We start from the raw sequence: 144,179 nt of genomic DNA, 5'->3' as shown, positions 1-144,179 counted from the left end.
AGAGCTGAATCAAGTTAGACCTGCGGCAGAATGTGGAATTTATTTGCCTTTTAGATCTCAAATAATGCCATTGCAACGCAATATTCCTTAAGCATCCATTTAGCAACAATAACTTCCAACTGACTATCGCGAATTTAGCTTTACTTGTTGGTAAAAAGATTTTTCCAACCAACCAATGGTTTCTAACATTCAGTATATGATACATATAGTTGAGAATAGAATCCCAGCATTATGACAACATTATTAGTAGGTTTAACAAAATAATATTTGTTCTCTTACACATACTTTAAGTAATTTAATTCTCTTTGGAAGTGTTCCTTCATGTAAAAAAAATGATTGAGGTGTTTAAAGCATTATAGGCTGAAATAGCAAAGCTATTTCTTTTCGAATGTGATAAGATAATGTCAGATCTGCCATCTTCACTACCTCTGCAAAGCTTGCTGGCGTCCTGCCATAAATGGAGGGAGGGGGAGTCAAAGCAGTAAAGAAAGGGGGAGATGTGCAGGAGGATGGAAAGATAGGAGATACATGTATGGGGGAAAGGAGTGGCACTGACAGGAATCCGTTTGTTAAACTGGATTGATCCAGCCGCCTCAAGAATGCAAAGCCGTTGCAGGAAATGTCCGACACCAGAGCAGTTCCCAAAACATTGCACCGACATGCTATTGGACAGTGATTATCTGGTTAAGGGAGAAGGAGAAAACTATGCAGTCCTTGCATGGGAAACCTTAGTTTTAGCCTTGCTTTGTTTGTAACCACTAATCGTAGTAAAAGAACCTATTGCTTCAATCAAATGGAGTCAAGGGTTGTTCTTCCCTAGGGACTTAGCTGGGCAAGCCTGACAGATACAACCATTTTATAATGCTGATAAGCGTATAATGTGCTACATTTCAAAAGCTTAAATTAACATATTTATATCCTACCACCAACCTTTAAAAATAAAATATTTCCACACATAAATCAGCATAAAAATGATTACATAAATAATATGTAACAGGTGTCTTAGTGCTTAAGAATGCAAACTTCTTCAAGGGAAGCAGCTCCTAAAGGTTGAACTTTATTTTCTTGTTGGTTTGAGTAAATATTTTGGCTATACATTGATTCCACATGAACTACATACACATCTGGATTTAAGCATGCTTAAATATCAAATTCTTGCCCAACAACTTTCAGTGATGAGACACAAATGGAATAGATTAGAAAGAAGACGAGGAGGTTTTTTTTTTAAAAAAGGAAACATTAGATTTGAATCCAAGAAAATTCACAGATCCCACCTATACTCATGGTTTATGCTTCTCTGGAGTACCTTGAAGGGCCACAGAAGATTTCAGATACAGTGCTTGCTGCTGTTATTGAAATTGTGGCTAACTTGAGAGCAGCGTTCAGGCTCTTCCCTCTTCTTTCCACACTGCATTTCTACTATGGTTCCTACTTGAACCTGCACTTTGGCTAACACAACTATTTGGGGGGGGGGGAATCCAGATCTCTTTAATTTGTGGCTGTAATTAAGTGATTTTCTGAATTTTTTACAACCCTATATAACAGCTTTTCTTCACACAAGCAGAATTATTAAAGGCACAAGCAAGAAGAGCTGGAAAGTCTCCTTCTAGGCCTCAGGCAACAGCATTATTTTTCCTGCACATGTAACAATTTGATGATTTAGTTATTCCTTTACTATAAAGCATATTTATTTGCATAATAATCTTCAAGAAAGAAATATTATTTTCCCACAAAATGAAAAATAGCATATTTCAGTAACACTTTTCCAATTCCACTCATATATTGTTTTAGAGTCCACAGAAAATAATTCCTTAAGAATTCTTAACTTGTACATATTATGAATCTGCTCAGATTTCTTTGGCTAAATTTGAAAATCAGATAAGCACTATATTTTCTAAGTTATAAATAAATGATAAGAGATCAAAACTTAATGTTTTCAGTTTCTTTACTATACCTCTTTTAGAGTTATGTGTATATAAACACACATACACTCATCAGTACAAAGATACATATTCAAGAATGAACCTTATATTGTGTAACGTATTTGTGTGTGTGTGTGTGCGTGTGTGTGTGTACAAAGAGTATATTTTATACTACTATTTCAAAATTGAAATTATCTGGAATCCTAATTTTACTCTTTTTTCCTTGTTGCATGAATGTATCTGAGCAATGTCTTTATCATATTTTGATTTAATATTGTCTTTTAACCCAAATATCATCTGCATGTACTTTTCCTAGTTATCCTGATGTGGTCAATTTAGTTTTGGATCTTTTGGATATTTGAATATCTATTCTCTTGTGCTGGATAAAGACTGTGATAAAGTTAAGGAAGATTTTCTATCCAATCGGATCATTGTGAGCATGTTCATCTAACATTGCTCAGTTCCATTTTGTTCCTACTTGGAAGCCTAGGAGAATAAGTAAAAATGAATAATCCAATCACAATCCACTTGAAAATTGCACCCTTTTATATGCAGCAAGATTTGAGAACCTATATTTACATATAATGAAATGTAGGGTAACAGGGACAAAAGTTGGAGGAAAATAGCTTGGGTTCTCTTTATACTCTTATTTGCTGCTCCAAAACTGATTCTATTAACACATTTTCAGATTGCACATGACCTGAATCGTCTTTTTTGCAGATGCTCAGATACCCTTCAATTACATTATTGAATATTGTTGGAGTATTTGCTGAAAATTCATGACCAAGTAAATCCACAACAATTTGCTACATAGTAAAAGTAAACAGAATTATAACTTCATCTTGAAAAGTGATAGTCACTTTTCTGTTTTCAAAATTACCCTCTCTTACATGCATGGAACTGCTTTTCTATTATTATAATATGGAGTTGTTTTGAGGAGAAAAAATGCAAAAAATAACAAATAAATATTTTGGATCACCTTTACTGGACATTTTATCAGCCTAATGGCACAAACTATTACAATATATTGACAGCTTATGGATGTTTTCCTGGTGCTGCAGGCAAAACAGTGGCAAAAGTGTATTGTATTGCATTTTAATCTTTTATAAAGCCACCAAGGGGGCAAAACAAATCAATTTTGAAGGGAAATCACATTTGCTTCAGCTGTCACTGAAGAAATAGTTTTATATTCTACTATTCATTCTTTTAGTCCCATTTGAAGCTATTTCAATAATGATAAAAATAGTAAGACAAACAGTAATGGAATTGAAATGCCAAATGTCTAAACCATTAGGAGTCATCATTTAGCCTGCAAGTAACTGGACATATTTGATAACATAAAGCATGGACAAGTTAAATTCTGATTAGTAACAAATATATGCAAGGAGTGAGAAAATGAGTGGGAAAATTGCTAAAGACTAAATTGAACAGTGAAGACATCACCAAAGACACCATCTGAGATACGATATACTGCTGGAATTATTAATTGGACATAAACTGAACTGGAAATTTTGGACTAAAAAACAAGAAAACTGATGACTGTTCACTATGCATTATATCCATGTAATAATATTGATAGATTATACCTGCCTTAGAGAAATGGAGATAGAAGTTTACTTCAAGTCAAATGAAAAATTGATGAGGACATATAGTTGAAAAAGTAGTTGAAAATGAACAGGTTAAAATATTGTATGGTTTCTGCACACTGACTGATATTGTCTTAGCTCATAACAGCCTAGATACACACTGTGGTTTAAAAGAGGAAAGTATGGAAAATCAATGTAGCAATAACAGGAGATAGTACAGTAGAAGACAAAGAATTAGATAAGATCACAAAGTATGAAGAGCTGAACATCAAAATGGAAAGAGTATAAAATAAACTGTCTATAAACTGTCTATTGTAGTCCCAGTGGTTATCAGGATGCTATACTAAAAAAGCTTGGACAGTACTGAGAAAATCTAAGCATTGACAAAATTTCCATCTATCAGTTACAAAAGACCACATATACTGCTTCAATATATTATGGCATCCAATGTTCTTGAGAAGAACCTGGTATGTATGAAGGGTAACACCAAGTAAAGAACTGGCAGTTGTGATTTCACCTTGTGTATAAAATAATAAATAGCTTACATCTTGCAACACTACCTTTAACACAATATCTGCCTATCCTAGCTCCTTGGAAGGACATAATCACTAGATAAAAATGCCAAATTCATTCTAAACATCTGGCTGACTATGTAACAACCATAAATAATATTTATACAATAATGTATGCCCTAGGAATTTTAACATCCATAATTGCTTTAATTTGGAACCAACCATAGAGTATCTCATTCTTTTTCAGGAAAACAATTATTTCCAGGTTTTGAAAATTAAGTGAATTAATACAATATTAATTAATCAATTAATAAGATATTTTGAAATATCTTATTGAAAAGTGCTTCATGTTATAAAGTGACTCTAACTGTAGCAAACTGTAAAAATTTAACAAAGCTGGAAAGTATTTATTTATTTATTTATTTATTTGCAAGTATTTATATGCCGCCCTTTTCCCGAAAGGACTCAGGGCAGCGAACACAGGTAAAAACAAATAAACAGATAAAAACATACAATAAAAGCCCAATTAAAACCAGTTAAGATCGAATGATAATAAATAATAACACCCAAGAATCTAAATCAGCCCATTTGTTGGAATAGCCAAGTCTTCAGGCCCCGACGGAAGGAACGGAGATCAGGTGCTGTCTGGAGCTTGGTGGGTAACTCGTTCCAGAGAGCAGTGGCACCCACAGAGAATGCCCTACCCCTGGACGTCACCAGACGACATTGTCTGGTCGACGGTACCCTGAGGAGAGCAGCCCTGTGGGAGCGGACAGGATGGTGGGAGGCAGGCAGGAGATGGTCCTGCAAGTACCCTGGACCTAAGCCATGTAGGGCTTTATAGGTGAGTACCAGCACCTTGAAGCGGATCTGGAGGATAATATAGCTTTTTCCCCTTGAAAGAACAGAAGAATTGTAATTCTTTTGACTTTGTTCACAAAAGGGTTAAACTTTTTTAAAAATCAAACTTATAAATAGAGTGTTTCTCTTTACCTAAATTTTGCATATTATTAAAACCTGCAGAAGAAAGAAAATATTTTTCTGTAATCCAGGTGCAAAGCTTTGATGAAATAAAACATTGTAAAAACATATTTTTTCTTCTCAAAATGTTAACAGAAAGATTAAGGGATGTTGAATAAAAGTGATATATTACTGAAATATATAATTAATTGTTTACCAAACAATTAGTTGTTTACCAAAATGGACCCAATGATGTATTTCAGGTTTGTGTTATTATATTGTTTCATGTACAGATTGATCAATTTGCTCCATTCTTTCCTCAGATTAATTCATAGAACTAAATTCTCCAACTCCTTCTCCTCTGCCTAAACTACTCACATTTTCTCCCATTCTGTTATTTGGGGTGCCCAACGTTTAGTAGCTTAAGGACCACAGTGGGCTTTGTGTAGCTTTTCAAGGCCTTTACTCTAAAAGAGGACAAGTGATGTTGGGGTAAGGTGATTTCTCACCCCCCCCAACTAAAATAGGTGTCTTAAACAGCTGTGATTGAAGCACTCATTTTGTCCCTTAAAACCTTCAAAAGCTTACACAGAAATACTGTAGCTCTGCCAAATAGTTTTGCTTGTTTTGGCAGACTAAGTTATTTTAACAGTTTTGAAGCACTAACCTAGAGCTATTGTCTTTCAGACTGTGTCTTTCTTGGTAGGATTCAGTATAAACAATGATGTTGATCCAATTTAGTTTCAATTGCAGCTTGATTTCTAGGGAAATATATTTTCTGTCAAAAAATTCTAATATCTGCTTCCCTTCTCTGTATAAAAATGAATGGAAGTCCCTAGAAATCTGACAGAGAACCAGCAATTCCATTCAATTGTCACTGATAAGTTCTGTTCTTAAATGTCACTTTTCCACTTCTCTTCCTCGCTCCTATCCTGCCTCCCTCCAGTCCCCAGTTGCTTTATCAAATGACAATTGTTTTGATCTTAGAAATGAGATAGCAAGAAACAGGTGAAGAAAGACAAATGATAGTCGCTGTCATTTTTCTCTTGGTTAAATGTGCTGTAGAACTACAATTTCACATGCATTTACAGTACGCACACATGCACATAATTATTTATTTGACCCATTTTTCTGCTGAGGCCAGTTCATCATATTTAAAAAGAAAAAACCAGAATATAAATAGCTAAACTTACAGAATGAAAACAATAACACAGATGCTGAAATCAGCCAACAGTTATCATCTTGGCAAAAGAGATGTGTCTTTGCACATTTTCTAAATGCCGAGAGAGCATGGTCAAATAAAACTATGGAGGGCATGCAACTTTGCACCAATTCTGCAATACCTGACAGTGGGGTGTATTCAAGAGGGATTCTTCTAGCTAGGTGAAATAGATTCATTTATAACAGGAAAGCTGCTCCAGTCAGGCCCTCTGCTGTTTACAGCTGGACTTAAAGCTCAGTATCAATTCCTAAATCATGTCCAATATACATTCAAAATATGACGCATAGTTTCCAATATAGGTGTCATAATATGTGATCACTCTCTGTCCCCCTTCTTTTGATCAGCAAATTTATGTGACTACCATCTTAACCAAATAGTTCTGACTAGCTTACAAAACATGCAAACAACATGTTTAAGGGGTAAGGCCATGCTGAATTGAAAATAAGTGTAGTAGTTCTTCATATCATTATTTAACAGCATAAAAACAAAACATATATTAGGTCCACTAACATCCTGATCCCAGCACTTAGAAGAGAGCAATGGGGTGAGGTGGGGATGAAGCAGACCTTCTGGAAGGTCAACAGAAATGGTGCCATTTGGATCTAAGGGATTAGATTTCTATATCTTGTGTCAATGAGCAGTTTAGCTGCTGCTTTTGCATCAGCTCCAGACATTTTCAAAATTCAAGGGTTCAAAATGACTCTTGAAAATGACTCTTGAAAATTCAGAATTACACAGGCAGCAAGACAGCTGTCAACTGTGATACCAGTGATTGTTGCCAATTATATCAACAGTATTAATCCAGGATTCTAATCAATCAAATCCTGGTATTGTTTAGAATATTTTTTATTCTATTTTACTAAACAAAATAAACACCTTCCAAAGTTTTTAAATGCTGATGTTGTGTGATAGATAGATGATAATAGATAGTAGATAGATAGATAGATAGATAGATAGATAGATAGATAGATAGATAGATAGGTAGATAGATGATAGATGATAGATAGATAGATAGATAGATAGATAGATAGATAGATAGATAGATAGATGAGAAAGATTAAAATTAGAGTTACTTTGGCTTGCTTGGGAAGAAATTTATTCACTGGGACATGAAAAGAGAAGAGAAGCGTAAGGAAAACCTAACTCCAGTACATCCAGTATTTTGCTGGAGCCAGCTCATACTTTTGTGTTCTTAACACTAGCTCTGTAGTTCTTAACTGTCTATTTGTACTTTCATTTTGGGATCTAGGAATCTCAGCTTTACTTAGATGTATCAGTGGTGGATTGCTATTGGTTCGTGCCCACAAGCAAACTGGTAGTGACGGATTTTGAAACCCACCCCTGATATGTATCCTTTTTTGTTTTCAGATCTCCAGGAAGCTTTTCGTGTAGTCTCATTGGCTTTTTCTTCTTCTTCTTGCTGAAATTGTTCATAACAGCATTTTTAACGTGGTGCTGCTTTCTTAGGAATTCCCACACATCTTCATCTTTTCCCCCAATAAGCTTCTCATGTTGTGGAATCCTATTTATCATTGGTCTGAGAATCTAAAAATGTGGCTTGTTTCTTTGTTTTGTATTTCCAATATTATTAACTTTGGTCACTTTTAGTCTTTCTTACAGTCAAGAGCTCCAGCATTACATGGTCATTTTCCTCCTTTTTCTCAATCTTACCTCCTCTTCCCTATTAATTGGTATTAGTCCAGAGTGATTGTTTCTCTTGTGCCATCTTCCATCGAGACTGCCTTCTGCCGCATAGCTCCCAGCAACCGGTAAGATCCCACAGAGTTGGTCTCCTCCGGGTCCCGTCAGCTAAACATGTTGGCTGGTGAGCCCGTGGGGGAGGGCCTTCTCTGTGGCTGCCCCAGCTCTCTGGAACCAGTTACCTCCTGAAGTCTGGACCATCCCCACCCTATTGGCCTTCCGAAAAGCGGTGAAGACCTGGCTTTTCTGGCAGGCCTGGGGCCGTTGATCTCGCTCTTGTGATCTGGACAGATCCAGCCATGAATGGTGTGAATGAGTTTTTAATGTTTTTTAATTTTTCAATGGCTTTTTATAATGATTTTTAAAATGTATTGTGAGCCACCCTGAGTCTTCGGAGAGGGGCGGCATATAAATTAAATTAATTAAATTAAATTAAATTAAATTAAATTAAATTAAATTAAATTAAATTAAATTATTAAATTAAATTAAATTAAATTAAATTAAATTAAATTAAATTAAATTAAATTAAATTAAATTAAATTAAATTAAATTAAATTAAATTAAATTATTAAATTAAATTAAATTAAATTAAATTAAATTAAATTAAATTAAATTAAATTAATCTAACCAAGTTCTTAAATTTGGAAAAGGCTTTAGGATTGCTAGTTAGAAAGTTGGATCCTTCCTGGGTACTTTCACTACATGGAAAGACAAATTGCATCAGTCTAATATATACCGATCCTATAATTCACCATGTGACCTCTGCATGTGTATTTAGTGAAATGTCAGCAAGAAAAATGGCAAAACAAAACAAGTAAAAATAATTTGCAGATGTAGTTGTTTGTAACATATGCATATTTTCCTAAAATATACGTACTTATTTATATTCGGGTTTTGAGCCAAGTAAGGCATTGCATATTAAAGGTTCAAGGTAAAGGCTATCTATGTTCCTAGCTATATAATAATCTGGAAAATATAAATGTTGGAAAAATAAAAATCAGATAAAACTCTTTTGCCTTTCTAATATTAATGGTTGGTTTGGGTTGAAAATTGTGGAAAAACTAGGAGGTATGTCTGATTTAAAAGTGCTAGCACTATTTTTTTTAATGCTAAATTTAAACTTAGACATTTTTCTATATGCTTGCTTAGTAGTAAAATATATTGTGATTCATGAAGTGATTTCCCTCGCAAATTAGAAGGAAGACGGATAAATTGAAGAAACTTTTTTATGCCCTTGAGAATTTTTGCAAATAGTTAAAGTAATAAATAAAGAGACAATGCTTTGATGTGGTATGAAGAAATATAGGACGTCCTTTAGCAACTACAATTGGAAGTGGAAACTTGGTAATTAAGCAAAGCAGTTGCTAAGTGAAACTGCAACTGTGTTTATAATTTTACTTCAGCTTTTCTTTGCTTTACATGCCTGCAAAGGTCATAAATGCAAGGGTAGATCATTAAGTTACTTTTTCACCACCATTAGAACTGAATTGTCACTAAATGAGGTAGTCACTAAACAAAAACTACCAGGATTATATTTGTATGCATGAGCTATATGTTTTGTGGGTTCTAGGTGGCTCTTTGAACTAATTAACATTTTTGTAAATGACATTTGCTTAGAAAGATTACTCCCTACAATCAATATACATACTATACATTTTTTAAAATTTTATTTTATATCAAATTTATATACCGCCCTTCTCCCTGAGGACTCAGGGCAGTGTACAGCCAAAGTAAAAACATAAACTATAAACATTAAAATACAATTAAAAAGATATATATATATTTGGCCCCATAATTAAAAGCAATGACAAAACATTTAAAAATTAGAAGGAAGACGAATAAATTGAAGAAACTAATACATACTGTTACATATTAAGGAAATGAAGGTGCGTCCTCTAGTGGAAGGGCTGGTTGCTCCAACTGTTCTGATTGGTTAAGACGTTGACAGCTCAGTATAAAAGGAGCTGGCAAGCGCGGGAGTTATTGTTGCTATGCTTGTTACAGTTCGTTAATAAAGTTAAAAGGTTGCTGTTGGATGTCGCCTCAGAGTGTGTTCGTTCAGGCTGCAAGTATTTATTAGTGGCGACGAGGATGGGATGTGTATTGGCTGCCATCCGTGAGTAAAAAGAAGCGTGTCTGGGCAGTCTGAGAATCTGCATTCACAGAGAAAGTCCTCTCGTGACTTTAACGCAGAGATCTGAGGAGAGAATGGCTGCTTCACAGAATTTTGTCCCGTTCAACCCTAAGACGGAGTCATGGGAGGCATATGTAGCCCGGTTTGAATGCTTCCTCATAGCCAATGATTATCGGGACTTGTCTAGTGAAAGGAAGCGTGCGTATTTTTTAAGTTTCTGTGGGCCTGAAATGTTCGAGACAGCTATGACTTTAATGGCCCCTCAGTCCATTCACGCTGGTACCTGGGAGGACTTCATGCTTAAATTAAAAAAACATTATGACCCGGCACCATCCCGGATAGCGAGAAGGCAGCATTTTTATCATCGGGATCAGGCTGAGAGGGAGTCAATTAGTCAGTATGTGGCGGCCCTAAGGAAAGCAGTGAGACATTGCCAATTTGTGGACTTAGATGACTACTTATTAGATAGACTGGTCAGCGGCGTGAGGGACGAGAATCTTAAACGGCACCTGATTGCTAAACCCGAGCTGACATTCTAAGAGGCCCTTGATGAAGCATGTGCCGCTGAGCTAGCCACTCTCTCCCTCGCTGACCTTCCCAGGGGCCAACAGTCAAATAAACAAAAATTGAGGCTATTCATTATAACGCTGATGAGTGGAGCGATGACGGGGAAGAGAATCTAGAGGGGGACGTCGATCGGATTAAAGAAACACAACAGCCAAGCAGGCAAGCAAAGTTGAAGCAAGGGGACTGCAAGAGCTGTGGGGAAAACACCCACGCTCCGTTTTCCGTTTTAATGAGGCAATTTGTCACCGTTGTGGTCGCAGAGGCCATATCGCCAGGGTTTGCAGATCGCCGCAACCAGTAGCGCCGCCCCCCCCCTCAGAGGTGATCGCCAGCCGCCGTTGAGAAGAGAGGGTGCCCAAGGAGGCTGTTTTTCGTGGGGCCGAGAGATGGGGGGAGTGAATATGGTATATCCTGGTGCCAAGCTGCCTGTCCGTCAGAAAATATGCTTGACAGTCTCAATTGAAGGACGGCCCTGCCTGATGGAGGTGGACACGGGCTCAGCGACGTCCATCGTCTCGTGGAGTACTTTGAAGCAGCTCGTTCCTCGTATAGCTAAAAGCCGCCTCGCACCTTGTCACCTGTACTTACGAGACTACCAGGGTACCCCTATTCCAATAATCGGTTGTGGACATTTCAGAGTTAAATTTAAGGGGTTCACTGGCCGCCTTCCGTTGGTGGTGGTTGAATCCCCATTACCGAACTTGCTTGGATTGAATTGGTTCGAGGCATTGGGGCTCACCATTCATGGGGTGAATGCCATCCGATCAACCGACCTAGACACTCTAATCCACGAGTTTCCATCAGTCTTCGATGGCAAACTGGGTTGTTATAAGGGCACCCCTGTATCATTTAGCCTGGACCCACAGGTTCCCCCGCGGCGGCTCAAACCACGCCGGGTGCCTTTTGCACTGAGATCGAGGGTAGATGCGGAACTGGATAAACTAATATCGCAAGGGGTGCTCGAGCCGGTAGAATTTGCCCATTGGGAGACGCCGATTGTTACACCTATAAAAGCAGATGGCTCGATCCGAATTTGTGCTGACTACCGGGTGACGTTAAATAAGGCGCTCCTCAGCCACGCCTACCCAGTTCCGGTAGTGCAGCACCTGCTACATTCCCTGGGCCAGGGATCTGTGTTCGCCAAGCTAGACCTGGCCCAGGCATACCAGCAGTTAAGGGTGGACGATGAAACGGCAGAGGCGCAAACCATCGTGACGCACCGGGGGGCGTTCCGTTGTCGCCGCCTACAATTTGGGGTCAGTGTCACCCCGGGGATTTTCCAGAGCATGATGGAACGACTGCTACATGGAATCCCCGGGGTTGTACCCTACTTTGATGATGTTCTGGTTTCCGCAAACAGCACACCAGAGTTGATGGACAGACTTCGCCAGGTCCTTCACCAATTTAGCAATGCCGGTCTCAAAGTGAACAAAGCTAAATGTCACATTGCAGTACCCAAAGTGGAGTTCTTAGGGTTTCTGGTGGATAGCACCGGCATTCACCCAACAGCTGCCAAGACGTCGCCATCATGGATGCCCCGCCTCCACGTTGCAAAGCCGACCTTCAGGCCTTTCTTGGGCTTTTGAATTTTTACGCGGTCTTCCTCCCGCATAAAGCCTCGGTAGCGGAACCGTTGCACCGTTTATTGGACCGCGGGGCAGCCTGGAAGTGGGGTGCCAGGGAACGAACTGCTTTCCACTCCGTTAAACGCCTGCTCACCTCTAACGCAGTCCTTACGCAATTCTGTCATCATCTTCCGCTGACTCTCGCCTGTGATGCGTCCCCGTATGGGGTGGGCGCAGTTCTAAGCCATAAATTCCCTGATGGCCGGGAATTGCCTATAGCATATTTTTCTAAAACCTTGGCCCCGGCGGAACGGAACTACTCACAAATCGATAAAGAGGCACTCGCATTGGTGGCCGGTGTCAAACGGTTCCACCATTATCTGTACGGTCGCTCGTTTGATTTATACACCGACCATAAGCCACTTCTGGGCATCCTGGCCGGCGACCGTTTAGCCCCGCAGATATTGTCACCTCGAATGACTCGTTATTCCGTGTTCTTGGCCGCCTACTCGTACAAGTTGATTCATCGGCCGGGCAAAGACATCGTGCACGCCGACACACTGAGCTGCTGTCCCCTTCCTACTCTCCTCGCAGACCCGGTACCTGCCTCTTCGGTGTTCCTGATAGAGGACTCCATGCTGCCTGTCACTGCCGCAGAGGTCGCCCGTCTATCGGCAAAAGACCGAACCCTATCCACAGTCCTCGATTGGATGGCCCGGGGTTGGCCACCCGGTCCCTTCGCAATGGACTTGCAGCCCTATGCTTTGAGACGATTTGAGTTGTCCACCCAAAATGGCTGTTTGTTGTGGGGACATCATGTAGTGATTCCTCCCCCCCTCAGGCACTCATTATTGAAAAAATTACACCTGGGCTACCCGGGGGTAGTGCGAATGAAGGCTCTAGGCAGGTGTTACATGTGGTGGCCACACCTAGATAGGGACATCGCAGAATGGGTCTCTACATGCTCGCAGTGCCAAAGCCAAATGGCAATGCCAGTCAAGGATCAGCCACGGGTGTGGGAGGAACCGAGGGCCCCCTGGTCTCGGTTGCATATAGATCTGGCTGGACCTATGCAGGGTCAGTCATTCTTGGTGGTTGCGGACGCATTTTCAAAGTGGGTAGAGGTTGTACACATGCGTTCCACCACTTCGGATGCCGTAATTAGATCTCTACGCCAATTGTTTGTCACCCATGGGCTGCCCGACGTGTTAGTGTCGGACAACGGGGCCCAATTTACGTCCACAGCGTTTCAGGAGTTCCTGGAGAGCCGGGGGATCCGACACTGTCTAATATCTCCTTTCCACCCGGCTAGCAATGGTTTTGCTGAACGTGCCGTGCGTTCAGCAAAAGAGGCTTTAAAAAAAACAGGACCGGGGAGTTGGTTAGAAAGGGTGGAGGAATACTTATTGGCGCAACATACCACACCATGCCAACTGACAAATAAAAGCCCGGCTGAGCTTTTAATGGGCCGCAAACTGCGCACACAGTTAGACCGGTTGCACCCTCTTTATTGCCCTAGCAAACCGTTAGATTCTCACAGTAGGTACCGACCATTGCAATTGGGAGACCTTGTTTACGCCAGAAACTATGGTGGACAGCCATTATGGCTGCCAGGTAAGATCATAAGCATATTGGGACCCTGTTCCTACCGCATAGAAGTGGATCAGGGGAGGATTTGGAAACGCCATAAGGACCAATTGAGGTCGCGGCGAATTGTGTCAGGTCAATCTAGCAGGGAGGACCGAGGGGTAGGCTCTTCCGCTCCAACAGCTGAGGACCCTGATGACCTGACTCCAGCTGACACACCCACCCCAGGCCAGGAAAGATTGGAACACTCAACTGTCAATGACCGGATTAGGCAGGAGGAAGGGGAAGCCTTAAATTCCAGACCCCAAGGGGAGGAGCCGAGTTGTGCTGAGTACTCGAAACCACAGCCCGCCTTAGCTGAAGGGGTGGAGCCTAGATGTTCAGGGCGGGTCCGGTGTCAACCGGCGTATTTAAGGGACTACGTTTGTGACTGACGGCATTGCATGCAAAATTATAGGGGGAAGGAGTGTTACATATTAAGGAAATGAAGGTGTGTCCTCTAGTGGAAGGGCTGGTTGCTCCAACTGTTCTGATTGGTTAAGACGTTGACAGCTCAGTATAAAAGGAGCTGGCAAGCACGGGAGTTGTTGTTGCTATGCTTGTTACAGTTCGTTAATAAAGTTAAAAGGTTGCTGTTGGATGTCGCCTCAGAGTGTGTTCGTTCAGGCTGCAAGTATTTATTAGTGGCGACGAGGATGGGATGTGTATTGGCTGCCATCCGTGAGTAAAAAGAAGCATGTCCGGGCAGTCTGAGAATCTGCATTCACAGAGAAAGTCCTCTCGTGACTTTAACGCAGAGATCTGAGGAGAGAATGGCTGCTTCACAGAATTTTGCCCCGTTCAACCCTAAGACGGAGTCATGGGAGGCATATGTAGCCCGGTTTGAATGCTTCCTCATAGCCAATGATTATCGGGACTTGTCTAGTGAAAGGAAGCGTGCGTATTTTTTAAGTTTCTGTGGGCCTGAAATGTTCGAGACAGCTATGACTTTAATGGCCCCTCAGTCCATTCACGCTGGTACCTGGGAATATTTATTACATACATACATACATCTCAGAGTATGAATACTTTTAAAAATTACCTTATTTTTAATAACTACATTAGTCTTTCTTATTTTAAATAATTAAGGCTGCAATCCTATACGCACATTATATACATATACATTACATATACATATACATATACATATACATATACATATACATATACATATACATATACATATACGTATACGTATACGTATACGTATACGTATACGTATACATATACGCATACGCATACGCATATACATATGCATATACATTGTATGTGAGAGAATGTGTATACAGATATATACAGGACTGCAGCCTTAATTATTTAAAATAAGAAAGACTTACCTAGTTGTTTAAAAATAAGGTTAAAAAAAAGTTAAGCATTAATGGGTTTTTCAGGCATCTGAAACAAATATATAGAAATGTATAAGATTAAGGCTATTAGGATTAGAAAATACATTGTAATCAATCAAAAAGGGGACAATGAAGAAAATGAAACAATTTGAGAGACATGGGCGGCGGGGGGAAGTCACAGTGGAAAGCAGACCACAAAGAAACATTTTTTAAAAAGAGGATATATTTATATGTTGTATGTGATGTATTTGTCATAATGTGTAGTAATAAAATGTTTTTTTCAAAAAAAATAAATAAAAATAAGGTAATTTTTAAAAGTATCTCATACTCTGAGAGATACTTTGAGCTGGAGATAAGAAAATGCATTATTTCTTAACAAGATATACCTATATCAAGGCAAATGGAACTCACAGATTAAAAGTGAATTCCATTCAAGAGACAGGTTGGACTCAGGGTCAAGCTGTTAGTTTTCAAGAATTGAAAGTCTTTTGAAAACTACTCTGTAATCCAATGTGTGCTAAGTAACTTGACCCACCTCTAATATTTTGTCCTCTATGAGAGAAATTCACCTGGAACTAAAATTCCACTCAGTAATTCTTGTTAGAGAGAAGAAATATAATATATTAATCCTTACAAGTCTGCTTTGTCTGTGTGTCTGATAATGACACGGATTTTGATAACTATCCCTTTTATAATAGTAATTTTATTAAAAGTTATATTCACAAACAACTTATGCAAGCTAAAAAAAATAAGAAAAATTGTTGATTATCAAATATGTGTATTATATGGGATTTTTCAAATATAGCACACATAATTTGTGCAGTGAATATAGAAAGATAGAATATAGAATATAGAAAGCTCTATTCTCTTTTCCTCTTAATAAAACATCCATTGGTTTTCATTTGTGCCTTCTATTATAGGATGGATCCACTGATAACAAAACACTCCTCTCTGAATCTGGGTAGAATTTAATTTCCTAGATGTGTCAAATAGATCATATTCAAAACAAAACTTCATCAGCCAGATTGGTGTTCTCTCAGCCAACCAGTCTTTCATGTTAGCTTTTCAGGAAAAAAACAGATGGAGGCAAGCTAATTACTCCCATGCAAGTTGATAACAAATTAGAAATGGCAAACCCTAACGTAAGCATGAAACACACATGACCTAGGCAGGCAGAAACCAGTATCAACTGGTTTTGATTTTTGAAGCCAAAAGTTCAAAAGAGGAAAAACACTTCAAGCAGATCTCTGGCTGTAATTCCCTGGAGATATTTTGCAGTGATCTTCATGCATACCTAATGGGTGTATTCGTTTAGTAGACTCCTTAATCATATGTAGTAGGACTTCACATAGGAAAGATATCAACACAAAAGAAAGAAAGATGACAAAGCAATGGTGGGTTTCAAAAATTTTTACTACCAGTTCTGTGTGGCTTGGTGGGTGTGGCATAGCTTGGCGGGTGTGGCTTGGTGGGCGTGGCAGGGAAGGATACAGTAAAATCTCCATTCCCACCCCACTCCAGGGGAAGGTTACTGCAAAATCCACATTTCCTTCCAATCAGCTGGGACTTGGGAGGCAGAGAATAGATGGATTTTCTGGTTCTCTGAACTACTCAAAATTTCCGTTACTGGTTCTCCAGAATTGGTCAGAACCTGTTGAAACCCACCTCTGTGACAAAGTCAGCTTTCTCAATGTCTCCCATTCCCTGCAAAGTATGTATTATATTGAAATTTAAGATCTTTCTGTTTCATAATGGACTTTATCTTGTTACTTTTGTTCTGAACGGGCACTAACTATCTCATATATTGAAGCATGTAGGAACCAAGCCCTTCAGGTCCATATAAGCATCTACCCTTAAATGTGGGACTTATTGATCAAATATTCATCAAGTATTAATGGTACTGAGTAATCTCTTCATGTGGGGACTATTTTTTAACCAGAGATAAAAGAAAATAATTGCAATTTAGTTGAATTATTAGATACTTACTGAACATTTCAAAAAAGCCTTGCTGTTCAGCCTTGGTTGATTTACACTTCCCTATTTTGGAAATACACATGTTTTTATTACACTGGATACAGTTTGCTAAGCTTTGTCCAGAAACAATAATTAGCATCTTGTTTTCAATCTCTTTTGGTGTAATTTATTAAAAAAAATATTTGAGTTAGTCATTTCTCCTACACCTATTCCATTTAGGTTCCACCTCCTTCAAAACATTTCAACTTCTCGAACTTAGATAAAAGAACTGTATATAAACTAAAATTGCTAGTAATCTTCCAGATATCTGGATACCATAAGTTGGCATCAGAAAAAGTGGATACAATTATTACAACTTTAGTTCTCCCAAAAAAAAAAGTAGAAAAAAAAGAGAATAGACTCATAATATTACAACTTCTTATTTCCAAAATTGGTAAACTTGTATTGCAGAAAATGCCTCCAAAGCCAAACAAGAATGCAAAATTACAACTGAAAAACCCCATTGAAAAGTAACTGCATTGTGGTTATCAGTAAAGCTACAACAACCAGATTGTACTTATTGATAACATCGCTGCAGCAAACTGAACATCCTGATTTTGATTACACGGAAGAAATGGCATCATTCATGGTATATTTTGTAATATGTGCTTCACTATAAAATTAATTGGTAACAGCAGAAGACTGATTAATTACAGAAAAATAAGCTTACATATTAATTTAATTTAAATTTTTATTATTTGTTATGGCTACTCATTCTCAAAAATGCTGACTGGCTTACAAAATTCCAAAAACAAAACATTTAAAACACTTAAAACCTATATAAACAGGCAGCCTGGACAAAAACAAATGTTAAGGGCTTTGTGGGACTCCAGGAGAGTGGGCACATCCCTATGTCTTGGGGAGAAGGATGCTGTTCCAGGGGGCGGAAGCCATAACACAGAAGGCATACATCCTCAGTCACACAAAATGGCAAAATGGCAACTTTTAATTGAAGCAACCTGGAGTACATCCACTCTGCTTGATTGGGCAAAATATCAGGCTTGATGTTATGACCCCGACTCCCGAGCCTGTCCTAACAGAGGAAGAGGACTCAGAAGGTGATGGGGAGGAACTGACAAGGCCTCCCTCTCCAAGACCCTCAGGTTCCATCCGAAGGCCAAGAGGAACAACCTGGGATGTGCCAGGAGGAAGGCATATTGGAGCACCAATATGTGTTGATGTAATTCAATGTAATTGATAGGGAGCGAGGATGATGAATCCTGGCTTGATCCCAGGCAGCGTCAGAGGGAGAAGTGTACGCAACAACGGAAGAGGTGTGGGAGGGCCAGAGATTGAGCTGAGTCATGGAGCCATGTCCCACCAGGAATAAAAGTGGGTGGGATTGCTCTTCAGGCTTTGTGACGGACAAAGTTAAACCCTGAAAGTCACATCATGATCTCTGAAATTCGGCTTGGATATATTTTGGACTGAACATTGACTAAATTCTTGTCTCATGGATAATTTGTTGCTCCTGGAACGGACTGAAGATAAGTCCTCTTCTGTTTTATGGGAGTGAAAACGGTCTTGTCAGGCATTCGGCAGTTTGCTGCCAAAACCTTGGTCTGCCAAGAATTCTAATCTGTTTACATAATAAAATATTGGCAGGCGTGCTTGATATTACGTTTGCCTGTGTGAGGAAGGGGGACAGAACACTTGAAACAAACAAGATTTTAGTGCTTTTATCAAATCAATGACTAATGTTTAGTTATGTTTATATTTGTCAGAATTGCTTTTACGTGAATTTAGGACAAATCTTTTAATGTATTTTATTTATCAGAGATGGAATCTAGGAAAAGGGTTGCAATTTGTTTAATTTGCTTTTCAATGTGGATATATCCAGTTTTGCAGCCCTTGCTCTAACTATCTCAAACTGATGATGTTACCTAGTTTGGGTAATGAAATGTCTGCAAGTACACAACCAAGCTCAGAAAGCACCAAGGACCCCTTATTGCAACACTGAACTACAAATATTCTCCTCTATTGATATTTTTCACACACTCTCTCTCTCACACACACACACACAATTTATATGTATAATTTATAATTATAATATATATATATATAATTATATAATTTTACAATACATTTTCCTTTTATTATTTTTTTTTTAAAAAGAATATATATAATATCTTCTGTCAATTAGAGACATTTGAAATACAAAACATTGATAGGAGTTTGAAGTCTAATGAAAAATAATTATTTTGCCTAGCTGTTCTAGAAGTAAAGCTACCTACATTTTCTCTTGAAATGTATTATTTCTGATAACATATACACACAGAATAATAATAAAAAAACTGTATCTCAAGAATATCACTGTGTTTGGAAGGCAAATAAATATTTTTTAAAAAAAATATTGTGGCATGTTCTTTCAAAATCTGGCATATTGTTTTTATACGTTTATTTCACCATTATTTTCCTCATACAATGATATACAATAAAAATGTGCTGTTGGTATTATGTCTGCTCACTTTTTCACAAAGATTTATTAGGGAGAAGTGAAACGCTATTGATTTATAGTTATGTGTAGATTACTTCAAAAAAACTATTATGTATTTTTTTCTTCACTATGAAATGTTCTAGAATGAGAAAAAAAGTAGGGATGGCAGAAGGGGATATATCGGTAAAGTTTTCATTGTTCATAAGATTTGTTAAGTCATCTATTTATTTATTTTTTGGTAACTCTTTTTTGGAAGCCATAAGCATTTGTGTGTTTTTGTATACATACCATTTAACAATAAACATAGTTTGTTAATATAAGACTTTAGCTTTAGTTTTTCTTTAAAAAAAAATCATTCTGTATGCCTGATGGGTTTCTTTAAAATTTCAAAATATCAACTATGATAAATCACAGAATTTATTTTGTTTAAGGAAAATATTGCTAGATCGGATCTGCCACTTAGGAAATTAAATTTAATTTCCCTTTGAGGCTAATTAGCTGTTAGCATCTCAGCTCTCTTTATGCATGTAATTAATGTTTGTCATCAAATGTTTTTTTTTTCTTCATTGAATTTGAGGAAGTTACTTTGGGCTTTGCCATCAAGCATTATTTGCTTTCTTGAAAACCTCCTTTGAAATAAATACTTTATTTAAATACTTTATAAGGAATTTTCATTGATATTGTCATAAAGTAAGCCGTACATTCTGAAGCATCAATATTACCAGAGTTTCTTTGTTCAGAACAAAATCTTTCTATTGAATTGTCAGCATCTGAAAGAGCCAAGCAAGCCTGGGAAACTGTTGCCAAGAATAAAAGCAAAGCTGTAAGAGAACTTTAGTGGTGCCAGTTCATCAGTGTGCAGTCAGGTCACACACCATGTCACTTAAGCATGAAAAGACTTGTATCATCTTGATTAAAGCTTATGCACACTGAAATGGTGCATAAACCCTCCAAGAATTATCAGCACTATAAAGATTGATTTTCTTCTGGGCTTAGTTCCTGTTCTGACTTTTCTATTTCAAAACCTCTCTTAATGACAGAGAAGGCATATTTTATTCCAGATAGAGATATATATAAGAGCACAACATCATTAGTCCCACTGAAGTGGACTTTGAAATCGTAAGTCACTAATGATTCATAACAGTCGTATAGGAAAGCTGATGGCCTGCCAGCTGCAGGTGCTGTTTGAACGATGAAAGGAAAAGGTGATTTTATTTTTAGATTTCAATACAATGCTAAACAATAATGATTTCTGTAATCTGACAGCAGGCCAAGTGCCTGCCTGCCTGCCTGCCTGCCTGCCTGCCTGCCTGTCTGTCTCTGTCTCTCTCTCTGTCTCCATACACAGACACACAGACACACACACACACCAGTGGTGGTTTTCAAAAAATTTTACTACTAGTTCTGTGAGCAGGGCTTGGTGGGGGGGCAGGGCTTGGTGGGCATAGCAGGGGAAGGATACTGTAAAATCTCCATTCCCACCCCACTCCAGGGGAAGGTTACTGCAAAATCCACATTTCCTCCCAATCAGCTAGGACTTGGGAGGCAGAGAATAGATGGGTGTGGGGCCAGTCAGAATTTTCCAGAACTAGTCACAACCTGCTGAAACTCACCTCTCTCTCTCTCTCTCTCTCTCTCTCACACACATACACACACACACACACACACACACAAAACACACACACAGACACACACACACACAGTCTTTCAAAATACAAAGCTATCCAATGTGAGGGTTAATTAATAAGTAGTAGAAACAAAAATGCTAAAATGAATGCTTTCCTATGCCTCATCTTGCTCTTGTGAAAAACAATAAAGGACACTTCAACGGAGCAAATTTGGCAGAATGCAATTTGAAAACCTCTGTTTTGAACATCATAAAAATAGGTGTGTTTCATAATAATCTTTTATCAATTGTATGCTGTTTTTATAAAAAACAACAACTAAAAAGGAGAACATCTTTTAAAGTTTTTTTTTTCCTCCTGGACCACATAATAAGAAAACATTTTCCACAGTTCATAGGTCCAGAATCTGGATTGTGCTAGAAAGAAAGTTTAGCTACTTCTGGTTACAACCAGAAAGTGAGATAAGTATCTTTCCAGAATCTTTGTCTAAGGCGGCTGAAAATAAATCAAAGCATGTGATAGCTAGTCAAACAGGGCAAAGGACATTAAGAAAAAAAATACACAAATAAATGATTTCTGGATAGGGGTAGCCTATATATATGTTTGTAAAAGCCAGAAGTGTATAGCTTCATGGAAAGTATAATGGAAACTTGTAGAGTCGTAAGGGATGTCATTTATGGATTCAATCAATAGAAACAATAGGGATATAAAGAACATATAATGTCAAATGAGGAACCTGAAGCAAATATTATTTAAGTGACAGCAACAGGAATTGGTTTATGATAGATTATTTCATTACACATTAAATTAATAATTTAATACTTGAAAATTATTTTCATGTTTGTTTATTTTCATATTATGAGGTGTTAATTTAATTTCTCTTGCATGAGAAATAGTCTATTGATACTTCTTTATACTAGTTACCTTTAAAAGAGAATATTCGTAGCTCAGAACTGAACTGTGGAGGCCCTGGTGCTCTCTGACCTTGGTGGTTTTCTTGCAGATGTTTCATTTTCAAACTAGGTAACATCTTCAACGCACTGTACAAATGTAATGTAATTTCATTGTTAGAAATGTTTGCAAGAAAACAACCAAACTCAAAGAACACCAAGGACCTCACTAGTTACCTTCTCCTCTTTCCTTCTACTTTTCCCAGCATTATATCTTCAGAGAGTCTGGTTTTTGCATAATGTCCATTAAGTAGGATAATTTAAGTCTGATCATTTGTGGCATGTGTCAGGGAAATACTTTAAGAGCTGACCAGTTGCTTCAATGATATAAGGCAGGAAATGAATCAGCAAGATTTTTGGCCTGATACAACTTTAACAGGCTGTATACATAAGAGAGGCCCTGAGATGGCATCTGTCTCTACATGTGTGCTTCCGTGCTATAGTTGATGATTGATTGCCTGACTTTGCCTAGTATGTGAATGTATATATTCCTTGTAGATAAACCACTATTTGAAAGACAATCATCTGTTTACTGTATTTTGCTCCTTGGTTGTCTCAAATTAGTCACACTGTGTGCACTCTGACAGCATGACTGAGTAGTCTGTTTTGTTCTGTGATCCAGATTTTTCTTGTCTATCCATGATGTTCTTTTAAGAGTTCTCCAACACCAATGTCCAATATAAATAGCAAATAGACTTTCTGATCTGCTTCTTCAAAGTTCAGCATTTGCATTTAGTGCCAAAAGAAACCTTTGCCTGCACTATGTTGTCTTTGTAATATGTGCAGATCTGGGGTGGGTTCTACTTACCTTTACTACCAGTTTGCAGCGGGGCCACGCACATTTGCTTGCTTCGCTTGCACAAGTGCAGAAGCGTTTTGATGATGTCGGGGTCAGTGGGTGGAGCCTCCTGCCGGTTTTACTACCGGTTCTATAGAACCGGTGAGAACCAGGGGCAACCCACCACTGGTGCAGATCCTGGCATCTTAATATCTTTTCCAAATGCATCATGCCCACTCTACAATGTGCCACTCTATGATATAATTTTTAGATATAATCTTATCTAAATCTTAATGATTTGCATATAAGAGAAGATATAGTAATGCTTCGAGTACTACCGACAATTGATTCAAAAAAGCAGAAGTTATCCACCATTTTAATATCTTCATTGTCAATTCTAAGGCTAATTACCATACCTGTTCTTATTACTTGGGCCAATTTTAAATTCAGTTTTAGTCCCATTATTTTTCACTGTGCTCCTTGATTTTCCTTACTAGTGCTGCATATAATTTATATTTTAAGCTATCAAAAGGTGATATTAAGAGAAATAAATTAACTCAAAAATTATGAATCAAGAACAGAAGAATGGTGGTGGTGGGTAATAAGCCTTTGATTCATACTTTAGTACAAACGATGTAAAAATATTGCCTTTTCCCCCCTCCTAACTTAAGTGGCCCCTTTTTAAAGTAATATGACTACTCACAGGTAAGATTAATAATTTCTTATTTTACTCTACATATTGCAATATTTTTCCCCTCAATTAGCAAATAGGCATGACATTCATCAACTGAGACATGTTCACTATTGTTCTGCAACCCTGGTTCACATAATGATGATAATTTAAGACAAATTTTGATGTTCTTTGAATATTATTGCTTTCAAAAGGATTGACATGTAGATAACTCTGTATTAGACAGATGGTGGTCAATGGTCCATACTCCAGTGAACAGGTCTTGTAGTTTGAAATGGAGTCCCCAGAAAGCTTTAGGCAGTTGTTCTTTGATAAATGAGCATAACAGAATAAATGCATATGCTGTTTTTTCAAAGTATGGAACACAGTTCTAACTTTTTACTACCTTCTCAAACTTTCACTTGTAAATATAGATTCTTCTTATGATATAATATATTTCGCTAACATCAGATAATTATAGAAACTTTCTATTTAAAAGTGCAAGAAGTTTGGAAGTGGTAGCACAGTAGTCCCTATTTAAAAATAAATAAATAAAATCCAGCTATAAAGAGTTGAGGTGCTCCATTGCACCGTTACTAAACTTTTATAGTGTGTTGGTTCATAAACTACACTTTATGCCACTGTTCTGTGATTTGAACTTAACGTTCCATTCATTTTACTATAATAACCATCTCTAGTAAAAGTGGCCTAAAACACAATGCATAAATATATAAAGAAATGAAATAAAATCAAGATGTGTTTCAAGTTTTAACATAAATGAAAATGATTGTGTTAGTCTAAATACATTAGTCAAGAAATATGAATTAGTCTAAAACCTCATTTTTAAAAGTTGCATATATTTAACCAACTTTAAAGAATCTTTTTAAAAAATCTTCCTACCATTCACTTTTTGGTGAATGGTCTATACATTTTTCCAAGAATTACAGAGTATTTTGTTTAAATAAATATCAAGAAAATACCATTCCCACAGTAGGATGTATTATTATTATTATTATTATTATTATTATTATTATTATTATTATTATTATCTTTTTGTTCCAAGATTTTATAATTGACAAATAATAGCCAACTTTGAATGAAATTATAAGTATGTAAGCAGGCAATTTTGTGCAGATAACCTTTATGTATATGAAGGAAAACTATGATTCTAGTCAAATGAGGAACATTTTTGTTTTTTGAAATTTTGAGGGCATTTCCTTCAGCCAGTGACATCTGCAGCAGACTGATGTCACAAATCCAACCAAATCTGCATGATACCATCACACAGGTGTCAATGTCCTAATGCCTGATGAACAACATAAATTGTGGCATTTGCATAATAACTTTATGCCATGTTCCATTATTCCCACCCTTCCATAAGTGCACCTTCTTTCTGAGCCAACTTATTGATAAATTAATTGACGGACAGTTGGGTCTTTGCTGAGCTTGTTTGTTTTTCTGCATATGTAATCCTTCAGCTCAGTGCATGGCAATTCAACGTTGAACTACAGATATTCTTTACTATTGTAACTGAGCTACCCAAGTAGTCAGATTGCAGAGGAAACAAAGAGATTTTGAAAGGGTAAAGGTGTTACCCTACAGCAAGTATAGAAAGTGCCCTTTAACATATATTGACTAGCTGTGTGTATACTGACTTATTTTCCTAACGTTTCCTAACGTTATTTTCCAGCCTGTGCAAAATTGACCAACATTTTCTGTGTACATGTCATGCATTTACAACTGAGTTGCAGTCATTAAGACATTAAAGACTTAATGTTATGCAAAGCATCTGAGCATTGTGAATATACTCATACTAGATTTTTAATCATAGTCATGGATAATATATTTAACTGATAGGGGATAAACCTAAATTATGGAGAATATAGGTTTAAGTGGGCCATGTGAAAGCAAAATTAAAGTGTATGACCTTTTCATCCCAAAGTAGATAATAGCAATATTGTTATGCAAGAATGAAAACAAAAATGACAAATTTAATTGAAGTAAATAATAAATTCCTACTTTCTCTTGAAATCTGAATATCTGCATAAAACTTGAAAGATGTATTCAAAATGCTCATTTTTAAAAGAAAGTTAAGGTCTTCAAATTGGTGATCTCAGTCTCTATCTTGAATTTTTTATTATGACTGCTCAGTCCCTGGCCATTTTAAATTTCCTTCCAATGTTCTTTTCTTGACATTGGCTTAAATCATCACCTAGACATCTATTGGCTGTCCCTAGTTACCCAATTGTGTTTTCTCTTGAGATTATGCAGCAGATACAATTGCAGGGAAAGGCATGGCTGCTTTAAGGAGTTGCCAACAAGGGCTGTAAAAATGGCTCCCCCTCCTCCAATCTTTGTCTTTGAAACTGAAGTATTGCATAACCTTCAAGATTGTGGTATAATTTACTTGATATTATTTCCTGTAAGAGTATGATCTTCCACTATCTAATATTTAGAATGGATGCCCACCGAAGTGCCTACTGTAAATTGCAAGGGCCATTTGTCTTTTTAAAAAATTGGAGTTATTTAAAAATGGAAGTCAGACTCAAAATTCTTATTCACATGGAAACTTCCTGCTGCAGAAATAGGGAAAAGGAAACAAAGCAATTCTATCATCCTTATCTATGACAAAACCAGTTATGGCATTAAATCTCCACTGTCCAGATGCTGTTTCCCTTCTCTCAGTTACTTGCTTTTGAAACAAGTGTTTTAAGAATAGCTTTATGAAAATTAACAAGCTATCAGTTTGTATCATTCATCTCGAGCCTCTCTGAAAACACAATTGTGGTCTGAAAAGGTCCACAGTTGCGTAAGAAATTTGCTTGACAATTTTACTCTACTTGGAATCAATGATAATTTGCCAGTTGTTGTTATTGTTGTTTCCAATGCACTCCCATCTTTTTTCCAGAATTATTTTTAACCTCATCTAGCTTTGCATTATTTAAAGTTTTTAATATAACAAGCCATCAGGAAGAAAGAAAAAAGAAAGGAAGGAAGAAGGAAAGGAAGGAAGGAAGGAAGGAAGGAAGGAAGGAAGGAAGGAAGGAAGGAAGGAAGGAAGGAAGGAAGGAAGAAAGAAAGAAAGAAAGAAAGAAAGAAAGAAAGAAAGAAAGAAAGAAAGAAAGAAAGAAAGACATATGACACAGTCTCCTTTCTAAATCATTGGAACAGTAAAAGGCACAATCAAATATACTTTCCCATTTATACCTAACCTTTTACAGCCTTCTCAAATTAATATTTCTGAATTTCTGGCATGACAGAAAGCATTTTTTTTAAAAAAACACAGAGAAGTTGTGTTTATTTTAGATTTTCCAGTGATAAAGGGAAGAGGAAAGTCTTCATCCTTTTAAAGTAGCACATTAATGATAATAATTTAGGACTGCAGCTTTTTGCTGAAATGCCTAGTAGGAGATGAATATATTATGCAGCTTTATTTTCATTTGCTGACAGAAATCATATTCTTCTAAATCCTATTCTGAGAATGAACCATTGCTTGGCTGAAAGCACTGATATATTCTTTATAAAACTTCTCATGATGCATTCCCATATTCACCATAAACTGCACAAGATTTAAGAAGACTAGTTCAAGATTGCAGTGCTTAGTTGTTTCTCTTAAAATATCAGAATGGATTAATCCCATTTGCACGCTTTCCTTAGCTTCTGTCTAAGCCTGACCTCAAACTGACTCTGAAGTTCATTACTAAAGAGAATACTTTGAGCTGAGGATAGCACAATGCTTAAGATGACATAAACAAATCCGATGGGATTCTAAAAGTGGGGAAAATTAGGAAGAATAACAATAAGAAAATATATTGGTTGTAGGAAAAAAAACATTTCAACTTAAAATCAGAATCATAAGGGCTCTCATTTCTACAGTATAAGAAATAAAAATGTCACAGAGCAAAGTAAATTGCTTTCAGAGTATACTCCAAGCTAGTTTTTTGGGTATCAGATGGAGAATTCTAAAAGGTGGGTCATTCCATCTTTGTAAGCATTGTTAATACTGCTCTGAACTGCTGTGGCTAACTATAACATGATCTGAAGGGTAAAAAGCATTTTCCTTCACTGTATAATTAAACCAGAGGTGAAATCCAGTAGGTTCTGACAGGTTCTGGAGAACTGGTAGCGGAAATTTTGAGCACTTCAGAGAACTGGCAAATATCACCTCTGGCTGGCCCCAGAGTGAGGTGGGAATAGAGTTTTTGCAATATCCTTCCCCCAGGAGTGGGAAGGGAATGGAGATTTTGCAGTATTCTTCCCCTGCCACGTCCACCACACCATGCCCACCAAGCCACACCATGCCCACCAAGCCATGCCCACAGAACCGGTAGTAAAAAAATTTGGATTTCACCACCGAATTAAACAGATTATAATACAGGTAGTCCTGGATTTACAAAGGTTTGTTTAGTGACCATCCAAAGTTACAACAGCACTGAAAAATGTGACTTATAAGACTTTTTCATACTTATGACTTTGACAAAGTCCCCTGATCAGGTGATCAAGATTTAGACACTTGGCAACTGACAGTTGCAGTCTCCTGAGGTAATGTGAACATGTTGTGACCATCTGACAATCAAAGCCAATGGGAAAGCCACATTCACTTAACAACCGTGTACTAACTTAACAACTGTAGTGATTCATTTATCAACTGTGGCAAGAAAGGTTGTAAAATGGGGCAAAACTCACTAAACAACTGTCTCATTTATCAACAGAAATTTTGGGTAACACTGTGTAATGCTTTGGTCAGTGGTGAAATGCTACTGATTCACACAGGTTTGGATGAACCGGTAGTGATAAAAGCTACCAGTTCAGGTGAACCGGTAGTAAAAAAAAAGCTCCGATGATGAATTTCCGATGATCAGCTGTGCTTTCTAGTGAATCTAAATCGTGTGGCACAGCTTTTTCCCTCCCCCTCGCTATTCTACTTACCTTGTTAAGTCTCCTTTTTCCATGCAAAGCATGTGTTTCGCGTGCAGTATGCATGCGTGCATGTGCAACATGCATTTTGCATGCAGTGCACATGCATGTGCAGAGTGCTTTTGGCAACATTGTGCATGCGCGCGCACAGTGTGCTTTTGCCATGCATTGTGCATGCACATGTACAGCGTGCTTTTGGCACACGCCGGGCATGCGCAGGCAGCAAACCAGTGGCAATCTGCAGAGGATTTCATCACTGGCTGTGGTCACTATTCAGAATTGTGAGAGGTGAAATCCACATGTATGAGATGCCATGGTGGGGGGGAAATGTAGATCCTCAAAGTGAAAACTGTGAGTTAATAAAGAAATCATACAGTCACATTTTTTTTTAAGAATTCCAGGAGGAACATAACTGCTACTCTGTTGGGGCATAATGAATTTGCTGATGTTGGAGCTCTTGTTTAGACAAATGTTCTGATGTCAGGCTCTTGGTAACCAATTCATTTAAAAAACAAGCATTCCCTGAGGATTTTGTTTTTAAGCAAGATGTATTGAAAAAGTAAGGATTAAGTTACAGAACTATCAACAACTAGATTAATTTCAGTTTAGAACCCTATTTAACTGTTAGAGTGGAGATATTCTTGGCCTTTTCCTAATGACCTCTTGTTATTGAAGCAAACTACTCCCTTCCCAGATAGCAGAGAAATAAGTACATTGTTGTTTTCAAAAACTACTTCCTAAATATTTCTGTGGCTAATTACAATTAAGGAGCTATGGCAATTTGTGAATATGAATTCAATTCTAGGATCCATGGGACTCTAGAAGTAGCAAAAACAAGTTAATTTTAAGAGTATATTTAAAAGTATATGTAATTAGCCAAAGTTGTTTTTTCTTCTACTTCTGCAATACCATGGAACCAAGAATTGAATCTATATTCACAAATTGCTGTAGTTCATTACTACCATAATCAGACAAGGTAGAAGCAGTTTTATGAGGGGAAAACAGCATGCACACTTATTGAATATCATGCTCGTTGCACTTCAAGGAGAGAAATGTAATTTATATTAAACCCGTGTAACTTCCCAAACCAATGATGTCATCCATTTATCACCAACTGAACTAGAGAAACCATCCTATGTACAAAGCACAAAATGTGGAAGATGCACTGATCAATGCACTCTTCTGTTATGGCTCTTTCTGCTTTATGTTCATATATGGATTCTGCTGTTTAGTTTTGGGGAACAGCTGCATCCAATTGAAATCCTTCTGTTGGTAAATTATCTCCTGTCTGAAGCAAAGCCTTTGTAAGAAGACGCTCTAATTTTATCAACTCATTTTCCCTCTAAGTGAAAATGATAAATGATCACTGCATTGGAACAGATGAGGCCATCATTGACTTTATTCCCCCCATCATCTTTTTTTCCCCCTCCCTTTAGTTTCCAGCAGAATTTTCTTCCCATCAAGGAAATGATTATTCACTTCTGTACTCTCATCCAGTGCTCTGCAGGTGCAGCCTCCACATGCAGGCATTTTGCACAAGTCAGCTTTGGTTGTTGCTGTCGCTTTTCCTGTGTGTGTGTGTGTGTGTGTGTGTGTGTGTGTGTGTGTGTGTGTGTATACATATATCTATACACACAAATCTCAAATTTTGGTCACTGTTCACTGACAATTCCTTCAAGTTTGGAAAAAAGGTATTTTGGTACACAGGTGAAAAGAAATGTATGAGGAAAGTGTGCTTATTTGCTTGCCTGGGAATGAGGGAAACAGGGAATAAGATGAGAAGGAGAATAAAAAGGTATCTCTCTCTCTCTCTCTTTTACTTGGGATAAGTGCATGCACTATTGTAGCCCATCTTGTTACAAGAAGAGCTTCCTGCTCTCCACAAAATGAGCAAATTCCAATTCCCTTTTGTTTCTTAAGTATCCTTTCAAAGGCCCAGATGTGGACTTCATATATTCCTCACCGTGCGCATCTAGAAGTATAATAGCTTTTTGCAACCTTGTGCCATTTCAAAATTGAAGACGCTTTTTAGCTGTTATAGCATATTGATTTTTATATTTTCTGATGTATTAGAGCAATTTTTCAAATGTATCCGCCTTGCCTTGATATCTTGAGTGTAGCAAGAGGATTTCCCATTTATTAGCTTTGTGACACACACACACACACATACACACACACACAGAGAGAGAGAGAGAGACATCACAAACTTAGATATATTTATAACTTACTTGGATTCGAACTTGGGCTGAGTAAGGGTATGGCTAGCTGATGAGAGCTAAATAGATTAAAATAGATCTATACTAGTCTCCCTTTATTTCTTTATCAGCAAATATAAATTTAGTATAAAACGGTTTGTCATGAATGTGACTGCTTGAGGGCTCCTGGATTGGAGCTGAAAGGCGAAAGGGAAGCAATATGCTACCTCCCATATTGGGGTAGACCAGGTGTTTCGACAGAAAAACATTATGTGTGTATGTATGTATGTATGTATGTATATATATATATATATATATATACATACATACACACATAATGTTTTTCTGTCGAAACACCTGTATGTATATATATATACATTCTTCAATGTTATTAGTGGGATATAAATGGTTTTGGTTAATAAAAAATCAATCTTCAGAATAAAATGCAGGTCTTGTGTACAAGTGTTACATAAAGAGCAAGCAACAAGGAATACACTTTGCCAAATACTAAAGAGGATATTTTTAGGTGTATTTTTGGAAAATAGAAATGGCATATCTTAATAGAAAGCATATAATGCATATTATATATTTTATTATCTGTGATCAACTGATCAACAGAAAAAAAGATGAAAAAGTATGAAACTCTTTATGGTCAGAATGTACTTAGATTTTTGAATTGGTAAATGCTGCAGTGACAGCAAAATATCTATTTTATGGCTTGCAGCATGTAGAACTGTAATCTTTTCCCTTTCCCCCTTTTAACCCAGAGTGGTTTGTCTTTTTCTAATGTAGTTTCCAGTTAATGATATTCTCTATCTAATGTACTCCTGATAATTGCCTTTAACACTGCTGCTTGATATAATTCTCTCTTGTCTCCATCCCACCAATCTACATTGCTCTTTCCCTTCCTCTTACACACCGAGATGCATCATCAAAGCAAACTAAAATCCATACATTATTGTTTTGTATTTGCTTTTGTGACAGGATCAGTTTCTTACTTCTTCCAATTTGTTGGACTTGCCTGTATCACATGGTTTCAGGAATTCATTTCGTTGCAAATAATCAGAACTGCCACTGACATAATAGCAATGGCACTTAGACTTATATACCGCTTCACAGTACTTTACAGCCCTCTCTAAGTGGTTTACAGAGTCAGCATATTGCTCCCAACAATCTGGGTTCTCATTTTACCTACCTTGGAAGCAGTAGTGGGTTTCAATTTCGGCTACTACCAGTTCGCTCGTGGGCGCGTGCGCACTTGCACATGCGACACTTCTGCACATGTGCAGAGACATCTGGGGAGGTAAGCGGGGCCTCCCGCCACCACTGTTACTGGTTTGCTCGATCCAGAGTGAACCAGTAGTAACCCATCACTGCTTGGAAGGATGGAAGGATGAGTCAATACATTACTTTATAGAATTAATAAGATTTCCTGTGTTTGCAACAGAGGAGTTCCATACCAATTTGTAGCATCAAGAATGAAAAGAATGTGTTGCTTTTTGCAATTTTTTTTATTTTTTCTTATTCTCCCAGCCACAAATGAAATCAGCATTTCATGGCACCATCCAGCTGATTATTTGTTCAGTTGTGACATTACTGGTGTGTTTTCATGTGGGTGTAAATTTATAACTGATAAATCAACAGAGCAACTGTATTTTATGTTTGAGTTATAGCTTAGTTTAGTTATAGAAACATCTGTGTATCAGTTTTTGCCTAAGTATGTATCAGTTTTTGCCTAAGTATAAACCAATTTCTAGAATAGAAAAAAAAGTCACAAGTCGTATCCAATAGAATTAAAAACTAAACCTTAAACTTGAAAGAGGCAGAACTAAAATATTCACTAATACACTGAATCCATTAAAAACCACTAATAACCACTAAAAACCAACGTTTTATTGCTCACCTTTTTGGGAGGAAGCCTATAGTTATAAAGTTGGCACTAAAAACATCTTGTCTTCCATTCAACAGATTATTTATCTTCTTACCAAAGTACTTATTTTTTATAATGTAGACACATTGATTTTCATGAATATGCATGAATATGAATATAGATTTAAATCAGACTTTCATATCTGTATCAAGCACAACATTGAAACTTTGACTTGAAGCTGCTTTTCACAACTGCAAATAAGGGAAAGCTTAAGGTTGATGTTTCTGAATAATATTTGTGAGCATAATGATCTTCTATGGGAACAGCATGATCATAACGTATTTTTCAGATCCAATTTATTTAATATTTGCTTCAAGAGCTATAAAAATGTGTGACTATAACTGCAATTAGACCTCTGTGGATAATTGTGAAAAACACTTTTCAGATAAACCCAAGATTTTGAATCTCATTAAGTGGTATTGCATTTATATAATTATTAAAATGTAACTTTCTTTCAGACCTAAAGAAAGAAATGTGGATTGATCAGAATTTGATTTTTTTTACTATTTTTATGTAATACTAAGGTACCAAATGAACCATTAGTATCATAAGTTACTTCTTAGCATGAAATAGGAAGAGATCAGTTCCTGAACGAGATTCTCTTATTCAAAATCTATGTTTTATCTTGCAGTTTGGAATATTTTTTTTTATATATATTGAAAAAGTTTTATTGATGAAAAAAAAAACAGTTTTTCCACAACCCTCCCACCCAACCCCCCCTCCTCCTCCCCGACTTCCCAGAGCAGAACACAAGGTAGTTCTATTAACCTTTAACAATAAACTAAATTGCTTAACCAACCATTAAACTAACACCCCCTAAAAAAATTCTTAACCCCCGATAGATAAAATCCTACTTCTTAGACATAATACTTCTAATATCACTTATATAGCGCTTATACAGTTAAAAAAAATCATTCATAAGCTATTTGATATTTTTTAGTCTGATACTTGTTTTGAATATAATCAATCCATCTTCTCCAGTCCTGTATATACCTTTCTTGTGTGTGATCCTTCAAATATGCTGAAATTTTAGCCATTTCAGCTAAATTAGTTACTTTCAATATCCAGTCATCAATAGTAGGCAAAAAGTCCTTCTTCCAATGTTGTTCTATCAGCAATCTTGCTGCTGTTATCAAGTTCAAAATCAGTTTAGTCTCTACAACTGTACAGTCCGTAGTTATACCCAGTAAAAACAAATGCGGAGTAAATTTCAATCTTTTTTTTTTAAATATTCTGCATCACCCACCAAATCTTTATCCAAAATGCTTTGATTTTTTTACAAGTCCACCATATATGATAATAAGTTGCATCATCACAGTCACATCTCCAACATTTAGCTTGCACATTAGGATACATACATGATAATTTTTTTGGATCTAAATGCCATCTATAAAACATTTTATAAAAGTTTTCTCTTAAATTTTGTGCTTGTGTAAATTTCACATTTCTAGTCCAAATCTTTTCCCAAGTCTCCATCATCACTGGCTCTTGAAAATTTTGCGCCCATTTAATCATGCAATCTTTAACCAGTTCCGTCTCAGAGTCTATTTCCAATAAGGCATTATACAGCCTTTTGATATGCATTTGTTTTTTATCTCTAATTTGTTTTACCAAATTTTCCTCATTTTGCACAAAGTCAGTTTTTTGATCTTCCTTCCATCTAGCTTGAAGCTGACCGTACTGAAACCATGGGTAAATTATAGCTTCTTCTCTCAATGTATCTAAAGATTTCAAATACATTACCTCCCTTTCCATAATAAGAAGCTCTTTATAAGTAATCACCTCCTGTTTTTTTCTATACTTATATTTTCTATTTCATGTCTAGGATTTGCCCATACAGGTATCTTATAATTTAACTTATATTGATATTTTTTCCAAACCCTCAACAAAGCATTTCTAAGTATATGGGCCTTAAATACTTTATCCACTTTTTTGTCATATAACAAATAGGCATGCCATCCATATAGTAAATCATAACCTTCCAGATTCAAAATTCTCCCCTCAGTTAAGTTAAACCAGTCACTAATTTGTGATAAGACCGCTGCTTCGTAATATAATCTTAAATTAGGCATTTTGAGACCCCCCCTTTCACGTGTATCTTGTATAATTTTCATCTTTATTCTGGGTTTTTTCCAAGCCCAAATAAAAGTATTAACACCTTTCTGCCATTCTCTCAAATTTTCATCTTTCTTAAGCACAGGTATCATTTGGAAGAAGAATAAGAATCTAGGTAACACATTCATTTTAATTGCTGCGATTCCTCCCAATAAAGACAACTGTAATTTTTTCCAATTCTCCATATCCTTCTGTACTTTCTGTCAGAGATCCTCATAGTTATTTTTATATAATTTTGTATTATATAATTATATTTTATATAATTATATTATATATAATTATATATATAACTACGGACTGTACAGTTGTAGAGACTAAACTGATTTTGAACTTGATAACAGCAGCAAGATTGTTGATAGAACAACATTGGAAGAAGGACTTTTATATAATTATAATTATATAATTATATTTTATATAATTTTGTATTTGACGCTCCTAGATATTTAACCTTTTTAACTATTTCAAACCCTGTTATTCTTGCTAGTTCATCTCTTTCAAATACAGACATATTTTTAGTTATCATCTTTGTCTTATGTGAATTAACTTTAAATCTTGATACTTTCCCATATTGATCAATTATATCCAATATATATGTAGCCGCCTCTATAGGTTGAGATAAGGTAACAACCAAGTCATCTGCAAATGCTCTTAATCTATAATCTTGATGTCTAATTACAATACCCTTCAATTTTTCTGAGTCACGTATCTTATTCAATAGCACTTCCAAAGTCAGGATAAACAACAATGGGGACAGAGGACACCCCTGCCTTGTTCCTTTCTCAATTCTAAAAACCTCTGTTAAACCTCCATTGACTATTATTTGTGCTGTTTGCTGCTGGTATATCGCTCTAATTGATTGTGTAAAATGCTCTCCAAAATGCATTTTCTCTATTATTTTAAACAAAAATTGCCAGTTCAAGCGATCAAATGCCTTCTCTGCATCCAAAAATATAAACACTGCGGGGACTTGGTTATTTTTTTCCAAATATTCCAGTAGGTTTACAATTTGTCTAACATTATATTTCATTTGTCTCCCTTTTATGAACCCTGATTGGTCATTATGAATTATTTGTTGCATAACTGGCATTAATCTATTAGCTAATATCTTAGCAAAAATCTTATAGTCGGTATTCAAAAGTGAGATTGGCCTAAAATTCTCAGGTTTAATGGAGTTTTGATCCTCCTTTGGAATTAGTGAGACAAAAGCTGTTTTCCAAGAAGATGGTACTCCTCCTCCTACCTGTATTTTATTAAATAAGATTTTAAGTGGTTCTAACATTTCAGATTGTAAATGTTTATAATAAACAGCTGTTAGTCCATCTGTTCCCGGAGCCTTACCTATTTTTAATTGTTTAATTACCCCAACAATTTCTTCGGAAGTTATTGGCTGGTTCAATCTTTCTATCTGTTCCAGCGTTAGTTCGGGAATATCTATCTTTAAGTATCTATCAATATCAACATCTTGAATTGAATCTTTAGCATATAGCTTTGTATAGAAATCCAAAAAAGCCTTTTTTATTAAATTCTGTTGGTAAATCTCCTTACCTCTAAATTCTATCTTGTCTATAGTACGTGATTTTTGCTTTTTTCTCATCGTGTAAGCCAGCCATCTCCCAGGTTTATTGGCATTACAGAATGTATTATGTCTGGCATATTGTATGCTGGTTGCTACTTGTCCAGCCATTAACATATTAAATTGCTCTCTTAGAATGTTTATCATATCTTTTGCCTTTTTATCTCCTGGATTAGTTATAAGCAATTGTTCTTTCTTTTTAATTTCCTCCTCTATCTCTTTCCATCTGTTTTGTTGTTTTAATCTATATTTATTGTTCAGAAAAATTAATGTTTTTTTTTTTTTAATTTGATTTATATGCCGCCCTTCTCCGAAGACTCAGGGCGGCTTACAATGTGCTCAGCAATAGCCTTCATCCTTTTGTATATTTATACAAAGTCAGCTTATTGCCCCCACAACTGGGTCCTCATTTCACCTACCTTAGAAAGGATGGAAGGCTGAGTCAACCTTGAGCCTTGGCGAGATTCGAACCCTGCAGTAATTGCAGGCAGCTGGTCTTAATAAGCTTAATAACAGGGTGCTTTAAACCCCTGTACCACCATGGCTCTGTACCATGTTCCCCTCATATATGCCTTACTTGCATCCCATACCATTTCCATCGAGGTGCCTTTATTCATATTGTTAACAAAAAATTCTTTCATTTGTTTTTTAAGTTCATTCAAGTTATCTTCATATCTAAATAAATTCTCATTTAACCTCCAAGACCTCCTTTCCCCTCTTTCCTGTTCTAATTCCACCCAAACTGGCCTATGATCAGTTAAAGTTCTTGGACATATCTTTGTCTTCTTCACCCTAGAAAAAAGATCATTTGTGGTTAATATAAAATCAATCCTAGAAAAAGATTGATGCCTATCTGAAAAAAAAGTAAAATCACTTTCCAATACGTTCCTTTCTCTCCAAATGTCTCTTAGCTCCATATCCTCCAAAATATCAAAAAAAGATTTAGGCAGCTTAGAACGCATGGATATCTTGGATAAACTTTTTTTATCTTTCTGGGTATTTATTACCCCATTCCAATCACCCATTAAAAGTAGAGATCTGTAATCCCATTGTAGTATTTTAGTATGTAAAAATTTAAAAAATTTGTCTTGCTGTTGGTTAGGTGCATATATTCCAATTACAAGCAGCTTCCCACTCTGTGTTGTTAATTCAATTGCGATATATCTACCTTGAGTGTCAGCCTCAATTAAATTGGCCGGTAGGCCTCTTTTAATATATATAACTAGGCCATTTTTCTTTTCTGGTGCTGATGCCACAAAGTGTGTACCTAATTTCAAATTTATCAAGTACTTTTGATCTGAAAATTTAATATGCGTTTCTTGCAAACAAATAACATCATTCTGAAATTGCTTCAAGTAGTGAAATATTTTCTTTCTTTTTTGTGGAGAATTTAAACCATTGACATTCCAAGATAAAAATTTATTTGCCATCTCTAGGCCCTCCAAGCTTTGAAAGCATCAACCGAACCTCCTCCGCCATTTTGGACTTCGGTCTAGCTCCTCCCACTGCTTGTGTTTTTTGGGCTTGTTGGGTTGAATCTTGAGGCTGTTGTGCCAGATGCTGTTTGTAAGTGGCTCTTGTCAATTGTTGCTCTCTTGGCATCTCTATCTTCTTTGATGGCTCAAGGGTTGGTGGTGGACCCCCACTCAGCAATAAGTCTTCTTCCAAATTAGCTCCTCCAGCTAAAGCTTGAGCATAGGTTTGTACTTGCCCTCCATCTTTCTCTTGTTGTATCATTTCCAATTGCTTGCTAGCACGCCCTGGTGAGGGTGGCCGTCCAGCCTTTAAGACATTGGTGTAAAAGTCTTTTGCCTTTCCAACTGTGTTTAAGCGATGTCTTTGCCCAGCGTATGTCACTATTATCCCAAATGGGACATCCCATCTGTACTGGAGCTGTTGGTCTTAACATTTTAGGAGGAAGCTCCTTCAAAACCACCAGCTCTTGTCCATCCACTTGGATCTTGTTTTTGTAAGAAGCTTGCAGGATATCATTTCTAATTCTCCTTGTTGTGAAATAAATCACCACATCTCTTGGTAGCTGCCTTTGTTTTGCCAGCCAAGAGTTAACCCTATAAATTTTGTCCATTTGGATTGCCACATCTTCTGGCCTTTCTGAAATCAGCTCTGCTAAAGCATTGGAACAAATATCCTTTAAATTTTCACCATTCTTTTCTTTCAAACCTCTCAGTCTCAGGGCAAATTCCATTGATCTGTATTGTAGCATGACCATTTCATCATCCACTTTCTCTGTTTGTATCATAACCTCTCCTAATTTAGTTGCTAATTCCAGATTAGCTTCATCAACTTCCCGTACTCTCTCCTCAATCTTTAACATATGATTAGCCAGTCCTGAAACTGCAAAAACAATGTCATCTCTTATTGCATCATGTTTTTCCTCCACCACATCTTTAATTTTCTTTAACTCCTCTGAAAATTCTTTCATCATTTCTGCCTGATTGTTCAGGGCACCCATTATAAATTCTTTAAGGTCTTGTGACTGTGTATCAGCCGGAAGTTGTTGCTTTTGAGTCACTACAGGGGAACCTCCTCCCCCTTTAGAAGTTGGTGGCTTTAGTTGTTTAGCAGCCATTTTATTTTAAAATGAGTTTTTCCTTTAACAGCCACAAAGTCTTATAAACAGTCTTACAATGTTTATTTCAGAGTTTTTCAGAATAAACAATCCTCTCTCCAGTCTGTTCTCAGTCCCCAGCAATTTTCTCTTCAAGCGGAAGATTCTTGACAAGCAGTTTCCCTTTAATTTTCACTTTCCCTTCCACCCATAACAAAGGCTTCCTCTCCAGACTCCAGCTCAAGAAAGTTCCATTTGCAACAATGTATTCACGGAGTTAAGCTCTGTTTCTTTTAAAAAGCTTGCACTCTTGCTTCTGCTCTGTCTGCCTTGTTAGAAATCATTGAAACTCACTGTTTGCCGGCAGAATTGGACGCAACGTCTGGCTCTGGCTAGCAGAGACACCACCGATCCGGAGCAATGGGAGGGCTGAACTGGGGAGCTCTCACCCTCTGAGTCCCTGGGATTAATCCAGGGACTTTCGGGGAGCTCTACCCACCGCCTCCTACTCTCCTCTCCTTCTTTGCCAAAAGGAGAGTTTTTTCAAACTGCCGGACAGCAGTTTAGCGCTGTCAGGGCGGTTTTGACAGATCGGGTGGCTGGCGGTCAATTGAGACTGTCCTCGACGTCCGCGGAGCCACCGGAAGTCTCAGAATATTTTTTGATGTCTTTTGAATTACAATCTTTTTTTAAAAAAAATAAAATAAAATGCCATCGTCCATGCAGTTTGTGAAGCTACATGGGCCTGATGCTCTGTTCAATTGTTACAAAAATATTTGAGTGGTAACTTGCCACTCTCTATTACTATGAATTTGTATGTGATGTCAGCAAAGAAGCAATCTTTATGAATAAACACATCATGATTTTCTGAGAAAGAAATCTTTGTATCTGCACAAAGGTTACAATCTGGAACTCTAAGAATTTGGGTCTGCAAAAAAATATTTTCATTAGGGGTGGTTCTACTTACCTTTACTACCGCTTCGCAGCGGGGCCACACGTACATGCTCGCTTTGCTCACTCACTCTTCTGCGCATGTGCAGAAGCGTTTTGGTGACATCGGGTTCGGTGGGTGGAGCCTCTCGCCAGTTTTACTACCAGTTCTATAGAACTGGTGCGAACCGGGGGCAACCCACCACTGATCTTCACATATGCATTGCAGTTGTATATTCAAATTCTCTATTATAACAATAACACAGGACAGCAGTTCAGTGATATCATAATGCAATTTTGGAATAAAGGACCTGCTTACCAATATCCATATGGGGAATTGAACTCTTAGCATCCTTCAAATGGGTTTAGATATAATAGGTTAACTCCTATTCTCATTCCCCTGGACTTATCCAAACTTTTAAAAGATTTCCAATTTTTTTTTCTCACTAAATCTGACAGCATCTTTCCAGTTTTCTTTACAGGCATTATCTGCTAAATATGACACTGCAAATGCTGTAAGTACTGTATATTTCTCATTTTATTCTTTTGTTGCTCTCGGAGAAAATAATAATGTTTACAATGATTTCACATTGATACTCTGCTATTTGTGATCCTTCCTTCATTCCTTCTTTCCTCCATCCTTTCCTCCCTCCATCTTTGTTTCCATTACTACATAAACAATGGGCTAAATCCAATCCATAGGAAACTTTGATGGAAAGTTTCAATTCACTGGCATTTTAATCAAATCACTCCTCCATACTGAATATTTGATTGAATTGCCAAATTAATTTGACAAGGTAATTCAGCTTAATTAACATTGGTGTACGCAATGAAACACATTGAATTAGATCTTTGATCTGAATTGATTCAACAATCTGAATCATAAACATAAACTGAATTAACCAGACTCTTTAAACTATATTACAAATCCAATTAGTTCTTTGAATCACATTGTAAATTGGAATATGAATCTTAATTGATTCATAAATATCTTAATTTATGGTCTTTGTGGTAAGAAATCTTTGGAAATATGAAAGCTGTATGATGCCCATTGTTGTTATTCCTACCTAGCTGGAGCTTTTAACTTCCATTATTTCTACATAATATACTGCAAGGCTGAACTACTGAACTGACAAGACTGGACAATGATGTCATGCTGAGAGCAGTAGATCTATGGCATCTACTGAACATTAGATATTAAACTACCTTTTGTGAGCATGAATATTTTTCATTTGAATTTGGTCCCTCATACTATTAAGGTATGCCTGTCAGATGGATGAACTTTGATGAGTAGCTTTCAAGCAGATTAAAAATTAGAGCAGTATAATAAACCAAAGCTGAATAATGACAGTGAAACATGAGAGCTTTGCTTATGGGGGCATTTTAAAGATGTGGTATCAATTTTTAAATACATTAATGCAATGTTCAATAACTTGATTAGGTTCTTTGATTAAAATGGTTGTTTAAAATGCAGCACTGTTAAACCTCATGTTTATTTCCTAAACTACTAATAATTAGGTTCTCTAATAATTAGCTTTTCTAGGCTGTTTGTGACACGGAAAATGAAAATGCAGTACAACAAAAGCAAATGATAGTACAGGCTTAGGCAGCAAGATAATAATACAAACAAGCTTCCTTCACAATTGATAAACTCAGGATGGGTGAAATTCATTAGAGAATGGAAAATTGCAATGCTATTTTTCATAAGTTAAAACTATCTATCTCAATCTGATTTAATAATTGCTGCTATCAAAATGTAGAACTCATAGATAGAGATTATACATTTAAAATGTTTTTTGTCCCTGTTTGCTCTTGCTAATAGCATTCTTTTATAAGTTTTCAGGAGACTAGGCACTGTTTTATCTTCCAGGAGGAGCTAATACAGGTTGTAATGATTTGAGTGAACTGCAGAAAGATATACTGGGCATTGATGTCAACTATCTACTGAATGAACCCTAAAGTGGTTGGCCAAGAACAACAGATCATTTAATCAGAAAAAAATAGCTAATTATGGGTTTGACAAACAATGCCCTCTATCAGGGCAAGATTCAAACTGCATGGTAAAATATGGGCCTTTTCAAAAATTACCCATATCAACAAAAGAATTTCATTTATCATGCACCATTTATAGTATAAAAGACATTGCACATGGCATTTCATGATCTTCTAGTTAATTATGATTTTTGAATACTTGCAAAGCTACAAAGCCAATCACAAAAAGCAGAGAGACTTGGAGAAACTATTGCTACTTCCTCTTTAAAGTATAGATATAGCCCCTCCTTACCCCATTTTTAAAAAAAACTTTGCTAAAGGGCACAATATGTATTTTCAATTTCCTTTTCTTGGTCTGCAATTTTATATCTGTGGAACACACAAAATGTAATAAATTAAGCAAAAAAACTTTTAATGATCATCCTTCAAGATCTATCACTAAAATTTTGGAACACGTTTTCGTCACTTAAATGCAGTTCTGAAAATTTTGTCTCAGTTTGTCTCAAAAATAGCTGTGTCATTCAAAGAAATGGAGTTTATCCATACACAAGTCTACTTCATTCAGTTGAGACAAAGAACATAAGAACAAAGAACAGTTGAGACAAAGAAATTAAGAGTTAAACAGTTAAACATTCTATAACAGGGAAGTAAATATCAAAGAAATCAGTAGTACTTGTTGCCATATAGAGTGGTTTAGAATTATAGGTTGGTACTTCAGTCACAGTCTTTGCTCTACCACTGCCACTGAGGAGGCAAAAGAGCAAAGGGGGAGGGGAGCAAATGGGGGGGAGGGCAAAAGAGCAAAGGGGAGAGATAGACAGGTGGGGAAGTTCAAGAGGATGCAGTTCCTTACATTGCCAAAGCTTAGTCTGGGAGGGGCCAAGCCAGGCATTGCTTGGATTTGGATGAGTCCTTGCCTAACAGCTGATGAGACTTGGTTAACAATGGCAATGGGAACTGTTGGGATTTCCATTATTAAGCAATGTGGTCATGTGACATTGCCCTTTATACCACATCGTTTAGCAATAGAAATCCCAATCCCAATTACTGTCATAACCCAAGAACTACATGTAAGATAAAGTACTTTCAGGATTTTCCAAAATTATTGAATAGTTGTTAAGTGTGTGCTGGCAAAGAACTGAGAGAACAGCAGGCAAATGGAAAGAGGCCCACAATTGTGTTGTTAGAATACCAAAACTAAATGTTTAAATTGGAGGAATTTGGCTTTAAATTATGGAAAGAATGTAAGGACTATGTAGTAAAGATTTCACTAACAAGTTGTGAAGAAAATGTATCAGATGAAAAATGCTAGTAACATCTGAACTCTCAAAACATAAAGCATTTTATGGAATATATTCTAAAATTGTTTTCATGCTGCATTGCCTTAGCTAAGATTAATTGTGTGGTCTTAGTAAGAATACATTCTTACTTACAACCTTGTCCTGTATGAGGTGCTGGCTGTGCTAAACCTTCTTTCCAAGGCTGCCTGCTTCTTCAGGCCAGGTGTGTTTTGCCTGCAGTGACAGGAATAATATGGCAAAAGTCACTGGAGATGGCAGAATCAGCAAAGCACTGGGTGGTGGGAGAAGCTGGGACTATAGTGCTGGAGTGGCTGGCCATGGCATGAGGTGTGAGGTGGCAACAATGATACTGGTTGTGCTGGGGCTGAAGTGGATGCGTACAGGTGGGAGTGGCCATATGGGGCTCTATTTCAGCCCAAGCATTGTTGGGTTGCCACTACTGTCAAGAAGTGCCATTGGGCAGGACAGACAAAACTGCAGACATAGGAGGCTGTAGGAGATGACAGGAGAAGCCTGAACGCAGGGTCAAACATGCCATCAGTTTGGAATTCTTATGCAGTTTCATGTCCAGTCCCCACATGAATTCTGTTGATTCTTATGGAGCACCAATTTGTCATGATGGTTAGATGATCAGATTCTTGTTTATAGATATAGCTAGTAATAAACTTATAGTGCTTTGAATTCATCTCCTGTTCCTGGTGCAGGTAACCATCAAGACATATTGGCGCTACATAACGGGTAATGAAGCATCCCTGTATTTATAAATGTGGGTGGGCTGCCAAGCACTTGAATTTTAATCATGTGACCACAGAGTTGCTACAATAGCTGTAACTTTGGAAACCATGCATAAGTACCACTTGTTCAATGCTGCCATAACTTTTAATTGTTGCTGAATGAATGGTTGTTAACAAAGACTATCTGTAATTCTTTTCAATGTAGCTACTCTATCCTACATTAGCATGGAAAAATATTGTACTTAGCATATTTTACTTCTGACTCTGAATAATACTTAGAATAGTATAAAACAATGCAATACACTTTGCCATCTATTGTGTTCTATAAGCAAAATCCAATGCTCCTCATGTTCTTTACTGGATTTCATGAAGAGGGATCAACAATGTATTTAAGATTAGCATATGCTTGTAACATCTGATCTCCATAATATTAACAATAACTTCTCATTGGGAACCTCAATATGTAGTTTTAAAACCTTACATAGTGAATAAAGTTATAATATAAGATCATTCATTACAAATAATTAATAATAAAATTACAATTAGAATCAGCTAACATTTATTTATTATTTTCCAAATGTGCAATAAATTGTACTTCTGACACTTAATTGTATAACACAGAAGGTCTGCACTGCATTTTCCAAACTCTTTTGATAGTTCAGAAAGTTTCACTGACATTAATTAATGAGGTTCTTTGAAGGAGCCAAAGATTTATTATTGACACTAATGTACAAACTCAAAGAAACACTCCTTTAGAACATGATTTGATTGTGACAAATGCTCTGTCCTTTCCTGGAGTATGTCTTTTGATAAGCAACCAATAATACTATTTGTTCTACATGAAAAGGGAAACTTGCTATCAAGTCTTCCTTTTTACAGAGCCATCATTCTACCAACTAGAATAGTGGCATCTTCAAATTCAAAAGTACTTCAGATATATTAGCTGTCAGGCTTTATTTATTCAGGTGAAGTCAAGCAGTGGTCATGTAAACAATAAGAGATTTTATTAATTTATGTAAAGGAACAAGAGGGCATGTCCTATCCATGTACATCTCTATGTACTTTTTGACTGTATCTGTTTTTTCCTGTAGGCAACTTATTAAGCTAAATTCAGTTACAAGCAGAGATGGTAAGTAAGTGGACAGAGTTGGGTGACATTTATCTTGCATAGTCTGCAAGATAAAATTCAAATTAGCATGAAGATGAGTCCTTGAATCCTGAGCAAGTTATCATTAATATTCTGAAAATCTTTACGTCACGCCCTATCCATTATTTTCAAAGCATTCCTACCATCAAATCAACTGTGATTGAATTAATCTCAAGATTATTCACTGTGCCTAAATTTCCTCTCTAAAAATAATTGAGAAGGTGAGGTAAATAAGGGCTTGTTGGTAGATTTGGGAAAAGAAAGGTATTTAGTCAAATTAGATAATTCAATATTCAGGTAAAAAATTTAGAGTGAAAAAAAGCAGGCAAGTGGACACTGTCTACTTAAATAGCCCTAAGCCTTGTCCCATATCCAGCATGGTTTGCATAATAGTAGTTCAAAGTGTCCCACTTTGCCCCATATTGAAGACTGAGCTTTGAGCTATCACAAAGCATGTCACGATACTGCTATAAAGAAAGTGGTCAATGGAGGCCAAGGCTGTAAGATATATAAATTGATATAGATAGTTCTTTAACAATCCTAATTGCTCATAAGTCAGGGCAGTTCTTAAGTGGGCTACCATGTGATCTGACTCAATTTTATGACCAATTTTATGATGACCTTAAAGGAAGTCACTATAGTCCTTAAATGAATGACATGTTCACTAAGAAAATCCAGCATATCCAACAGGATTTTGCGGGAAGCAGCAACAAGTGTTACAAATTGCAGTCATGTGACTGTGGGATGCTGCAACCAGTCATAAATGTGAACCAGTTGCCATGCACCTGAAATATGGTCACCTGGTTGCAAGAGAGTGGCAGAATGTTTTTTATGACAGTTGGCACCCTTTGCAAGGCCATTGCAACTTCAAACAATTGTTAAGCAGTTGGTCATTAAATAAGGACTATTGTAAAACTTTCAAATGAGTTATGATAGTCTTGGAAAATGTAGCTTGTTTAAAAATTTGTATTTGTGGGTAACATCTAACTTTACATTGGAAAGGATCCCCAATAGGATCCTTATGCAATAGGAGTTTATGTGACTCAGTGTAGAATTGCTGGCTAATGGCATTTCAAGGCCATTGTAATTCATGAGATTAGCAATATTGGGATTCAGTTTGTAAATAATCTCTCTTATCTCCCTCTCTTAAATCATTTTTCTTTTTCTACACTTTCTTCTTAGCCTCTCATGATAAATAAATCCAGTAAATAAATGAGATAAAAGAAAAAACAAGATCTACCTTACACTGAGTAGAACACAACAATACTTTAGGAACTGCTTTATTTGTAATGCCCCAGAAATATTGAGCAATAAACATATTTATAATGCTATATAATACTAAATAACACCTTAAGAATTCTACGGAAATACTGAGAGATCTTGAACTAAAGTGTTCATTTGCTGGTTTATGTCCATGCATGCAGTTTTATCAAATCTGAACATCTGTCAACCTTTGTGAAAAAGCTGCAATGACCCTGGGGTCACTGAGACCATTCAATCTGTTCAAAAATGAAATTAAGCTCTAACCACAACTTTTGTTTTTCTAACCTTCTGGGGACATTCATATCAGCAGTTAGGTGGCACATTCAAATTCACAGGTGAGAGAGGAAATAGAGAACAGAGATGTAAAATCTTGATGTAGGACAAATCTTGAACTCGCCAGACAACAAAATGCCAGATATTTTGCATCTGCTATAATAAAATAATGTATTAGACAAAGGAAAGATTTACAAAACCGTTTCAAAAGAAAAAGCTCTAGTTTTTTAAAAAAACATTTCATTTTTTAGTTATCTCTCTTTGGGACATGACAATTGTAGTTAGCTGAAATGAAATTATGGAGATTAAGAAATCAATCCTGTGTTATCAATGTTATACTCATTCCAAATTTATAGTAAAAACTAATCACGATGTTAACAAATTATTTAAAAATTGTTAGAAACTCAGGTATTTTAAACTAATAGATCCAGACAAAATGCAAAACAACAGAAAATTAAGACATATTATTTAAAAGATTTTATGATGATGCTGGAAAAAAAAATATTGGTGCTAAAAGCTGTGTCATAACCAGTTAGCTTCCGTCTAAGTCTCAGTGATGCCATATTGCGCCATCTCTGAGACCTTCCATTATTTTTCAAGTGAAATTCTAGTGTTTAAAGCCTTTACTAAATGGGGATGAGAATCTAAGAGACCACCATTTGCTAATCAAATCTGCCCATCCAACCTGGACTGACAGAAGCTGACAAGTCAAGGCCTGTACCTACCAGGAAATGTGCTGGGAGGGGCCCTAAGGATAGCCTTTTTGTTTGGGGCTTTCCTTCTATTAAACAGGTGATCATCAGAGGTGAGAAGGGACAAAATCCTCATAGCTTTGCAAAAATATGTAATGCTGTTTCTTTTTTTATAATTCTTGTACTTTTTTGTTGAAGGACAGGTATATAAAATGTTCTATAGATGGCATCTACTGCCAGCAAGACTAGCAAAAATGTTCCCAAACAGGTCACCAGAATGTTGGAAATGTAAACAGACACAGGGAACATACTATCATATGTGGTGGACCTGTCCTTTTTTTATAATTCTTGATGACTTTTCAGAATTGATTCTGAAGCCATCAGTGTAGGCTTTATTTAATGATTATAGTGATTTATGTATTATGTCATTACTGTAATACTCTTGTATTTTATATATTTTATAAAACACAGAGTTCACTTAGACTGAACCAGTGCATATATTTCACACATAAATTATGGTGGAAGGACTACCCTGAAAAGGGACAATCAGAAAAAGATTCTGAAATATCATATAGTATTGACATTTATCTTTTCAATTTGGTTTTTTCTCTCCTTTTCTTTCTAAAATTGTTTTATTTTTACATAACACAGTCTGAAAATAAATAACAAGAGGTAAGACTGAGCCAACCTTTATTTAACAATCTAATGAAAAAGTTGATAAAGGATTCCCAGTACTGGATCCATCATTTTGTGCTTAAGCAATTGTTGCCCAATGAAACTGTTTAGTTATTTTCCTAGTGAAACTTGGTTTAAGATTGTTACCTATTAAATTCTCTTACATGTCCTGGAAGCATCTCTATGCATTGTAATTTGTAAGCACTGCTTTAGAGCAGGGCTTAATCTATTTACCTTCCCTACCGGTTTGGAAGTGGACGCGCAGATTCTCTGCACATGCACAAACCCTTCTGCACATGCGCAGAGGGTAAAAAACAGGTTACTTCCTGGTTAAAACCAGGAAGTAACAATGATTGGGCGGGTGGGCAGAGCTTTGCACTGCCGTCACTACCAGTTCTCCGAACCACCCGCCACCATCACTACTGGTTTGGCTGAACCAGTCCGAACCAGTAGAATTTCACCCCTGCTTTAGAGCCAGCTGGTTCCCAGGCTAAAATTATAGATTTAAAAGGCATATGCAATGCTGATTTTACATATTATTATAATATTAAAATGCTTTACCTGCTCCTACCTATACAGTAAAACAATATTTTTATATTATGATTTAGTATATTGTATGAAAATGAATAGGATATCTATGCAAACCGGATTGTCCACAGCAAATTCTGTCAAATCAATTATGGTGTTTGGGGATTATGGGCAACCATCTGCAACATATCAAATAATATAAACCACATCATCTATCAAGCCTTTAGTGCTGCAGACAGAAACAATATTATTAACGAAGAAGCAGAGTCTATTTATCATCACAGCAGTGCAATCAGTGCAAATCTTTTATTTTCTGTTGATAGCAGTAAAATAATTAGATTTTTTCATTTGCAGAATGCTTAAATTTGTTTTCTTTTTGCCACAAACATTGTTTTGATATCAGCTCTTTTCTTTATTTAGATCAGCCTTTCCCAGCATGGTGACCTCCAGATGTTAGGACAACTGGAGGGCAATAGCATTGAAGAGAACTGATCTAAAGGACGTTTGAGTTTCACTTTTAATACAAATAAGGAGACACAAATATTTTACTTTTCCATTCTAATTTCTTATAAGAAATATTCAGTTATTGATTTACTAAAATTATGCAAGCCTTTGGCTGCAATTAGCAACTGTGAGTTTGTGGAAAGATTTTATAAAGAAAAATAGGAAAATGTTTAGGATGGAAAGCATTTTCCCCAAAAGGGAAAAGTTCAAAAATAAAACTTAAATAGAAAATTGAAACTCAAATTGAGCAAGAACAATAAAAAGATTAGAAGAATGACAGCTGAACTGATTGGGCATCAGTGCCAGAGATTTTGATTGAAGGAGGGAAAAGAAAGTTTGAAAAACAGGAGTATGAGGCTGAAGGACTAAAGAAAGAAAATATGTTTTTTTTTTAAATACTTTTTAATTAATAAAAGAAAAAAGGAAGAAAAACACAAACCTCATGGTGGTAGTGATATATACATTGTTAAAGTGAAGAAGAAAGAACACCTAAAAAGTGCTACAGCAAAAAAAGTGAAAAAATATATTTTGAGAAGGTGTATCCTATTTTATCTTTCTTTCTTTTGTTTGTTTGTTATGGAACTGTTAATGTGGGTTTTTCCCCCTTCTCTTTGACAAAAAAGGAAAAGGTGTTTGCAGAAAAGGAATTTAAGGAGGAGGTAAATGGGATTCTTCTCTCTATGACCATTTGAAGCAATTTGTACATACTCAACCAAGGATTCGAGGAAGAAGATGTAGGAGAAGTAGGAGTAGGAGTAGGAGTAGGAGTAGGAAGAAGAAGAAGGAGAAGGAGAAGGAGAAGGAGAAGGAGAAGAAGGAGAAGAAGAAGAAGAAGAAGAAGAGGAGGAGGAGGAGGAGGAGGAGGAGGAGGAGGAGGAGGAGGAGGAGGAGGAGGAGGAGGAGGGGGAGATGATGATGATCTAGGAACATGGACTATAGCTCATAGGAAAGATTTGGGAAGAGAAAGCAGGTTTCAAGTAATCATGAAGTTTCAAGGCAATGAAGTAAAAAGACCTATGGATTGGTTAGCTGGATTATGCTCAGCGGAAAAGACCTTGGGGAAAGAAGTTGGACCATGCAATTGTAAAAGCAAGGCAGTGGTGGGTTTCAAATTTTTTCACTACTGGTTCTGTGGGTGTGGCTTGGTGGGTGTGGCATGGCTTGGTGAGCGTGGCTTGGTGAGCATGGCAGGGGAAGGTTACTGCAAAATCCCCATTTGCTCCTGATCAGCTGGGAATTGGGAGAGAATAGATGGTGGCGCAGCCAGTCAGAATTTTTACTACCTGTTCTCCGAACTATTCAAAATTTCCACTACTGGTTCGCCAGAACTGATCAGAACCTGCTGAAACCCACCTCTGAAGCAAGGGTGCATGGTTAGTTTCAAGTTTGTCAACATACTCTGCTGTTATAAAGTCAAAGAAAGGGTTCTCTACGCTGATTCCAGTCATGTTTAATGTTATTCTTGCTTCAGACTGAAATAACTTGAAGACAATTGTTCTGAGATTTGTTTTTTGCACTGTTGCTATAAGAATTCTGAATTACTGCTATTGCTGTGATGATTTTATGTTTGTTTCCAAGAAGTTTATTTCCTTCCACTTGAGTTTACCAGGGAAGAATTGGAAATTGACTTTATTTGGAGGTCAAAACATAACAGAGGTATTGAACTAATGGCAAATTCCTTAAACCTGGTAAATGGAATCAGGGAACAGTTTAGTAAGATTCTAGAAAATTATAGTTCCTGGAATAAAGATCATCAAGTTTAAGACGGAGGGGAGCTGTTAGTGTATTACTTTTTATTAGCCATTTTCATTATTTTATTAATTTTGTGTGACTTTTTATAGTTGTCCATGCTAAATGAAAATTTGAGAGCAATTTCCAATGATGAAATTGCTGAATTTCAAATAGATAAATATGACATTTGTTTTAGATAAATTCCAAAATCTCACAATTAAATGTAAAGAGATGTACATGGCCTAAGCAATATGTAGACTGACCAAGATAAGTTGGAATCAGTGAATATGGTTAAGTTCTGTTTCCTCCCTTTGTGCAGATGATGGTATTGCCAATTTGTATTTAGCCCCCTTGCTACAGTTTACTTGTCATCAATAGAGGCTTTTTGCTTTTACACTCCATTGACATGATTGGATGGGAAAGGAAGTTTTGCTGATGAGCTATGAAGCTCTTCAAGGAAAAAAGAAATAATACAAGTACTGTAAGCTTTCTCCTATATCTGATGGGCAAAGAAGCTAATACATCTCTAAAGCTGAAAGGAATGATTATGAAATAGTCATGGCCAAATCTGATGCCCATTTCATCCCTAAAAAAAATATACTGTATAAACAGATCTGTTTTTATCAAAGAGCAGAGAAACCAAAAAGGCAGTATGGTCATTTGTTAGAGGCCTGTACAAACCAGTAATACTCAGTTTGCAGAGCGGAAAGGAGATTATCTTAGAGACAGCTTTATGTTTGGGATTTCAGATAAGGAATTATCTGAGAAAATGCAGTTAATAGATGACTTAATCCTTCACAAAAGCTATCAAGATGGCAAGGCAATCTGAGCTGATAAAAGCACAGATTGGACAATAGAGACAGATAGAGAATCATTGGGAAGAGGTTACTTGTTTTCTGCATTCAATGAAAAAGTACTAATGTCATTTTGAAAGGGAACAAATAGAACAAAGGAAAAGCACAATTCTTCCTTCCTTCCTTCCTTCCTTCCTTCCTTCCTTCCTTCCTTCCTTTCCTTCCTCCCTCCCTCCCTCTTTCTTTCTTTCTTTCTTTCTTTCTTTCTTTCTTTCTTTCTTTCTTTCTTCCTCTCTCTCTCTCTCTCTCTCTTTCTTTCTTTTCTTCATCTATAGAAAGAAACCACCTGTACAAAACATTGTATAATCTACTTTGTAAATTATCTGTAATGGATTGTGATCAGCCTTCATGGCCCTGCAACATCCATCCACTTCAGTGGTGGGTTACTCCCGGTTCGCACTGGTTCACAGGAACTGGTAGTAAAAATTTGTAGTAGTTCGGAGAACCGGTAATAACAGTGGCTGGCCATGCCCCTGAACCGGTCCTCGGCCTGGTCGCCGCTCACTTACCCTGCCCACCTCATCAGAGGCTTCTTCTTTTTTTTTAACTTTTAAAAGCATTTTTTCTACAACGTCTTCGGCTGAAGAAATGCTTTTAAAAGTAAAAAAAAAAAGCCTCTGATGATAGCGCAGCTCAGCTGGGATCATCAGAGGCTTTTAAAAGCATTTTTTCTGCAACTTCTTCGGCAAAGAGAAAAAATGTAGAAAAAAAAGTCAGAGGCTTTTAAAAGCATTTTTTTCTGCAACCCCTTAAGGTTGTAGAAAAAATGCTTTTAAAAGTTGGCCATGCCCACCCAGTCACACAAGCCACGCCCACAAAATAAGCCACGTTCACAGAACCGGTAGTAAAAAATTTTAGAACTCACCCCTGATCCACTTCCATTCAATATATGGTAGAAATGATACAAATCTCCCTTCATAGTACATAAGGTTTAGATAAGAACCTGGAGATCATCTAATCCAAGCTGTTTTGTTTTCATTTGATCTCTCCTCTCCTTTCCTCTCCTCTCCTCTCCTCTCCTCTCCTCTCCCCTTCCCTCCGTTTCCTTTCCTTTCTTTTCCTTGCAACTCAGTGTATAGAGCATATTTAAAGCTTTTTCATGATACTTGCTTTGTGCATATTCCAAACTTTTGGTAAAAATGTTTGCAGATAATCTACAAATCAAGAGACTGAAAGAAGCTTCTGTTTATTACATTTAGTAGAAGTATGTTTATTTGTTTAAATAAGAGACACAAATAATTTTTTGTTTTATTAAAAAGAAATTTCTTACATTTTACATATTGAACTCATTATTTCTTTAGAGTTCCTTTCTCTGTTCCTTTGGTGCCTTCATTCTTTTATTATTATTAGTTTCTATTCGTTTGTGTTCTGTCTTAACTGATCAAAAAGATACATTTTAGGAAAACAATATCTTACACACACACACACACACACAGAGAGAGAGAGAGAGAGAGAGAGAGAGAGAGAGAGAGAGAGAGAGAGAGAGAGAGAGAGAGAGAGAGAGAGAGAGAGACAGATTTAATAGAATGAGTGCCATCTCCTGGCACAGAGAAATAAGCTGCATTGTTTATAAAGTTCTAATTTCAGTGAACTATGAACAGTTGTTGGCAAGTTCTTTTATGATCCTGAAATATGCACGATAGCTTGCCAGCTGTTGTATGACCATGTTTCACTTCTTTGAGTGTGTATGAAATGCATCCAAATCTGGATTTTCAACAACTCTCAGATGCTCTAAACTACATAAAAGAAGATTGCTTGATGCTACTGTTTTTGTCCTAGTGAAGTAGTTATATTTTGTAAAAAATCATCCTCAATTGGAACTTTTATTGTTATGGTTTTTATTTGTTGCTGTTGCAAATGAACAACCAGGATATAACTTGAAAACTGCTCTTAAGTGCATCAGCGTAGCTTCTGTAGGACCAACATGGAATTCAAAGTGATTGAATCACAAGTATGCAGACAGTTTTGGTGGAAAGAGGAACTGAAGAGATAATAATGAATAAATTGAAATAGTTTTCAGCAGAATGGTAAACTTCAGCTCTGAATTGTAATACTTGTTTTTTTCCTAATTATACTTTCTTAAGTCTTAAGGTTATCCTATATCATTTTCTAAAAACTTTTAGTCTGTTTATTCCTATTATTTTATTTTATCTCTACAGTAAGATCAGAGGATACACGTAATGAAGATGCATATATGGAACAGGTGAAGGCTCTGGTGGACTGGTACAATAAAAGTAACCTGGTTCTAAATGTTAATAAAACAAAGGAGATCATCATAGATTTTAGAAAGAGCCAGCATGGTCATAGTCCAGTCGGTATCAAGGATGCAGCTGTACTTCTTGATATCTGGAAAGTATTTGCATGTATGAAAACCAATATATCTTAATTCCCTGATCTTCTAAGTTTTGTTTCAATTTAAATTCACCCTTTTCATCCAATAATTCATTATATCTAACAATTTGTTCCCCTTCAAATACCACTGGATAAGAAAAAGCTTCAATTGTAGATACCCAGACTGGAATCTTCAGATAATGGTACTTTTTGATCTTCTCCCATGTCAAAAACAAAGCTTCACGTATCTGGTGCCTTCTAAAATACCCCTGAATTTTAGTTCCTTTATACCATAAGAAAGCATGCCATCCCATCAGCAAATCATGTCCCTCCAAATTTAATAATCTAGTATTTTTCAATATCACCCATTCTTTAATCCACATTAAACAAACCGCTTGATAGTATAATTCAAAATCTGGTAATCCAAAACCACCCCTCATCTTAGCATCTTGTAACAGTTTAAGTTTTATCCTTGCCTTCTTTCCCTGCCAAACATATTTCAAAACCATTTTATTTAAATCTGTGAAAAATTCCTTACCCAGCTTTACAGGAATTGTCTGAAAAAGATACAAAATTCTAGGAAAAATATTCATCTTAATAGTTGCAATTCTACCAATCAAAGATAACTGCAAGTTTCCCCATTTCCCCAAATCCTGTCCTATCTGTTGCTTAAGCTTATTATAATTATTTTCTTTAAGATAACTACATCTTGCTGTTAATTGAATCCCCAAGTATTTTACCTTATTTGTGACCTGCGTCTTGGAAATCTCCCTCAATTCTTCTTTTTGTTTTTTTAACATATTTTTAGTCATTATCTTCGTCTTCTCTTTATTAATTTTCAAACCAGCAACCTCCCCAAATTCACCTATTTTTTCTATCAATTTATTTATTGATATTAGTGGTTCTTCAATAATAAAAACCAGGTCATCAGCAAAGGCTTTTAATTTATATTCTTCCTTTCTAATTTTCATTCCCTTTATCTCTTTTTCTTCTCTAACCTTTCTATTCAACACTTCCAACGTCAATATAAATAACAATGGGGATAAGGGACATCCTTGTCGAGTACCTTTTTCTAGACTTTAAATAAGAAGGTATTTATAGTGTTTCAACTGGTTTAGACAAAATATTAATGGGTTCAGATGGCCATATAATTAAAAAGCTATATGGATATTTACTTGAAGCAAAACTGGAAGAAGAACAAGTTAAAGAATCAATGATAGCATGGGGAAAAAAATTTGGTTATAGTATTGATTTAGAGAAATGGCAAAAATTGTGGTCACATAATTATAAAATGACAATGTCAACAGCATATAAAGAGAATTTGTATAAGATGTTTTACAGGTGGCATCTACCCCCGACAAGAATAGCCAGGATGTTTAAGAATAAATTGGAGAAATGTTGGAAGTGTCATCAAACTCCAGGATCGTATTACCATATGTGGTGGACATGCGTGGAAGCAAGGAGATTTTGGACTAAAATACATATGTGGCTAGAAAAAATGACAAAGAGACATATTGACTTTAAACCAGAAATATTTTTGCTAGGAATTTTACCAGAGACATTTAATAAAGAATTGCAATACTTAATTGTGAACATTTTAACAGCGGCCAGAATTGTATTTGCCAAAAACTGGAAAGGAGAGAAGATAATTACCGATGAAGAAATTATTATGAAAATGTTGGACTGTGCTGAAATGAGTAGATTGACATTTGAAATAAGAGAACAGGAAGATAAACAATACTATTTGATATGGGAGATATTTTATCAATGGTTTGATAAAAAAGTATGGAGATGAGATAGCATATATGAAATGTTTAAATATGTATTTTTAGTTTAAGTAAAGAATAATTGTTATATGAGGAGATTTGGAGAATTGTAAGCACGAAATGATTTTAACCGATTGAGATGCTGTCTATAATTGTTTGTAAGGATGATATTTTTATGTTATTGTTGTTGTGTTTTTTTTTTGTTTTTTTATTTTTAATCTAAAATAAAACTTTTTCAAAAAAAAAAAGGATGCAGCTGTAGAGATGGTCAATAATATTAAGTATCTATCTACAGTATACAGTATTAAGTACTATCTACGAGACCGCCTTCTGCCACCGATAGCCTCCCATCGACCGGTACACTCCCACAGAGAGGGGCTCCTCCGGGTGCCGTCGGCTAGGCAATGTCGGCTGACGACCCCCGGGGAGAGCATTCTCTGTGGGAGCCCCTACCCTCTGGAGTGAGCTGCCCCCGGAGATTCATAGGATTCCCGACCTGCGTATCTTTCGTCGTGCCCTAAAAACATTATTATTCCAACAATTTTAATTGTTGGAATATTTTATTATTTTAAATCTATTTTAACTTTTGTGGACAAATGTTTTATTTTGGCTGTTCACCGTCCTGAGTCCGAAAGGAGAAGGACGGTATAGAAATCTGAAAAATAAATAAATAAATAAATAAATAAATAAATAAATAAATAAAGCAGGGCTGGCCTAAATAATAATAATATTTTACTATTTTAATGGGTTATTTTATTAGAGTTTTCGGCCAATTTATTTAATTGTTTTAAATTGCTTTTAATTTTTATATTGTCATGGTTTTATTTCTGGCTGTACACCGCCCTGAGTCCTTCGGGAGAAGGGCTGTATAGAAATTTAATAAAATAATAAATAAATAAGTATCTGGTGGTGCAGATAACAATCTGAACTGGTCTCTCCATATGTTATCTTTAATGAAGCATGCAAATCAGTGTTTGCACTTCCTGTGTCAGATGAGGAGAGCACATCTTTCTCCTTCTATACTAGCCATTTTTTACAGAAGCAAGATTGATAACATTTTAACAAACTGCATTATTGTTTGGTTTGGTGGCTGCAGTGCTTTAGATAGAAAGTTCATTCAGAAAGTGGTAAGGACAGCTGAGAAGATTATAGGAAACTTGCTTTCTGTCATTCTGGATACTGCTTATAAGCCAGGAGTGGGTTTCAAAACCCATCGCTACCTGTTTGCTCATGGGCGCGCATGCGCGATGCTTCTGCACATGCCCAGAAGTGTTCAGGCAGGTGGGCGGAGCCTCCCACCGCTACCAGTTTGCCCAATCCGGGGCGAACCAGTAGCAACCCACCACTGTTATAAGCACTATGTGCTTATAGGTCAAAGCATTGTTAGAGACCCCACACACCCACTTCATGGTCTGTTTCTGTTGCTCCCCTCTGGGAAGAGGTTTCGAAGTATTTCTAGCAGGACTATCAGATTCTGTAACAGTTTTGTTCCCTATGCCATCTATCTGGTAAATTCGCAAGATTTGTTTCTCTCGCCATGTACATGTTTACATCCAAACTAAACTGTGTTGTTTCACCTTGTCATATAATATATGTGGGTATAATTTGGTATTTATTTATTTATTTATTTTGTCATGTTTATGTAATGTATATTAGAGGTGGAGAGCCTTTGAGAGCTGTATGCAATGGAATTTCACTTTAATGTATGCCGATTAGTGTACATTCAAAGTGACAATAAAGTTATTCTAAGTCTAAGTCTAAGTTATATTATTATTTGTTACATTCTGTATATTATAAAGTGAAATATATTTATTTTGATTTAGGAATCTGTTTTTTTGTGGGTTTTTTTTGCTGAAATGATGTGAGCTACCTTTTAACTGTTAACAGCAACTCAACATTTCAAAAGCTGAAATGCCCACAATGTAAATAATGGTTAATGGTAAATAATGGTGAAGGATGAGTAGCATAATAGAATAAAATAAGGACACTATTTTTTTTATAGATATCAATCATTTTTTGGGCAGCAGTCACTGTCAGAATGTTTATTTTCTTCATGAATAGGAAATGAGATATTTAGCAGCTCCATATTTTGTTATTATATTTAGAACTTTCATCTGAATGGTTCCCCATGATAAAAAGGAAGTGGTTAGAAATGAATTATATTATTTTAATCTAATTTTTCCTAACTTAGTATCTTCCACATGTGGATGTCCGGACAGAATTTCCAGTATCATATCATATTCTGGAAGTTCAGACATCTGTACAACATTGGGAAAAGATGTCATTTGATTTTGAATCGGCTCTACAATCTGTATTTATTCTGATCATATTCCTTTGCTGAAATACGACAGAAAAAATAATAATACAGAGAAGAAGAAAAGGACATATACAAGGTGGCATGCAAATAAAAAGTAAAATAAGCTTGAACAAGCCATAACAAGTTGATGAACGGAAAGCAAGAATTGCTACTTTAAAAACAACATCTATCCTCAAATAAATAAATAAAGGAAGATGCACTTGCATTCATTATAACACAAAATGCCAAATCTGCATTCAGCTCTAATAGGGCATTCTCCCGAGCTCAGTGAGCTGAAACACTTACAATATGTGTTTACATCATGATAAGGCATATTTTAAAGAGCGGATTCAGTTTTGCGCTTTCAGGGAATGTACAGCCTCAATCAAGGATACCAGGCTTCACTTATGTTTATTAAACAATAAAACAAAGCCCATTTTAGTAAGTGATCCTACCTGGAGGGTACAATCCATTATATTCAGTGTGAGCTTGCTACACAGCCACGCATGTGATTTGACAAATAGTAGAATATTACCTCTAGCTGTATTTCAATATGAATGTCTTTCCATGACATAGAGTGAACTGCGTGGCAAAAATGCTTGGTGACTCCATATTAGGGCCTGTTTTGGCAATGCAGGCCTTTGTAGCTCATTTATCCATTTTAATATTCCCCCTCCCTTGTATTTTCAGTACAACAGTTGTAAGAAGACCTGCTTGTTAACATAAACTTATATTATTTTCTGAAACAGCTTATATTATATAGGAAAAGCAATTTAAAGAAAAAGGAGTAATTTTTCAAGACCCAAGAGTAATCTAGAATTTAGGCAAGTTAAAAGGCCTTATAATTCAGTACTCTAAGTAGTAGAGTTCTAAAGCAAGCATTCTATTCCTTTTTCATTCTATAGTCCATTGGGGGGAACAAGTAATATAGAACTAAAATGGTTCTGCTACTTATATGTACATTAGACAAATGCTCTTTCATTGTGTTTTTTTTGAAAATTTGGATTAGGGCTTCATTCTACAAGGAAGATAGATTTCATATTGCCTTCCAGTGTTGCTCCATGCATGAAAGGACTTTAGAAAAGAAAGAAAAGCTATATTGGCATCAATTGAGAAACATTTATAAAATGCTGCACTATATTTGAGCAGCAATATGAGTGGGAAAGGGAGTTTGGGTAGAAGTCAATATCTAGATGAAAAAATAAATATTTACTTGTAATTAAAGACAAAACTGAATGGGTTGTTTTACAGTGAGAGAATTATAATTTAGTATAATGTGTATGCAGCCTACACATAATGTTATTAAAATGTAATCCAATAATTTGGTTGATAATACACTTGAATGGACCTCTATAACTTTATTTCTAATCCACTATTTATATTTCTCAAGCTTTAGGTATGGTGTAAGAAGGCCTGAAAAGAAACTATATTCATGTCCGGGTTCCTGATGAAATTATTCCCAAGTGGTCTCACAATGTATGCTGATCCTGGATGGCTTTTTATTTACTAAGATATTCTGGGAGATGACTCAACAGAAACAGTGCCTGGAATGCCAGTATCAAAAGATGAAAAGCAAAGATAAGTATGTAGTCAAATTCAGTCTTATGTCATAGCTACAAGAGAGGCAAGCAGCCATCACTTCTCTCATATCAAGTGGGTGAACTGCTCGGAAGAAACTTTGTTTAGGGTAGCCAACTCCCTTCTGGCCAGGCAGGGAGAACATCAAGGAGAAATACTTCCACACTTTATGAGTAACTTCACAATTCTTTGCCACATGAAATTCCCTTAGATTTTCCAGTTTGATTCTTCATAGGTGTAATCAGTTATTTCATGAACTACAGCTTGCATCCTTGAAATTTTAGAGGGTGCATTATGGCCAGCCAATGGAAGTTTAGCAGTTCCCTCATTTCAGGAATTCAGCCTTAAATGAATGCCCCTTGTTAAAAAGTTCTTCCTAGGCTCAGCCATTTTTTACATATATAGACCTCTTGGTGGCTTTTGGCACTATTAACCATGGTGCCCTTTTTTGGATATTTGTAAGTTTTGAGGATTTTTTTTTCAGTGGTTCTGCCCTTTGTCCCTTACCAGTTGATAGTAATTAAAGGGGAGAGATATGCCAAGTGATCACCTATGTGGCATGACACAGAGCTTTGTGGATTTTTATCCCTGCTTTTTAACATCACCTTGGACAGGTGATATGTTGATTTGGAATGTGGTAACATCAACATGGGCAGATGACAATTCAAACAAGAGATGTGATCAGTGTCTTGTCTTATTGCATGGCGGTTATCAGGGTCTGAGCCAGTGGTGAAATGTAAAATTTGTTACTACTGGTTCTGTGGGCATGGCTTGTGGGGGGGTAATGTGACTGGGTGGGCGTGGCCAACTTTTTTTTTTTTAACTTTTAAAAGCATTTTTTCTACAACCTCTTCGAAGAGGTTGTAAAAAAAATGCTTTTAAAAGGCTCTGACGATCAGGCAACTCAACTGGGATCGTCAGAGGCTTTTAAAAGCATTTTTTTCTGCAACCTCTTCGGCCGAAGAGGTTGCAGAAAAAAATGCTTTTAAAAGCTTCTGACGATCCCAGCTGAGCCTCGTGATCATCAGAGGCTTTTTTTTTTTTACTTTTAAAAGCATTTTTAAAAGTACAACCCGAAGGGGTTGTAGAAAAATTGTTTTTAAAAGTAAAAAAAAAAAAGCCTCTGATGATCGCATGGCTCTGCTGGGCATGGGGGGGGCAGGGATTTTTGCTACCGGTTCTCTGAACTACCCGCCACCATCGCTACCGGATTGGGCAATCCGGTCCGAATTGGGAGCATTCGGTCTGGGTCTGGGCAGGATGAATAAGTCTAAGGTTGATATATATTCTGTTTTGTTCAATCATGTCTGATTCTTGGAGACTGCTGGAACAAGTCCCTGCATTTTTTTGGGGGGGAATGTTTCTCAGAAGAGGCTTGCCATTGTCCCTTCCTAGGGCTGAGAGAAAGTGACTGTCCAAAGTTACCTAGGTGGCTGTGTGGCTAAGGCAGAACTAGAACTCACAATCTTCTGGCTTCTAGCCTGATGTCTTAACCAGGAGTGAAATGCTACCAGTTCGCACCGGTTCAGGTGAACCAGTAGTGATAAAAGCTACCAGTTCATCCAAACCGGTATTTCTGATGATCAGCTGTGCTGCGTGATTTATATTTGTAGAAAGCAGGAAATTCTGCTTTCTAGCAAATCTAAATGGTGCTGCACAGCTCTTTGCCCCCATTGCTGTTCTACTTACCTTGTTAAGCCTCCTTTTTCCACACAAAGCTTGCACAAACTTTTTCCACACAAAGCAGTGTGCATGTGCACGCACTCAGCATGTATTTGGCGTTCACTGCACAAGCACATGCAGTGTGTGTTTGGAACACAGTGTGCATGCATGGGCTGCGAACCAGTGACAATCTGTGGAGGATTTCAATACTGGCCTTAAGCACTACTCCAAACTGGCTCATATATATATATATATATATATATATATATATATATATATATATATATATATATATATATGTATGTATGTATGTATGTATGTATGTATGCACGAAGCCGAGAACACCAGCCTGAAGATGACGAATGAGACTTTGTCGAAACGTCGCCAAGACACTTCCAATTTTACGTGGGAGAAGACCCAAATAACCAAAGACCTACATACAAACACCCGCGAAAACCTGAGAAAACATATATATATATATACACACACACACATGTGTGTGTGTGTGTGTGTGTGTGCGTGCGTGCGTGCGTGTGTGTGTGTGTCTTTCTGCAAAAGACCCCTCACATAAGCCTGATGATGGCAGATGAGATTCTGTCGAAACATCGCTTCTACCCTTTTAGGGATATATCCACAATTACACGGGAAGAAACCCGAAATATTAACTATATACACATATATACCCGTGAAAACTTACATATATATACATATATATATACATATATATATATATATATATATATATATATATATATATATATATATATATATATATGCATATTCTTTCTAGCCAGGTTTTACCTACGTAAGCTAAGTTGTTCTACAGCCCTGGTTCTGTGAAATCTCATTCACAAGTTTCTGGGCCTTTTTTCTGCTGACAAACTGCAACTCTGTGTTGCTCTCTGGGAGACTCAGATAGCTATTTCTGCCTTTTAAGGCATCATCAGTGAGCCACACATATATATATATATATATATATATATATATATATATATATATATATATATATATATATATATATATATATATATATATATCCACCTATGTCAGGGGTGGGCAACTGTGGCCCTTTTACAACCTGTCTCAGGAATTCTGGGAATTGAAGTCCACAGGTTGTAAAAGGGCCATAGTTGCCCATCCCTGACCTATGTCATTCTCAACACCAAGATCCAAAAACAAACATTGAAAAGAACTATCCCAACAAGGTAGTTGTGATATTGCAATAAAATAGTTGCTGGTTGTTCATCAAACCAGGTTGATCCTGGTGTTCCCTCCTGTCTGCTTTCAGACTTTTCTTTCTTTTTCAAATATAACTAATTCCTTGTTATACTTCAGTTTCATACAACATGGAATTGGTGACTTTTTTTGCATCTACAATGATAATTACATTACACTATTTCAAGATAAGCACTGAATGTTACTATAGGTCAGAGGTCTTCAAACTTGGTAGCTTTAAGACTTGTGGACTACACTGGCTGGAGAATTCTGGGAGTTGAAGTCCACAAGTCTTAAAGCTGTCATGCTTGAAGACCTCTGCTATAGGTTAATAATACACTATGGTGAAAGGTTGACAGAACAATATTTTGCATTTTAGAGAAAATTGTCTAGTTCAAATATTTCAAAAAACAAGTAATGTTTCTAAATCATGCTGATTGTTAGTTCAGTATTTTCATTCAACACTGTTGATTTTACAGGGATTTTAAAGGAAGTGATCCTGCAGAAAAATAATGATCAATGAGTTTATAACTCATCTTTTTTTCCCTTATGTCTGTGCCTTCTGTTTACTTTTCCATGTAGACTAATTTAGTATTGAGCCACAATGGGCTTTAATGTTTTTTTATTTTATTGTTTTGTTTTATTTTATTTTTGCATTATGCAATTTGCATCTGTCTGAATTTAAAATGGCCAAGGAAGCTTAGCAAATTATTGCATAGTGTTCAGCAGACAAAAAATAGCCTAAATCAATGAAGCCCGTTGTACATTGCCCTTCTGACTAAATCATTTAAGACATGGATTATGACTGAAGGCAAAAAAAGAAAGGAAAAGGTATAGATTTCAGCCATTTTCTTTTGTGGCTTTCTAGAGGAACATTATGAAGAGTGACCTTTCTTCTGCAATTATTGTTATTATGACTAAATAGCTTTTTAGTGGAGTGTTATGAAGAGCTTGAAGCAGTTCTTTGTCTTGTCTTAGGATAATGAAAATGTTTCCCATTATGATGAAGACTCTCAGAAATATGTCCATAATGAAGTCTGATCTATTAAGTATCTTGAAGGTTATACATGAATTTACTCTACGCCTTTTGGGATTAGAATGCTAAATTAAATTTATTCCAGCAATATAAAAAGGACATTTTGAAGTGGGCCTGCTAGATTTACATAGTACAAATCATAATCTTATATACTTCTACTCCAAAGGCCTATTGTGTTTAGAATTGCATTTAGCATTTACCTGAGGATCACCGTCAATGAATATCTCTATCTAGAAGTCAGATTTTATATTACATTATACTAATGCTTAAACTTTATCCTATTATCTGCTTCATTTCAAAATCCCATTTCACTGAGCATGATTTGAATATATAGGAATCTCCATTCAGAAATCCTTTCTTTAAAAAAAAACAAAAACTGGCTGCATTGTGATGAATTCTGACTTGAATAGAAAACATTTAAGAGTTCCCAAGTTGCACAGTATGGCCCCCTTCCAGAAAAAGGATCCTTGTACTTATACTGAAAGGGATGCGTTAGCTCAGTGGCTAAGATGCTGAGCTTGTCTGTTGAAAGGTCGGCAGTTCAATGGCTTGAATCCCTAGTGGGGTGAGCTCCCATTACTTGTCCCAGCTTCTGCCAACCTAGCAGTTTGAAAGCTTATAAAAAATGCAAGTAGAAAAATAGGGACCACCTTTGGTGGGAAGGTAACAGCGTTCCATGCACCTTTGACATTTAGTCATGCTGGCCACATGACCATGGAGATGTCTTCGGACAGCACAGGCTCTTCAGCTTTGAAATGGACATGAGCGTCACTCCCTAGAGTCAGGAACGACTAGCACATATGTGCAAGGGAAACCTTTACCTTTTTTACTTATACCGAGTAAAAAATAAATTTAAAAGTTATGTTCGCTTTGTTGCGAAGGTTGTCGAGAGTGTGGTGGCACGACAGTTTCCCCGGTACCTGGATGAAATGACGTATCTAGATCCGTTCCAGTCGGGCTTCAGGCCTGGGTACAGCACGGAAACGGCATTGGTCGCATTGGTGGATGATCTCTGGAGGGCTCGGGACAGAGGTTGTTCCTCTGTCCTGGTCCTATTAGATCTCTCAGCGGCTTTTTTTTTTTTTAATTTGATTTATATGCCGCCCTTCTCCGGAGACTCAGGGCGGCTTACAATGCGTTTTGATACCATCGACCATGGTATCATGCTGCACCGGTTGGAAGGGTTGGGGGTGGGAGGCACCGTACTACGGTGGTTCTCCTCCTTTCTCTCCGACCGGTCGCAGTCTGTGTTGACAGGGGGGCAGAGGTCGACCCCGAGGCCCCTTATATGTGGGGTGCCACAAGGATCGGTCCTCTCGCCCCTTTTGTTCAACATTTATGTGAAGCCGCTGGGCGAGATCATCCGTGGTTTCGGGGTGGAGTACCATCAGTATGCTGACGACACCCAGCTGTACATCTCCACCCCAGACCACCCCAACGATGCCCTTGAAGTGATGTCCCAGTGCCTGGAGGCCGTACGGATCTGGATGGGGAGAAACAGGCTCAGACTCAACCCATCCAAGACCGAGTGGCTGTGGTTTCCGACGTCCCGATATAGTCAGCTGGTGCCATCGCTGACTATTGGGGGCGAAGCATTGGCCCCCACGGAGAGGGCTCGCAACTTGGGTGTCCTCCTGGATTCACGGCTGTCTTTAGAAGAGCACTTGACGGCCGTGACCGGGAGGATTTTTCATCAGGTTCGCCTGATCCGCCAGTTGCGTCCCTTTCTGGATCGGGACTCGTTACGCACGGTCACTCATGCCCTCGTCACCTCCCGTCTGGACTACTGTAACGCTCTCTACATGGGGCTCCCCTTGAGGAGCACTCGGAGGCTCCAACTGGCGCAGAGTGCAGCTGCGCGGGTGGTGATGGGAGCGACGTGGCGCTCCCATGTAATGCCCCTCCTGCGCGAGCTGCACTGGCTCCCGGTGGTCTTCCGAGTGCGCTTCAAGGTTTTGGTTATCACCTTTAGAGCGCTCCATGGCTTAGGACCTGGTTATCTACGGGACCGCCTGCTACCACCAATAGCCTCCCACCGACCAGTACGCTCCCATAGAGAGGGGCTCCTCCGGGTGCCGTCGGCCAAACAATGTCGACTGGCGGCCCCCAGGGGGAGAGCCTTCTCTGTGGGGGCACCTACTATCTGGAACGAGCTCCCCCCCGAGATACGGAGGATTCCGGATCTGCGTACCTTCCGTCGCACGCTTAAGACGTTCCTATTCCAGCAAGCCGGCCTGACCTAAACTTCTCCGCTTTTAAATGGGAATTTTAAATTTGGTTTTAAATTATTGGGGTTTTAAATATGGTTCAGCCAAATTTATTTAATTTGTTTTATCTCTATTTTAAATTTTGTATTTCCATGTTTTATTTTTATGGCTGTTCACCGCCCTGAGTCCTTCGGGAGTAGGGCGGTATACAAATTCAATAAATACAAATACAAATACAAATGTACCTGAGACCTTTATCATCATTTGTGTAAGTTAACCCATAATAGATAACCATTTGACCATATCATTCTTTCCCTCCCCCCAAGATTTTAGGTTGGGATTTTAAGTTATATCAACCCAAATGCTACCCAAATACTTTTTCTTTAAAAAGGCATATGGTACCAGATGCAGTGAGGTGGTGTGTTTTTTTGTTTTTGTTTTAGTTCTGGCTTCTCTTTCAAGGAGATCCTGGGGAGTTTACAGTATTTAAGAAGTATCCGGATATATTTAAAATTTTACAAATTGAACAATATATAATAAAATGTATAGTATGTATAAAATGCATAGATTTCCTGAAAAGAAGAGACCTGTTCCTCTACCTGTCAGGAATATTCAATGTTCAGTTTTTGCTTCTTCTCACAACTACTTTTTTTTTTACATTGAACTTCTTTCAACTGCAGTATTTTGTTTCTTCATTTCCCTAGTCCCAAATTTATTTATGTATTTGAAATGTATCTATGCTGCTTCTGATTAAAAGAGAAAGCAGATACTTGCTTTTATTGTTTTCTAGCACACAAATAGTTTTGATCAATCCATCTGCAAACTCACATAGCTCAAGGAAAAATACCACACTACCATTTTTAAATGGGAACAACATCAGGCAATCACCCGTTGAAACTATTTCTCAGAAGGGAATGTCTTCTAATCATTCAGCAATGTTCATCTGATCAAAATATCCATGTTTGACAGATGAGGTCAGCCAAAGTGGAAAATAACATATGCATAGGTAACGTGAAATGTATATAAAATTCATAATTTTCTCAATATGCCATCACATCTTCAGTTTGGTTGAAATTTTAGATCATCTATCAAATTCATGTAAATATTTGGACTGTGCTTCAATTGAGGATGAACTGATGTCACTAAGTCCAACTATGGCTTTGTAAAGGAATATAAATTAATAGATTCATACTATAGGGCTTTACTTGACCACACCCAATAAAGAAAATTTGTCACTTCATTGAGTGATTGGTTCACTATTAAGTCATTCTTTTATTGCACAGTAATATTTTCCTAACATTCAATTAGAAACAGCTTTCTTAAATATATTCATTATTCTATATCCCATAATAGAGAATATGTGTTGACCTTTGAGATATAATTTTAAGTATTAGAGATGTGTTATAATACTGAGTGTCTAGTTTCTTGATCCTTCTGGATATTTTCTGAAATTGGTACAGCTTCAGAAACCTTTTTTAAGTAGGGCTATCCAACCTTGGACAACAACACAGACCAATGCACAATAAAGTGGAATTATTGCTTCCTGTGATTTGGAAATTATATTTCTGTTAATACAGCCTAGAATTCCTTCCTTCCTTCCTTCCTTCCTTCCTTCCTTCCTTCCTTCCTTCCTTCCTTCCTTCCTTCCTTCCTTCCTTTATTGCAGCATCTCTCACTTATGAGTCATAGACTCATATTCAATTTGTAATTGGCCTTGGACCTGACCCAAGTAGTTCAAGGCCCTACTCACATGTGGGGACACACTCTGGACTTGATTTTTGTCTCTGATCAGTGGCAGAGTGATCTGGAAAGAGGGGATTTACTCATCGAACCCTTGTCATGGTCTGATCACTCCCTCCTTTGCATGGACTTTCGAACCACTACACTTCGCCGTAGGGAGACAGAACCGACAAGGTGGTTCCGTCCCAGGTGTCTGATGGACCCGGATAGGTTCCTGACGGAGCTTGGGCCATTCCCTGAGACTCTGGCTCATGGCACGATTGAAGAGCTGGTGGCCACCTGGGATATGGCGGCCGCTGGAGCTTTGGATCGTGTTGTTCCTTTGCGGCCTCTGACCTGGTGCCGATCTCAATTGGCTCCCTGGTTCTCCGAGGAGCTGAGAGAGATGAAGCACCAGAAAAGATGCCTGGAGAGTGATTGGAGGGCCAGTCGCTCTGAATCTGACCAAACACTGGTGAGGTCTCACATTAAGATCTACTTAATGGCGATAAAAGCGGCGAAATTTAACTATTTTTCTGCTCTTATCGGGTCTGCAGAGAACCGCCCAGCAGCCCTGTTTAGGGTGACCCACTCCCTCCTTCATCTGGGAGCGAGGGAAGACCCCTTGCAGGGCGGTGCTGAGGATTTTGTGCAATTCCTGCATGACAAAGTCACTCAGATTCGGGAAGGTCTGGATTCTGATTGGGTAGATCCAGATGGAGTGATGGAGGGGAATCTTGAGAATGTTATCTAGGAGGGGTTTGACCCTGTGACACCCGAGGACGTGGACAGGATTCTGGGGAGGCTTAACACTGCCACATGTTTGTTGGATCTGTGTCCCTTCTGGTTGGTGCTGGCCTCCCGGGAGGTTACACGAGGCTGGCTCCAGGGGATTATTAACGCTTCTTTGAGTGAGGGTTACTTCCCCCCCTTTTTGAAAGAGGTGGTGGTGAGGCCTCTCCTCAAGAAGCCTTCCCTGGACCCAGCTACATTAGTGAACTATCACCCAGTCTCCAATCTTCGCTTCGTGGCAAAGGTTGTTGAGAGTGTGGTAGCGCGACAACTGCCTCAGTACCTGGATGAAGCTGATTATCTAGACCCGTTCCAGTCGGGCTTCAGGCCAGGGCACAGCATGGAAATGGCATTGGTCGCATTGCTTGATGATCTCTGGAGGACTCGGGACAGGGGTTGTTCCTCTGTCCTGGTCCTATTAGAGCTCTCAGCGGCTTTTGATACCATCGACCATGGTATCATGCTGTGACGATTGGAGGGGTTAGGAGTGGGGGGCACCGTGCTGCAGTGGTTCTCCTCCTTCGTCTCCGACCGCACACAGTTTGTGTTGGCAGGGGGGCAGAGGTTGACCTCGAGGCGCCTTGTTTGTGGGGTGCTGCAAGGGTCAGTCCTCTTGCCTCTTCTGTTCAACATTTATGTGAAGCCGCTGGGCGAGATCATTTGTGGTTTCGGAGTGAGATTCCATCAATACACTGACGATACTCAGCTGTACATCTCCACTCCGAACCACCCCAATGATGCCCTTAACGTGATGTCCCAGTGCCTGAAGGCCGTGCAGATCTGGATGAGGAGAAACAGGCTCAAAATCAACTCCTCCAAGACTGAGTTGCTGTGGCTTCTGGTGTCGCGGTATAGTCAGCTGGCACCATCGCTGACTATTGGGGGTGAGATCTTGGCCCCCACAGAGAGGGCTCGTAACTTGGGTGTCCTCCTGAATGCAAGGTTGTCTTTGGAAGAGCACATGACAGCCGTGGCCAGGGGAGCTTTCTATCGGGTTCGCCTGATGCATCAGTTGCCTCCCTTTCTGGACCAGGATGCCCTGCGCACAGTCACTCATGCCCTCGTCACATCCCGTCTGGACTACTGCAATGCTCTCTACATGGGGCTCCCCTTGAAGAGCACTCGGAGGCTCCAGCTGGTCCAGAATGCGGCTGCACGGGTGGTTATGGGTGCGACTCGGCACGCCCATGTAACACCCCTCCTGCACGAGCTGCACTGGCTCCCGTTGGTCTTCCGAGTATGATTCAAGGTGTTGGTCACCACCTTTAAAGCGCTCCATGGCTTAGGACCAGCCTTATGAGATAGCCTTCTGCCATCAACAATCTCCCACTGGCCAATACGCTCCCATAGACAGGGGCTTCTCAGGGTGCCATCGGCCAAACAATGCTGACTGGTGACACCCAGGGGGAGACCCTTCTCTGTGGGGGCACCAGCCCTTTGGAATGAGCTGCCCCTAGAGCTTCATTTTAGCCCCGACCTGCGTACTTTTTGCCGTGCCCTAAAGACCTCCCTGTTTCAGCAAGCCGGACTGGCCTAATATGAATTTTAAGTGGGTGTATGTGTGTTTTAATTTGAGGGCCAAATTGTATATATTTGTTTTAATTGGTTTTAAATTTTATAAATTCATGTGTTTTAATGTGGCTGTACACTGCCCTGAGTCCCCTGGGAGAAGGGCGGTATAGAAATCCAATAAACTCTAAACTCTAACTGTTCCAAGGATTTCTTCATAACACAATTGTCAAGTATACTGTATTTAACTCCAGTTTCCTAAGTGTTAAATTTAGGAATCTATCTCTGCTAAACTCACACTATTATTTTCTCTATTAACATTGCTCTGCATTTTGTTTGTTTCTTCTGCTGTATTGCTATAGCAGAGTTGGGATCATCTGCAAATCTGATAAACATTCCTCCACATCCTTATTCAAGTCCAAAATAAAATGTAGAAGAATACAAAATACTCAGGATGGAATCTTGTGACACATAACTTGGCCTTCTCCAATTTCATGAGGAAATGTCTATGGACATTCTTCAGGTAGCCATTCAATTATCATGCCATCCAGCTCAGTTTGGACTGGAATAGACTTGGGGTAATTTTGATTCACTGGTGCCCTAATGGCAGGGCCCTACTTTGTCCTGCCTCAAAATCCTGAATAAGAAAAATGGGTATTGGAGTCTGATGTTTCTGGATATAAAGTTAGTCTCAGATTATCTTTGCGCAGATCTGTAAAATGTATTTCCTACTATTTTACATAATCGGAAGCCCATTTTTTTTTATCATGTTATTTTTTTCTGGTGAGACTTTGCATTTGTCAGGATCTTTTGAGTCTGGAACAAATCATTGGAGCTTAAAATTGTAACATTTGTACAATTTGAGTGATGTAATTCCTAGATAGGACCGAATAGATACAATGACATTAAGCATTTTTTTAAATCTGTGGAACATTCTTATTAGAATCGAATAGAGCTAAAAGGGATCTTGGAGGTCTTTTAATCCAGTCCCCAGCTCAAGGGGACTGCTCAAGTCCCCTGCTCAGGAGAACCTATACTATTTCAGATAAATGGCTGCCTAGGTCTCTTCTTAAAAACCTCCAGTGATGGAGCACCCACAATTTCTGAAGGCAAGCTGTTCCACTGGTTAATTGTCCTCACTGTTAGGAAGTTTCTCCTTAATTCTCTTTAATTCTTAATGCTCCTCTTTAGTTAGTTTCCAACCATTGTTTCCTGTCCTGCCCTCTGGTGCCTTGTAGAATAATTTGACCCCCTCTTCTTTGTGACAGCCCTCAAATACTGGAATACTTGGCTGCTGATTGAAATATGCACTCCATTGACGTGATCATTGTAAACCAAACATTATATGAATATAGGTAGGCCACCAGATTATTAAATTATATTTTTAATTAATATGCCCGTAGGCATTATGAGGTTTCAGAATATACAGATATATATTTTAGAAATGCTGAGTGAATGCATACATGCTATCAGTGCTACTACTGAATAAACGATAACAAACTTGAGAAACTAACTGGATAATGGGTTAAAAAGAAGAAAGATTTTATGCAATAATTACAGATTGAGTCTTTCTGACAATGAAAAGCAGCAAAGATCTATCTCAGCAATACATGCTGAAGAATGATAAGTTTATTTATTTATATTTCATATTTCTTAATTGCCCACCTCCCTCAGACAACCGATATGTCTACTAATGAATGCTGGGAGCAATATATTAGCAACATCTGGAGCACCATAAATTCCCCATCCCTGTAACTCTAGAGAAAAAGTAAGCCCTCTTTTTTTCTTTTTCTTTTACTAACTATATGCCATACTTAGTAAAAATGAACTTTACTGAGCTAGTAGCCTAATATCTATTTTAAAAACTTGAACTCAACATTGGTATCAAGATTCCATCACATATCAATACTTGTACATAATTTGTACAAAAGAGTTTCTGCTTTTAAAGGTCATTTTCAGAAGACTGGGATTTATTCCATTGTATAAATACTTGAACTTAGGTTTAAAATTCCTCAAAAGAAATTGCCAACCCCTGTGCAGGCTCGAGTGGGCAAAACTGCAATTTACATAATAATTTTGCAGAAAGAATGTGTCTCAACAGGTACCGCTTCTGTAACCTTGTCAAAGCAAGGACATTTCTTTTCCATTTCTGGATCCCCTGAAACAGTATTTGAATGGTGATATTTCATAAATGTTAAAAGACTTCATAGGAAGAAACAACTGAGATACAAATCCCTGGATAAATATTATATGACAGCATGCCACCCAAGCTTTTAATAGAGAACAGAATATCTAAAGAATGCAATTACACCAAAATGCCAGGAGAGACTCGATGCGATCAAGTTGTAGCCTTATTTAGAAGGCTGTTTTTTCCTCTTTCCGGTTGACTTCAAAGTTGTCCTATTGTGTCTCTAATGGGAGGGAGATTGCCTGTTTTGACATTGTCAAAAGCAGAAAAATGTATCGTCAAATTACAATCCTGGGTGAAATAATCACTGTAGCTAGACTTACATTCATTAATTTATCTAATCTTTAAAACAATTTAATTTTGGCAATAGCTCCTATTTAGTAACATCATTCAAAGTGCATGTTATCAAAAGTATTCAATTATATCCTTTATAAACATACAACCAGTCAATTTTGTTCTGATTCAGATATGAGAACAAGAATGACTTTTATACTGAACAGAAATCTCAAAATGAGACTTCTTCTGGAACTGTGTGTTGACAAGCATTGTGGGTTTAGTGTCTACCAAAACTTAAAATTATGAAGTTAGTTTGCACCCAACAAATCCTCAATCAGTGCCTATATTGAGGTCAGGTCAAGCATACACTCCAGTCAGTTCTGCTAGCAAAAATATAGCTTGATGTTTATTTAGAAAACAACAATGAACATCAAAAACAGTTGCCTGGCAAAACAGGATAAAAGACAGACAAAACAGAAAAACAGAATATGAACAATAGGTAAGAAATTTAAAAAGGCAGGAAGCTTGATATCAAATTATTTTATCTATAACTATATAGTAAGAAAGAGAGAACTTTCTAGAGCAGTAGTTCTCAACCTTCCTAATGCCGCGACCCTTTAATACAGTTCCTCATGTTGTGGTGACCCCCAACCAGGGGTGGATTCTAAATTTTTTTACTACTGGTTCTGTGGGCGTGGCTTATTTTGTGGGTGTGGCTTGGAGGTCATGTGACTGGGTGGGCGTGGCTAGCTGGTCATGTGACCGGGTGGCCATGGCTATGTGTATAGGGACTACTCAGAGAGCTGAAAAAAGTCATTTCTGACAGGTCCTCGGACTTTTGACTGGTCCTCACACTTATGACCATCCTCACATTTATGCCTGTGCAGCATTCTTAACAACCATGTCACTCATTTCACAACTGCTTCTCTTCAACATGGTGATAAGATAGGGCAAAAAACGTAAAATGTGAGGACAGTCGTAAATTTGAGGACTGGTCAAAAGTGCGAGGACCAGTCAAAAATAACTTTTTCAGCCCTCTGAGTAGTCCCTGTGCACAAAAGGACTACCCAGAGGGCTGAAAATAGTGATTTCTGACAGGTCCTCGCACTTTTGACCGGTCTTCGCAGTTATGACTGGTCATCATTTATGCCCATTGTAGCATTCTTAACAACCATGTCACTCATTTCACAACTGCTTCTCTTCACCATGGTGACAAGATAGGACAAAAACGTAAATTGTGAGGACAGTCGTAAGTTTGAGGACTGATCAAAAGTGTGAGGACCAGTCAAAAATAACTTTTTCAGCCTCTGAGTAGTCCATATGCATAAAGGATACAGCAATAGAGAGGGATGAAGGCAGGGAAGGGAAATTAGAGTAGGAGTGAGGGTAAGAGAGGGAGGAAGAGAGGAGAAGGAGAAAGGAAGAGGAAGTAGGGAGAAGAAGAAGAGGGGGGGAAGAGAAAGTAAGAAGGAAAGAAAAGACAGAGGTGGTAGGTTTGAGGAGAAAGATTGCTGTACAATAAAAAAGATGAAAGGGAAGAAAGCCAACCCCAAACAAATATAAAGATATTAAGATAAAGAATGAATTGTTAAACTTAAAGAATAAAAGAGAACAAATATGAATAAATAGCAATAATTAGAAACACACATACAAACATACAATGTAATTTCTTTGAACAGAGTATTTGGCCAGTTCACAAATTTAAACAGTGTTTAGTCATTTCAATTAAATTTACAATTTCTATATTTCCTTTTTGCCATATTTATTCCTCATCTATTTTTGTAAAAAACCAATATTACCCTTCATCCTCATCTCTAATCTTAATCAAATTCAATTTTTCCCTTCTATTCTATATTATACCCCTTCCCATTGTCATCTATTTTTATATCCATCCTCACATTGGTTAATTATGTAATATTACAGTTGTTTAATACAAATTCAACATTTTAATATAAATCAATTAGTTATATAACTATCTTTTTTGTATATTAATCAATATGAACATGAATATTCCAATTATTTCCATGCAATTCAATTTCTTACAAATCAATTAATTATATTTACCAATAATAATAAACCAAATAATTTCCCCCATATATTCCTCTAAACCACAACTTAACCATTTCTGCTTTCAACACAATATACAATTAATAGTATCTCAATTATTACAATTCCCTAGTTAAATAGAGCTTTTTTTCTTTTGTGTTTTAAAATCTTGAACTCTCCTCTTTTTCCCTAAATTTCCCATTGTTTGCAGCTACCTTTTTTGGTGAGGAAAAAGAAAAGAAATCTGCCTGCCTAATTTTCCAACGTTGCAGCAACAGCAAAGCCAACAGCCTGCTTTACTTTCAGTTTCGTTTTTCAGCATAGCTAGAGGAAAAAAAAATCTGCTCCAGCAAGTAGCAGAGCCCTGAGCAAAACAGCTGAGAGCATATCAGCTGAGAGTCGGGAGCCAATCTAATCAAGGCTAATTAGCCTATGCTGAAGCTCCGCGGGCCAATAAAATTACAAAAAAACACCAACCATTTGTTAAATTGCTGGCTCGCCCGCCCCTCGCCCACCACTATTTATTGGCAATAAATAGTGGTGCGGAGGGGCAGGACAAGTCAGCAATTTAACAAACTGTTCGGCCGAACCCCCTAGAACTGGCAGAATTCCACCACTGGCTATAGGGCGGCCCTTTGAAGCCCCGCGGCAAGAATTTAAACAGTTTTTTTCCTTCTAGCCATCAACTGGGACTCAGGAGGCAGCAATAGATTGGGAGTGGGCAGGGTAAGCGAACGGCCAGCGATCCAACAGAGCAGAGAGTGAGGGTGAGTGAAGGTGTGGGGGGGGCGAGAGAGGGCTTTGGCGACCCCTGTGAAATGGCCGTTCGACCCCCAAAGGGGTTGCGACCCCCAGATTGAGAACCGCTGTTCTAGAGTCACTGGAAACACTACAATGGGTAATAAGTATAGATCAGTGTTTCTCAAACTTGGCAACATTAAAATTTTAGATTTTAAATTTAATTAAATTTAATTCATCTGGAAGTTGAAGTCCACAAAAAATTCTAATGTTGAGAAACACTGATTATAGATAGTCCTAAAGGGAGGGGTCTTTCTTTATTCTAGGTATAATTCTTTTATGTACAGGGTAGTGACAGAAGAGTGATCAGAAGTACGTTATCAGATGATCTTCCTTTATTCTATACTAAGAATGAAACAATTTGTGGGACAGGAATGATATATCCAATAGTAAGTAAAAATGGGAATGTCTGGCAAAATCTTTGCATTACTATTTTATATTGCCTTACTAAGTTTGTACTATTTTCCCTAAATACAAAATAGTTGCTCTTATGGTTCACTTCCCTTTATTAATACTATTGCAAGTGATCTAGTCAACACTTGTGATAAATTAAATTTAGAAAGCTTCCTCTAATAGAATAGGTCAGCGGTCTGCAACCTAAAACACTCAAAGAGCCATTTGGACCCATTTCCCACAGAAAAGAAAACACCAGGAGCCACAAAATCCTTCCCATGCCTGACTATTTCTGGAGCGGCCCGAAAACTAGCATTTGAAGTTGAATTAAATGTTCTATTTTCTTTTGAAACTTTTTTTTTCTTGGATTTATCCATGGTTGGCCTACCGGGGGTTGAAAAGCTTAATAATCATGTGCCAGTGGGTGTTACACATTGGCGGTTGTGAGGCATATTTTGAGTGACAGGGAGCCGCAGCAGAGGGGTGAAAGAGCCGCAGGTTGCTGACCCTTGGAATAGGTCCTTCCATCAGACAAAATACCCCCAAGCAAGGAAGGCCTTTTATATCTGGTCAACATTTAGGAAGGAATGGAGTAACATCTTTATGATATCTAGGAAGGAATAGCATCTTTATGATAGCTAGACAATAGGAAACTTGACAATAGGTCTTTTAAGGAAACAGCAGAATGTCATGCCACCCAACATTTGTAATAAAATTTACCATCAAAACTCAATGAGCAGGAAAATTTAATATATAGCAGATGTGCAAACGTAAATTGGCACCTGGGCTAATAGGTGCAGTCACAAAATTTTGCAATTTGGAATATGGTATCTGAATTTTGATTGCCCCAAAGATAGCATAAAATTCATTAGGATGCCCAGGAACATTCCTAGTTAGAGGCAATTATATTATGCTATTATGATCATCTTTATAAAAGAGTCAATAAGCCATGTTGAAGTCCATGGATGGATAATACACATCCCGCTCCAGGTTCTGCACTACAGTATATATAATTTGTACTAGAGGGACAGCAATGAAGAATATTACTGCAATCATAACTGACTCTCCTGCTTTTTAAGAAATAGCATGATAGCTATAATTCCGTTAGGCACTCTGAGAAATGGAAGTGGCATAGACGTTTTTCCAACCCACAGAATGAAAACTCACTACCACAGAAATAAAGCACTCCAGATGTGGTACATACTGACACTAACAATCCAGATAAGCCATTTTATAGAAAAACATACTTTTTTTAAAAAAAAAATTGATTTATATGCCGCCCTTCTCCGGAGACTCAGGGCGGCTTACAATGAGTTAAGCAATAGCCTTCATACTTTTGTATATTCATACAAAGTCAGCTTATTGCCCCCACAAACTGGGTCTTCATTTTACCCACCTTAGAAAGGATGGAAGGCTGAGTCAACCTTGAGCCTGGTAAGATTCGAACCTGCAGTAATTGCAGGCAGCTGTGTTAATAACAGGGTGCTTTAGACCACTGTTCTACCAAGGCCCTTGGTAGAATACCCTTGGTTTTATCAAAATTCATTAACAACTCTTCTTTTTTTAGAATAAATAATTAGGGTTTGCAACATTCTCCCTAGTCCTGTTGATTATTTTCTGTGTCATTAATGTTAACAATAATGCTTTGTGATCGGGCACAATGTTAGGTGGCTTAATTCCTATTTTAGTTAAGCCACTATGAAGCTAATATGGAATCTGAATAGGGCAAGTACATTCTTTTAAAATTCCTGTTACAGTGGGTTCAATCCTTGATATATGAGCTTTAAGTTACATCTTATTCTTCATAAAGTTGTGATATGAGAGCAAGAAAGTAATAATTGATTGCAATAGCTTTAAGTTTCTCCTATCATATCTGGGATATGATGGAAGATTTTCTTAAACCAACAAAATCCATATAAAAAGCTGACTTTAGCTCTGGGTTCTATTTTTCTACAAGATTATTTAACATGTGACACTAATCAATTGTACTATGACAGGCTCTACATCCAGCTTGCCAAGATGTTTTTTGAGTCCAATCAATTTAGCTGCTTCCTGTATAGTTGCCTGGCATAGATTTTATTGATTGTGCTTAGTAGATTGATTGCACTATAATTGGCAGGGTGGTCTCTGTTGCTCTTTTTAAAAATAGAAATAATGATTGCCAGGCCCCATCTATTTGGAGTTCTAGCAAAGATACATAAAAAAGAAGCCAGAATTAGCCCACCCCTCCGTGCTCTTTTGCTCAGTCCAGGAGGAATGGATTTCACTCTAAGTGTCTCACCAGTTTTTAAACTGACTTTAGGTTAAATGCCTTTGAGAGGGATTTAAGTGGGGGCTACAGTGCAAAGACTGCTAAGAGATGATATAACTCTCATATAACAGATTAACAGAGTTGGAAGGTATCTGATAAGTCATCTAGTCCAAACCCCTGCCCAAGCAGGAGACCCTACACCATTTCTGACAAATGGCAGTCCAATCTTTTCTTGAAAGTCTCAAGTGATAAGGCTCCCACAAGGTCCGAACAGCTTGCCTTCCGAAGTTGTGGGAGCATCATCACCTGAGACTTTCAAGAAAAGATTGGACTGCCATTTGTCAGAAATGGTGTAGGATCTCCTGCTTGAGCAGGGGGGGGGGTGGGGTTGGACTAGATAACCCATAAGGTCCCTTCCAACTCTATTAATCTGTTATATGAGAGTGTTCTATTGTCATATAGCTCATGGAAATGTACATGCCATGTTGCTCCTGGGATATGGCAGTGTAACCATGGTGGTTCAGTGTTTGGACAACCCACTGACCCTATTCTCTAGAAAAAGGCAGTCATTAGACTTGGTTGCCAAAAATAATTGCCGATAATACCTTCTTTCTGTTGCTATCATACATTCATTTTTCCTCCCTCCCTCCCTCCCTCCCTCCATCTCTCCCTTCCTCCCTCCCTCCCTCCCTTCCTTCCTTCCTTCCTTCCTTCCTTCCTTCCTTCCTCCCTCCCTCCCTCCCTCCCTTCCTCCCTCCCTTCTTTCCTTCCTTCCCTCCCTCATTCCTTCCTTCTTTCTTTCTTTGTTTTATTTTGCATGAGTTGCTAGGAGGTGTAAATGGCATTTGGGATCCTATTATTGGGATAATAAGTAGCAGTCGTAACACTTTCATGGCCAAACCAGAATTTTGAATTGTGAAAGTAAGGTATACATATTTAAAGATAGTTGACATTTGTACATGGGTTTTCATAAGGTAACACATTAGCCATACATGTTTGGTTCATAGCCAACTGCAAAGGCTGGATGGAATTCCAATATGAATGAAAGCAAATATACATGTCCCAGGATAATGTTGCAAGATCGAATCTGGGTTGATCAGATATTTACTCTTCTGAGTTTTCGGACTCATACTGGAGCCCATCTTCATAGAACTTCTTTCTATGGGAATATGTGTTTTGGGCTATTGTGTGAGTCGTATTTATGTGGTGTCTTCCAATTGGTTGATTGATCTGTTGATTGCTGGTGATTGACTGTTGTTTGTTCGCTTGTGCTGCCAAGCCCTCAGTATCAGCCATGGAGGCCATCTTTTGGTTGGGGGTTTTATTTGGAACCCTGACACTCAGCTCCTAAGTACTTGAGAAGCTGGTTGTAAATCAGCAGTTCTGTTAAATCACAAGGAGCTGTTTCCCAGGCTCCAATCATTTCCCTGACTATTTTATACCTGCATGACAAAAGATCTTAGTAGCTGCGAAATTGAATGTGTGTCCTTGTTTATTGCAATGTTAATTAAAATAATCCAAAAGGGAAAAATTAGTTTTTTTTTGATCCCCTTATATGAGAAGACCCAATATCTACATCTACATTTGTCTGGAACAGGTTCTTCACATATAAATCTGAAGCTAACAGTTGAAGATTTAAAGCTAGTAGGAAGTGATCATGATTTGGACAGTAATCAATCTTGAAGCTGTCCAAGAAGTGTAGGAAGCAATGAGACATTGTAATATTGTCTCTAGTACTTAGAGTGGCTTCTGACTAGTGTGTAAAATTTCCAGGACAGTGCCTCATTGAAAATCAAGACAAAGTGTTGCAAATTTACTGAACATATCTTTAAATATGTATGCTCTGGGTGTCAGGACTAGAATTTAAGGTAAATGGCTACATCACTGGTCCCATCACAGCCTTAAAATCACCTCTTAACAATCACCACCATTTGCAGAAAGTTAATTGTTAGACTTATTTGGCATTTTTAAAAAATCTATGTCATGAATTTTTTAATAGTATTCATATGCAAGAGCCAAGCATGCAAACATTTATCAACAAAAGCAGTGGGAACTAATATTAATTCAAATCGAATCAAAGAATAGAATAGAATAGAATAGAATAGAATAGAATAGAATAGAATAGAATAGAATAGAATAGAATAGAATAGAATAGAATAGAATAGAATAGAATAGAATATCTTTATTGGCCAAGTGTGATTGGACTTGGAATTTGTCTCTCTGGAGCATAAGCTCTCAGTGAGAGATGAAAGAGAGGGAAGGAGGGAGGGAGAGAGAGAAAGAGAGAGAGAGAAAGAAAGAAAGAAAGAAAGAAAGAAAGAAAGAAAGAAAGAAAGAAAGAAAGAAAGAAAGATGCTAGAAAGATATATATATATATGAAATATTAGTTATTTGCAGTATTTTCATGCAAGTGCAGGATTTTTGTTACTATTGTTGTTATATTGATCCATTAGTTGTGATAGGAATTGACCAATTGACTTGTTGCCCAAGCCTGAAGTCAGGCTTGATAGTGCCTGACTGGTCCAAAATCACCCATTGGGCTTTCATGACTAAGGCAAGAAATCAGTCTTCTGGTTTCTACTAGTATACCAGATTACGATCTACTGCAATTGAGATAACCATAAAATACTTCCAAATTTGATAAAATTGTGCTTCGTGCCTCTGATGTTTTATTATTTTAACATTGTGATTTTTTTCCCCAATGAAGCAGTTGAACAGGCCTTCTTAAACCACAAGTAAATTGTTATGTTATCTAGAGTTTTCCAATGTTGCGCTTTTATTATTTTAAATAAATAATAAAAGGAGCCTTGATAGTACAGTGGTTTAATGCACCCTGTTATTAACACAGCTGCCTGCAATTTCTGCTGGTTCGAATCTCTCCAAGGCTCAAGGTTGACTCAGCCTTCCATCCTTTCTAAGGTAGGTGAAATGAGGACCCAGTTTGTGGGGGCAATAAGCTGACTTTGTATAAAATATACAAAAGTATGAAGGCTATTGCTTAACGCATTGTAAGCCGCCCTGAGTCTCTGGAGAAGGGCGGCATATAAATCAAATTAAAAAAAAAAATGCTAAACTTAGATAAATATTTCTTTATTTTTAAGCTTATGGTTTAGTTCTGTAAATAAATGTAGTAAGCCTAGCTCTGGGTAGCATTCAATTCTTTGATTACTAATAGTACTTACCTCCCCAAAGATTTTATGCCAAAAAAGTATTACTTTATTGCACGAATAATCCAGTACACTGATGAAAAACCAAATCACTTCATAACTATGTTATAAGACCAAACACACATATATTGTTCTTTCTAACATCCTGACTCTAAAGTTTTTGGGAAAAGCCAGTTTTTAGCAGCCTTCTGCAAGGCCACACAGATTCGTACTGGAAGTTGCATAAAGGAAGAATATATTGTTTTATGTTTCATATACTACTGAAAGCTGTATGCTGGATATGACATGAAAAATAAATATGCTTGCACTGATATATTCATTTATCATCATAATAAAATAATTGTTTAGACAGTGACAATGATAGCAAGATATAGATATAGAGGAATTAATACATGGCAGGAAAGAATAGTTAAACTGTGTGAATCCTGAGGGATCACCAGTGCCTCACTGAAGAGTCTTTAGATGATGGAAAATAATTAAATATGAAAACAATACAAGAATATTTATTAATTACAATTATGCATGTAATATTAATATGCTAGTAATATGAAGTGTTGAATAGGGTTTTCAGGTAATCTACTAACCAGGCATTTACTGAACCTGATTCTGGTTAGGATCAGAGAAAAGTATGTACCAAGTTTATGTGCCAAGAGCTGTGAAAGCACAGTGGTCAGAATGCAGTATTGCAGGCTAACTCTGCCCATAGGCAGGAGTTCGAACCTCAGCAACTCAAGGCTGACTCATTCTTCCAAGGTGGGTAAAATGAGGACCAAGATGGTTGGGGGATTTATGATGATACTATAAACCACTCAGAGTGCTGTAAAGCACTATGGAGCAGTGTATAAATCTAAAAACTATTGATATTGATATTGATATTGATATTGATATTGATATTGATATGTGACAAAGGACTTAGACTTATATACAGACATCATATAAAATGACAACTTGGACTGGGCTGATCTTCAGAGATGTACTTTACCCAAGGAAAATGCTCCCTTGAAGCTTTTTTTTTGTGTGAAAACATTTCTTCCACATTTATAGGAACAAAACAGCCACATTGCTTTACTTCTTCTACAATAAGCTAATAGGCATGTGCTTGCTGTGAGCTGACACCTTCCAGTCAGTTACTAAAAATGCCCATCCAGATGGTAGGCTGGCTAAGGAAGCAAACCCCTGGCTCAGAGTAAACATCTGGTCTCTTCACCTTACAGAGGGAATTATAGTGCTTTTCCAGCACAAATATTTTTCTCAAGCCAAGTTCAAGTCACTTAATATTTTACTCAAAATTAGATTAAAATCTAACTTTGAGTAAAATACTATTTTTTCATCCCAGAATAAGAATAAGAGAAAGAAAGATAGTGAAGAAAGTGCATAAAGATTAACAAATCAGGTTATTTCTGGTTTGTATTCCATTCCTTCCTGGTTGCCTATTTTTTAAAAAAATATCTGTTATACCATTATTACACCATTAATTGTGTCAAAACATTTAAGTATCATTTACCTAATCAAATATATTCTGTAATATAAAATATGGTGTGGGAAAACAACTTATGGCTATTACTTTAAAAAAATGAAATAAAACTTGCAAGAAAACCACTATAAATGCAAGAAATTTCAGCAGCATCTTAGTGTTTTCAATATGTGCTCCTATAAATTATATTTGTACTAGTAGTGGTAGTAGTAGTAGTAGTAGCAGTAGTAGTAGTATTTTAAAAAGAGGTCAAACCTTTACAGTTAGGTGCAAAGACTAAACTTGGCAATGAAGTAAAGCATTCCAATCTCTTCCACAGATTATGACAACCACTTTGCTGACCATAATAATAGAATAATCCTCTACTACTATTAATCTTGGTGATATCTGGTTTTCTATAAGACTTCCATGGTAACATTTAAAAAGCTTGATCTCTGATCATTTCCCATACCTGTGCATTTAGCATTTATTTTGTTCCATTGGTTACATTCAACTATATCTTTTTCCAGCATGCGGGATGGTTGCACAATAATCTTGGCAGTCAAGCATATCTTTTTTCATATTTTTAATGAACAAGGAGTAGTCTCCTATAATAATATCATTAAAAATATGGAAAAAAATGCTTTGACTGCCGAAATTATTGTGCAACCATCCCACATGCTGGAAAAAGGTATAGTGGCATATATTCAAGGAAAAGTAACTAAAGGAAAAAGTAAAATCTAAATGTTGACTAGGGATGGGTTTTAGATGGTTAGAATCCGTGTCTGAATTCTGCTTTTCTTTTCTCCCATCCCTTAAATATTGTCCTGTAGTTATGGAGTTTATTCTTTCCAAGTTGTTTTGTATGACATTGGTAGAACTATTCTTAGTAAGGAAAGTTTACCATCTTATTTTCTGGTGCTATTTTATATAGGGGTTTAAAAATTAGTTTAAGATTTCTTAATTTAAACCCAACCAAAGACTTTATGAAGGAACTCCTCCATAGGAGTTTCAACTGAATATCAACCACATTGTATGTTTCAGTTAACTCTCAAGTCCTACCACATATTTTTTTTAGAAATTACAAGTAATGGTAGGATATTTTCAGAGGGGAGGGACGCAATAGTTTAGCTACCTTATAATGCTTATTCTATTTTTCCCCTTTTAGTTTCTCTTTCTCGCTGTCTTCACTTTGGATATGTTGCTTTCTTGTTGTTGAGGCATTATATAAATATTACATAATATACATAAACATGCCCTTGTGGGGAACTTCAGTCCTTGAATTGCATGTTCTTTGACTGCTCTCTTTGCAGGAAATCTCGGACAACTATTGTTTGTTCTATCTCGTACATTTCTTTTCCTGGAAATGAACATGATTTCTATTCGGCCATCTCCTAGTTAACCACTCTTCCAGATTTCCTGTATCTCTATGTAGTATCCATCTTTCCTTCAGCTAGAACATTTGTATTACTTTTCTTTCTTTTTAGTCTGATGTACTCCCATTTTTTACTTCCTTTATATTTTGTCTGATTGCTAGTCTCACAACTCAAATAAAGATTTGATTTTATCCAATTTTCAGCAATTTGTAAACTGAATTACATATTATTGATATTACACTTTATCTTAGCCAAAAGGCCAAAAAATGATATCTGGATTTTTGACTCAGAGCCCATTTCAAATGCATAGCCAGATGTGTTCAGCTGATTCATATGAACAAGCAGTGTTATGGTATCAGTCAATTATTGTGAATCTCCAGATCCATGTCCAAATCTTGGGATGGACTGCATATGATAATTAAAGATAAAGAAAGTTCTCTCTGTGTGTGTGTGTGTGTATGCATCCACACTAATCTACAGATAAATGTAGAATTATCTACAGATAAAAGAAGATCATTTTTATAACATCTTCAAAAGGAACCTGCAGTAATTTCAGACGTGATTTCCTCTTGTAGTGATCTTCCAGAATGGCTAAGAGTTAAAGCTGAAGTTAAAGATCTTAAAACCAGTAAAAATACCTGGTTATTTCATCCCCACAGAATCAATAAAAGTAAATAAAGATTGGTAGGTACCAGTTTTGGCTACCTTATTTAAACACATAACTAACACAGGACAGTTTACATCTGACTAGAATCACACTATCATTGTACCGATATACAAAAGAAAAACATACTTGACCCTACAAATTATAGGACTATTAGTTTATTTTGGACATGTGATGCGACACCCGGAAAAATATGGCATACTTCACTTAATCCTCCATGGAAAAATTGGAGGCAAACGAGGTCCAGGCAGAAGAAGAACATCATGGCTTCAAAATCTAAGGGACTGGTTTGCACTTTTTTGTGCGGCTGTTGATAAAAATAGGATCGCCAACATGATTGCCAATGTCAAATGATGGATATGGCAAAAGAAGAAGAAGAAATTTATTAAACACAGTGAATAAACTTTATGCTAGATATTTATATCTAAAACTAGTAGATTGAGTACAAAATAAAAATATAATTGTTGAAGAAAAGGCTGTATTTAGAGAGGTATGATCAATGTTAGATTATTGTTTGGCACTCCAGAAAAATATTCTGCTCCATCTCATGCTGCCCTTTATGTAACCTTTGTTGATTTCAAAGCAACTCTGAATTTAATATCAAGGTAGAGACTGTGGGATACTCTATTCAAACATCTCCCTGAAAATTAGATTTACCCTTTGTAGACATTTATCTAAAACAGTCCCAACTTATAAAGGTATATGTTTTTATTATCTACATTGCTTTTACATTTATAACTAAATCCAATAATTCAAGTGCTTGCTATTTCAGTCCATCATCCATCCACTCTGACTAATCATGCGATTCCAATACTACTGTTTGACAACGATGTTGCTATTATGTCTACTTCACAGATGGAAATGAGAAAATCACTTAGGGCATTAGTTTTATTTTGCATAGAATAAAAACTTATCAACAGATTATCAGAAAATCAAAGTCTTAAGTTTTGCCCAACATTATCATAAAATTCACTAATGGTAAATAAATGGAACTCCGATTGAACAGGTGCATACCTATAAATACCTCAGAGTGCACTTTCATGCTTCCTTATCCTGGCATGCTCATTTTTCTTATTGGGCAAATGTTGCAGAGAGTACCTCTGCAGCTATTACAAGATTTTACCAATTAGTGTAAAAGGAACCCATTATATTCATGTATCTTACAAAGTCTTTCAAGCTAAGGTAGTCCCTCACCTTCTTTATGGCTCCCGTATTTGCTCCTTTGCAAAGCTTAATTCTATTGAAACTATCCAAAAGAAGTTTATTAGACCCATTTTGATGGTTGAAAAAAATATCAAAATTACCATTCTACATATAGAAACAGGCATAGTGTCATTGGATACCTCTTACCTTCTGGTTAAAGTTAATTCTATTTCTGAGAGTTTTGGCCCAGTTAGAATTTAGAGGTTGTTTTAAATCATCATGGTTTTAAAAAGCTCTTGATAAAATTCACTTGCTTGATAAAATTATTTATGGAAGCTGTGTGCTAGCTAAATTTAATAGAACCGGACTTAAGCAATAAATTTGGGACATAGATCTCCAAACAAGATTATGTAAAGGGTCACACCCCAATATTTATCATTTGCTTCCAAAAGGGTTCCCTCCAGTGTTCTGTTTATCAGCTATTCCAATTTTGAAAGTTCATAAGATCTTTACTTTAGCCAGGTTGGATGTTCAGGAGACCTTTTTGGATGTTTTAAGGATATTTCTATGCACTTTTGGTTATGTGCATGTGGTGCTGATTCAATACAAACTCTAAGCATATGTTATTATATTGTTCCCTATATTAGGATTCTAGGCAAATCCTTATATCTCCTGTCTTGAAGAAATTTCCAGATAGAGAATGTGATTTCTATTTAATCTTACTTTTTTCAGACAAGGACTTGAAAATAACCTTCCAAGTCACTGAGTTTTGTGCTGTCATTTGTACAATTTGCCACACCATTACTTAGTTTAGAACTTTTTATAACAGTATATTGTTTGTATTTATTTGAATATCTTTGTTCTTAATTATTTTTAGATTTTATTATATTTATTGTTTTTCCCTTGTGATGGAATGTAGTAAAGAGGTGGATTCTCAATAAAGAAGGAATGCACTCCAGACAAATGAGAGGTAACACAGCCCAGATATTATCTGTAAGAGAAAGAGGGTAAAGACAGCCCCTCTCTAATAGTTCACAGAATATATTGTAGATGCAGATAGTAGAGTGTTCAGTCTGACAAGATTTTACCTATTGGTGTTTAAGAAAATTAGCACCCAACCCGCCTAGAAGAATGAAATATTTTAGGAAATATTAAAAAGGCAGACTATTTCCCCTAAAAGAGAAATAGAAATCTTAAGGGAGACAGAAACTCAGCTCCCTGCCCCCAGTACATATTTGTTGCCCATTTATTTATTTATTTTATTTATTATTGCGATTTATATGCCGCCTTTCTCCCTGGGGCTCAAGGCGGTTTACAAAATGACGAATTCCAGCTTGGGCCCAGTCTTTCTCAATGGGTGAGCCTGTGCCAGATAAAAGGCCTCTGGTTCCAGGGTGATGGAATTAAGACATGACCGTTCAGGACATAATAGGGTTATCTATCAGCAGAGCTCACCACATGTCACAACCAAGCCCCTTCATTGCATCACTCAGCAAGGTTCAACCAAACTTATCTCAGACAAACTTCTAGGATTTGCACATGACCCCTACAGCAGCCAATAGAATACATGCCCTTGCCACAGGAACAGGAAGCTCAAGTTCAAAGCCCAAGAGAGTATAAATAACACTCACTCTCCACTCCATATGGTCAGCATTATACCATCCTTCCAAGCAGCCTCCATGTTTCCAGTGTCTTTTTCCCCACTTGAAACTGAACCCAGATGGACATTTCTTTCAACAGTGTGAAACAATAAAAAAAAAAAACAGTTTGGAAGAATTGTCATGTGTCTTTTTGGTTTGGGGCTTGACCTCAGTTTTATATACTACTGATACAAATTCTGGACATATTCTGAAATGAGCCGGAAGAATGGAAGCATTCTTCAAGAATGAAACTTTTGAGAGCTTGCTGCACAACATTTCTTTAAAACACCTACACAAATTTTTCTATGATTCAACTCCCATGAGTGGAATTCAAAGATTGGCACAAATCAGCATATATACCAATTTATAACAACTACTATCCTACTGCATTCCACAACTGAGTAGATAGGGGCAGTTACTTATTCAGAGAATGTGAGGATAATTCATTACTAGAATGGACTAAATAAATAAATGAATAAGGAACTTTAATGAATAGGTAGGAAAGTTCCTTATTACTATCATTTTCTCAAGTGTCATGAGATTTGTAGTTCATTACCCTGATTTCTCTTTGGCAAAAGACAATACATAGATAGTTAATTAATAGTATATAATGAACATAATTTCTAGACTCTTTACAGGCTGTATTATGTTACTTATGTTAAATAATTGATAAGCAGCATTAACAATCACTCTTGATATTAATTATTCACTTTCAGTGTCTGGATAATAAAAAGAAATTTACTCAGTCTATTTTAAGAGGTGACCTCTACAAAACCTTCAGTTTTCTAGGAAAAAGTTGAGATTTACTTTCTTCCCTTTTTAGTTATATAAAGAGCTATAACTGTACATATATTTGTTATCCATTTATGAAAAAATTCAACAAAGGAATTTGTGGCAAATCAGTCAGATTCAAAGTCAACATTAAGCAAAAAGAAAATAGTGAATCAAGTAGTCAAAAAGAATGCTTTTATATTTATTTGGATTATCTGAATATTTCTGTAATATGCACAAAAATTGTTTTTGTTACATTTGTTTGGAAATGTAACAGAATAAACATCATCTGACAATACATTTGAGAATCATATTGTACTGGTTTTCCAAAGCTACTATTTTACATGGCCTGATTCGCCTAGCCTTAACAGTTCACATTTACGTATATCTATTGTCTACTGATGGATCAAACACAGAGAGGCATAGATAGCTTTGACAACACTTTACCAGTTTTTATCTGGCTGCAATTGTGTTAGGCAAGAGGTAAAAAATGATACAATCACATCAGGAATGCTCTCTTATCAGATTTCTATGCTATGGGCTCATTTACTTATTGCAATATATCTTGGAATCCCTTCAAATAGGTGTATTACAATTGCAATTGTTGTCTCTTTAATTGGTAAAGTCTGTTTTATTGACCTAATGTTATCTTTATGTAACACTTGGAAAAATAAGATTGGGTCTAAATTCAGATTCTTCCTGCTGATTCCCTGATTTTTGGATTTCAGTTCAGTTCAGTTTACTGCAATGTACTATATGAGGAGCTTCCTTTAAACATCTGAAAAAAAAATATCTGCGAGAATTATCCGACTTTGAATTATTGAATTATAACTTGCCACTTTGAAGAGAATCGCAGCGGTGGGCTGTTCATTTTTGAGCCAATTCAAAATGCTGGTACTTATCCAGAGAGTCCTAAAGAGCTTGGGATTTATCTCCCTAGAAGGAGTGCACAATTCCCATACCAATCTGCTTGAACTTGAAGAGTGTCTCTTGATGCCTCTTCTACATGGAAACAGATGTCAACCATGGGAATAGAAGCCTTCTTGGCAATAGTAATGTGATCTTTTCGTAATCAGGCTAAGAACTATTTCTTCACCCAAATATTTTAAGTCTTATGTACTTGTTCCATTTTATTGGCTAATTTAATCTATGATTTCATTTTACTGATTTTATTTTTAAACGTTGAATTCTGGTGAAAAGGTAAAAAAAAAGTAATATAAAGATTTCCCTGTACAGTGCTCATCTCCATTTCTTGGCCAAGGGAGCCATTATTGTCAAAAGACATTTTCTGTGGTCATGTGGCCAACATGGCTATATGCCAAAGGCACATGGAATACTGTTACCTTCCCACCCAAGTGGTATCTATTAATCTACTCACATTTGCATGCTTTCAAACTGCTAGGTGGGCAGGAGCTAGGGTAAGAAACAGAAACTCACCCCCATTGTAATGCACTCGGATCTCGAACCTGGGCTGTCAGCCATCATGCCCCCAAATTCTGGTGAACTATGGGAAAATTAGTTAGCAATATAAGTTAGTATATAAACATTAAGGGGCGCGCATAAGCACACCATCGTGCCTACTGTCCCTGTCCTAATGTCCCCTTTTATTGGTATCCATTTCATTTATTCATAATCATGTTTATACTTATATCTGTTATCTAATATATGCTTGACGAAATAAATAAATTTTCTTTTTTTTCCCCATACAACTGCTCTTTATTGTAGCTCTGTATTATCCAGCAATACTCTGACTGACAGCTAGCCCTTATATAGGGGGCTTTCAGACATCTCAACCAATCAGGTTTAAGTATTTTCCCACTGATTCAGCAGACTTGAGTGAAGCCTATTGCTAACAGTATCTAACAGTGATAACTCATAACAATTGCCTGGACCAGTCCCTTCAGTTCTCTTGGCAAGATTTCAGAAGTGGTTTGCCATTGCCTCCTTCCTAAGTCTGAGAGAAAGTGACTGGCCCAAGGTCGCCAGGTGGCTTTATGCCTTAAGGTAGGTTTAGAGTTCTTTTTTTAAAAAAATATTTTTATTGTGATTTTTCCTTTTCCAATATATATATATATATATATTGTAGATCATGCAATTTCAGCATTACTATGATATGCACTGAGTGTGAATATCAGATGCTTAGTTATTCAACTGCTAGCTAGTAAGATTTTTCTATGTCAAGCAAGTGTAACTGTAATAATGTGGTATTGTAATAATTTGGCTTTATGGTTAACAAAAGTTTATTTTATTTAACATCCCCACCTTTTAAAAATATTCTAAAAGTCAAAGAATGATGCACAGTAATAAAAATGAACTGTTGTGCCGTTATAACCTTTGGGGAGGATTACAATTAAATCAGGCATATAAAAAGCCAATTTCTTACACAGTTGCCTTGCTTACAGTGATTTAACCTAACAGGAATCATGGCTAGCATTGATGTAGGGCTGCTGTGAAAAAGCCTTTTTGATAAGGTTGTTTCTGGAACATGGCTGAGAATGTTTTCTTAAAAAAAAATATTAAACAGAAAAGCAGTCAAAGGAAGGAAAATGAATGAAATTGAAATAATGCTTATGTCTAAAGTGATATGGATATTGCTTCTATTAAAGGAATGTAGCAATTTAAGCCAAAAACTTCAATGTGGGTAATTTAAATATGTTCAAGAACATTTTCTTTATCTATTACTTAATCTTCAACTTTTTGTGAATTATTTAATTTCATGTTGGGAATCCTACACACTGTGACTGAGATCCATACAATTAGTTCCTTTATTGATTTCAGACTTCTTCCTGAACAAGATAACTAAAAGACAATGGTATAGAATAAGTGGTTGTGCAAAAAGAAATATAATATATACTAGAAAATGTATCTTTACTTTTGTCAGCTAAATGTATACAGTATTCCTTGCCCAGTTTCCTTGAATGCAATACCACATTCCTAGAGATATTCACTAAAAAGTTTGTCTCACTCAAAGCAACGTATATTATTTGCAATAAACTAGATATAGGACTGCAGGCTAAATACATTAATATCTTATCTGAACCATATTGTGCACTTTTACTATTAAATTCACATTTATTTCAGTAAGATATGTGTGAATTATATTAAATATATAGTTTAGAGATTGGTATAACACATGTTCTTGGTTGCTTATTTGCAGTTGTATGAAACAGCCAGAGTAGAGTAATGGTTAGCATGCTGGAACCATGAAAAGTGAGGGTATAACATTTGGCTAGTCATAAAATCTCATTCAATTTACTTCAGAGGTTTATGGTTTTAGAGGAAATTGAAAGAGAAGGAATTCTATATGTGTTGTTTGAGCTTTTATGGAAAAGTTTGGAGATCCACCTAAAAATTAATTAATTAGATTAGGAATGGAAGGAAAAAATATGTGGTTTGCATTTTAAATATAAGCCTATTAAATACACTTTCTGAATTAATACATTAATCAGAGCGAATCATTTATTTATTCAGTTTACACACTCCAGATTTTATGATGGAGTTTCATTATTAAAAATGCATAGAACAATGTACATTTTAAAGAAATTGTAGATTAAAATGTGTGCAATAGGGAAACTGCATAAATGAATAACCTAATAGGAGAAAGTGAAAATTGCTTGCACAATGAATGTTTATAAGAATTATTGCATTCCAAATATATACATATTTGGGACATGAGTAAGAAAATATGCACAAGTTTTGTATGCAGACTTTTAATTAAAAATATGCCTAAAATGATTGTGGATAAAACAAACTGGCGCTTCAAAAAATGTCAAAGTTGTTGAAAGCGAATCAAAATGATTCATCAGTGTGAGGGAGAGTCGAATTAATGTGTTACTTGAAAACCATAATCTTTTTCACAGGAATTATCAGAAATAAATGAGCAAATTCACTCATGGCTCTGAAGACAACTGGTATAACTGAATCTGGAATGGGATATTGCTGCACTCACTTCACCCCGGGCTCCCCATTGTGCTGACTTATCATGACTTTCATTCTCAGCTGGCCCTTATTCTCTTTTTCCCCATCCTCCTCTTCCTGGTTTGCCCACTCCCCTTATTCTTCCCCTTTCCCTTATCAGCAATTCAGATTGCATGCAAATTTTGGCTGGGCAATATGCAGATATCTACCACAGATCAAAGGTTTTGTTCCGGAATGTTAATTTTATTCAGCCTTGTCTCTTTCTTTGGTGCTATCTTCTATCATGTTTGATAGCCATCCATAAACCAGGCCTGGCAGCTAATTCAAAGATGAAAGGGGTAGTGAGCCTTTTCATAGTTCTGGGGAAGACGGTTCAAGGCAGATCTACAGTTTTTATAATTTTAGGTACCCTTTACAAAATATACCCTTTCTCAAAATTTGAAATTTATATATGTAAATTGTGATCTGAGCAAAATAAGAAGTGTGGGTTTTTAAAAATTTCTCTGCCACATGTTTTTTCAATAAAAAAATAAGAATAGTTCCATATTTAAGCAACAATATTTAAACTGAAAATCATAATTTCTGTGCATGCCAAAATTTAGTTAAAAAGAAAAGTCCATTCAATCAAACTGAAAACAACATACAATCTTGCTTGACATATGAATTTCTATAGTCCGTAGGAAATAAAAAAAACTTTGTTAGAACATTCCAAATTGGCAACTTTCTTATAAAGCAAAATTTAAAACTCAAATGTTTATACAAAACTTAAAAAACAATCAAACAGCTATCTGCATTCTGGTTTTAGGAAACAACGACAATGCAATATTTGACTTCTTGTTTTTACCTTGGTGCTTTGAAGATACTTAAGGTAGCAGAAAACTTGTAAAAAAAACCCCACTAAAGTGATTATTTATTTTTCTTCTGAAAACTGAAAAAAACCCCACTTCTTTAAATCCTATTGATGATAGGACAGACTTGCAGTAGCTTGCATTCTGATTCTGATTCTTCTCCAAATTCTAATACAGTGAATTTTCAGCTGATTCAATAAATCCCTTGAAGGTCTCAACCTTGAATTGATATAAACAACTAATTGCTTATTTACATCATTTTCATTAACACCCAGTTTAGCATATTACAATACAGGCATTTAGCACCTTAACAACAGCAGTTTTTCTCAGCCTTTGGTAAGAATAAGAGAACGTTGCTGGTCAGTACAAAATCTATTCTTTTTTTTTTTTTTAAACTATTTACTAAAATATTGTTAAAATCAACACACAGCAGCGAAGCACTCTGCCTATTATTTATTCTCTCCCTCTCTTTCTCTGTGTCTCTTTCCCACACACACACCACAACAAAAAAATAAAGGCAAGAAGCATATTGCAACCAGAAGCAGAATGCATCTTAAAAAGCTCACAACAGGAGAAGAGCAATCACACATAGAGAACATGTATCAACAAAGTTACACTGAAGAGAACCACAGCAGGATAGGAATACATGAGCAAACTCACCAACATCGCCAAAGCAATAGCCTTCAGTTTTTAAAATCTACTCAGTTCTAAAAGTGTTCTATGATTTAGACTTTGCTGTCCTTCAGATTCAGTTCATAAATTATTCAAAATATATGGAAATATAAAATGCAAAAACTACCCCCTGCCTGCATTTCAATAAAGCTGACCCATCTTCGGGTAGGATCAGCCAAACATGCAGGTAGAACAAAGTACCAATATAGAACAGGAACAGAACCAGAGCTAGGAAGAGTGTCTTGAAACTATTGAAAACCAATTATAAGCCACATTTGGCTGGATGCACCACTAAGTAGCATGATATACATATGCACACACATGCATTACATCAGTGGTGGGATTCAAAAATTTTTACTACTGATTCTGTGAGCGTGGCTTGGTGGGTGTGGCATGGCTTGGTGGGCATGCAGGAGAAGGATACTGTAAAATCTCCATTCCCACCCCACTCCAGGGGAAGGTTACTGCAAAATCCCCATTTCCTCCTGATCAGCTGGGACTCGGGAGACAGAGAATAGATGGGGGCAGGGCCAGTCAGAGTGTCAGGGCATTTATTAATCCCATGTTTGGCTCTGGGACTAATTACCCTGGTTTAGAGGAGATGAATCGAGGCTTATTCCAAGTTGCAATAATCTGAAAAGAAACGCGAGGAAAAAGTTTCTAATAAAACTCATTTATTTGTTATAAAGAAAATAAAAGACCTCACTAACTAAGAAAAGTAATTGTTACATTTTTGAAAGTAATTCGGGCCGGCTATCTCTTAGCCGGACCTTTCTGGAAAGAGAACAAAGGAAAGAGAGTGTGAAGCAAGTGAAGGAATGTGGGTGGATGCGGAAACACGTAGCTTACTGATAAGAAGTTGTCAAGCTACGGAGAGTCTGATAGTCCAGAAATAATTGGCTCAGCTGGTAAATAAAATAACGCAGTGACACAGAGGTGGTATTTACTGGTTCTCTGAACTACTCAAAATTTACCCGTTCTCCTGAACTGATCAGGACCTGCTGAATACCACCTCTGCATTACATGCATTTTTTAAACAACCCTGTAATCCCTTTTTACTTGGATGAGCTGGCAGGATGCCCTTCCTATGTGGAGTTCGCAGCAGATATTTTCTCTACACCCTAATAGAGAAACATCTGTCACTGTTTAGGATTGAACTCTTAACCTTCTGAGTGGGAGACAAGTGCTTTCTTCTCTAGGCCATACCACTGCTCATGCACACATGTATACATACCAGTGGTGGGTTGCCCCTGGTTCGGACCGGTTCTATAGAACCAGTAGTAAAACCAACGGGAGACTCCACCCACTGACCGCGATGTCATCAGGAAGCACATGCGTGCATGAGTGAAACAAGCATACCCGGCCCCGTTGCGAACCAGAAGTAAAGGTAAATAGAACCCACCCACCCCTGATATATACATGCATATATGCATATGTATACTTCATATACAGTACGCTATTTACAGCAATAAAGTCAAAAAAATTCATATATGTAACTACCCCCTGCCCCGCCATGTAGTATGCTTGGTTAATCTATTCCCGGTGCCTCCATAGTCAAATGGTTTCCTATCCCATGCTGTCATGTTTCTCCCATCCAGCATGCTGAAGAATTATGAGAATTGAAGTCCACCGATCTTAAAATTGCCAGGATTGAGAAACATTGCTTTAGACTTCACAGCAGATGCACAGAGTTAGAGAGTTATGTGACTTAACAAGTTGGCTTGATTGAGAGAGAGGAGAGAGAAAACGAGCAATGTGGGAATGGATTGATGGAATTAGGAAATCTGTAACTATTACCACAAATGGGTGGTTGCAGAACTCACCAGTGAACTTGAACTTCAGGTAAGACAAAACTGAGCATTTCTGGCATCATTTTGTCAGGCAGAAAAACAATTTGGTTGACAGCTTCTAGAACATCTGTTCTAATTGCCAGCAATTTGGTTGCAACACTTTTGAGGTCTACTTTGACACCTGCTGCTGTATAAAATAGTTGGTAGTTGTTTAATCTTCAGTTACCAATTATAGCAAGACTTTTAAATTGGTAATAATTATGTCATGTGTAAATAGAGTCATTCTTGATTATAATGAGTCCCCAAAGATATATACCCTGATGAATTATGATGCTTTTTCAGTCCACAGTTACACTTAGATTTCAAGTGGTAGTGTTGTGGCCACTTTTGCATAAGGATTGGGAAAATTTTATCCCATATATATTAGAACACTTACTTGCATTAAGATTATTTGTTTCCATTTTGAACAGAGAGGTTAGCGAATTTAATGTGGTCCATATTTTTAAGTGGATTGGTTTAATTTACATTTCCCAAATCATTTTGTAGATTGGAATACAGTTCTTTTTAGACTTCACATCCTGTAGATGTTGCAATGTGACTCTTCAGGATAAAAAAAACATATGCAAAACAATATATAATGCATATTAAGGAAATGAAATTTTGTAATAAAATTCATATCACAACATATAAATTATAAATATATATTTCATATTTTCTTTAAAAAGATTACATGAAGATGTAACAATAAAGACTAAATATAGAGAATGTGTAAAACCATAATGGGTGAGATATATTTTATTTATTTATTTATAATTAGACTTCTATACCGCCTTTCTCCCAAAGGACTCAGGGTGGTGTACAGCCATATTAAAACACATAGAATTACAAAGTTTAAAACCAATTAAAATCAAATATATAAAATGTCTCAAAAATTTAAAACATTTAAAACATACACACACCCCTTAAAAATTCATATTAGGCCAGTCCGGCTTGCTGGAACAGAAGAGTCTTCAGGGCTCGATGAAAGGTGCACAGGTCAGGGCTAAGATGAAGCTCTAGGGGGAGCTCATTCCAGAGAGCTGGTGCCCCCACAGAGAAGGCTCTCCCCCTGGGTGTCGCCAGTCGACATTGTTTGGCCGACAGCACCCTGAGGAGCCCCTCTCTGTGGGAGCATATTGGTCGGTGGGAGGCTGTTGGTGGCAGAAGGCGGTCTCGTATAAACTGTTCTATATATACATCTCTTCTCTGGAATACAATCTATTTAAAATGCATATTAATTTTTGATTCCTGTTGATATATCTTGCTATTGAAATATAATAAATATTAATAATTGGGAAACAGAAAAAACATGCCTTGTCCAAGAACAAATATTCAGATCAGGAAATTTCAGAAATCAATATTCTGAGGATAAGCATAGTTTATATTACTTCTCATTCAAATACACTTTATTTATAGTTTAAATGATTTTCAATGTCTTTGTGCTTTAATTATATTGTATATATAAACTGTGATATCGCACCTATCTAATAAAATATACAACAGACCTTTGGAGAAAATTGTTCCAAGTTCATTCATTAATATAAACCATCTGAGAATAGCAACTTAATTAGGATGGATACCTTCAAGTAGTTCACACTTAACAACTAATTCAGGGTTTGTTTGAAGATTAGCTGAATGAGTGGCCCTTAATCCTCATAGTTGTAGCCATTACAGCATCCCGATGGTCATGGTATACTAGTCTTGGTATTTGGTGACTAACTCATAATTACAACATTGCGCAGTAATGTAGTCCACATTTAGGTCCTTTACTGCTGGGTTCTCACAAGCAAACTCAGAGGGGAAGTTGAAATGATGTTGTGCACATGATGTTGCACTTAAGAAAAGTATGAGATTTGCTTAATGCAGGCAACTAGAATTGGAATTAGAACATCTGTTAATTCCAGGCCAATTATGTTGTTAAGTGAAGACTATCTGTATCATATCTGTGATCTTCTCTCTCTCCTATCTCAGGTACATTTTATGAAGTTATAAGCATTATTCAATGGGGATTTCAGGAAAACGGCATAGAAAGTATAGAGAATGTTGCAGAAGCAATTAACAGATACAATGTGCTTTTTAAAGTACAGAAAATTATGGGGGAGGGGGAAGACATAATGTTCATGAGGTAATTTTGTTTTCTTTTTTGCTACCTCTATCAGATTAGGAAAAAAAGGATGATGAAGTTATAGTAGATAATGTATTCCTTGGAAAAGAAAAATATTTTGAATCTATTCAAGACTGGATATATAAAGGGGTTTTAAAATTCAGAATCAATTTTTTTTAATATATATATTGCAATTTAAAATATAGAGAAGAGAAAATTCCTTATTAAACTAATTTGATGAAGGTACAGAAGAGTAGCTAGCCTTGGTAGATTTTAAAAGGCACTTCCTCATTTACCTAAACAAGTCTACAAGTCTATTACTGTCTACAAGTCTATTACTGTCAATATTTCTAATTCTACCGGTAACGATCAAAATTGAAACCCACTACTGGTGTATGTGGATTTTTACCTTATGGACAAATTAGATTATGTGCATATTTATTGTCTGAGAGTCTTACCACGTCAGGTACTTAAGTGTTGTTTTTGTGTATGTCTGCTCTCCTCATTCATTTTTGTTTGTATGTATGTACTGGGAAGCACAGAACAAGGAAGAAGGCTTAGAATAGGGCAGTTTCAAATTATGGGGCAGTTTAATGGACAATGTTGCTGCCCAATTGCCTCTTTCTAAGAAATGCAGGAGGTGCTTTTCTCTGGTCTCTCTTTCTCTCCAGCCCCTAGTAGGACCAATTCACTATAAACTTCCCAGTTTGCTTCAGCTATTGGGCTTTCAAAAAGTAATAAAGTGAATAAAATAAATCCACCCATTTTTCAAATTGAGTTTTTCTTTTGCTAGCTTCTCCTGTGATATTAAATTTGGTTCGGTTCTGTTCTGTTTTTGGAGACTTACCCTGCTGAGAAATACATGGAGTGCTGAGTCCCTTTATATGATTTATTCTCTACATTCTATTGGGTTACAGAGAATAAAAATGAATAAGCCTCCAGGTGTCTCAAAGGTGTTTTTTTTTCCAAAAGGCAACTGGACTATTTTTTCTGAGGAAAAAGAAGAAAAAGTTTCGCTTCTCAACCGAGAAGCTTCATAGGTTCTGGGAGTTTGGTGGGAGCTATGAAGGAAGGGAGGGGTTTGAAGGATCACTTCTTTGTAGTTATCTGGTCATTAGCAATTTTCTTCTTTGTCAGAGAAAAAACAGTCCAGTTACATTTTGAAAAAGTTACCTTTGAGACAACTATGATCTGGATGCAATGATGAAATCCATTTTTTTTAACTACCGGTTCTGTGGATGTGGCTTGGTAGGAATGGTGTGGCTTGGTGGGCATGGCAGGAGAAGGATACTGCAAAATCTCCATTCCTACCCCACTGTGGGCCAGAGTGGTATTTACTGGTTTTCCAAACTACTCAAAATTTCCTCTACTGGTTCTCTGAACTGTTCAAAATTTCCGCTACCAGTTCTCCAGAACCTGTAAGAACCTGCTGGATTTCACCCCTGGCTGGATATCTGAGAATCTCCACACTCATTAAGCCTCCAGGTGTTAATTGCTTTTAATATATGTGTCTCCCATAGGTGCAGACATGCTTGACTCTTGGAAGCAAATTGAAATTCTAAATATTGTAAACCAAATGAAGACTTTCCGTCAACATCATCAAGTTTAATCAAATATACACATACATGGCCCATTTTAATAACCATGCCAAAATCTTGTTCTTTTTCATATGCTTTCAAAGCATTTACTAATTGAGCATGGTTTTTTTAACGTTGTTGGAACTAGAATTTGGACATAAATTCATTTCTATAATTAATCAGCTCTACTTGCTGGCACAAGCAGTAATTAGCATCAATGAATTAGATACAGATGTTTTTCAAATAAATAGAGGCAGCAAACAAGGATGTCTTCTTTCATTTTTTTTATTCAATCATCAGACAGATATTGGCACATGTTATTATGAAGAATAAGAATATTCAAAGATTGCTTGCAAACAGCATACTCATCTTTCTTAAATATGTATTTCAATTTCAAGATGAATTATATAAATTTTATACGGAAGTGTGTTCAGATGTTACCTTTGATGAATATGATATATAAATGCAAAACTGATGACAATGAAACAAATTTAAGCTTAGAGAACATATTGGCGGGCAGCTATTACAAGAGGTTGTTATTTTTAATACTAGACTACTCTACTTAAATCATAGAATAGTTTTGATTATTAATGTTTAGTTTCTACTTTTAATGAATATACTTATTAAAATTCTATTTTATTCCAAACACTTGAAATTGCATTCAGTACCACTAGATTTTCTACATGCAAATAATATGTTCTTTTTTTTTTTACATAAATTAAAGATGCCAGAATTATGCAAATGATAAGGTAAAAACAATTGCATGATGAGTGTTTTTTCTAGATATTTCAAATACAAGGATTATTTTGATGCTTTTCAACAAAGACAATTCATGTCCTTAGGAAGTAAAACAAAATGGTTTAGCATTGCATTTTCCATCACTTAGGGTGGAGCCATTTTCTCTAATGTAAGAAATTAATATGTATAATGGTAAACCCATATTTAAAACTAACTTCAGACATTTGGAAAAGATGGAGACAAGTTTTGGTCCTTGAATATTTCTCTTCTTCTGATTTTTCTCTTATAATTCCTAGATTGTTTTCCTTTTAAGCATGAAGATAAATATTTTATTACTAAGAATAAGAAGACTGAAGAATTTATAAAATTAATTTCAGCTGGAAACTACATTACTATGAAACTTCAGAACTTTTCAATACAATTTACCTTATCCTTGGCAAGATGCTCTGCATCATAGAGGCAGTGCAATTTTCCTCATCAAGTCAAAAAGTTAACACAATTCTTTTCATCCAGAGATTTTATCAATCTACACACTACAATCTTTATCTTAAAAAAAAAAAAAGAGTTGAAGCAATACAACTTTGAAGTAAAATACAGAAAATAGCTCATTTTCATTCTTTCATAAAATATCAAATGTTCAGTAATTAAAATTATTAATACAATTTAAAGCATAATGTCTAAAGAATATTTGCTTCATTTAATAGCAAGAGAAGGTAATCCATGTTATTTGTGACTCTTAGTAAGGAAGACAGGTTTTCTTGAAATCTTCAAAATTCTAGCAAAATAATTTGGGATCTGAACTTGTTGAATTTCATGGATGCTCTTTGTGGCATAGAATTCCATTTAAATTACTTTCAACAAATTACCAGGAATCAACCAAGAAAATAATTTCTAGCCATACTGTCAATTATAATCTTTCTAATCTGGACTGTGTAGCTGAAGTATGAGCACATGCCATTTTTGATAGAAATATTCAATTACCCAGTCCTTTTTTTAAGAACATGGAAATTTATCATTTTAATATAATTGGTTCTGATCTTAGTTCATTATTCATATCATGAAGGTGTATATGTGATGCAATATAATAAATCAATTCAAATCTACTCTGCTGCTAATTTTAATTGTAAATTGAAAAATCAAAATGTTTTCAATTCTGGTTGCTTATATTTCACAGGAAATATAATTTTTGCCATAACTTCTTAAGGGTTTTTTTTCTATTAGACTTTTCTAATTTGTAGTATTATTCTGTTCAGAATGCCAACTATGGATTTTTGTGTTTATTTTTAAGATCAATATATATTTGTGTGTGTTTATACCCATTTATATATACTCCCACTTTTCCAGCTGCTTCTGTTTTCATTCTTAAATTAGTTTTATTCTATATTTTTAATATTTGTCAATCTTGACTCCTGATGACTGAATTTACAAGTCCCTGAAGTTTTCAGAAGCGGTTTGCCATTGCCTCCTTTCTAGGGATGAAAGAGAATGACTGGCCCAAGGTCGCCCAACTGACTTTGTGCCTAAGGAAAGACTAGAATCCAGAATCTTGGGTTTCTGTCTGATGCTTTAACTACTGCACAAAACTGGCACTCTCTGCATCTTTTTCTCTAATTGGGCAGTATCAGAGAGTTAGATTAATTAATTTATTTGTAAAAAAAATGAATGCATTTTTAAACAAGTGCAAAAATATACAACACATGCTACATTGGTAGATAAAGAAGTTATTAGGAAAAATATAGTGTAATTTGTAACTGTTATACCTAACAAAAAGAAATGAGGGTAAATATCTTTTAGTACTGTTCTAGCCTTGGAAAATAGACTTTCATCCTTGACCTCCACAAAGATTTTGCATTCAATGAAAATCAGTTTAAAATTCCACTAAGTACTAAAATGCAAGGCACCATATACCTCATCAAAAGTTTCAGGCAAATGTAGCAACCATGGATAAAAGAAAAGTGCTGTTAGGAAGTGGAACTTGAATAATGAGAAACAAAAACAAAGTGGGAATACATTTTTATAAGGAGAGATGCGCACAAGTGACTCATGGTTGGATTAGTGTTTCATTTGCCTGTTTTGCAGATGATCCCATCTGTTTAGATAGTAAGATGTAAAAGTGATGGAGAAGTGCACAATCTTTCCAAGTGAATGAGTGGGTTTTTAAATGGAAAATGCAAGCAATTGTGAAATGATGCTTATTGACATCCAAATTTCAACCTATACATTTGTGACCTCTGAGCGAGCAGTGATTGATCTAGAAAGATATAGAGTCATGATAGATAGGTCCATGAAATATCAACTTACTGTGCCTGGTTCACGAACTCCTTCTCTCCATGGGTAGCTCAGCAGGGAGCAATTATCTTATCATGTTCCTGTTTTTCACTTCTCAATTGTTCCAGAGATAGCTGGGCATTATGTGTGTAAGCTCACAAAGAAGACAAATGGATGTGCTGTTTTTGCCATAGCCTCATTCCCTGTTCCCTCATGTAAGCTCAGCTGGTTAAGAAACAGTTTCACGATAGATGATTGTGGGTTAAAAAGAATAAGCAGATGTGATAATGGCCTCAAGTGTGCAATATGTTAAGCTTGTATAAATGTACTTGGGTTTGCTTGAAAAAGAAAAATGACTACATCTTTTCAAATAAATTGGTCAAAGGGAAATATATTCTGTGTTTAAAAAAAGACTCTGTGAAGGACTACTGTATAGTGCCATGCCCATTAGGCTAGACAACAATAAAGAGAATAGAATGTACTATTTTAAATAAGTATATTTAATGAATGTGTAATGACGAATATTGCTTTCATGCTTTGCATAGTTGATAGGCAATTCCAATAATATTATATTATATTTTCTACAATGTCTCTGAGTACAAAGAACTCTCCAGTCACCTAGACTTTAGTGACAGTTTCAGATATTGCTCTTTATATTTCTTTTCTTGTTCGTACCTTTTAAAGAAAAAAATTGTCTTAACTGTTTCAGGTCTTTCCATGTGGATTAAAGTCTAGCTAATTTTTCCTAACAAGAACATCTATTAGTGTGCTGTTTGCTCAAATTTAGTTTCTAGGAAACTGTTGTTTTTTGTTTTCCTTAGCTGTTTTCAATCTGTCCACATTCACTTGCAAACCTTATGTGATAGATATCCGCTCCTGAAATTATTAATAAAGTCCATTGACTATGTGGGCATCCAATAAACTTATGCTGACAGTATAATATTATCCTAGGAAGCATTCAAATAATATCATTTTCCACAATGTATCATGAGCAATTTGGAATAATTGGAAAACAGTTTTGAAATATTGCAATTCTTCTTTATCTCAGTGTGTTCAAACTTGAAAAGTCTCTAATTTGCATCTCTCTTCCTTGTCTTGCTAAATAATAATAATAATAAAAAAAGTTTGGCAACCTTTGTCACAACTGTTGGAAACTTTCCTGTCGTCTTGTAAGGTCTTTAGCCCAAAAGTTGATTCCGCTTGCCAAAGCCTGTGTATTTCTGTCAATTACACACTTTCATTATGTTGTTATCAAAACAGCCTTTTCCTTTTCTAAAATGGTCAATTAAGTTTCATGAAAATAAATTGTGAGGCATTAATGGAAGTGCTGCTCTATGTATGTGTGTTTTATGGCAGAACTGTCACTCATACATTGAAATTGCAGACCAAAATACCAGAGTGCTTCTTAATGAACAGAAATCGCTTTCCTCAAACTAGATAGCATTCTCTTCCTGCTTTTATTCTCTCAGATACAAATCAGGACTGAAAGTTCTTAAAACATCTACAGTGCTCCGAAAGAAGAATTCCTCATCCAATTAACTACTCCATTTATTTTGGTTTGCATAAAGCCCATTATAAAATCAATCGGGACTGTCGCCATCCGATGAGAAGCAGTGGACTAAAGATTTCTTTTTTTCTAATCATCCTGTAATGTGAACAATGAAAGGAAAGGAGAAAAAAAATGTATAAGTGATTCAAACAAACATTGTTCCAAAGCAGGCTAAAACCACCTATCTGTCTGTAAATCTAAAGATAAAATTCTTGTTCATTTTCCAGGCTATTTTCACAATCTCACACAAATAAATAACCATTTCAAAGTTCAAAGTTATTTAAAGTAATATTTAAAATAATGGGGTTTGGGAAAGAGCTAGCAAGTGAAGAAAACTGAATTTACTAGTGGTCTGTGATCTTCATTTCAGGAAAGTGCGTGCAAGGTATTTTATTTTATTTTTTATTTATTTTATTTTGCTTTAATTTATATGCCCCCCTTCTCCGGAGACTCAGGGTGGCTTACAATGCGTTAAGCAATAGCCTTCATACTTTTGTATATTTATACAAAGTCAGCTTATTGCCCCCACAATCTGGGTCCTCATTTCACCTACCTTTGAAAGGATGGAAGGCTGAGTCAACCTTGAGCCTGGTGATTTCTACCTTCTACTTTTTTTTTTTTTTTTTTTTTGGTGATAGAACTGAAATTATTTTGACCATGATCCAGTTATCAAGTCAGGCAAAGAGAACTGTGTCTTATGCATTGCTCACAATTTTCGTAAGTTTATAAAAGTTGAATTTACTGATTGTTCACTAAATAGTTATTAATAAGCAAATAGTGCTAAGCCTGAGTTGTCAAAAAAAAAAAAAAAAGAAAGAAAAATGAAGAAAGAAAGAAAGAAAGAAAGAAAGAAAAAAAAAGAAAAAAAGTCAGGCATTACACTTAGCTTCACAATACTTTGCTTGAATAATATGTATGCTATTTTTTTCGGTCAAGGTTTTAGATTCATTTTTTAATACTGATATTTTCCCTTTTTATGGGTTGTCTAATATAATTCTATATAATATAATTCTAGTTTTACCTTGATTTTTCCCATTTTATATTTATGCAAGGACTGATTGCTTATAATAGATTTTATAATATCATTTTGGTTATCAGTACTGAAATCTGATTGATTTTATAAATTTTCCCCTCTTGATCAAGTATTTTTTTTCTTTAAAAAATATTTTTATATTGTATTGTTCTATAGTAGTCTTTGGGTATAATAAAGTTTAATTTTCAAGTTTATTTGAATAACAGGTATGTCTATTATTTATTTATTTATTGTTGTTTTGTTCCAAATTACTTAGGTACTTTCCAGTTTGGTCTTTACCCAGCACACAGGCAGTGCATATAACCCAATCAGAGCATGCTACAAGATTTGACTAGCAAAAGTATATCTTGATATTCATTATGAGCCGAGGTGCCTCAGTGGTTAGAGTGCAGTACTGCAGGCTACTTCAGCTGATTGCTAGCTGCAGTTCAGCAGATCGAATCTCACTGGCTCAAGATTGACTTCTTCCCAGGTGGGTAAAATGAGGACCCAGATTGTTGGGGGCAATATGATGACTCTGTAAACCACTTAGAGAGGGCTGTAAAAGCACTAGGAAGCAGTATACAAGTCTAAGTGCTATTGCTATTGCTATGAAATATCACAAACATAGCAACAGTTAATTGGCAAAAAAGGATAAGGAGAGGCAAAACCAGAGAAACAGAAAACATGAACACCAGGCAACAATTCACATCATATCACTATATCAAAAGGTACTGAAATTTTCAGAGCCACTGAAAACAATACTGTGAGTAATTAACATGACATTTTAACCCTTTTATTACATAATAGCAGCAGAAAGGAGAGAAAGTAGGATACAAAGGTGAACTTCCTATGTTCTGTACTATGAAAGAAACAATTTGTGGTTGAAAATGATATACTCACCAGTTTTTAATCTTAACTATAGATCTGATTGTCTGATGTTCATGGTTTATTGGCATCCTATAAGCCCTACAAATAAATACAACTATAATCATTAAAATGTGAGTAAAATTGTATGCACCAATTTTTTGAAGTACATGACTCGATGGTTTTCTGGAAGAAGAAAGGAGAAGGAGGAGAAGGACAAGAAAGAGGAGTAGGAGTAGTAGTAGGAGTCATTATTTGCCTTATGTGTGTTTCCAAATGAATTTTTTCAACACCCAAAATTTATGTGACCTTCTTCCCACATTACTATGAGCACAATTTTCAAATAACCCCGTGATTGCAGGAATCATTGATAAGTAATAATAATGGTTATGATATTATCTTAGTATAGAACTGCTAACTCTCATATGGAGATACTTAAAGATTATCAAATAAGCCCTTGGACAACAGAGACCCATGGATGATGATAATCATCATCATGGACATCATCAACCAGATGCTATAAATCCTATGAATTCCTTTGAATGAAATGTATTTCCCTGATTTCCCATGATTCACGCAGGCCAAAAAGATTCAGAATACTAAATGACAATAAACAAATATATCATTGTAAAATTCAAAAATTGCGTACATTATTCAGAAGACTAGGAGCCAATCAGTGACTGAAACAATATTTTATGAGAATAATAATAAACAACTTGCTTTCAAAATATTAATAAGAGAAGAACATGTAATATTGAAGGAGTGGGCAAAGAGAAGATGGAGTTCTACAAAGTTGGGCAGTGACTTTCAACCAGCCCTCTCGAAGTTTCAGATGGGATTGGCAGATTCTTTCATGGCAAAATGTTGGCTGACATCATAGTGTTGGACAATATAGAGCAAAGTACTGGGATATATTTCCATTGGACTCTTATATTACATTGTCCATTTCACTGATTATTAGATCAGTTGACTTATTTATATTTTCTACTACATTTTTTCTAATCAATTACATTAAAATGTGGACATTTATTATAATTTCAATTCTTCCAATTAATGCCCACCTATAAAGTTGGTAAAGACACCCTAAGCATATTTTTTCGATATACTCATGGGAATGGAGATAATTAGTCATTTACAGAAGTGAGCAGGATCAGATAGAACAGAAAAAGAATAAGGAATTTATTGTATGAGATAATCAATTAGCTTCAGCCTCCATTGTTTATAAAAGTGGAAGTTCTAAAGGGGGAAAAAGTTGTACTGTTGTCTTGAAAGTTGTATCTTCATTCAAGACCAAGGTATAGCTATTAAAGGTAGTACATGGCACATGTACTTTGTAGTGTTGAACTGGATGCTGGTGTGTTTCAAGTTGTTGGTTGACACTTTTAAAGCATGATATGGCTTGGGATTGAGTCACTTGAGAAACCTTCTTTTTCCAAGAGTTTCTACCCATCCAACTCGATCCTATAGACTGGACATGTTGCAGATCCCATCAGCCAAAGAGTGTTGACTGGCGGGAACTAGACAATGGGCTTTTTCTGGAATATTCTGCCCTCATAGTTTTTATTGGCCCCAGTCCTGTTGGCCTTTTGTAAAGCTTTAAAAAAATTATTTTACATAATAATTTTAGGATTGTAAACCACCCAGATCACTTGGTTGAGTTGAGCTATAAGGAATGAATGAATGAATGAATGAACGAACGAACAAATGAAGTATGTTTATCTATATATCTTTCTATCTATTTATTTTTATCACCTATTGCCAGTAGTTGACACCCAGGGGTAAGTTCCTGTCATTACTCTAGGAAGTTATTATATAAGAACATTTTACACAGACACTGGAATAATGTTCTAAAATGTGAAAGTAATAATTATATTTGTTCCAAAACATATAGTATTTTCCTTCTGTTGATGTCAGGGAATTTAGAGGGTGGTAGTAGTGGAATCAGACATAGATTTTTATTTATTTATTTATTTATTTATTTATTTATTTATTTATTTATTTATTTATTTATTTGTATTGGCTATATGCAATTCTGGATTGCAGCTAGGTGAAGTTAAAAAGACAGTGTTATCCACTAAGAACTAACCCCAAATGTTATTTAGTTAACATAACTATAGGTATGTGGGGAATGGAGAAATTAATTCCTTTGTCTGTGAATGTCCTAATGACAGCTCTGTTCATGACAGACACTCAATATTTGAGTAGACTTAGTCAATCGATCAGGATCAAATTTGGAAGCCCAATATATTGAGCCTGCTGCCTTTTTAGAAACATTTATAAGGGGAAAAAGGAAAGTTTTCCTCATCCTTTGTGCATAAGAAAAGCCACCGTAATTCAAAAAGCTATCCAAGGCACATTGGTACTACTGTGAGGATTGTTTGAAACATCTTGGTGTATTTTTTTTCTTTTGTCAAAGTTTTGCCATATGTATTATTTTTCTATTGGTTCAGTGTGGTAGACACTGATCACTTTTCCACACCTCATTATTATTTAGTGTTTAAAATTATTTTAAAGCATGTAGAAGAGGTACTTCAGAAAATACAATAGTGGGATAAAATTAGTCAGTTATAACTTTTCAAAAACTGTCTCCAGGTATCTGTCCTTGCATGTGAATGCAAGGACAGTACAAATAGGTCAGCTAATGGAATAAAGCAGCAATGTATTCTATTGATGAGAACAATTTCTGGAGGAATTTTTTTTTTTTAATATATTGCTTGCACTAGAACAGGGCTGTCAAACTCCCGGCCTGTGGGCCAGATGCGTCACATGCTAGCCACACCCACACCTGGTTTAGTGAGAACTTTAGTGGGGAAAAGTCCTGATATGTCAAGTGACGCCACCATGATGACATGAGTTTGACACCCCTGCACTATAATATGTTCCACAATGCATTAAACATGCGCTATTATGGTTTTAGCTGGTAGCACCGTGGATCTCTAAACAAATGGTACCAGGAGTTTTCATTTGGGATCTGTGAAATATATAGTAGCAGTAAATAAAATCAGACTACGTTTTTATGCCTTAGTATGTGGGACAATCACAGACCACAGTGAGGTAGGAAAGTTAAGATTAGGAGAAGGTTGGAAAAAATATCAAGAGAAATAGAAATTTCAATTGCTAGATGACAGTGAAAGACAATTCCTTTCAGGCTTGCTTGAGTTTTTCATCACATTAATAACAAAGACGTAAGTTTTAGAGAGCATTTTAATTGCTAAGATCAGCACTTTAATTATTATCTGCTCTCAAAAAGCTTTATGATTTGAATGTGATTTTTGGAGGACTAATTGTCTGAAGCATGGATCACTGCTATTTTCAAATTCATTCTTAATGACTTCAAAAACTAACTGGACTCAATATGGAACACATTCCACTATTTAAAATGCACAAACTTAAAGAAACCATCAAAAATTAATCAAAACTCTCTTCAAAATCTTTAGCAGCCCGATTCCTGCTTTACATTACAGTGGAATCAGAATCTCAAAACTAGACATCTTGGCAAAACAACAAAACACAACACAACATAATACAATACCAAATTTGTGGGATGTTTACACTTTCCCTTCTTTTTTCCAATTAGTCATCAATTGCTCAGAAGAGTGATTTTCTTCTCTTTACCTTTGAAGAAATGGGGTGTGTGAATTGTTTTCAATATTTAAATTCCTACATAATGAAGTTGATTTTTAAAAAATGATATGGGTATGATTTGTTCTCTCAGCTAATGCAGAGCCTTCAGGTGAAAAGTTTGTATTCCTAACATAGATTGCAAGGTGGATCATATATTATTAAACAAAAGAATTTCAAGATAAAGAAAAAAAATAACTACAGTACATATAATTCTTTTTATAATCCTTACCAAATTTAATTATATAGGTCAGATTTTAAGCACATTTTAGACAGATTAAATCTCATATAATACGTTTGTCCAATGCCACTAGTGAATTTATGGCCAAAATGATATTTTAATTGAGAGTATGATTATTCATATTCTTGAACTAAAACCAGATCTCAGTTAATTTTAATTTTGTAAGAATATCTTATTCTGAAATAACTTGGCTTATATAAAGGATTGTGACCCTAAATAAAATACCACCATAATGTTTGCCTCTCAACAAGTATAATCTTATTGAACAAAACAGTTTTGATGAATTATAACTTCTCCATCTGAAATAATTCAGCAAATCTGCTTGTCAGGGTCTAAAATTTCAAAAGTACTGGTAGTATTTTACTAGTAAGCTGAAGCAGTGAAGCGTTAACACTAGGTAATGTAAAATACTTTGAAAATTACTTTGAAGAATGTATCCCAAACAATGTCATTCAGGGCTCCTTTGTTTTCCAATGACATTTTGTGCAACAGCTGTTTTCTGGTAAAATGTCTAGGCAATTGCAGTTTAGATATGATAGTAAGAAAACTACTTTTAGCTTGACAACATTTATTTAAAATCAAATCATTCTGAGAGCCTCAGCCAAGAAAAAGATATGTAGAACCTTGTTTAAATTGCATGTTGTTCTTCTTTCAATTATAGGTAGTCCTTGACTTACAACTGATTGTTTAATGACAGTTTGGAATTATGATTGTCTCAGAAAGGGTGATATATGGTACATATGGACCGGGGTATCTACGAGACCGCCTTCTGCTACCAATAGCCTCTCACCGACCAGTACACTCCCATAGAGAGGGGCTCCTCAGCGTGCCGTCGGCCAAACAGTGTCGACTGGCGGCCCCCAGGGGGAGAGCCTTCTCTGTGGGGGCACCTACCATCTGGAACGAGCTCCCCCCAGAGATACGGAAGATCCCGGACCTGCGCACGTTTCGCCGTACTCTCAAAACTTTTCTATTTCAGCAAGCTGGCCTGGCCTAACTCCCATCTTTTAAATTTTTTAAATTTTTTAATTTGTGATTTTATAAATTGGGTGTTTTAATCTGTGTTTCGGCTGAAATATTTAATAATTTTAAGGGACTTTTTTAATATTTGGATTATCTGTATTTTATCTTGGCTGTTCACCGCCCTGAGTCCTTCGGGAGTAGGGCGGTATAGAAATTTGATAAATAAATAAATAAATAAATAAATAAATAAATAAATAAATAAATAAATAAATAAATAAATAAAGCACTTTCAGCTGTTGTACAATATTGATTTCCCTTGTGGTCACATGACTGCATTTTGGATGCTTGGCAACCAGCTCACATTTATGACTGGTTTCAATGTCCCATGGTCGTGTGACAAGAATTTGTAATTCCTTTGTCAATTTCTGGCAAAAATGTCCATTCAGAAGAATTGGTTCACACTTAAAAACTACTAAGCTACTATGTGATTCGGATTTACAACTGTCTAATTCATTTAGTACCATAGTAAAATGGTTGCAAAATTAGGTCCAGTCAAATGGGGCCTCAATTTACAGCTGTCATGACTCATGACCAAAATTCTGGTCTCAGTTGTGGTCCTAAATTGAGGACTACCTGCATGATACAGTGAAAGCATGTTATTAACAGTTGTGTTTGTGATTCAAGTATATAAAGGGAAATTATGCAGAAAAATGGAACTAACGTATTCTTCATTGCTCTAGATAGAATGATGTGAACTAAATGATAAAAATTTCAAGATAGCATATTTAGGCTAAACATTGGTTGATTGATAGTGGGACAGACTGCTTTTTGAAATAATTCATCAGATAGTAAAATGTTTTCTTCCTGTAGAAGCAAGATAATTACTATACAGATTACCTAATATTACATTCACAGTGTTATATTAATATTTACAAAATGGTAGTATGGAACATTCAGGCTGTATATCATCCTTTAAATCCATTCTAAAATTTTAACATATAGGAATAGTCATGCTGGATTAGATCATAACTTTATCAGGCCAGCATTGTTTAAAGGAATCACACATGTCTTTTAATAATACTCATGGGTACATTTGGAGCAAGTAAGGGGCAAGTATTTTATCACAAGATCATACAAGTGCCATTAATTATGATGACATCATAATGGATGTGACATTAATTTCTACAAGATACGCATAACACCATCTTCTCCCCATGTTTTGCAGAATAGATATTCAAGAAATTTATATTCAGAGACATATTGTCTCCATTAAATATTTCAACATCAGATAATCAAAGTCTGATCTTTACATTTGCACTAACAATTCTCATCAACCTCTGATGTCAAAGCAACAAAAGTGATGGACAAATAGAAAAAAGATTACCTATGCTGATTGTAGAAAAGTGAAATTCAAATTTCAATAAATATTACTGGACAAAATTGCAACATGGATTGAAAAATAATATCTATTAAGCACATTACAGATTAGTATAACTGTGTACCTGATATTATCTGATAGCATGTATTGAATACAGTATAAGTCACAGTGTTTGCATTAACCAGCTCAAAATGTTAGAAGGGCAGAATATGGTTTTGGCTTGTGCATTGCCCATGACCCTTCCAGTCAAATTCTTATATCTACCCTATTCTCACATAAGAAACAGAGATATTATCCTGAAAGAAGCAAGCAAGCAAGCAAACAAGCAAACAAACAAAGAAGTTAACCATACATCTATCATATTTTTGTCTTATCTTGGTTTTGATCTCTCTCTGATTCTCACTCTTGGAAATCTATATAAAACAAATGAAGAGAGAAAAGGTGAAGTGCAGAAAGGGAGATAATAGGAATTCATAAATTATATCATTCATGTCCAGAACTGCTGAGTTATTTAGAGGAAAAGTCCTATAACAGATTCTCAGAGTAGATTTTGTCATACGATCTTACAAAGATGTTTCCCATGTAACTAAATTCCCAAATAGGGAAAAGATTGTTTTGCTTTCAAAATATAGTTTCAAAATCCATAACTAAAAGTTTTCATTGTTGTACATTTTACTAAACACCATCAAAGCTGAGTATTTTCCAATTTCGTTGTATACATGATGTACAATGACAGTAAAGGCTATTATTATTATTATTATTATTATTATTATTATTATTATTATTATTATTATTATTATTAGTTAATCTTTAGTGAGATTCACAGCCTTTGAGGCTGGTTAATAGCTCAGCAGCTCGAGTCCTAACCAAGGACCTAGGAACTGTTAAGGTATCATCGGAGGATGTAAGCTGTTCCGAGTAAGGTGGTTTTTTGTAGAGTCAAAATGTTCAAGTCCGGCAAATTTAGAATTTCTAAATAGCAGGATAGCCCTTTGGGTATTGCTCCAAGGGCTCCAATTACAATCGGGACAACACACAATTTCTTTTTCCACAGTCGCTCAACTTCAATTTGTAAGTCCCGGTACTTTGTGATTTTTTCTTGCTGCTTATCTTCAATTCGTGCATCACCAGGTATTGCAATGTCAATGAACCATACTTTTTTCTTTTCAACTATTGTTATGTCAGGTGTGTTGTGGACCAAGTGCCTGTCAGTCTGAATCCTAAAGTCCCACAAGATCTTGAGTTTCTCATTCTCTAAAACTTTCTCAACCTGATGTTCCCAGTGGTTTTTGCTGTACTCAAATCCAAACTTCTGGCACAATTTCCAGTGAATGATCTTAGCAACATGATCATGGTGTTGTAGGTAGTCAGTTTGTGAAATTTTGCTGCACCCACTGATCAGGTGGTCACTGTCTCATCTTTCTCATTGCAGAGGCGGCATTTGCTGTTGGTGGTAACATGTTGAATTTTTGCCTTCATACAGTTTGTGGCTAGGGCTTGTTCTTGAGCTGCCAAAATAAAGCTTTCTGTTTCTTTTTTCAGTACTCCTGATCTTAACCAGTTCCAAGTTAGTTTCTGGTCAGCTTTGCCTTCAATACTTTTCAAGTATTGGCCATGCAGAGCTTTGTGTTTCCAATTTTCAGCTCGCTGCTCAATTATTTCTTTCTTATATTCTGCTTTTGTTTTAGTTGTCTTTAAAAGGCCTCCTTTATTTACTTCCTTAATCATTGGTTCTTCAGTTTTCTGGATGTAATCATTCAAGCTGCATTTTTCTTCTTCCACAGTCTGCTTTACTTGTAGGAGTCCTCGACCACTCTCTGCTCTTGGTAAATATAATCGGTCAACATCACTTTTAGGGTGCAAGGCATGATTCATTGTCATAAGCTTCCTTGTTTTTCTGTCCAAATTGTCTAACTCCATCTGGGTCCAGTCAATTATTCCTGCAGAGTATCTAATCACAGGTATAGCCCAGGTATTTATGGCTTTTATGATGTTTCCTCCACTCAATTTGGACATTAATATCTTACGAATTCGCCGAATGTACTTGGCTGAAGTTAATTCCTTGACTTTATTATGCATTAAGTCAGAAGATTCTAAAATTCCCAAGTACTTGTAACCTTCTTCTGATTTTACTGCCTTTATCATTTCTTCATTCTCTAGTTCTATTCCATCCTCTTCTATGATCTTGCCTGCTTTGGTTGCTATTATTGCACATTTGTCAATTCCAAACTGCATACCAATGTCTTGGCTGAATTCTTTTGTGTTTTCAATTAATAAATTCAGTTCAGCTTTTGTTTTACCAAACAGCTTCAAATCATCCATGTACATCAAGTGCGAGATTTTCAGTCCTTTCTTTGCAAGTTCGTATCCACAGTTCATCTTCTTCAAAATGATTGTCAGTGGTAGCATTGAGAGTATAAAAAGTAGGGTGAAAGGGAATCGCCCTGGAAAATGCCTCGTTTAATTTCAACTTCACCCAGTTCTTCTTCATTAGCCATAAGTTTTGTTTTCCAGAGGTTCATTGAAGATTCCATGAATTTTTGTATGTTGCTGCTGATGCCTAATATTTCCAGGCATTTCTTGATCCAGCTATGGGGAACTGAATCAAATGCTTTCTTATAGTCTATCCAAGCCATGAACAGGTTGGTTCGTCTTTTCTTTGAATTCTTTAGGATTAGCTTGTCGATCAGCAATTGATCCTTTGTTCCTCTTGAGTTTTTGCAGCATCCTTTCTGTTCTACAGGAAGCAAGTTATTTCTTTCCAGGTATCCATAGATTTGGTTTGCAATGATACCAGTAAGAAGCTTGTATGTTGTTGGCAAACAGGTGATTGGCCTATAGTTTCCAGGGTCCTTCCAGTTGTCATCCATCCATCATTTTCAGGTGTTTTTAGGATCTGGTTCATCTGGGTTGCCAATCTTTTGTGTAGACTTGTAAGTGCCTTTAACCAGAAGCCATGCAGCTCCTCCGGTCTAGGTGCACTCCAGTTCTTCACTTTTCTTGACTGTCTTTGCACCATTGCTTTTGTTATTTTCACGTCTTCTATTTTATGCACTTTAATAGAGTCCTCAACCTGTTTGATCCATTTTGCATTTCTGTTGTGCTTCTTGTTGTTTTCCCACAAATTCTTCCAGAATTTCAGAGCTTTCTGTTTATCAGGCTTTTCATTTGTTGTTACTCCATTTCCATTTTCTAAATTCTTATAAAACTGGTGCTGATTTGCTCTGAACTGTGAGTTTTCCTTGAACTGAGTTACTCGGTTTTCATATCTTTTAATCTTTTCAGCGATGGCATCTCATTCACAAGCTGCAAAACAACTTAGTTTACGTAGGTAAAACCTGGCTAGAAAGAATATGCACATAAAAGCCTACGAAAAAGAAAAAGACACATTATACCTTTACAGGGGGAATATCTGAGAAGTGGGTGTGGCTCACCGACGAAGCCTTATAAGGCAGAAATAGCTATCTGAGTCTCCCAGAGAGCAACACAGAGTTGCAGTTTGTCAACAGAAAGAAAAAAAGCCCTGAAGCTTGTGAATGAGATTTCACACAACCAGAGCTGCAAAACAACTTAGTTTACGTAGGTAAAACCTGGCTAGAAAGAATATAATAATAATAATAATAATAATAATAATAATAATAATAATAATAATAATAATAATAATAATAATAATAATAATATTAATTTTATTTCTATACCGCCCTTCTCCCGAAGGACTCAGGGCGGCATACAGCCTATTTAAAAACACAAACAAAACAATGATATAAAATTTAAAATAATTAAATAAATGGCTCAAATTTAAAACCCCAATAAATTTAAATACCCCAATTTAAAACTATTGTATTGATAGTCCGGCCTGGCGGAACAACAGGGTCTTCAATGCGCAGCGAAACACCCGGAGGTCAGATATCTTACGAATTTCCGGGTGCTGATTTTAAAACTGGTGCTGATTTGCTCTGAACTGTGAGTTTTCCTTGAACTGAGTTACTCGGTTTTCATATCTTTTAATCTTTTCAGCGATGGCATCTCATTCACAAGCTGCAAAACAACTTAGTTTACGTAGGTAAAACCTGGCTAGAAAGAATATGCACATAAAAGCCTACGAAAAAGAAAAAGACATATATATATATATATATATATATATATATATATATATATATATATATATATATATATATATATATATATGCCAGACATTCAGAAATGGGTGGAATGTTGCTAATAAGCTACAAAGGGCCTTTCTACAATTGATTAGAAGGTTGTCTTCAAACAACTGAAGGAGCTCCAGGAGTTAACCAACCAATTTTATTGACATTTTGCCTAATGGCAAGAGACAGCAAGGAAACATAAAAGTGCAAGGCCGAGAATGAAGGAAAGAACCACTCAATGCTTTCCAATAGAGAAAAAAGAACAAAGAAACTAGGCATATTTGTTTTTAAGCAGCTGATACTGCTGCAGCAGACCAATAGCAGTCCAAAGTTATCTGAGTTTCAGCAAAAAATACGTTTTCCTGACTCCAATTTTCTGCTTGCTTAGAAAGAAAGGGTCAGTATGCAGCAGTGTTCTTAATTTGAAGCATGCCTAAGCTCTTTGGAACGACCATAAACAAATCTTGTATTCTTCCCCTTTGGTTGCTTTTAATTCACTGTAATTTCTGTATGACTTGTGCAGCTTTCTCAAATGTCATTTTCACTGAAGATTGCTTTATTTATATGCATGTGTAATAGCATGAAAGTGTAGCAAATATGTGGCTACTTTATATGTTCTGGAAATAACATAAGAAATCTAGAGTGATGCGTTTTGCTACTTATATATCTATTGTAGGTTCACAAGCCATGTTAAAACATGATTACCATTTACAATGGAGAAGATACCTATTCGTGCTTAGTGACCTGCACCACAACCTGAATCACAAGGGATCAGAGAAACTAATCCTGGCAGTAATTTGTTGTCCTTTTCTATCCACCTAGCTTTTTAGCTTCTTTTGCTGGCTGACTGGCCAGCTTGGATTAGGTTAGGTTACAGCTGATTAAAAAAGAAAATCCTAGCTGTGGTTTCTAACAAAACTTGGAGTTTACACACATGAGGCTCCTCATATTGTAATCTATATTTCATCTTGCATTGCCACTTCTGGGTGTATTTTAAAACATTTCTGGATGCTGCTGCACCTTTGTTTCGTGACCATTTGCAACATTACATTATGACCAGTTCTTCCTGCTCATTCTAAGACTGGAAGGCAGAACAGAAAATTACCCACGTTAATTTATTTAGTCAGGTATTGATGATGCGGGAAGCTACCACCACCCCCTCCTAGAAGAATGAACTATTTTGGGAAATATTAAAAAGACAGCGTAAAATATTTCCCTAAAAGAGAAATAAAAACCACAAGGGAGACAGAAACTCAGAGCCCAGCTCCCTGTCCCCAGGCAGATATTAAGCTGAGGCCACCTTTTAGAAATGCAGATTTGGTAAACCTTTACTCCCTGCAGCAAAATCTGAACAAAGGCAGATTAACCCTCATTCAAGATCCAACACAGGAAAAAGCCATTAAGCCATAATAGGAATTGTCTAACACCCTTTCAGAACAGAAGCCTCTTCATTACGTTATCTCAGAGAGTCCAAACTTCAACCAAACTTAGCTCAGACAACCTATAGAGCCAGCTATGTGCATCATGGGAGTCTGACACAGCCAATAGAATACATGTTCTTGCACAGAAACAGGAAGCTCAAGTGCAAAGTCCAGAGAAGGTATAAAAGCTATCCCCTCTCAACTCCATGTGGTCAGCTGCACCCAAACCATGTGTTTGGTGGTTCTGTTAATCAATAAACCATCTTTCTAATCAGACTCCATGTTTCCAGTGTCTTTCTTCCAGCTTGGAACTGAACCAGATGGATATTTCTTCCAACAATGATTTACAAATCTAAAACTTTGGTGCTTTTTTGCCACTTATATATCGACTGTATTAGAGGCTCACAAATCATGCCAAACAGGATTACCATTTACCATGGGGAAGATGCCTTTGATTATGACAATGGTCATGAACTACACATTAAGCCATAATGCCAATTCATAAATGTATCTATATACAAATTAATCTACACACAAATCTCTCTCTGAAGCCAGGCTAATGCACACACTGATAGTTAAACTGAATCTTTTAAAGGTATTTTTTCAAGATAAATACAGCATTGTTGTTTTAATGTTATGTTTTTATTTTTCCAACATTTGCATTGTTACAAATTTTAGTTTTAATGTTAACCACCAAGAGACTCACAGAAATCTTGTGCCAACCACAATTTAGTTGTAAATGAGTTCTGCTCTATATTTGTTAATGCCTCTTTCACAGTTCTTTTAAAAAATCAGGTTTTTTAAAAAGTCTCATATCAGACAATCAGTGAAATCATTAGCATTTAAATGTCTAACTGATTATGTATTTGCTTTGATTTTCTTTACAACATTGGAACTACATAGAATGAAGCTGTTAATATAATCCATTAGCTTTAAAGATCCTTGTCATACTAGAAACACCACCCAGATAATGATGGTATATCAGGGTTCATTTTTATTGCATCAAATTAATATTTGATCCAATGTATGCTAATGTGCCTCCCTTTTAAAGGCCTTCGTGGAAAGAAATATAAAAACCGGAGGAATAAAATAGACAATGATCATAGGTTTGTGAGAAAAGAAGGTAGAATGAATATATTTCATCAATCTGTTGGATTCAATGCATTCACCAGTGATGATATATGTATATCAAAAATCAATAGAAATCACCAAAGCAAATGTTTAAAGAAGGATGCATTGGACATTTTGCTCTGAAAATATTGTAACTGGAAAAACAGAAGTCCAAATTTTGCCCACAACAATCAAATGAAGGAGAGAGCTCTAGTTCACATACCACTATGTTCGTATTCACCAAGTTTTGAATGTCATCAATTTGCAATATAATCTCTCTCCTATCTCTTTCCAACAACTGTGCCCGAGAAATAGATGATTCTAAGACTCTATATGTGTAATGGCCAGACTTTTGAAACATAAATTGCATAATGCATGTCTTATCCTGAAGTTTTAAAACTACCTGTAGATTTTGGTGTACTCAATAGGGATTTCTTTCTTTGCTTGGGGTGTTTTTTGTTTGTTTGTTTGTTTGTTATGCTTATAGTGACTGCCTTTTATCAAAGTCTGATTTACTAAACCTATTGGGGGTATTTATTTTCTTTATTAAAGGACAGTATCACTCCTGACAAATAGGATAATTCAAAAGTGTCCATCTTTGTGATTAAACACTACATAATTTGACCATAAGAACCTATTCTCTATATATTCTCTATCAATTAAAAATCATTTTCTAATTGCAAAATATCAGTTCAAAATCTTATAAAACCTTTATTGTTAACCCATAAAAATATGTCACAGTAATATGACTAATTTAGGATTATGAAGGAAAAAGCCATATTATTCAATTTACCATCAATTGCTAATTTAACATAAACAACTCTTTTGAAGTTCACCTCTTTTGAAGTGTTGAGTCTTTTGGTACAAGCTAAATTTTTGCTCTTAACCTTAACTTGCAACAGTTACGGTCTTGGACTGGGATAGTTAAGATATTATCTATTTCTCTTCATTAGATGAAACTCATGAAAGAAAAACCAGTGAAACACTTTCTATGAGCTATTGTCTGAAATTCTCTACAAGGATCCCATATCTCTTCTTTTCTACCTATACTGTTTGTACAGAACAAAGTATGACTCTCACTTATTATTTGACATCCCTAGAGAAGGCGTCTGTCAACCTATCCTGTAAATTTATTTATTTTATTTATATCCTGCCTTTATTGTTTTTAAAAATAACTCAAGACAGAAAACATGTCAAACACAAAATCAAAATTTTCAAGTGCAAATACAAACCTGGCTTTGACTGAAATTTTTACAGCAATCTTATAATATATATAAATAGAGGATTTTCATATTATTTCATAGGGAGAGAAATCCTCAAGAGTGATTATAAAAGATCAAGATGGTAGCTACTACCATGTGATCAAAGCCCCTTTTACGTGTGTCAAACATGCAATGCAGGTAAGAGCCTTGGTGTGTAATCATGGTTACCATCTTGATTTTTTCAAGATCTCTGTGAATATCCTGTTCACATGTATCTCTTTTCACAAGAATTATACATGTTTGTTATTATTATAAAATCATATATGTATGTATGTATGTATGTATATAGGTGCCTATGTGTGCGCCCGCACGCGCACACACACAGACACACACACACCAGGGCTGAAATTCAGCAGGTTCTGACAGGTTCTAGTGAACCGATAGCGTAAATTTTGAGTAATTTGTAGAACTGGCAAATGCCACTTCTGGTAGGCCCCAGAGAGAAATGGGAATGGAGATTTTGTAGTATATTTTCCCTGGAGTGGGGTTGGAATGGAGATTTTGCAGTATCCTTCCCCTGCCACACCCACCAAGCCACACCCACCAAGCCACTTCCACAGAACCGGTAGTAAAAATTTTTGAATTTCACCACTGATGCACACACATACAAATACACACACACACACACACATACACAAACAGAGCAGTGTTTAAAATCAAAGGCTAACATTGATTTAAAAATATGAAAATATAATTCTTATATTTCTGTACTTAGTCTAGCAGCTTCTTATTTGCCCTTTGCTTTTAATGTGTCTACTGTGTTGAGTGTTTTTGAAAATATCATTAACAGACTTTTGCTGTAAGAATCATGGGATGTAGGCCTAAAAAACAATGATTCTATAATGAAGGTATTGTTTCTTTATGATAGTCCAAGAGTCTTAGTTGTTTCTGTTTCAAGTGGCTAAAATAGCTATTCTGGAAATAGTAAGATACATGGATATAAGATTTCAGATTTCTATCAGTTGTGAATGGTTTGAACAAGCATGGTTTCCCTGTGAGTCTGTCAGCCGGTGTTTTCTGTAAAAGTTGATAACAGAGAAATTGGTTTGCCTGTATAACATGATTTCAAGAAGCCTCCAAAATCCACACTTATTTTCTCAAGATGAAATCGCCTTGTACTTTGAGGCTCTCTTTAGAGCAAAGCAATTTGTTGACCTTCAAACCAAAATGTGCTGCTTGTTTGCTTGTTTTATTTTTAGTTTTGTTTTTAACCATACCAATTTTGTCAGTTCTTATCTGCAGGCAAAGAGTTCTTCTCAAATTCAAATGAATGATGAACTATAATATTATTAGCAGGAGATTTATTAATTTGCTTGCTATTGTGTCTTCATTTCTGAATGCTTAAATAGTCGGTATAAATGATTACAAATTTTCCACTTTGCTACTCTTTTTGTGCCCTAGAAACAATTGATTTGGTAAATCAACATCTTTGTGTGTGATATATATATATATATATATATATATATATATATATATATATATATATATATATATATATATATATATATATATGTTTTCTGAGGTTTTCGCGGGTGTTTGTATGTAGGTCTTTGGTTATTCAGGTTTTCTCCCACGTAAAATTTTAAAAGAAAACCCGAGATAACCAAAGACCTACATATATATATATATATATATATGTTTTTGTAGATTTTCACGGGTAGAGATATGCAAGTTTTAGTGTATTCGGGTCTTTTCCCATGTAAGATTGAGAGTATCTTGACGACGTTTCGACGAGGTCCCACTCGTCATCTTCAGGCTGGTGCCTTCGGCTTCGTGCCTGTGAGCAAAGCGTGATCGGAGCTTTATAGAGAGATGTCAGCTCTGATCATGTTTTGCTCACACAGGCACGAAGCCGAAGGCACCAGCCTGAAGATGACGAGTGGGACTTCGTCGAAACGTCACCAAGATACTCTCAATCTTACACGGGAAAAGACCCGAATACACCAAAACTGTCTTTCTGAAGTTATTTCAGAACTTGTTGGAGTTATATTTGCATTTTACTAGTTGTTGTTTTTCTTTGATGGAAAGGTTATGTTTGCATTAGCATAATTTTGAAACTGTGCAAATAATTATTTCATGCTTAACTGAAGCAATGAATATGCAGCAATCAATTATTGTAATCTTTGTTTATCTACCATCTCTAGAGAGGTGTGGCCAGTATTATTCTGAGTGACAGGTTAATAAGGAACAAACGTCATACTTTTACAACCTTAGCCACAATCAATTAAACCAGAACATTTGGATTTAAAATGGTGCAGTCTCAACTAGGGTGGCAATATCTGGCTGATTTTGGCTGATCTTCAATAAAGTGAAACAGAATGAGACCTAGTTAGCTTATGGATAAGAGGCCGTGTTGGCTGGACAGGAAAAGTGGAGAAGCTTCTTGGAAGAAAGCAATAACAAACCACTTTTGTACTGTTGCCAACAATCCTACCTGATCGACATGGCTCAAGATCAGTTCAAAGGAGATATTATTACTGGTCGCATTAAATCTGTTGAATTAAGTTTTGTTAAAGGTGCTTAAATTGTGTTCATTGGCATAATCTTTTAATGTTGGAAATAGCATCCAAGAACATTAAGGTTTTAACCATCCAGTCAGAGGTTACAGACCAGCCTCTGACCTCTTAGGGAGAGGATTTGATGTTAAAAGCCTTCCATTTTTTGATATAGGGAAGCACCCTAAGGAGATTTTGTCCACAAAGGACTGATAGTTTTCATTGAACAGAATAGTCTCCTATCTTCAACACTCTTCTAAAGCAGCACAGAACTTGGGCCAATTAAATCTATTTGCAAAAGAACAAAAACATTTTTAAAAATCTGAAATGGAAAGGAGAGGTAGAAATATCCATTCTGCCTCTGATGTCTGAATGCTCTGATCATGAATGGGATATTAGCCTATAAATAGATCTTTACTAAAATTCATTCTCTTCACTAAATTTACTTTTAATCCTTATCCAAACTATTACACAACAAAGTTTTGTTACTTAAGACACTCTTGCTGGTATTATAGGAACTATAAAAAAGACTAATAGGAAAGCAATAACCAGAGTACATTTTATGTAGGACATATTGCTATGTTTTATAATAATTTATAGTACAAAATAAATTAGAGGAATGAGAAAACATTTGAATTTCTATAACAGTCTCAACTGTTTTTCTTCCTAGGTTAACTAGCCATTTAAAACAACTAAATTGTCAGTGTTTTTCAGTATCTTCTATCTATAATAAACATGTAACCTTTGTTGATTGTTAAGATGTCTTTTAATGAAATGATTATTCCATTAGGATGATGCAAGCATTTCAGTGAGTGTAAACTTTATCTAAATATAACCTGGCACTGCAGCATGAATTTAGGCAGTATTTATCAAGAACAGGAATAGAAGTCAAGAAATCTGAGAAATTCAATACTCAATAACTCTAGCACAAATTGATCTAATATGTGTCTTCCAAACTAACGTTTAATCCACTTTTAAAGTTGTTTTCAAGAACAAATGGAGTGGAAAAAGGAAAGGCAAAAAGGCAAAGGCAAAGGCAAGGCAGATTCACCATTTATATACAAATTTAAACTCTCATGTTTTTGGAACCTTCAGTTGGGTGAAATAGGTCAAGGATTATTTATTTATTTATTTATTTATTTATTTATTTATTTATTTATTTATTTATTAGTTTGTCAAACATGTACAAGTTAGCAGGTATAAATATGAACATGGACATGAATGAAGGAAATGAATATAAATAAATGGGGACAGTAGGACAGGGATGATAGGCACGCTGGTGCACTTATGAATGCCTCCTTTATGGACCTCTTAGGAATGGGGTGGAGGTCCACGGTTGACAGTTTAAGGTTGAAGCTGTGAGGGTTTGAGAATGTAACAACGGAGTCAGATAAAGCATTCCAGGTGTTGACCACTCTGTTGCTGAAGTCGTATTTTCTGCAATCGAATTGGGAGTGGTTTACCTTGATTTTATATCAATTGTTTGCTCGTGTATTATTGAGGTTGAAGCTGAAGAAGTTGTTGAAGGTAAGACATTGTAGCAGACAATTTTGTGTACTATGCTTAGATCAGATGCAGCCAGCGCAGTTCCAAATTGTCCACGCCCAAAGTTTCAAGCCTGGTGGCATAAGGGATTCTATTGTGAGTTGAGGAGTGGAATGGAGTACTCTTGCGTGAAATATCTCTGGATCCGCTCAATCATATTAATGTCCAATATACAGTGTGGATTCCAGGCAGACAAGCTGTATTCGAGAATTGGTCTGGCAAAGGTTTTGTATGCCCTAATTAACAATACAATGTTACCGGAGAAGAAGCTTCACAAAATTAGGTTAACAATTCTTAATGCCTTTTTGGTAATGCTGGGTCTTAGATCGTTTGAGATGAGTACTCCTAGGTCCTTGACAGAGTGAGGGTCATCTATGAGGTCGTTTCCGCCCAACTTGTATTTGGTGTTCTAATTTTTATTGCCAATGTGTAGGACAGAGCATTTATTAGTTGAGATTTGGAGTTGCCAAATGTGTGACCATTCTGATACATGGTCAAGGTCGCTTTATAGGACAGCAGCATTGTTAGTGGTGTTAAATAATTTTATGTCACCAGTGAAAAGGAAGCAGCTGCTTTTAATATGATCGCATAGGTCATTGATGTAAAGCAGAAAGAGTGTGGGTCCTAGAATGCTGCCTTGGGGGACACCACTGTTAACTGGTGCTGGATTTGATAAGGTCTTCCCTATTTTGACTACTTGTTGGTCAGGAATGCGACTATCCATTTGTGCAGGGATCCAGAAATGTCATAAGAACTTAGTTTTAACAGTAGTTTGTCATGCACCACTGGAACAAAGGCTTTGCAGAAGTCTATGTAAATTGCATCTATTGCTTTACCCTGGTCAAGCTGAGTGGTCCAAATGTTTCTGCAGTGTAGGAGTTGCAGATTACAGGACAATTTTTTTCTGAAACCAAACTGCTTATTAGAAAGCAGGTTGTCTCTAAGTGTAGGGTGAGGGATTGATTTACAATTGATTCCATGACTTTACAGGTGATGCAACACAATGAGATTGGTCTGTAATTTTCTACTAGATTAGGGTCTACCTTTTTAAAGATAGATATGACTGTGGCTAATGACCATAGGTCGGACAAGGAGCTGATTCTGAAAGATACCTAATAGATTGTGCATAGAAGTTCAGCTATGGCAGTGGCAAGCTTTTTTAAGAAGTAGGCACATAATCCATTGGGGCCAATAGATAGAGATGGCTTTAGGTTATGTAGTGCCATTTCAACGTTATCTACTGTAAAATCAATATGTAGTAAATCATTACAGTTAGTTATGGTACAACTAGGAAATGTGGAGCAGCAGCCATTGCTGTTGACAAAGACTGAACTGAAGAATGTATTGAAGAGGTTGGCCTTAACAGCTTTATTGTTACAGTTTTCCCCATTGGTCCTTTTAGGGGTGGGATAATTTTCGAGCCTTAAATTTTGGCATTTATGAAATTATAGAAGGCTCGGGGGATTTCGAGTGTAACAGCTCTTCCTTTGCAATGGTGATTGGTACATTCTGCCTTTATCTGTGTTCTGTCCCCGTTCCACTCACACAGCCCCACAGATGGCCTGGAGTTAATAAGCCACATGACAAAATTCTTTGAAAATAAAGCTGGCAGCAACCCAGTGGCTAGCTGCCAATTCAGACTTTACTCACTCAAAACAAAGATTAGCCTGCCAGCATTCCGAAAAAACAGGCAGAGTTTTCAACAATACAAGGATTAATCCAAATGCAGTCCGATAAAGCAGGCAAAGTCCAGTAACACAGAAATCATGGATTGGTTCTAGTTTTTGCTCATCACAAACTGAACCGGCCACTGCACCCACATTTATACCCTGTGGGGTGTGGTCCAGTGACTCAGCTAATCTCTGGCACACCTTCCCCTCTGCTACGCACGCTTCTCCCTGCGCCTCTGGCGAGGGTCCAGCCAGCACTTATCTCCTTCGTCACTGTCCACCTGTGGCTGCGGGGGTGTGCTTGGCTCTGAGCCTATCTTTTGGCCTCCGGTGTCCTCCGGCGGCATTGCCAGAGAGGAGGGTCCTGGAGAGGGAGGCCTTGCCAACTCCTCTTCCTCACTCTCAGAGTCTGCATCTGTCGATAGCCCAGGCTCAGGCAACGGAGCCACAACAATCTGGTGGCATAAGGCTTTATAGCGGTTTTTAAAGTTAACTACATAGCCAGTTTTGTTTTCTCGCCCAAGAGATTTTTTCTTGGATTGTAGCTTTCTTATTGTTATGGGTAATTATTATTATTATTTTTTTTGGCTTTAGGGATTATTATTGTTACATATACCGTGTTTCTCTGAAAATTAGACCCTTTCTTATATATTTTTGAACCCTGAAATAAGCGCTTGGCCTTATTGCCATGCACTCAAAAGCCCAATTGGGCTTATTATCAGGGGATGTCTTATTTTAGGGAAAACAGGGTAGGTTAATGAACTCTTTTGAGTTCAAGCAAAAAAGTGTTATAATGGTCTTCTTTATTAAACCAAGGTAACTCAAATGGCCTAAGCCACATAATGCTGAACCCATTAGTCCCATGGAAATGAAATTTGACAAAGCTGTGGCTGCTTCAGTGCCATCATGACCTCCAACTATACTTCCCATAAACCTGTAGGTTTTGTGGCACAAGAAAAGAAGAGGACAAATCCCCATCTTCTTTCTTTTCTCCCTTTGGCCCCTGCACCCAATCAGCTGGTGGCAAGGCCATTCACTATTTTGCCCCATCTTTTACCATTTTATACCAAAATTATATTTTGCTGATAAAGAAATAGAGGGAGACTAGTATAGATCTATTTCAAGCTTTTTAGCTTTCATCAGCTAGCCATATCCTTACTCGGATTTGAACTTGGGATTCCTGCATGTTAGGCAGTTGAATTAACCTTCTGAGCCACAAGTTCTCTTCCCTTCATGTGAACTTGTGGCTCAGAAGGTTAATTCAAGTTTGAATCCGAGTAAGGATATGACTAGCTGATGAAAGCTAAAAAGCTTGAAATAAATCTATACTAGTCTCTCTTTATTTCTTTATCAGCAAAATATAAATTTGGTATAAAACAGTTTATCATGAATGCGTCTGCTTGAGGGCTCCTGGATTGGAGCTGAAAGGCAAAAGGGAGCAGAATGCCCCCTCTCACATGTTGGGGTAGACCAGGTGTCTCGATAGAAAAACACGTAATCTTTCCCCTGGCTCAAGTTGAAGAAGGGAGGAGAACTTGTGGCTCAGAAGGTTAATTCAACTGCCTAACATGCAGGAAGCTTTTTCCTTAAATTTAGGAGAAAGGGGATTATCCTTTAGGAGATTATTCAAAAGAGGCTAGGTATTATTATTTTTTTCTATAACAAACAAAGAAAAACAGCAAGCTTTATTTTAAAGCATCTAGCTCCATATTTGGGTATCAGATTTTATTAAGGAATTATGAGCAAGTTACAATGAGTCCCCAAACAGAGTATTAGTATATACAGCTTGCTTATTCTGTATTTTTATGCCACCTCACCAATGAAACTTGGTAATTGAAATTATTCAGAATTACGGTAAATTGAAAATAATTTCAGGACTGGCTTTTTTATTAAACAGAATTGGATCTGGTTTCAGATTTTGATTTTTTTGTTGCAAGAATAGAGCGTTAACTTTTCTCATTTTCTTTCCCTATTTTTTAAATAGATTGAAATCAACATTTAGAAAACATCTAAATGTACTTCTGACTTATTGCAGTTCATAGCAATTCTCTCCATAACAAATTCAGCAGTAGACCAGCATTTCCATTCTTTTGTTTCCATTCCTTCCAGTCCTTTGCTATTCTTTGACCTGGTTGCCTAGCAAAGAGAAAGATATCCTACAGTTTACTTGTTTGCCTGATGTCAAGAGCCAGAGCATCAGCTGTAGCCTTCTATTCTCTTCCATGAAAGAAACAATCTGGTAAATAGAGTTGATGTATAAAGCACTTTTTAAAATGACATCACCCATGCCTAGTTTGATTTTAATACTAAAGATATGAAGAATTAGTTCTCCCTATCATGGCTAAGTGTTGCTTAATCTTTAGAAGCAGCCCGTTACTAAATGTCAGTTAAATGGAGAGAGAATAGAGTCACAACATGCCACCTGTTTGCTGAGTGGGGCCACCCATTATCCATAGGGGAAATAGCATCTTAGGTAAGATGACCTCGGTTTTATTCTAGACATACCATTCAAGTAAGTGCTGCTTTTGAATTAGACTATTTTTCTCAGAATTCTTATATGGTCTAAATATATGTGTTATGGGGAAACTAAAGCAACTGTAATACAAGATTCATACCAAACGTTTGAGGGTGTATTGCAACCCACCTCTTACAAGGATGATTTCCTATCTTGTATAAAAATGGTATGATTTTACCATTAGTTAATTACTGTTATTTTACTTGAAGTATATAGAAATATCAAGTGCTAGATGGAGACAAGGTTAAATAGATGCATGAATAGATTTCTTTTATCAATGGGCAAATAAAAATGGAAATTAGAACATGGAACATAGAATAATAGAATTGGAAGGGTCCTTGGAGGTCTTCTAGTCCAATCCCCTACTGAAGCAGAAGATCCTATATCATTTCAGACAAATCATTGTCCAGTCTCTTTTTGAAAGTCTCCAGTGATGGAGTACCCACAACTTATGAAGGCCAACTATTCCATTAGTGGATTGCTCTAACCATTAGGAAACTTCTCCTTAGTTCTAGGTTGCTTCTCTCCTTGGTTAGTTTCTATCCATTGTTTCTTGTCTTGCCTTGTGGTGCTTTGGAAAATAGTTAACCCCCTCGTCTTTGTAGGAGCCTCTCAAATAAAAGAACACTGCTATCATGTCTCCCCTAGTCCTTCTAGGAATCCTAGTTTTTCTTTAAGCCTGTTAAGAATCATCCAAGATTTCAAAACATGCAATCTTAGTTTCTGTATTTACCTATGTGAAAAAGGTAAAATATTGTCTGAACTGTTAATTTGGTGGGGAAAATCAATGCAATTTGGTCTGAATGTTTGACTCACAAAATTGAACTTGACTATTTCAGTGCATGCTCACTGGTGTCTAAATAAATTGAACCCATTCAGATATATATGATACAATTCAAATATTTGATTTGGCTTTTAATTTAAATTCACAAAGTTGATTTTATTTGGAGATTGGATTGTATCACTTTAGATCTCAATTTCCAAATTGAAATTTTATGTAGCTCTCTTCTTGTTACAGAATCAGTTAAAGCTGTAAGTCACTTCAAACTAGGTCAAGCATTGTGATGTGGCCTAAATTGGCCCAGGATAAAAAAAAATAAAAAATAGCCTAGTTTAGATCTGAGATTTCTAACGTTTCACTGGAGAAAATCATGGAACAATGTTGCTCTTGATAGGAAAATTGCCCTGCTTTACTCAGAAATGTTATCCTTTCAGATTTGATCAAGTTTTGCATTTTAATAGGCAGGTGTGTATAAAGAACAATTTAGGCCAGCAATTTCTTTGCTAATATGTCATCAGAGGCTCTAACTAATTAGAACATGATGATTTCTAAGAACGAATTTGCATATAAGTTGGTACTTCAAAGGTTGTTGTGTTTATTTGGAAGATCATATTCAATAGACTGAAAGTCAAATAATTGCAATTTGCTATCATAAACTCTACACTTTCTTCTGTAATACCAAGAAATTTTTGAACTACCTGACGTTATTCATATTTTCTTGTTTTATTGTGCAGAAATGGTTTTTATCATTGTCATGGTCACTGATATATATAACACAATGTAGTATTTCTGTTACAATGTCATATTTTCTTGGATTTATGACATAACAGTAAAATTTTACTCTCATTTTAGAAATGGAAAACAATATTTCTTAAATGAAACTGTTTTTTACAAATTATATGGACTAATATCAATGTACTCATTCTTGGGCAGAGATTCATTTATGTAATAAAATCTTTAAAAAATTGCAAAAAGTATTTTAAATATATGAGTGTGTGATGTGGCCCAATATGAAGTAACTAGTATGACCATGACAAGTTGAAAAAAATAGATAAAATTGACTACTTGACTCTTGATGTTTTAAACAAAGTCCCAACATTTAGTTGCTTTCCTTACAATCCATCCTGAATGTACCTTTTTCAGGAAACACACGACATATTCTATCTCAAAAGATTCTATGTTACTAAAATCATGCAAGAGTCCAAATTTTGGGGACACACATGCTAAACTGCCTATTCTCTAACCTGCTTCATTTCCAAATCTGCTTCAAGAGGAAAGAAAGAAAAAAACCCACACATTTTACAGTTCTAAATAGAGTCACCCTCCATGAATTTAACTAATCTCATTTTAAAACCATCTAAATCGGTTGCTTTGGCCATAACTAGTCAGTAGGTCTAATTATGTGATACTGCCATAAGGCCAAATAATTAATTATGTGAATTTTTTAAATTGAAGTTGATCTGCTTAATATTAATTCTTAATAATAGTGGTACTACACTGATATTTGATACAGTTGCTAGCATTTTTATGCTCTGATTAGAAAACAACTAGCATAATATTTGAGATGTCTACCATTCTATAGGTAGTATTCAGAAAATATGCCGTATTGTAAGGTACTTCTTCCAGCCGCTGAAGTGCTATATAAAGAATTTGGAGCATGTCAGATATAATACATCAAGGTTGGTTCATTTAAAATGAATGCAACTTAACCTACATCATAGATATAGCCAAACAGAGTACAAGTATTTACAGCATGCTCTTTGCACTTCAAATGGTTGGTAATATCTCAGAATGTCAGGTTGTTGATATTAAAATGTACAGGCCACCTCTCTTACCCCATCAAATACTAATGCAGTGAACAAGGTTTGACATCAGTTTAATTCTTTTTCTCACCAAATGCCCATGTTTGAAGTAATTTTCTTTTCTCTTTTAAGAAGAGGCAAATTTGTTCAGTTATATCACCTTTTTTTTTTTTGTAGTGAAATGTATCTATGCAGGTTTGTGTGTGTGCCTTCGCTGGATGAAATTTTAGAAACTGATATTCTATCTGTTTATTCTCATAAGGAATACTGTTACTGTCAAATATAGAGAGATTTATCCATAAATAGAGAGGAATAGATCAACCAACAAGTCATATTTATTTTGTTGTTGTTGTTGTTGTTGTTGTTGTTGTCGTATGGTATGCTACATAGTTCTGATTGGATTGATACTTTTGACTACCAAATCCTTCCAAAGGATTGAGAACACTTAAATATGTGGTTATAATACTGTATATGTGATGTAATGACTTAATATCCTGATGTATTATGTCCAAGAATTTTCTCTAGACACTATTAATGTATTACTGAGCACATCCATGTTGTTGTTATTGTTGTTATTAGCAATAATAATATTAATGTGGCAAACCTGATATTCTAAATCAACTTCCATTAACCTGTGTTATATCTATAATTTGGATGCAGGCATCAAAAATCAGATGCATACCCTTTTGTTATTCCATAAATATAAACTGGTTAGGCTGTTTTTCCCCAACTATGTCCTAAAAAAAAAAAAAACAATGTCCTATCAATTTGAAATTAATAATTTTCTTTAGCAATTCAATTTAAAGTCAGGGAAGTCCTAATCAAAATCAACATTCTACTACCCACTATCCAGCTCTAAACTAGCCATTTGGGTGGTGAGTATAAGTTACAACTCCAATTTGTCCCCTCTTCTTTTTAACATTGACATGAAACCCATGTGGTAAAGTAAAGTAGAATCATCACCTGTATACTCATGAACATACAGATGATAGCCTACTCTCTCAGAAAACAGTGAAACCATAAGATCTAGCACTTTCTTTTTGATGATTTCTTCTTTTGTGGATTTTTAAAACACAAAGACTTTGAGAAGCTCCTCTCCCTGTAGACGATGTACAAAAACATGAACATTTAAGGAGTCTGACAAGCTGTTCTTATAATTTATTTGAATTTCTAATTTTAAACAGTACTGACTTAACAATATTGATTATTATTTTTTTTTTAAAAAATATTTTTCTCTATTTTCTCCCTTGAGTTCTTTTTCATTCAAAATAAATAAAACACATAATGAGGCCAAGCATATTCCTGGTTTATTCTCAGAACTGTGATAAATGAATGAATCTGTTAGGAATAAAACTATACAGGTGAGCAAACAATGGAAACTCAATTTCCCAAGCAGCATTCATTTATTATTTTTGGGTAGGGCTGAGGGGAGATTGTTTAGAAACATAAAATAAAATACTAAAATAAAATAAAGCTGATTCGGTAGTACAAAGTTAACCCTTCTCTCAGATTTACATAGTAAATTATACACTGCTCAAAAAAATAAAGGGAACACAAGCAGAAGACATCCGAGATCTGAATGAATGAAATACCCTTATTAAATACTTTGTTCGTTACATACAGTAGTTTTGTGTTCCCTTTAGTTGTTTGAGCAGTGTATAAACTACTGTATGCAAAGAACAAAGTATTTAATAAGGCTATTTCATTCATTCAAATCTCGGATGTCTTCTGCTTGTGTTCCCTTTATTTTTTTGAGCAGTATATATTCCAAACTGGCTCCTTCATTCTAATTGCTGCAGTAGTATCAATGGCAATAGTAAGACATGTGGAACACATGTCAAATATTGAGCGTGTTTCATATATAAAATTCCAGCAAAGCAAGGTTTGCAGATAGTAATACAAAACTCATGCAACTGATTTATTTCAGGCCAGAATAGTTTTGGATTCAGAATAAAATAACTTTCAGATCTTTAACATTGTTAATTTGTTTATGTAAAAATAAATATTAGGTTATCATATTTTCAGTTTTGAAAAAAAAAAAAAAATTCAGATAGTTTCCTGTGATGAAGATACAAATGTGGCTGAAACCACACTAGGCATCTTGGTATTTTCTCCAGCTATAAATCTGATTGTGCACTCGGTTATTAATTTCCCTCTTGCCAGAGTCTGATAGCCTTGTGAGACAACATTTCAGAAATGGGGAGTCAGGGAGAGAAACTTGCTTAAGGCTTGCTTAAGGGAACCTATGAAGTTAATGTCAGAGAAGTAACTTTTGACCAGAGTGTTCCTGGTATATGGCTACTGTGTGATAGAACTGCTTAAGAAAAGCTGTTCATCCCAGGGGTGAAATCCAGCAGGTACTGACAAGTTCTGGAGAACCGGTAGCAGAAATTTTGAGCAGTTCGGAGAACCAGTAGCGGAAAGTTTGAGTAGTTTGGAGAACCAGCAAATACCACCTCTGGCTGGCCCCAGAGTGGGGTGGGAATGGAGATTTTGCAATATCCTTCCCCCAGGAATGGGGAGGGAATGGGAATTTTGCAGTATCCTTCCTCTGGAGTGGGGTGAGAATGGAGATTTTGCAATATCCTTCCCTCAAGAGTGGGAAGGGAATGGGGATTTTGCAGTATCCTTCCCCTGGAGTGGGATGAGAATGGAGATTTTGCAGTATCCTTCCCCTGCCTCGCCCACTAAGCCACGCCCACAGAACCAGTAGTAAAAAAAATTGGATTTCACCACTGGTTCATCCCCTTATATTATTTTATAAATGGTATTTATGGCTTTATGAGCCTTAGTCTTCACTAAGGAATAAGCAGAACATGAAAATAAAACAGAGTTGATTGACACAGGAATTATTTCAGTAGTATGATTCAGAATGCTCCAGAATTTTTATCCTGAAGATCCTCAATACTGGATAAAATGGTAACTACTCCTGATCTGAATTTTTAGAGATGGTCCTCCTGTTGGGCAATGCAAACCAAGTGCTTCTGTGAAAGCTCCTAAATTGTTTCTTCTTAGGATTTCTTTTGTAAGGGCAAGAAAAAAAAAATCTCTGCCCAGAACTTCTAAACTAGCCTGTTACCCTCCATTTATCCTGGATAATCCTCTCCTGCAGTTGGTAGTGAACTAAGCTTTAGCTACCAATGCAGCTGGTTTTTTCCACATGGAATGAAGGATGGTGCCAGCTTGTTCTTGCTTCAGAGAATTGTGTCAGCTGATATCAGACAAATTAAATTAATGAGATTTCAGAGTGTGTTATTTGTCATTTATGTACAAATTCCACCAATTGTCTCTTGAACTAATGGGGAAATAAAAACTTTGCTATCCCCTAGCTTTTGGGGCTCCTGAATGTTGTGATATTCTTTGCAGAATAGAACATTAATCAAAATGTATTTACAATGCATATTATGGCAGAATAGGTCACAAAGTGCACAATGTGAATTTTCCCATGGGAAACAGAAAAAATAGCAAAAGAGGAAGAAATTTATAACTGATCATACAAAGAAGACATTAATTGGAAATAAGTTGATTCTTCTGTACTAGTTAATGTTGAATGTTATTGGAGTTGGAGGCAAAAATTCAGTGCACAAACATATAGTGTATCATTGTTTTGTAGCTTCATGACCTTCTGGAAACTCATAAAAATTTGGATGTTCTGGAGACTTTTTATACCTGAGTGCTTTATTGCTTCAAGTGCCAGAAAAATTAATTATAATCTTTAGTTATAATTATATATCATAGCGCATTTAATTTTTGCATATTGTCACATTGGTTAAAACTGTTTAATTTTTTTAAAAAAATATGTCATATAATATGCCTTATTTTAATTGTGATGCTTCTGACATGAATAAACTAACATGAGAGAAAAGCCAGGGCAAAATTGAGAACCATACAATTCTCTGAGTACAAGGCTTTCCCAAATTGTATAATTGTAATGAGTATAAACTATTTGTATCTAAACAGATTTTGGAGAACATCAGCAATATATCTAGTGAAATTAGATAAACATATTAGAACTACAAAACATCAATATTTCAATCTAGTAGGAAATTGCTCTTGACTAAATTGTTTGTCTTATTTCAGGAAAGAATCCTGCAATTCTTCTTTTAGATAATATTTCTGCTAGACTTTATATGATCACATTTCCCAACATTATATGTGATGCCAGGAATTGCTTCTACTTTCACCTTTATTTATTTCACTATTTCACCTTGGAAACATTGGGCAATATAAACATACAGTATCAGTACTTATATTTCCTTCCTTTTTAGATAGACATGTATCTGAGTTTATTTATCTATATATTCAAAAATACAGAATAAAGAAAATCTGAGCCATGTCTTTCAAAATCAGCCTATACATTCAATTTTTCAAAAAAACACAATTTCATTTAAGGCCCTTTTATTTTCTTCTCTGCTGTTCTTCCCTGTTGCTGTTTTCTTTGTTTGTTCTTATTGACATCAATTTTATTTATCAATGCTTAATCCAAGTAGCTGCTAATACATAATTTCAGTGATCAACATCTGCATCATTTTCAAGTCAGATATAGTGTAATTGTATTAATGGCAAAATCATATGGACACTTAAAACCAACATAATTAAAATAAAGCAGACGGTTTGTTGATGGTAATGTTGAAGAAAAAGAAAACTGCCAAGCACAGTATATAAAATATTGTTTGATATTATCCCCTCCTCAACAGATCCTTAATGCTCATTGAGAAGAAAAATGGGATAAGATTTCAGAATCAATCCAACAATCATACTTCCCCCCCCAAATATTAGTTCTCCTTTCAATTGATCTGAATATAATTCTTATTCTAAAACAATATATATGCCATACATTTTTGACATCTGTCTTTAATATTTCAAGAAAGCCTAAAACAAAAATACATTGTTTTCCAATATCACTTCCCCCAAAAAAGTGGGTGAAAATTGTGGAGCATCTTATACACTGAATGTTGCTGAAGCCCCACCTACCCACTGGCCCCCATCCTTTGGCCATTCTTGGCTTCCACACCTCACATTTTCAGCCTCCGCTCACTCCATTTTAGACCTGTTCCAGGCTGTGGGGATCACCACAACATATTGCCGCCGATTGCTGCTTCCATGTGTCATGTTTTCGGCCTCCCGCATCATGTTTTTGGCTTCCGCTTGCCCTGGTTTTGTCCTCCGTGCATCATATTTTCAGCCAGTTCCAGGTGGCAGGGAGCAACAGTGGCAGGAATCCCTAATGCCTGGAACTGGTTGAAAATGCGATGTGCAGAGGCAAAAAACAGGGTGTGTAGAGGCTGAAAACGTGATGCGCAAAGGCCAAAAGCACAATGTGCAGAGGCAGTGATGGGCTGTGGTGATCCCCGCAGCCTGAAACAGCTGATTGGTAGTATTCTGGGAGACCAATACAACTGCCAATCAGCTGCTCATGCTGAATCAGGCTGCGATAACGTGCTGAAGCTGAGCAGGCTGTGTGCTGTTTGTTGCAAGGACACTAGCCAGATAAATACTGATGGATGCTGGTAGGCAAAGACAGAATTTTTTTTTCTTGTTTTCCTCCCCAAAAACTAATGTGCATCTTATACTCTGGAGCATCTTATAGTCCAAAAAATATCTGTCTGTCTGTCTGTCTGTCTGTCTGTCTGTCTGTCTGTCTGTTTGTCTGTTTGTCTGTCTGTTGTGGTCCGCCAGCAGTCTGTGGAGCTGGCAGGAGAGTCGGACAGTGAGGAGTCTGGGGAGGAACATGGGCCAGTCCTGGAGACTGCGGAAGGCTCAGACGGGGGCTCTGCATCAGAGGCAGAGAAAGGGCCATCTGGGAGATATGTGCTGCCTCCGGAGCCTCCAGAGTTGGGCCTCAGTAAGGCAGAGGAACAGGGGGTGCTTGTTCCCAGTGTGCACATATGTAGAGATGCCAGAAGGCAAGAACAGTTAAAACAAAAGGGACAACTTGGGAGTAGGGCTTGGAGATGATTGGCCCCTTCCTTAAGGTTTAAAAGAACAGCAAAGGCAAACGGACCTTTGTAGGAAGCAACGTTGTTAATTCTGTGCAGTTTAAAGTCTGAAGCTCTGTTTGATGCTGGACTCTGTGTGGCTTTGCCAATTAGGTCTTTGGCAGCCTGTCAAAGGAGATAAAGGTGGGTGATTATCAGCCTTACTCCAACTCTTGTAAAGAGTTGACACTCTACAATTATTTGGGATTCATCTGTGAATGAACAGAATTCACAGCTGTTAAAATAAAACAGGTTTTTGGGACTACTCGTGTGTTTTACTGACTCAGGAAGCCTAGGTCAGAACACACAGCTATCTAGCCAACTGATATATAAATATGCTGTGATAAACAACTAAAATTGCTTTTTCATTTATGTATTGTGAAAAATAAATGATGTTGTATACAGTATATCACTATAAATGAAAGAGATTACTCTCTTCCTTCCAGGTCTCTAAAGGGAGGCAACATAAGTAGGCAATCCATTTCCTGAATATAGAAATAGCACAAAAGCATTGTGGATGGAACATATATACATATATTTCTGAATTCCAATTTACCCTTCTCCTTCACAAATAACAGCTTTCTAAGCTCTGCTAGCGAGGCATTATTGCATATATTTTTACATGCTGGAATGATTATTCTAACTAAAGATCTATAGTGACTTTTCCATCAACCAGAAGAAAGCCAAATGTGTTTTCAATGAAGATAAGCAGAAATTCACTTTCAGAGAAAAATGGAGCAAATTGGATTGAGGGGACCCAACGAAATCTATCTATCTATATTGAAAGAGAGAGAGAGAAGGAGGGAGGGAGGGAGGGAGAGAGAAAGAGAGAGAGGGGGGGAGAGGGAGAGAGGGAGTTATTTTCCTAAATTAGTTCCAGACAGGGCTCCTTTTATAGAATATTTTAACATTCTAAGAGGTAATGCTATCTCTATCCCCACATAGACATAAAAGATATACTTTACTTGGGGGTACAGCAAAAAAAATCCTTCTTTATGTCCCTCGATAGTGAAAAAGTTGAGTATGGAGATTTATTAACCTTAGTTATGTAAAGGTGTTGAAAATATTTAGCAATAGCAATAGCACTTAGATTTATATACCACTTCATAGTGCTTTACAGCCCTCTATAAACAGTTTACAGACTCAACATATTGCTCCCAACAATCTGGTCCTCATTTTACTGACCTCGGAAGGATGGAAGGCTGACTTAACCATGAGTCTGATGAAATTCAAACTGCCAAACTGCAGGTAGCTGGCAGTCAGCAGAAGTACCCTGCAGTATTGCATTCTAACCACTGCACCATCTCTTTAGGTGAAGTTTCCTTCTTAATGTTGCCCTCAAGATTAAATCTTGTAGTCATTTATTCACAACTGGTTTTTGTTTTAACAACTTCATACTTTCCAAATGTCCATAAAGATTCTGGTTTATATATGTTGCTTTTGCCCGAGTATACTGTTTACTATCAATTTCCTGTCCCTTTGCTATGCTATTCCTTCAGTTCCTTCCTGGAACTAAATTGGACAATGTGAGAAGACCAAAAATGTTTTCTTTTAAGGTTGTGGAAAGCCCAGGAATATTTAGAACTGGCTTTCCACTAGTTGGGCCAAGATGCTACTTCCAATAAAGACTGTTCTTTGAGGACTTAACCTGCCTTGGGGTTCTGCTTTGAAATAGAGGCATTACTTGGAACGCTGACACTATAATCCTTCTCATATTTCTTATTAATTTATTCCTATTGGTATCTTGTGATTTATCCTTTTGTCATTTGTATTAACACAGAGAGCTTATGCACCAGAGACAAATTCCTTGTGTGTCCAATCACACTTGGTCAATAAAGAATATTCTATATAGATAGTACAAATATTGCCTGTTTTTGACCCCTTGTTTTTCCTACTTTTTGTAGGAATACCAGTTAACTCTTATTATCAATCATATACCATTTTTATAACTCAAAATGGCATACATAATACTACTGCTTTCTATTTTCCCCATAACAACTTGAGGTGGTGAGTTGGGCTGAGGTAGAGTGAGTGGCTCAAAATCACTTTGCTGACTCTTATGCTTAAGGGAGGACTAAAAGCCATGGTCACCTAGTTTCTAGACCATCATCTTAACTACTGCACCAAACTGATTCTCTCATAAAATAAACATCAAGCTACATTTTTGCCATAAAATAGAATGACAGGTACTATATGCATGCTCTGGTGTCGAAATAGGAATTCACTGGCAGTGTGCTTGGTGAAAACTAAACTGAAAATTACCCACGGGCATTTTCCAACATCCTCCTGGAAAAAATCTATCTAGTTTGATGGCACACCATCATCATCAAGTGAAACATGCCCCTCATGCATCCATTTTCAAGAAGAAATGAATGGAAACTAATCAGGGAGAGAAGCAACTTACTGTGGAAGTAAGGAGAAATTTCCTGACAGCTAGAACAATTAACCAGTGGAAAAAACTTGCCTCCAGAAGTTGTGAATGCTTCAACACTGGAAGTTTTAAGAAGAGATTGGACTACCATTTGTCTGAAATAGTATAGGGTTTCCTGCCTGAGCAGGGGTTTGGACTAGAAGAGCTCCAAGGTCCCTTCCAATTCTGTTAATCTGTTATTCTTTTATGTTATTCTGATCAATGAATTTTTTTTACATTTTTTGTTATGAACACTTATGTTAGAACTCCAATAATTCAACTTATCTAAAGAATTTCACTGCTATCTTTACTGGAAGAGAAATGTACCTCAAAAGCAGTATTATTGCATATGTAGCAGAACTACATTTTATACAAAGAGCAATTGCTTGGTGAATATAGGTACATTTATGAATTACATAAAACTTAAAGGGTTCTCTCACTAATCAAAATCCAGTTAATCAAGAAACAGAAACAATATATGACCAAGAAAATCTACTGATACTTCCAATGAGCTTTTTTCAAAAGTCAACTTTTTTTTTTAAGATCTCAATCAGTGAGTTCATTTTGATTATATTAGAGATGTGGTAGCAGAATCACAATCCTTTATTTTACAAGAAGAATGAAAAAGTTAAGGCTCCTTAGATTTATTTTCTTTTTAAAATATTTGTTTATAACATTTCTGTCCTCTAAAAAGTTTATAGTAAATAGACACGATGACAGAAGCAGCATAACAGTGAAAGCTGAAATAAGTGAAGGAACCACATCTTAACAGATATTGGTCCCAAATGAAATACAGTTGATGAATGGCCACATCTATTGCTTGAGAGCAGAAATACATTTTTGGTGAAGCAATAGAAGCAAGAATCTGGTGTATTAAATATGTCCATCATTCATTTGTCCCTCTAAATATATTGTTTATATGCTAAGGAGTAAAGATGTGAAGTTGCTGAGAAGTGTCAACCAATAATTAAGGTCATCTTTGTCCCTTTCTCTTAAGGTGACTTGTTTTTTTGCAGATAATTCTACAACTCATGGCTTTTCCTTCAGCTGTGCTGATATATTTATATTATTGAATACTTGAATATGAGTTGATGCCAATAATCTAAGTTTATATCAGATTAAATGCTTTGTGCATGAATACAAGTTCTGAGCTATGTTTTATATGGACATTGAAATAAAATTATATTGTCCCATCTTGAAAGTATGATTATTAATCAAGAATATAGGATCCAGTATATTCTTATTACAAATTCAGGAAACACATTTATTATCTAGATTATTTTTTTTTTATGGTTTGGAACACTTCAGTTAAAGAGTTATAATTAAACAAAAATACTGAGAGGCCATATTATGTATTATTTCCTCTACAGATGATTTTGCCTATATATTTATATTGACAGAGACAGAGATAGAGATAATCAATTTGTAACATTGTTTCAATGTTTCAATTTCTTAATAACATGACTTATGTAAACTATGGGTTAGCCATTCAACTTCCTAAAGAAACTTTTAAGAAACATAGTGAACATTGTGAAGTTTTAAGATCTAATTATGAACCCAGTTTCTGAAAGATTGAAACAATGGTAGCCTACTATAAAATGAGAGAAGAGGAAAGGAGAGGAGACATTATTTTGAAAATTATATTAATTGATTATAAACAGAAATATTTTTGTAGTATAATATAGAGAGCCAGTTTGATCTAGTTAAGACATCAGTCTAGAAACCAGAAAACCGTGAGTTATCTTCCATTTTAGGCACAAAGAAAGCTGGGTGATTTTGAACCAGTCATCTCTGTCAACACAAGGAAAGACGCAATAGCAAACCATTTCTGAAAATCACTTCAAAAAATACTTGCCAGGAAAACTGCAGGGACTCATCCACCAAGAGTCAAGACTGGCTTGAATACATTGAACAAATTGCTTAACAATCAAAATATGGGAGAATCAAAATAATAGAATAGCCACAACTTGGCATGGTTTTACAATCTCAGCAACCCCTCCCTTCAAAGTGAACACCTGAGTTGCAAGGTTCCAATAACATAACTGCAGTACAATCTCAAATACTTAATTTTCTCCACACAGTTTAAAAATCAACTCCTATTTGTCTCCCTATTGTTTCTGCTTCACATGAAGGCTTTTATATCCAATGTTTGTGATTATCCAATTTCTGGCTGATGCCATATAGTGCTGCTAGGTAAACCATTTTTATGTACACTTTCAATTTTAAGTAAATTGGCATGCATGTGTGATGTGGCACTCCAGTAATCTCGTTCCACCATAGCCATATTGAGATTATAGAGTGAAAAGCTGTAAATGCAAAAAGTGCATCTATAAGTAAGGAGAATGACTGTGAATTGGCTGATGTTCTCCTATAGATTGAGCTGCTATTCTCTATATTTAGCTAAAACCCAACTTGGATTAAACTGTGATTGATTGGATGAGGGTTCCCAATTAACCCAATTTGACAGGAGTCTGTTAAACACACTTGAAATTAGATGTAGTGAGAACAAAAAGGGTCCAATAATAAATAACATTGGGTTGATAATGGGACGGCCTGCAGTGTGACATAGCCAATTTGTTTTAGAATGCCTAACCCAGGTGTTCTAAATAGCAACCCTAAGCCGAAAACCTAGAGGAAGAACCAAGTTCGAAAGCTTGTTTATGGATAGGCAGCACAGCAGTAGCAATAGCACTTAGACTTATAAACTGCTTCACAGTGCTTTACAGCCCTCTCTAAGTGGTTTACAGAGTTAGCATATTGCCCCCAACAATCTAGATCCTCATTTTACTCATCTTGGAAGGATAGAATGCTAAGTCAATCTTGAGCCACTCAGAATTGAACTCCTGGAGTGAGCAGTGAGTTAGCCCTGCAGTTTTGAATTCTAACCACTGAGCCAACATGGCTCTCAATATCAATAGGATATTGATGCAAGTATTCAGTACAAAGCAACAACAATGAATAATGGACATGAAATGCATGTTAATACATTTAAATATGTAGATTTGTTATAGAGGAAGAGCTTAATATGAGTATTATAATTCGTATTGTCTAGGAAATATATAAATAAATTGTCTTGGGTTATCGAGACTTATGCCCTGGCAGTATCCAATGCCAAACAAATGAACCTGGGAGTCTAAAATATTTGCTTGAAAAATAACATAATTGGAAGCTGGGTGGAGGTGCTTGAAGTTGATAATTTTCTATTTTCTTCAGAGCTCAACAATTTCTCACAGAGTTGCCAAGGTTAGTAGAGTTTATGGCAGTTCTTCACTTTACAAGGAATGCTCCAAGCTACCAGCCATAGTAATTAATCCTTAATGAAACATTTATTCTCCCAAATAAGTTCCCAAATAATTCAATTTAATAAACTTTTGAAAGGAATAATGCAAATGTTCTATAAGGGTTTTCTAAGGGTTTTTTTTTTTTTTTTTTTTGTAAAAAGAGAAATAGCAACAGAATATGCTGGTGATACTTCTGTTGATGGAATGGACTAAATGGCTGTACGTGGATGTACACTGTCCATTCAGTCATGCTATGTGAATCAGGCAGGTGTGAATTTTAATATTCTGTAATTCTAGGTGTATCTCAGTGTGAAAATTATGTTAAAAACGCTGATATGTTTGCAAGCCCTGATTTTACAGATATATGATTGTGTGGCAGTCAGTAACATGAACTCTTTGTAGAGCTTCATACTCAATATGGGTAGAAAAGTCTACATGTCCAGAATTTTCTTTTGAAACTATTTATATATTTATTTATTTCAGTTTATTAGTCACTTGAATTTAAAGCCTCTAGAAACTGTATAAAGTACAATGCAATAATACCATAAAAACAACATAATATCTTCTTAATTGTATAGATTTTACTCTGACTGGTTAATTTCTGCATCTATTCTGGAAAAGCCAAGTCTTACTCCTTACCCACAAGCTGATAAGAAGGGTATGCACCTTGCCTTGGAGGTAAATTGTTACAGCCACTGAGAATTCATGCCCATGCCCCTTCTACATATCTCTAGACAGGGGATACCTTCAATAAGTATGTTCACCCAGGTGAGTGGGCAGCATTTACTTGGGACAAGCAACCTGTAAGTTACTTAAAAAACTGTACTTGGCTTTATAGGTGAAAACCCATGTCTTGAAATGCATTCAGAAACAAACCAGTAACCAATGACGCTCCCACAGCAATGGTTTTCTGTGAGAATGCTGTGATAAGTACCTATCTCCATTTTATATATGCCAATTTTTTGAGATAGTCAAGGGCAATTTATGTAAAGCAAATTTCCGTAGTCTAACTGTGAAATGGTAAGAATGTGAACCTTAAGTGAACCTTAAGTGCATCCAGTTTTTAGTAGGTCTCCAACTAATATACTAATTAAAGCTGAACAAAGGCTCTCCTAACAATAGTCATTTGCTGATCCTGAGTCCTAGAGAACTCTTAGAAACTGAGCCTGCTCTTTCTAGATAACAATCCATCAAGAGCCAAAGATGGTACCTCCCACTTACCTTTCCCAAGGTACATTTTTTGAACTTATGTATTTTTGTCTAATGTTGCTTATATATAAAGGTAAAGGTAAAGGTAACATATGTGCTAGTTGTTCCCAACTCTAGGGGGTGGTGCTCATTTCCATTTCAAAGCTGAAGAGTCAGCACTGTCCAAAGACGTCCCTGTGGTCATGTGGTTGGCAGGACTAAATGCCAAAGGCGCATGGAATGCTGTTACCTTCCCACCAAAGGTGGTCCCTATTTTTCTACTTGCATTTTTATATACTTTCAGACCATTTTTACATGTTTTCAAACTGCTAGGTTGGCAGAAGCTGGGACAAGTTACGGGAGCTCACCCCATTACGTGGTACTAGGGATTCAAACCACTGAACTGCCGATCTTTCGATCAACAAGCTCAGCTTCTTAGCCACTGAGCCACCACATTTGCTTATATATAATCAGGAGCAAATATTGTTTCAATACATTGCATCTTTTCATGCCAGTAAAAGGATTTTTTAAAAGGTAAACTTTAGACATTTTACAAGATATTAATAAATCCTTTAGTGTAAATTAGCATATTTATCAACAAACCCTTAGCTATCTCCCTCTACACACTGCATGATAATGAACCCGACCACAGAATAGTTTTATGTGCGTTCTGCCATTAAGATGCTGTACACAAGCCATAATTATCACAGGAACCCACTGCTTGCCAACATTGATCTGTTTAAAATGTGTAAAAACTCAGGTTACTTGTAATCTTCCAAAACTATGCTCATGCTAAAGATGAAATCGACATTAAAGTAAGATCATCCTGTGATAATTTTCCTTTTATATTTGACAACTTCTGTTCTTTTTCAGCCTAATTCAGGAAAAAAAATCTGTTTTTCTTGCATGTTACAGACATCATAGGACTATGCTGAACAGAAGATATTTTAAGCATTTCTTCGTAATTTTAGAAATTATTTCCCACTGTCACTCAAATAACACATGCACACAATATTGAGAAGGAGAACATTAAAAAGGTCCTTTTGTTACTCTTTTCATATTCATGAAGGAGGCAGAAGGGCTAATCATGTAATGTTGGGAGGTCCTCAATGGAACTCAGTAGTATACAATTTTGAACTTTGAATTTTGAATGAATATTGAATTCCTCATTGCA

The sequence above is a fragment of the Pituophis catenifer genome, unplaced genomic scaffold (assembly GCF_029215685.1).
Source record: "Pituophis catenifer annectens isolate HBS135680 unplaced genomic scaffold, rPitCat1.0.hap2 SCAF_2, whole genome shotgun sequence".
Taxonomy (NCBI): Eukaryota; Metazoa; Chordata; class Lepidosauria; order Squamata; family Colubridae; genus Pituophis; species Pituophis catenifer.
The sequence above is the reverse complement of the archived record's forward strand: the minus strand, read 5'-3'. Positions refer to the sequence as shown.